The sequence below is a fragment of the Setaria viridis genome, chromosome 5 (assembly GCF_005286985.2).
Source record: "Setaria viridis chromosome 5, Setaria_viridis_v4.0, whole genome shotgun sequence".
Taxonomy (NCBI): Eukaryota; Viridiplantae; Streptophyta; class Magnoliopsida; order Poales; family Poaceae; genus Setaria; species Setaria viridis.
The window spans coordinates 3,493,043-3,614,938 of record NC_048267.2 but is presented as its reverse complement, the minus strand read 5'-3'; the positions used below and the strand labels follow the sequence as shown (position 1 = coordinate 3,614,938).

Sequence of the window (121,896 nt, the reverse complement as noted above, 5' to 3'; positions counted from 1 at the left end):
GAATACCGTGTTATATGTTTTCTGAGCTACTCCGCACAAGTCAGCCCAAGTGCCCAACACATCCCTCCGCAGCGGATCAACGTCCAAAGGCCCACAAACAATGCAGGTTCCTCTCCCTCCCTCCTCCCTACTCCTAGGCGCACGAGCTGGCGTTCCATCGTTGCCCAATGTTACGCAGCGCTACGTTAAGGGAGTGTTTGGATATCCCTTGCTAAACTTTAAGGGCTAAACTTTAGTCCCTTTTAGTCCCTAAAGAGCCAAACATCCTTACTTATTTGAGCTAAAGTTTAGCCCCTAAAGTTTAGTCCATAAGCCAACTTTGAGTTGCTTATTTGGGTTAAAAGGTGCAATGGACACCCATTGCCCTCGTTCAATGCGCACTCTTGTAGCCTTTAAGCTTTAACAGTGCAAATATGTTCACCGATAAAGGTATATCTATTATAGACACGCCCTGATCCCTATAGTCTAGTATTTGTAGGATTTAGTCCAAGGTTATACTGAATTCTTGGGAATTGAACCCCAAAACACCATACCCAAATAGGCCCTGAAAGAGTCAAGCCATCACAATAGTTCTACATCACCATCATTGCCAAAAGTTAGAGAAAAACAAACCAAAGAAAGGTACGCACTCTATTTGGAGACTGCCGTCAAACACCTTCGCCAACAAACATTTGACGGATAACCAAGCCGGCCGGACAGAAATACTATTAAGATATCGGATCTACAAAATGACACATGGAAGCTTAAAAGTTCTCGTCACCTACATCTGCATTCTTCACAGCACATGGACGTCACACATTGCTCCGGGTGCGGGCTAGTTCCAAATTCATTTCGCTGAATAGTTCTGAATAGTTCGTCGCCAGGTGCTGGAGCGCCCGGGGCACCGGCGGCACGTGGACGTCGACGACGCCCTCCAGCGCCTGCACGACCTGCGCCATGGTCGGCCGGTGCTCCTCGTGGTCCTGGATGCACCAGCACGCCACCCTGCAGGCGCGCTCCACCTCCTCCTCGCTCACGTCGCCGCGCAACCGCGGGTCCGCCACGGCGGCGGCTGCGTCTCCCTCCGACAGTCTAGACGCGGCCCAGACTGGAAAGAACGGCGTCGAGGGAGGCCGCCCTGCTGCCTTTGCTGCTGCATCGTCCTCGCTGTTGCGGCCGGTGCCGTCGTAGCGCTCGGTGTTGCGCCGCCCTGAGATGAGCTCGAAGACCACCATCCCGAAGCTGTATACATCTGCCTTGGCACTGATCGGCAGCCCGGAGATCCACTCTGGCGCAAGGTACCCTACGGTGCCCCGCATCGTCGTCAAGACCCGGCTGAAGTCCCTCCCCACCAGCTTCGCCATCCCGAAGTCGGCGATCTTCGGGCACAAGTCCTTGTCCAGCAATATGTTCTCCGGCTTGATGTCGCAGTGTATGATGCACTCGCGGCAGCCTTCGTGCAAGTAGGCCAGCCCCCTGGCAACGCCGAGCATGATGCCGCAGCGGTCGTGCCAGCTCGGGCACAAGCTGCTCTTGAACAGGTAGGTGTCCAGGGAGCCGTTGGGCATGTACTCGTAGACGAGCAGCTTGTCTTGGCGCGACGAGCAGAAGCCGACGAGCCGGACCAGGTTGACGTGCTGGATGAGGCCTAGCGTGTTCACCTCCGTCCGGAACTGCTTGTCGCCCTGCCGGAGGCCCTCGAGCTTCTTGACAGCCACATCGGCGGCGTATCCGCCGTTCAGCGCGCCACGGTACACAGAGCCAAAGCCTCCGCCGCCCAGCCTCTCCGAGAAGTTCTTCGTTGCGGCGCGGAGGTCGGCGTAGCTGTACACTACCAGGGAGGAATCCTTCTGGTTTCTCATTTTGGCCTGCCGTTTCCTTCTAGATAGAAGGACCCATGCTGCTAGTCCCGATGCGCCCAGTGCGGCAAGGCAAGCCAAAACGATGCCAAGAACAAGCCACAAGTGCCCGCTCTTCCTGTTCGTGCCGCGCACACGTCGGAGTTCAGAATCCGACAGCCGGACGTGCAAGCTCGACGACGACGAGCCCCCGCCGTCCACGTATAGTTGCTGAAGGTTGCGGAAGCCACCGTACCACACGGCGCATCCACCGCTGCCGGAGAATGTGTAAGCCTGGCAAGAACAGTTCTTCAAGCAAGCCGACTCGCACTCGGCTTTGCTCTGGGCGCTGACGGCGAGCGAATCGTCGGTGAGGTTCATGTACGGGAGCTCCATGAATCCATCCGTTGACCCGTTGCCAGTGCAATGAAGCGATGCCTTCCTGTGGCAACCGCCGCTCCAGTCGTTGAGGCCCCACTCGCGCGCCATCGCCGGTGCGAACCCCGGTGGGCACTGGCACGGCGGCTGGCTCCTCTGGCTGCAGATGCCGAAGGCACCGCAGAGCGCGTACACGTCGCACTGCACGGTGGGCGCGGCCCAGAAGAACTGCCAGCTCTGGCTGTAGGGGACCCAGATGTACTGCTTGATCTGGCCGGTGAAGTCGAGCACCATGCGCGTGATCGTCGCGTTGTTGTAGAGGACGCTGGTGATGCGCCGGTACGCCGGCGTCTCGACGTACGTCTGGTTGAAGAGCACGTTATTCACCGCCTCCGGCATGTTGGCGAAGACGCGCCCCGTCCAGACGCCGCTGCGCCAGTACGCGCGGGATCCGTTCCAGAGGAGGAAGAACTCGCTGCTGCCGCTGGGGTCCACCGTGCAGGTGAACGTCCCCGGCGCGGGGTCCTCTGCGTTGCGCGACGACGTGAGCGTCTGGTACTCGCCGGTGAGCTTGTTCTCCCCGAGCCACGCCTCCGGCACCAGCGTGTCCGTCGGGTGGTCGAAGCTCTGCCACAGCACGTTGGAGGAGTTGCCTCCGTCGACGAGGACCAGGTTGCCGTTGTCGCGCATCACCGCGACGTTCGACCCCGGCGACGACGACGGCACGGACGAAGACGACAGCTTATTGGACGACCACACCACACCCGGCGCGGTAGAAGATTGGCTTAGCCCGACGAGCTCAAGGTTTCCATCGCCAGGGGAGACCCGGAGCTCGGCCGAGTCAACACCGGAGAGGGGAGTAACACGGTTGGCGACCCAGATGACGGTCTGCACGGGGATGTTCTTGTACCAGATACCAAGATAGAACCGACCGGAGCCCCTGGGGCTGAAGAGGCCGAGCTCGAACTTGCCCTGCGCCGAGACCGCCGTCTCGTTGCCCCGCAGAGGCTGCAGCGCAGAGACGGTGTCTCCGGCGGCCGCCGCCATGCCCGGACAGGTCGTGCCGCAGAACGCGAGGACGGCGAGAGCGGCAAGGACGGCAAGCGACATGGTGTGGATACTGGGGATTGAAGATTAGGCGCGGCTTCACGCAGTTGTCTTCGCATTTGCAGCGTCGCGTAGACGTCACGATCAAGGTGCAAACATAGCGACGGTCCACACATTGTCGGTGTGCAAAGTTTTAGGGCTAGCTAGTTTGTGTATTCCAACGCAAACATAGGCGGCAGAAGGCATCGTGAGAACGTAGATAGCGAGTCGGATAGTTGGGTTGAATGACTCCGTGTCTTGACCTGAGCGGACACCACCGGACGCTGTGTGAATCCATGTTGGTGACGCGCGCAAAATCCAATGTGTCTGTGCGATTGGATTGTCATGGCACCTGAATTGTTTTGTTGGTGGGTTGTCGCTTTGCTCTCGTCTGCAGTTGAAAAATGTTGCCAAGAATTCTTGGTTGCCGCTTACCTTGCGTTGAAAATGATGACATTTCATAGGTAGATTAATCAGAAAGTTTGAAGGAATGCGGTGCTGGAATAATTTTGATACGACTATTAAATTTTTTTAATGCGGACCAGCAGTGCGCATCCAGAAACGGCGAAGGTGGTGCTAAAAAGTTAAAAGCTAGAAATCTTACTAGCTAGCCTTAAGTCTTCGCCAAAAATGAACCGGAAATGTTGACTTCTTTGAGCACGGCCGTAAAATGAATGCAGAAATGCAAAGTAACATTGATTTGGTTTTGATGAAGGCTTTAACTTAAACTGGTTTTGAAAAATTATTTAACTTAAATTAATAATATTTATCTGCAGTTTGTAAGACTTTTTTAAATTGTAGCAATTTGCAACATTGCCGTTAAAAGGCTATGTGTAAGGAATTTGCTACGAATTGAGCTTTCTTCTTTGTCTGAAAGAGAACACAAAGGCAGAGGTAAAAACTTGAGTTATAAAAGAAACACAAACCTAGGGAGTACAGGTGGGAAATTGGTGTTATCCAGCAAAGAATTTGAACAAATGAGTAACATGTGGCACCAAAATAGATTGCTTGTAGATGTAGCATTCCTGGAATGAAAAGAAAAAAGGATGAATCTCAAATCTGAATCGGTCTCCAGTCCACAGCTCCACATATATCCAATATCAGCAAAGGAAGAGAGGAGAACGAAGACTGCTGCACCTGATTGGGGACCGGTGCTGTCACCGACGGGGCCTAGCGAATTAGCGATTGGGGGTGGAAGGGCGCCGGCCGCGGCAACGTGAAAAGACGAAACGAGCGAGCGAGCGAGCGAGAGTCTTTGCCTGACCGAGTTGCTTGCTGCTGTGCGCATGTTAAGCTGGTGTTGGGCCTTCTTTTCCATGAGCAGTTGGTGGGCTAATATTACATGGGGGTATTGGCTCTTACTTCAAATATAAAATAAATAACTAAACAATCACAATTTTGATTTAGTAAAACCCATCTACTGCCAACACAACAAATACCTTCTTTTCTCTTTTGTTGCGAAGGGGTCGTTTTTCATTTAGTAAAACAGATTCTCTATCTATCAATCTATGATATGAAGAGTAAGAAGTTTATACCGTTCAATCTAATCCCTCCAATAGGTGAAATAACCAATGTGATTTTACATCTTTTCTATCAAAAAGTGTTCGATAAAGTGTATCTTTGCTTCTTGATTATAAAGTGTAATAGTGCTTTTAACACTAACCATACAGTGAGGCCTTTTCTTTATGAAAGGAGCCCTCACTCAACCGACCTGCTACCTGGAAATCCCCAATCTGCGAGTGGTTCGGCTTTTTCCTAAGCAAGGACGGAGCCGTCGAGTGAGGATTGGCTGAGCGTGCTTTCGCTGCTCGTGGTGGAGATAGCCATACTGATGAAGTCGGCCCAAGCAATGCCCACAGAATCCCATTTCTTTCTTGGTTGGACTAACCCAACCGGCAATTTCCGTCTTTCTGAATTGGGCCCGAAATAGGCCATGGACTTGGATCTACCAAATGATAAGAATGCCTCTGAGATTCAATCATAAACCACTTTGCCCCGGTTGTTGAGAGGGTTGCCCAAACGCGGTATATAAGGCAAAGAACTACTAGGGTGCGGCACTCAACCGCTTCGCCTAGCAGCACAACGCTTGTATTGCTTGCCTTGCCTTCAGAAGTCAGTGGCGATCCTAATGTCGAGGGCGGGGCGGCGCTGGGGTGCGAAAGCATGGGGAGCGAACAGGATTAGATACCCTGGTAGTCCATGCCGTAAACGATGAGTGTTCGCCCTTGGTCTACGCGGATCAGGGGCTCAGCTGGCAGAGCTTTAGCCATTGGACCACATCCATCCATCCTCCTACCTAAACAGTGACGCGTAAATTCAAACAACCTTTTCGTAAATCCAAACATCCAGCCCACTCAATGCTAGGCGTAATGAGGATAAGGGCCTCCAAAAAACTTCTTTTCGTTCTATGAACTTTAAGGTGTATGAAGTCGTTCGTTTGAAGCCTTAAGAAACCAGCAGAGAAAGCGGCAGTTTTTTTTCCGAATGACCTGATTTTGCGGCAATAATAAGACAAACTAGTATTTGCGGTGAATCCCAAGAACAAGAGAAAGAGTTAATATCCTGTTTGGGTATTTCAATTGAAATACCCTTTATGGGTGTTTTACGTAGAAATACTATTTTTGCTTATTTTGACGATCCACGATACAGAAAAGATAAAAGGGGTTCAGGAATTGAACCCCTGTCAATGTATGTTTGATTTGGGAGGCTACCAATTCTGGAATTTCTTCTCGAGACATCCCCGTCAGTCAACTTCTCTTCGGGATGGGTCGTTGGTCTTTGTGGAGATAATGTGTCAGCCGTGGTAGAAGTAGCTCCCTGAAAGGTAGGATTGCTGCCGTGGGTCATAAAAGGTTAGCTTACTGGCTTGATGGAATGATTTACCGGATACTCAATTTCATTTCTAATAAAGTATGGAAGACCTATCTATAGATAACTGGTTTGCCCTATTTGCTTACTTCTTCTCCAAAGTAGATCGATTGCCCAAGAATTACTGGAATGAAAAATGGGCAATCCTGAGCCAAATCCCTTTTTTGAAAAAACAAGTGGTTCTCAAACTAGAACCCAAAGGAAAAGGATAGGTGCAGAGACTCAATGGAAGCTGTTCTAACGAATCGAAGTAATTACGTTGTGTTGGTAGTGGAACTCCCTCGAAATACTAGAAAGAAGGGCTTTATACATTTGCGTCTCTAACTCCATAGAGATTACTTCTCAATACAATTTCTTTCAAATTTAGTAAAATTTCTTGTATGGATTCTTCAATACCTACTATTGTAGAATATTCGTGTGACACATTCCCAAATTTGGCGCGTGTGATACACGTTCCTTCTATTTCTCCAAGTAAAGCTCTTCGCAAGGCAATACCGACAGTATCCGCTTGACCTTTTCTAAGCGGGGACAGAATGAAACGACTCTTTTTTGAAAGGTTAAAAGGGGTGGAGTAAATCTGTTTTTATTTTCTTCGAAACTAGTGCCCTCTTCCTCTGCGTGTAGAAAAGGAAGAAATAAATCAATCAAATTACGAGAAGCTTCATAAAGCGCTTCTTTAGGAGTTAAACTTCCATTCGTCCATATTTCTAGAAAAAGTATCTCATGTTTTTCATTTCCATTCCCACAAGAAAAAATATGATGTATACGGTATACTTGCAACAAACTACTCATTTGGTTTCTTGATATTATTTGCAGAAAAGCAGGAATTCTCCACTTCATAGTACATGCAATTCCTTGCTCTTTTATTCTCAAATTAGCTTTTCATGAGTGAGTCAACTGCTGTAGTATGTACACCATTATATTCATATGCCTGATTTCACACGCCATGCTAAGAAGTCACTTAATTAGCTAAGAAAACAATAGATCATCTGTATGTTAAATTAGTAACTATATTTGTGGAAGCACCAAATTGTAGAAGAAAATGATGCAGTTTCAGGTATTATAATGGCTCTTCTCATCCTTTTGGACTATGTGGACTACCTCCTTTATGGTTCCTTCAACAGATAACAGTACATTCTGAACTTTTGATTTATGCTCCAAACTCGAAAGTTGTAGGATTCATCATTTGAGTGACCTCTGCAAATCTTAATTATGATCATCTGTCAGTTTGCATCCCTTAACTATAATGGAGCCACATGAAAAACACACTTATAAGTAAGTTGTATAAAATTTACAGACAAATAGACAACACATTTCACATTTAATTTTATTCTCCACTGAAAGTTAGTAAAATATTGCATATCCAGTGCAATTTGTGGGCAGGAAAATCCTACCTTTTCCTTTGCTTTTGCTTGGAAGATAGAAAATCTGAAGCACTACTATGTTGTTGTATGTTTCCTACTAAAGCAAACGACACCAATCTTATTACTTTGTAATTGTATCCAGTTTAACATATGGGATAAGAAATCCTAAAAAAAAAGTGGGATAAGGAGAGCCTTCTGTTTTTCCTTTGCTTGACGACACTGACATTTTGGCTTTTAATTTGCCACCATTTTAGCTATGACTAGCGATGAAAACGGACGGACAAAATCCCGTTATTGCCCACCTGTTTTTCTATATTTGTCCCATATTTGGAGATATACGAAAACGGGACGGTAAGGTCCGGTAACGGGATGGGAAACGGGATAGGGATACCCGGGAACGGGACGGGATACAGTTGAGGGGTATCCCACCCGTATTTGCGGGATCCCGTTTTAATCCGGGATGGTCCTGTATTCATCCCGTTTCTAATTTATCGGGATAGCCCACTACCTCAATTCCCCAAACCCCAATCCACCCAACAAGCCCATAGTGTTTTGTGCATAGTTATTATAGTAACATTATGTCATAGTAAAGTAGCTCAGGATTTCTTTTACTCGGGATTGTTGGCCCATCTCTTTTTCATGTAGATTCAATATATTTTGGTTTTCATTTCCCCACGCATACAAATGCATGTGATGGCTTCTCTGTTACCTAATACGTTTCGCCACTTGCTGATTATGTTCAGGCGACTGCGCAAGGTTCTGTCAGTTCTTTCAGACAAGCAGCCTCCATGCCCCCTGTTCTATCTGTACAGCTCAGCCAATCGAGTGATACCAGGTGAATGTGTCATCCCAGCATATGGTTCCGGTACCCACCTGTTTCCGTTGTATTTTCACCCACATTTTTTCATTTTTTATACCCGTTTATCCTGCTTCCGACTGTCCTGCCCCCACTTCCGTTCCCAGTGAAAAAATATAGGACGGGACATAGTTAAAATGTTTTCTCGCTCGTCCCATCCATTTTCATCGGACTGAACTGATGTATCGATCTTTCACCCGTACAGGTTGCAAATAGCTTGCCGGCAACGGCAATAGCTTTTCAAAACGTACAACGTGCTTAGCTTTAGGAATGAAATAAAATATATTGCTGAAAATATCTCTATTTTTTTTTCTTTTAGAGGCCACTCTATAAACATATTTGCCTTCCCATATATGGGTACTCACCTGCTCCTGATTGTTGATTTGGGTGCACTGAATAGATTTCTAGCTCGTGATTTCTAAGCAAAGTATCAGTGAAGATCACTGCACTTCCAATTCCATGTGTTGCCAACAAGATATTGTCAAATATATCATGAAGAAGCCATTTACATGGATAAAGAGCAATATCTACATCCTGCTGTATAGTAGTTTGAAATATATCAACTAAGAGCTTCATTCTACTGTTTCTTGAGATTCAGTTCCTGCTAGCAAGTCCTCACAGTTAATTATATTTTTTTGTTTGTGCATTATTTTGTGCTGCATGGAGATGTTATATTTGATTCAAATAATGTACCCTGCGTCACTTTATTATAGTCAGTGAAAGATTAAGATTGCACCAGAAATGTCAAAAAAAAAGGAGAAAATTCCCTATTTGATACGGAAAATGACTCGTTTCTTTCTTGGTCCTGAAATTTTCTCTCTTCCTTATTTTAACACTCACTTCAACTTTCATCCTAATATAACACCGCAGTTCATTCCGCTAGCTAACGACGTTAAGTCCCTGTTAAAAAGACCCTTTTGACCCTGGGCGCTCGGCTGGCGCATGCAGACGCTGGGCGCATGCATGCAGACTCGCTGGCTGGGGGGCGCATGCATGCAGAGTTGCTGGCTGGGCGCATGCAGAGTTGCTGGCTGGGCGCCGTTTTTTTCCCCTCTTTTTTGTACAGCATTTTCTCCCTGGCCGCCGTTTACCATCAATTTTTTCAATATTTGTACAATAATTTTTATAACATTTCTACAGCATTTATTTCAACATATACACAAGCTTTTTTCAAACAAACCTCCAGCATATATGTCACAGATACACAAGGAAATGTTAAAAATGAACTGGATACACAAGGTTGCCAACATACACAAGGTTCAAACATGATTGTAGAACATTCAGACAGTAAAACATCAAAGAATGTCACTGCAAATGCGAGCCTATATCATTTTTCTTAGGTTACCTCATCCACAAACAAAAAGGAGGAAAGAATTAAACACAGGAAAGTAGCGGGGGACATATACATTCTCCGGCGATCCGTCACCATTTAGGGAATACTATCGTGGTTCTAGGATGGCTGCCCTAATAACTCAAAGTGTGCAAGTTGACAACCGAAAAGGATGTATGCCTCGGTGGAAGCTTGATCTCGTCGTGATCCAATTCTCCCCAAATGCTTGGATACACTAAAAGTGACCTTCTAATGTAGTTAGCATCAACATCTACACCGTCATCGCAGAAATCTACCATGAGCAACTTCTATCGTAAATCACAAAACAGAACCCATATTGTGTTGTTAAAGAAAATTTCACCAAAAGGTGATTCAACATTTAAGAAGTACAAACATAGCATCAATCATCCTAAACATAACAAAACATCATTAAGGCTCCATTGCTAAAACACTAAACCTTCTGAGAAAAGAGAATAAACACTAGCACTCGAGTGCGATAAGTGACATAAATTGGCACTTGGCATCTCACAAGCTAGCCTGCCATCTACATGTCACTACACTCAAAGTAGACCACAACAAAGTGGAAATGTAATGCTTTTAGAATCTAAAAGCAAGTTTGCTACCCATCAGCTAGAGCACTACTGGGATTGCAGATCACTCCAAGCATCATATGATGGCTCTCAGCAAGGCAAGCAAAGCGCGAATCAGAAGAAATGGTGGGTCTTCTCTACCGCGATTCGTGAGGAAACCGTCCGGATCGACGAAAAATTGCATCTTTGCAAGCGACGGAGCGGCGTCGAAACCAAAAATGGCGGAACAGGGAGGAAATAAAGGCGGCACCTTTGCGCATTCGACAGCATTAGCGCCGTTGGCGGTAGCCTCCTCCGTCTACAGCACGACCTGGTTCTCCCCCTCCCCTTCCTCCTCCTCCTCCTAGTCCTCGACGAACGAACAGCGGTGTCGTATTAGGGATGAAAGTTAAAATAAGTGTCAAATAAGGAAGGGAGAAAATTTCAGGGCCAAGAAAGGAACGAGTCATTTTCCCGGTGTCAAATAGGGAATTTTCTAAAAAAAGATTGCACCTGAGTTTTTGCACTTTATCGACATCTTCCATTCTCTCTGCAAACAAACTGTAGATAACATACAAAAACTGACCATTTGTCATATGAAGTCTATAAAAGATGCAATCCAGTACAAGAAATAGAACACCAAAAGCTAAATGCTCAAGAGAACATCAGGGGAAAAAAAAGTTGGTGGCCATTTCGCAAGCCAGATACCCATGGGCTGGTTCACTTCCACGGGTGCGCGGTAATAAACCCGCGCCTGCTTTCAAGTCACTACCGATTGGCCACAACAAAACGGTAGTGATGGTGTGGCATCGGTCTAACAAAACTCCGTCAGCTCATACGGCCAAGGATCAGAAACACTAGGACAGTAGCAGACGCCTTCGTCAGCAAAAGCTGGATTACCGACATTGTCGGATGGGCTACAGTGCAGGCCATCTCACAATACGTTTCTCTTTGGCACGCGATGGCAAGGGTTCAGCTAACACCAGGAATTGAAGATAGGGTATCCTGGAGGTGGGAGAGCACGGGCACATACTCGGCCAAATCAGCGTACAAAGTGTTCTTCATTGGATCCATGATATCCCCGGCAGCAAAGTCTGTGTGGCGCGCCTGGGCTCCGCTGAAGGTAAAGTTTTTCATGTGGCTGGCGCTTAGGAAAAGATTCTGGACGGCAGATCGGAGGCAAAGGTGTGGTCTGCAAGATCGGGTGGAATGTGTGCTTTGTGATCAGGAAACTGAAACAGCAGAACACCTGCTGGCTCGTTGCTGCTACACTCAACAAGTCTGGCAATGCCTGAGCCCAGTACTGAACCTTCAGAACATTTCACCGTCACAAAACCATACTCTCTCTGAATGGTGGTTGCAGAAAAGGGACGTGATCAGTGCTGAAAGAAGAAAAGGCCTAGACTCCGTCTTCATGTTAGTCTCTTGGCGGATTTGGAAGCAACGCAATGACCGCGTTTTCCAACGAGCTTCACAGAGGACGCCTGCACAGCTCTTCCACGATATCTCTGAAGAGGTAAACCTTTGGAGTGCAGAAGGTGTCAGGCACATCGGTGTTTTCAGTTGACCTTCGACGTCTATCTAGTTCCTGGACGTTCGTTGTAATTCAAGCTTAGGATCCCGTGTGCGTGTTAGGCCCGCGTTGTAAAAATTATATCAATCTTCTTAATACGGTTAGGCCCGCATTGTAAAAACTCTATTTTCAATCTTCTTAATACAAAGGTACGCAGCTCTCCTGCGTCTTCTAGAAGAAAAAAAATAGGAGCGGATGTAGTATAGGAACGTGGGTGTTTGAACAGTATCCAAATGGCAATGCAAATGCAAGTTGAACACAACAAAAATCTATTGTGATTACTAACCCTTTTCGTTTTCCTCTATAAGTAAAACCTAGGCTAATACATAGGTATGTAGTAATATACACAACCACATATTGGCATGAAAGAACATTTGTATCAAATAACAAAAATCAACCTGCTCGTTTGCTTTGAGGCTAAGTCCTAATGAAGAAGATGGTGAGCTCCGGCCCGGCGGCGCCACCCTCGGGGTTGTGCATGTAGTACGTCTCGGCGTCCTTGGACCCCACCACGCGGTCGAAGTGCGCGCGCATGTACGTGAGCTCGCCGTCGGACGGGTGGGACATGTCGGCCGGCAGCACGCCGGCGCCCATGGACGTGGCGTGGAGCATCTGCATCACGCGCTCGTCCCGCTCTGCCATCTCCCGCCGCGACGCGTACCCGACGCTCTCGCCGTTCACCTCCGCCGCCCAGACCGGCTCGTCCAGCAGCCGCCGCGGCGGCGCCGCCTCGGCCGCGTGGTGCTGGTGGTGCTGCTGCTGCTTGTCGCACTCGAGGGTGACGCGCACCATCCCCGCCGCGCTCACGTCCTGGATGAACTTGGCCGTGGGCACGGCGATGTCCAGCAGCAGGCACGGCGGGCTGCCGGGGCTCTCGTGGAACGCGACGGTGATGCGCGCCCTGCGGTAGCCGTACAGCGTCCCTGTGGCATGCGTGGCGCCGTGGAAGTGGCTCCTGACGGCGCCGCCAGGGCCGTAGAGGCCCGGGAGGTGGTGCAGCGACGGCATGCCGCGGCAGGACGGGGCCTGGATGGTCGGGAGCGACCGGAACGCGGCGCGCACCGACCGGATGAGGCGGCCCGGGCGCGACCGATGCTTGCCGTGCTTCTGCCTCTGCGGCACCGGCGCCGGCGGAGGAGGCGGGGGCGGCGTCGACGCGTGCAGGAACGGGATGTCCGGGAGCGGGGTGGCCGGCGAGGACTGCGGGTCGGGGATGGAGGAGGCGCCGAAGAAGGCGATCTCGACGCTCTCCGTGGTGGCCGTGGGTCGCCGGGCAGGCTGTGTCATGGGGCGGTCGGCGCTGCCGGGGCAGCGCGGCGGTCCGGCGCGTCAGGGGAGGGGAATGCCGCGGCGCCGGCGGTGGCATGCGTGAGGAAAATGGGCGTGCGGTTGGGGAGGGCGCGCCTTGGTTAGGAAACCACACCAGAGTTGGGCGCCAATTGATGGTTCTGCATAAAACAAGGAGAGCTGGCACAGCCTGCCTGTTGTAGCTCTACTAGGTAACAAGTTTTGGTTTTGCTTTCAGTTTCAGGGGTAAACAGAAAAAATAGTTCTATTTTGCTAGACCCACCTAAGGTGATAAAAATGTCTTGAATGCCAAGGCTAGGTTTAGGAGACGAATACGATTGGGGATTGATGTGGACTATCTAATTTTAGTTCCACTAATCGATGAATTTGCTCGCATAGTTGTGTAGCTAGACTGAAGTTATTGTAGTGGCTAGCAATTTATCAGTACTTTGGCCAATAAAATGAGGCTCCATGTTTGCTCTTAAGGCCTAAAAATTACCACGTGAATCAGCGATCAATAAAGCAAATTGTCGCTATACATGTTGATAAATTACCTACCAATGCTACAAAGCGAAGGGAAAAAATACAATATAATTAAAATATATAAGTTCGTTGCACCCTATATGAGTTTAAAAGATCAAATGACTTCTAAATATGGTATAAAAGGAAAAGATAAACATAGCTCACTACTACAACTGTAGACAAATACAAATATAAAAACTTAAGAAGCTAGACCTGGCACAAGAGAATGATCGATATGTATAGCAATCCATGGCATAATATTTAGTTCTTCTATAGTTTTGCATCCAAACATCACCAGAGTATCTAAGGTAATTCCAACTAGTCGTATCTGTCATTATAACAAAATTAACTCATAGATTGCTAGCCACTATCACTGCATCGAAGTGTCATTAAGTTTCATTTTGTTATAATGACAAATACTATTCATTTATAAGCATATATTTGAATTATTTGAATTATTTTGTTTCTAAATGATAGATGCAATATTTAGAAACAAGTATTGCAACAACTTTTGGTAAATTTTCGTAATTTTAAAATATGGTTAACTTAAAAACGGTTAGATCCATTTAATGCTGTTATCATTGATTATTACGATTAAGAAATCAAAGGTACTATATTTTGTATTTTGTGAGAACTTTTAGGATGTTTTCTTACCATTCAATTTAATTAAGATAGTTATATGTCATGAAATACAACAGATACAACTAGAATATAGATTATTAGACATTTTCTTGGTTTAGAGTTCATTTTATTAATTTCTTTTTTTGTTTAAGAACCACCAAACTTTTATTTTTTTTCACTGTCTTTATTATTTACTAGCAAGTATGCATGTGCGATGCTACAGATGAAGACCATATACATATACTATTTATTTCTTTAGCTATTGTAAACAGTATACGTCACTTGTATATGTAATTGATCTTATTTTCACCTTTGACTATACATTTATCCTCATTTTTTGAATTTTATGGGATCTAGGAGAAACAATAAACCGACGTTTCAATCAATTTTCTCGATTTTCAGCTTTTTTTTGTTGAGTGTGTTCAATTTTTCTATGATGTGTTTTTTTGTTTTTTTTATTTAGTCGAAGAGCTGGTGTGCATGGCAAACAAGTGAGAAGCATGGTTTGTTGTAGGTAGGACCCATGGCAACCACATCAATGCGGAGTGAGATGTCTAGCAATGAAGATTCCATTGCTTTCTCTAGTTGTAGTGAAGAGGGAGTAGTGGTGCCGGCAAGGTGGCGGGTCTCGTTGGCCATGCCGGTGTCCACAACATCTAAAGATGTGATGCAGCCACCTCTTTTTGGAGGCTTCTTGCCATTATGTGGCGTCCTCGTCTCGGGACCACCACTTGTTGCTGAAAACCTGCCGCCCAAATCTCTTCTTGTCTCATCCAATCTGCTCCTCCATCTCCTTGCTTTGGGGCTTGATTCAATCCTGTTTCAAAGGAGGGTTGCGCCGTATTTGAGGAGGAAACGAATCGGGGGTCAACATGGAGGACTCCTGCTCGGAGTAGAAAAGCATGAGGGGAAGCGTGTGGGCAGGAAAAGGGCTAGATGAGTCACTGGACCAAGAGCCCACCTTTCCATGCTAGAAATTGAAGTTGGACCCACATGTCAATGATAAAAAGTTGGATCAAACTAAAAGTTAGGGGAAAAATCTTACTCGCTCTATAAATTGAAGTCATGAAATTAAGTCCAATTTTTCTATACAATGTTCTTTACTATTAGCAATACCAACATTGTTTAGTCTTCTCATTTTTTCTTGTTGAAATGGATTGTTGATTAGCTTGCACAATCAATAAATTACACTTGATAAGATTTATATATGCATTTAAACTTAAATTGTAGTGCTCATAGTACCTCTTTGCTCAAATCTCCTTTTGCATTTTTAAATTTGGATTCTAGGTCATAGATTCTATTTTTATTTATGAAAATGGCCTATTTAAATAGGCGTTTTAGCCACCTGCTTGTTGAATTTCCTTTATCAACGAGATTACTAGTGTAGTAGTGTATTCATTTCTATAAAAATAAAGTGCTCACAATTATATGATAATCCAGATATGTTATAATTATTATTTGCAATAAGATGCATTATTATTAGTGTCAATAATATGTGATTCGTTAATATAATGTTTTCCATGATTGCTACTATATATGGGAATATATGTTTATCCCTCGTGCACGCATCCTTTATAATGGCACATCTGGGCAATGTAGATTTAAATTTATAGGGTTATTTTTATAATGGTAGCGATGCATAATTTATATGTAATTTTATAAGGTTACTTATAAGCAAATTGATTATAACGGCTATTATTGGTTTTTAGAGGAAAGTGACTATTATTGTTAGTGATGATTAAGGTTACCAAAACGATGGTCAAATTTTTATGTTTTCGGATTTATTCTTTTCTACTAGCACCCCTAGGCTTGGAGGCTCGGAGATACGGACTCTTTCGAGTTGCTTTCGAGATACGGACAAGAATTGTTATGCACGCACGCACCTTGCGCGCAACACGCAATTATCAGACCGGCAAGTTTGTTTACAATGCACGTGTTATGTTCCGCAGGATTTTATAGATGCGTCCACACACACCATGTGCACTGCGAGAGTAGACCAACTGTTAAAAAACAGCTACATACGCGCGATGTGCAGCGCACCATTTCCCCACCAATCGTACTATGCGTACACACCATAAATAGAGGGACGCCTCGGATGATCTGGCAACTAGAAAGCAATGGATCACGGAGGAGAAGTGGAGGATTGTAGGGCGTCGCTGCTGCACGGCCAGGCAGGGAAGAAGGAAAAACGGCAGGCGGCGTCGGCGTCGTCGGCGCCGGCGCCTGGCGGCAGCCTCGGGAGAAGGGTGTACGAGGAGTCGAAGCAGCTATGGGTGATCGTCGGGCCGGCCATCTTCACCCGCATCACCAACTACAGCATGAACGTGATCATGCAGGCCTTCGCCGGCCACCTCGGCGACCTCGAGCTCGCGTCCGTCTCCTTCGCCTGCACCGTCCTGGTCGGCTTCAACTACGGCATCATGGTACGGTTACGCTCCTTCAGTTTTGGCACCGCACCGGCGGCGCGCCGCTCGTCGTCGCTGTTGACGCGCGACATGGCATATGCACATCCAGCTCGGCATGGCGAGCGCGCTGGAGACGCTGTGCGGGCAGGCGTTCGGCGCGAGGAAGTACCACATGATGGGGGTGTACATGCAGCGGTCATGGATCGTGCTGTCCGTGTGCGCCGTGCTGCTGCTGCCCATGTACCTGTTCGCGGGGGACCTGCTGCGGCTCACGGGGCAGCCGCCGGAGGTGTCGGCCATGGCGGGGCAGGTATCCCTCTGGTTCATACCGCTGCACTTCTCCATGGCCTTCCTCTTCCCGCTGCAGCAGTTCCTGCAGTGCCAGCTGAAGAACTCCGTCGTCGCCATCACCTCCGCCGCCGCGCTCTGCTTCCACGTCTCCGTCACCTGGCTCTTCTTCTCTTGGTTTCGGTTCGGGCTCGCCGGCATTGCGCTCGCGCTCAGCATGTCGTGGTGGGCGACGGCGCTGATGCTCTTCGCGTACGTTTCGTGCGGAGGCTGCCCGGAGACGTGGCACGGCTTCTCCGTCGAGGCGTTCTCCGGCTTATGGGAGTTTCTCAAGCTATCCTCTGCCTCCGGTGTGATGCTGTGGTAGGTGTGCATCCGTTTATTTTGGGCACCTTATGTTTTATTACTGCAATTGCAATGTGCTACCTTTTGATAGTAAAATTGACCTTGCATGGTCGTACTTGTGAGATTATTAATATAGAGTTCTAGAGTTTTATACCCATCTTATTGAGATATTGCTTATGCATCAATCGCAGGTAGTCTACTAGAAATTGAATGATGTGGATGAGAATTTGGGGTTAGGAAATTTTGGGTTGTGAATTACCTGTGGCTTGGGGAACACTAGGGGGCTCTTCGGCTCGCGCGGTGGAGTGAGGAGAGATGGTGGGGGAGAGGAGATAGTGAGAACACTGTCGGAGACGGGCAACGGGGAATCCCCGGCTATGGATGAGGTAGGGGCATATAGCCCTAGTGGGTTAGCGTCGGTGGAGGCAGGACTAGCGGGGGAGCTCAGGCATCAAGTGTGGTGTCGAAGAGTTAGACGTGGAGAGAACGGATGGTGGAAGAAGAAAATAAAGGAATAAGGAGGGAGGGGCAACGGATTTGAGCCATTGGTTCAAAATCCAACAGCTGGGAATGGTGATCGATGGATATATAACACAAAAATCAATCACCTCACTGAAACATACTCATTGTTATATATTATTTTTTAAAAGACGGTGAATAAAGCTTCATTTTTCTTGCATCAATTTTTAATATTTTTACATTATTTCTTCATACGAAGAATAGATATATCTCGTACAAGCAAGCGTGCGATGAAATTGATTGTTCAAATGACGCGCCAAACTTGTTTATGCGTGCGTGCAGCTTGGAGCATTGGTACTACAGAATACTTATAGTGCTGACCGGAAACCTCAAGGACGCGGCTATTGCAGTGGATGCACTCACCATCTGGTAAGTATGTGACTATGTCCACTAAAAAATATATAAGGTCTCATTTGGACTGGTCTCTAGATTATGTTTTTCTCTAGATTACTTTATATTATTATTATTGTTACATAAGTAGGTAATTTCAGTTTATATTTAGGAGGTTTGTCTGGGCTATTTTTCATAATAGAATAAGTGGATAATTTCAAAGGATTAAATAGGAGGTAATTTCAATAGAAGGTTTGTAGATTCAAGGGCTATAATAATAAAATGAGTACAGAATGGTTGGGAGATGTTTTACTTTATTTTTATTTTGGGAAATTTCTAATATTTCTCTTTTGTTTTCCTAGCTCATTTCATAAGGATTAACATGGAGGTCATAAAGAAGAGTCTCTAATAATAAGTGTATTAAGATCTTACTGATTTTGCTTTCTAATATTACACTCAGATATAAACTAAAAACTACTCCGGATATATTTGTTTTCTAGAGGAAACAAGGATCACATTTGGCTACATTATTTTGATACCCAATGTACTAATTTTATATTCTATATATGCAGCCTGTTGATTAACGGATGCGAGCTGATGATTCCATTGGCTTTCTTCACGGGAACTGGGTAATCGGAACCTTGTACATTTTCAGTTATACATAGATTATGATCTGCTACTCGCAAAAAAGAAAAGATTATGATCTGCTATTGCCTGCAGCGATTCAGCTTGTATGGTCAACTACAATATACAAATAGAAAAATATTAGAAAAAACTGGGCTCCAGCTTGCTGATAGTCTTTGAGATGCACTCATGTAGAGTAAAAAAACTTTCCAGCTTTGCAGTCATGCACAGTAGTTGTGTCTCTGAGATCTACTGACTAATCTTGGTGTTGTGTCTTCCAGAGTGCGTGTGGCCAACGAGCTCGGCGCCGGCAGAGGTGATGGCGCGAGGTTTGCAGCGATCGTGTCGTCGACGACCTCCCTGTTGATCGGGCTCTTCTTCTGCGCGCTGGTCATGCGCCTCCACGGCGAGATCGCGCTCCTCTTCACCACCAGCGCCGCCGTGCTGGGTGCCGTCGACAAGCTCTACGTCCTCCTGGCTTTCACCATCCTCCTCAACAGCGTGCAGCCCGTGCTGTCTGGTGAGTCCTGTGAATGACCTTTGGGCAGCCCTGTCATGTGTCGTCATGTGCTGGAACTGATTAGAACCATGGCATTATATATTGAGAAACTCAGGAGTGGCCGTTGGGTCCGGGTGGCAATCCAAGGTGGCCTACGTCAACATCGGCTGCTACTACCTCGTGGGCCTACCCATGGGCATCCTTCTCAAATGGCACTTCAACCTTGGCGTGGTGGTACGGGGGCTGAATTGAACAATAATTCATATCTCTGCTCTCTGAAGTCTGAAACTCTGAACTGTGCAGAGAACTACTTCTGCAAAAAAAACCTTGATGGATGCCATGCCAGCTCCATAGCCGGCCTCAACCCATGCATAGCATAACTTCTCTGTGTGAAACCTCTCTGCAGGGAATCTGGGGAGGCATGATCGGCGGAACCGCGATCCAGACACTCATCCTGGCCATCATAACCGCTCGCTGCGACTGGGAAAAGGAGGTGAGCAATGCGGACAGACAGCATTTTCAGTCATCATGCGAGCATTATTTTTTTGCATTTCAGGCAAATGAGTGCATGTAACAAGTAAATAATCAGATGTTTTCTTTTGCTTTTTGTCCGAATGTTCGTGCTCATTGGGGTTTGTGGTTTCATTGGCAGGCCATGATCGCGAGCACGCGCATGTCAAGGTTATCGCAAGTGCAGTGATTGTAGAATCTGGCAGATGTTTTTACAAGTCCCTCTTTTTCTTCCTTCTCAGTGTTGGTTATTACAGCAAGTTTCAACTTAATTCTGTTAGATTGCACATATGGAAAGAATCTTGTTGTTATGGTATCACAGTATTAACTTCCATTTCTATTTTTATGATTGCTTGAGATTCAAAGCCATCGTAAAAGCTTTGTATATAAACACCACACGAGGCTCAATACAAATTGTCCACAATTATTTGCAGTATATTTATTCTCTCACGTGGTAAAGAGTAGCTACTACTGATCGATTCGCTGCTTCCATGGTTCCGCATCGTGCCAGTTACGGGATCGGAGATCGATCTCCACCGGCACGGCTGATGTGCACCTATATATAGATTAATGCTGTGCCACTAATCCATTGACTGGTACTACTACAGAAACGGTTTGAATAGGATGTCACAGCTCACAAGTACGGTGATGGAGTTTTCATTTTTTTTTCTTCATCGATTTCTGCCACTTTGTATATTGGAAAAATGTACAAGTTTCTCAGCTTGTGTCACTCCTTGAAAGGGAAAAGAAAAGTCAACTCATGTGCACAAAGGATTTTCTAGCAAAAATTGTCACACAAATAAATTTATGGACCTCTGCTAATGATATGACCTCTTTACCTCATAAGAAAAAAAAAATTCAACTTCCTTGTTCTCTCCTTTTCGTCCCGACTGACACTATGAAAACTGCAGTTATCAATTACTCCCTCTGCCTTGGGATATAAGTGACCATCATTTAAAGTTTGTCAACAAATATAAGAGATCATCGGTAAATCATGAAACAATGTCTTAACTCAATGTGTTCTTATAAAAGAGTCAACGGTGGTTAAGGTAACCCACATGAGCATTTTTATTTTCACAACAGAAGATTAACCATCCATACAACATAGAGCCGAGAAGGTCACTTGGGTTACACCAAACCCATGGCTAGGCATGCTACATATCAGCGAGAGGTACCACCTCTAAGCAACCTAGTTTTCAAATACATCCAATCCATGAACAGAAACCAATCATCAATGTCAAACCAATGAAAGTTGGAGGGGGGGGGGTGCGGGGTGAACACAACATCAATGGTTAGCCATGGTCAGCCGCATCAATCCAACAGACTGGCTTCACAAGTTGCCACAACATTCCATCTTCGGTGCCCTCCAGGGGAAGGAAACCACAGAGGCGGAGAGGCTGGCGAAAATTAATGATCAAGGCAACCAATGCAAGGAGAGAGGACGAAGGCGAGGCAGTAACGGCAAGTAGGGGAGAGAGGAATCGGCAACCTACACCCAAGACCACAAACGCTCTGCATGATGCTTACTGACAAGGAGGTTGATGAAGGGCATCACCGAGCCATGTGGAGGTGGAAGATCCTTCCCGCACCAAGCATGACGCTTTCACTGTAGATATACGGCACACAAGATCACATGCCATCAACATGACCTAGGCCGTGAATGATCATGATACTTGTAATGCGATAGAATGAATAATTAGGGAATACAGAAGTCATTATAGGAGTAATAGATGATTTTCAGGTGCAGAAGTGTTGGTCAACAAAAGAAATAGTTACTATCAAGTGTTGTTGGTTCGATCGACAATGTTAGCAGTAACCAGGCCAGTGAGGTGCTGTGACTTAGAATCAATTTGGTTGTGCTCAAGGCTTGCAGCTTGACCGTGAAATGTAGTGGTCCAACCGTGAGGGATTTGTGGTTTAGTCAGAGGCATTTGCAGTTTTGGCAAGACTGGCCGACACTAGTCATGGTCTAATTGTGAGCAAAGCTAATTTAGTCAGAGGCACTAAGTTCGAATTAGAAGCTCGCCGTTTGACCGAGGAGGATGGTAGTCTGACTGTGAGGCTCAAAATCAAGCTCACTGGTGACAGATTTGTAGATGGTTTCTTATGGGGTGTGTTTCTTAAGCTTTCATGTTTTGGCAAACTGAGTGGCACGGTTTGGTTAAAAATTAACACATGAAGGATTACAACTTATTGTTACTAATACATAAAGATGTGGTTGATAGATTCAACATCTCAAATAGAACTTCAATTTCATAGTAAATAGTATCTTATTAATTTTGGTAGTATTTTATTAGAAATAGTAATAGTCAATCGTATGTGAACCGAAATACATTATTGATATTTTAAGTGACAAGTAAGGAGACACATATCTTCTCTTCGTAAAAGGAATCCTGACCTTACTCCATATTATATAATGCTACCATCAATACGCGAGTTCATAGAAAACCATATCAACATTAATTGTGTTGCCACTTTGTCTTGTACAGATTTGTAAGCCTCTCAGCAGGTGTCACTCCTGAACACAAAAGAACAAAAGTCAGCATAGGTGCACACAAAATTCCTTTTTTTCAACTAAATTTAGCAAGACGAGAATTACCTATCCTAGCGACCTCATCAACTTCATTCAAGAAATCAACTTCATTGTGCCCTCTCCTTTGCAGCCCCTCCTAATACATTGCAAAAAAAATAAGATCACTCAGTTCATTTGCTGATTAAATCTTATACCTGAACATCTGCAACCTGTGCCTGAAATTCAAAATGTTAATAGTAACATTGCAGTCACCTTAGCCAACTTGACTACATATTCAGCTAAATCTCTGACATAACCACCTTGAAATGGTGTCTTCAAACCACTCACTGGAACCTGGACAAAACCAAATGTACCATAAGTCAACTTGTTGAACTCATGCGGTGCAACTATTGCATATATATTTATTATGTATTATTATGGTTCATAAATACTCAATCATGTTAGTATAAATTAGAAGTTGTCCTAAATCATGTTAATTAAATAGAATTCGAAACAAAAGTAAAACCAAACACCAATCCTAGAGATCAGAGACATTTGCATGCAGCCATCAAACACCAAAATGAGCTATAAAATTCAAATCATGGTACCTCTCTCCTTAATATATTTCTTTCATTATTTGTCCAATCGGCGATCATGTCTGATATTTTGTAGTGACTCCTCATCATATAAGATTCCAACTTGTTGGATAAGATCAATCATACGCAAATAAATTGCATGTTTAGAACGAACATGAAGTAATAATAAGTACGTAACATACTTCCCATATTGTACTATCTCATAACATTATTAGTATCTTTATAGTTAGTAATTAGTATTTACAAAAAGGAAGATGAAGCAGAACGAGATCAAGGGATGTGGGAATCTACAAGGCAGAAAAAAGTGCCTATTCCATTTTAAAAATACAACATATTAATACAACTAATTTATTTTTGTGTACCCAAAATGCTGGCAGACCACACAATGCAGTAAATGGACCGCCATCAGCTCCTCTCATCTCAAGGTACCTTTTCAGCCTGACCTATAAAAATAAACCCACAAGGCCATCGAATTACTTGACAAGAAGAATCTTGAAGAACATGTATCTTCACTACACAAGTGTCAACCTCAGAGTAGATTGTCCCCAGATGATTCTCCCAATCGTTCAAAGTTGGACGCTCCCAAGGAACATGTGGGAGCTTTCCGTCCATAAAATCCTGAAAACATATATGTGTGCACAAATGTATATAGGTCACAGTAACAAAATAAATCTCCCATAAAAGGAACCAGGAAATGGCACACAACAAATCAAGAACCAAACCCTGAAGGACATTCCAGTACAGTCAATGTGCTTCTTATTCCCATACACAAAGTACATCGGAACATCTAGCGCATACTCAACATATCGCTCAAAACTGCAAGAACAAAATGAATATGCATACTCATCACTATTGCTGCCTTCAACTAATCAGGAATTTTGTCCTAGGAAAAGAAAAAAACAAGTGCATGTAAGCTGACCCGAATGTTTTGTCAAATACAAAAAGGAAGCATCCCTGCTCGGTCGTGGTTGTCCATGTCCGTATATAGGTGGCTGCATATGCAGATGGTGGGGAACCTCACAAAGGTGGTTAGCAGGAACTGATTGACCAACTTCACGACCGGAATAATATCTCACACTGAAGAAATTAAATCAATACCTTCTGAAGCTATGAAAGCCATTCAGTTTTCCTTCTTTGAACGGAGAATTAGGAAATATGGCTGTTGCAATCTGTATGTTCATCAATGTTATGAAACGGATCAGAGAGGGAAATGTTAGAAATGTATAACAAAAATGACAACTAGTGCAAAGTAATACCCACAGGTTGCAAGGCAAGGCTAGCTCGGAGTTTCATTATCATATCTTGCTCTCAACTGAAGTCAAGATTAACCTAATGTGCAAAAGAAAATTTTGCTAGATTAAATAAGTTAACTATGAATCATGGAGCCTATCTTTTTGGGTATCATGCATATAGATGGGCTCAAGGGTGTAAAAAGGAGAGATTAAACCTGTACAGAACATGTTCGGAACATGACATCAAGACCAAAAGAACCAACCTTGGGCAAGTAATTTTGTGCTATTTCGAACCTTGCCTACACATGAGGATACTCAAAAGTCAGCTACCAAGCATGAACCTTTAATCAACTTCTCTATAATCCAAAATCAAAGCACATAGCCATACCTTTGGCATCATAGGCATGCCATTTTTTGGTTGAAAGCCAAGTCCTAAAAATCCTATCCCCATTTCCTTCCCCACTGCTTTAACCTGCAAGAAGAAAATATGCTTGTTCCTATTTTTTGCTTTGGAAAATTGAGCACAGTAGAGTTACTATAAAAATAAAAAAAATGCATCCTTTTTTTATATAAAACAAATGTAAATTTGCCAGAGCATGAAAAAAAGTTAAGAGAGCAACTTTGTTGACAATGAAACATAATTCGGCATGCGTGTAGCATGTGAATATATAGAAACAAGATCAGATAAAATATGATGGACCTGTGGTATGTAACTCTGTCAATAGCTTGGAGCCTATATGTGGTATGTAAAAAGTAGTAACAAGTTACCTGATAAAGATGTGAATTGATCTCGGTACAGCAATGACTTGAAGTTAAATCAAACACCACAACATTATACATATTGAACAAATAAGTAAACTCAGTTTTGGCAGGCATCTATTCATTTGGGCATGACAATGAATGGTTTATTCAACCCAAAAGCTCAGCTCTAATGGAAGAGATGAGTGCATCGTTACTTGGTTTCCTCGCTTAGTCTACACATCGCATGATTATTGACAAGATTTATGCATGTCTATTAACAAGTGAAGTCAATTACCTGCTTAAGACCAATGACATTATTTCCTTCCATTGCTCTGTCCCAGCCAAATCTGTCTGCAATCCCATTGAACAATTGAGTAATCTGGTCGTAGTTGATAGGACGCAGTGTTTGAACTTGGAAACCAAACTTCTCGTGCTCTGTACCAATTCTGTGTGGTGGAGAAATTTGGTAAATAAAATAATATCTATTGTAGAATGCAACAATATGCCTTACATGAATATTAATAAGAAAGCTATATTTAAGCACGTGATTCACTAGAATTCAACACCCGGCAGTAATATATCACTGAACTCCCAGCGTGGTAATGTTTTGGCTGAACTCATGCTCGTACTATGGGCGGCGATTTTTCTCTGGCCTTTGTTTCTTGGAATTACAAGCATTCCATCTAAGAAAAGATTAATTTTTTTATGAGCTGTTGTGTATCTGGAAACCGTGGTGTTTCCTTTATTAGCAGTAATATTTGCTTGCGTTGGAGGAAAGTAAATTATATTGCGCGAAGTGCAGCTACAATAAACTGCTTATTAGCGACGACTTTGCTATCCATATCCTAACTGATGTTTTTGTTTGGCATATGTACCAATTTTGTCTGTGGATTTCCTTTAAAATGCAATGATAGTTTTTGGTAAAAAAAAAGAGAGAACCATAGAAACACATGAGACGCTACACAAATTTTAGTGGTATATATACTGGTATGGTTTAAATTTTAACTTGAAAGATGTATCATTGGTCAACTGCACTCAGCACCTCTGAAGCTGTAGAAGTGCTCCATATGTGGTGTTTACTTCAGTGACATCGGTGAGTAAATAGCTGTAGTAGGTCAGAAACGTCGTTAACGTGTTTGCACATAAGTACATAACCTTTCTACACAATCATATTGATGTGCGTTAGCATATTTCATTAATATATATCAAAGAAATATATATTATAAGTGTAAATATTATTTCTGGTAACATTGTTGCATTTTCATTATGGGCGACTGGGCGTACATTCTTGTGGCAGCCAGTCTGCCATCTTAGTTTTGCAGCAGTGGAGTATATATAATTGGTTAGCCCATTTTATTAGCTGTCATAATGGATCGGTCATTGGTCGATCTACTTCAGATCGATTGTCTATTTCTTTTTGGTTTTACAACTGTAACTGTGCTTGAGTTTAGCGTATGTTTTCAGCTTTTGGTTGGAGCTTCCAATAATGATTGCAATTTTCTTAGTGCATCTATGAGTTTCATGATATTTTTGAATGAATATGATATGAATTTCATGGTTCATCGGTACATATGGTACTTGAAATAAAGGAAGACCGAAACTGGTCGTCGAGGCAGGTGCTGTATTTGTGACGTCAATTAGATCACCTCCAGTCGTGCCGTGGCTTGCAGCCGGAAGCGAGGTGGGCGACGAGGTCCCACTTGGCGAGCGGCACCGTGTCGGTGGCCCGAACGGCCTCCTCGACGGGCGGGGCTGCGGCCACGGCGAACCGGCGGCGGCGGCGCCCGAGGGAGGGCCTCGCCGGCACTGGCGGCGAGGCCAAGGCCCATCTGGCAGCCGCCACCGACGACATGGTCTCTGCTTTGCTTTTGCACGTTTCGTGGGTGGCAGTGTGCTGGTGGGGTGGTGAAGCGCATGCAAAACTTGATAAGCATATAAAGACAAGCGTGGCGCGCGCGCGGTGGGTCGACGTTCTTGCTTCGTGTCTCCGGGCCTCCGGGCTCCGGGGGCTTCGTGGACGCCGTTCGCCCGTTGCTGGATGCCGTTGTCCGTGCGTGGGTCGCCTGGTATTTAATTTACCCCGCAGAGACGGTGGCTAGGCCATTCTTAACAAATTTCATAAAGATTTGATACAATGAAACATCATCATCCGTGATGATGTGGTAAGATAACTATGAAGAGATAAAAGGAAGGAATAATCAAGATGAAACTGGATCCACAATGTTTTCAAGATTATATAAAACCTGTTGAAATTTACATTGAAGGTTAGATAATTCAATTTCGTTTGACTGCATCCAACCTATACCTCACAATTACGTCCGGCTGCTCACATAAGCCCGTGGCTGGCACTCATTTTTTTTATTTCTGCAGTATATGAAATTAGGTGCAAATTGTAGAAAAATTATTAGAAATTAGCTAGAAATTATAACAAAAATTTGGAAAAGCTATTAATTGTAAATTGTACAACATTGATTATTCCATGTTATTAGAAAATATTGTTAATTGTTAGAAATTTCTAGAAATAAGTGAAAAATGTTGGTGATGTTGTAAATATTTTTGTTGTCATTTACTATTATAAAATTCACCAAATTGTCCAATAAATTATAGAAATGTGCATAAAATATTACAAATTTGATGATGCCTACTAATTTTTTTAGTCATTTATTGTAAATTTTATCTATATATAAATAGTGGTAGAAGTTAGTGGAATAGTGGTAGAAAATATATAAATAGTGCTAGAAATTTTTAAATGCCTATTAATTGTAATTTGATCTTCTTTGCAGTCAATTATTGTTAAAAATGTATAAATATTAGTTATTAGTTCCGTAGTCAATTATTGTTACAAAATGTATAAGTTTTATTGTTACAACGTAAATATTGTTGTAGTCATTTATTGTAACAAAATGTATAAGTGTTTCATTCTTTTTTAGTCATTTATGGTTTTGTTACTAAATGTATAAATATTAGTCATTAATTTCGTATTCGATTATTGTTATAAAATGTATAATATTTTTTGAATTCAAGGAGCAACTTCATATCCACTTTGAATTCCCGGTATGTATTGAATTTGGATATCTCGTGTAACTTCCTTGAACACAACAAATACTTCATAACTTATTTTTTCGTATATATAGTGTTTGAGACAGAATTCGGGAAATAATTTATGCGGATACTACGTACGTGAGTTCATCCATGGCTTTGTACGTCCCAAGTGTGTAACCGACCACGAATTCAGAATATGTATACAAATTTCTTAACAATAAATTAATTCTAATTGTGCAGATTCATTGATTTAATATAATAACCTTTACTAATAACATAGTTTACTAATAACATAGATTATGCATATGAAGGAAGAACTCCTCGAGACGAAAAAAATCAGGGCAATGCAAGAATAACTCAGTGGATTTCTTCTGAACGAGGTAGTAAATCCAGCAAGAGAGTTCCATAATGATGGATGGAATCTGCATCACCATCAGGACTCAAGTTCAGAACAGTTGATCCAAAATGTTGAACTTGGAGAGTTGATGCAATGTAATATTATTTATATATGTGTATGCATAATATATCAACTTATAATATTATCCCAAATGTAATATTATAGATGAAATACAACTTTATATATATTACGTATTAGAACTAGTATACGTAAAATAAATACGAAATACCAATATAGAGTAAAGAAATAGAAAAAAAAATAAGAAAAAAAAATTTATTTTGAACCGGTACTTAAAAATCCATTAGTACTGATTTAGCAATACCGGTACTAAAAGTGAGTTTGGACCCAGCATTGAAGGCGTTTTCTCCCGCAGTGTCACATGTTCTTGATGCAGTTAATTTTCTTGTCTACCTTGAAAGGCATTACGCTACCGAACATGAAGGATGAGGTCACGAGAGGCATATGACATCTCCCCCTAATTTAAATCATTTTCTATCTATAATAAGTTCTAGTCAGTGCATCATAAAACTACATCAATACCCACATAGCTAGCCCCTGGTTCTCTCTCTTCTCCCAGTGCCGATGCCATCGAGAAATGATAGATCATGAGCTACGATCTCCATTGGATACACTTTTAACTTCTACTATTATTAATACACAAATTTATCAAAATTTACATGAAAACATTATTGGTACATTTACCATCAAAGGTACTTCAGTGTCCATATATATATATATAGTTATTACTTCCTGAGATCCCACGAGTGAAAAACCATGCAGTAATAATATACATTATAGTATGCAAGATCCATGTTCTAAATTAAAAGTAAATCAGACCAAAAGGAACTACACCATTTCTGGAAAACCACGGATCCCTGTTGACCCTATAATGCCACAGCCCTCAGCAGATCAATAGATGAACTCACGAAAAACTGGATCAACATTGTGCTGCCACTTTGCCATGTACAAATTTGCAAGCTTCTCTGCTTGTGTCACTCCTTGATACCCAAAAAAAGAAAGAAAGAAAATTCAACTCAGGCGCACATAGAATAATTATATCTTTTCTGAGATATGTATGACAAGTAAATTTAACTACCTGTCCCAACAATCTCATCAACTTCATTCAAGAAACCAACTTCCATGTGCCCTCTCCTTTGCAACCCATCCTGCATTTTTATAACTGGAGTTATTGAGTTGCCAGATACATACATCTTGCCTAATCCTACATGTTATATAAGTACTTTGCCACCTTAGCCAACTTCACAATATTCTCAGCCAAATCTCTCACATATCCACCCCGAAATTGTGTCTTTAGACCAGTTATCGGAACCTGTATGTTCAAATAAAGAAAAGGTATAATCAGCAACAAATAAGGATGTAATGCAACGGCCATACACCATGTCCCATCACACACATAATCAAATATAATATTGGCTTCGTCCACAGTTATGCTAGCTACACAATAAACTCGATCCAACCAAAACAAAAGACTATATAGGTTCTGGAAGAGAACGTGTACTAAATTCGTTCAGTCATCAATAACCACATGTGAGAAATATCATTAAAAATTTGTACAATACTACAATAAGAGACCTTTATCCGTAACATATCCCTCTCTTCGTTTGTCCAATCAGCAATCATGTCAGTGATACATCGTAGCGATTCCTCATCGTACAATAGCCCAACCTGTAGGAAAAACAGATAATCACATATGCAATAGATCACATTTTCAAATAGAAATAGCAGTAGTGATCAATTATAAACTAGTCCCTCCATCCAAAAAAACAAGTCATTAGAGTAAGTTTAGGACAAATTAATACGGAAGTAAAATGACCTTGCCCATATTTATTTGCCATATTTGGTACTAATTGATTGCCTCATGCACATGCACATAGCAAATAAGGTAAAATGACTTATTTTTTGGGACAAATTTTAAATCATAGAATGACTTGTGTTTTTTGACCGAGGGAGTACATGCCAAGGCATTCCCATTCTATAGTACTCTCTACTGTTGATAGTTGCTATATATATGTACGTACAGTTATTCAGGGGGAAGCAAGATTAATTGGAACAATATTGCATGACTGTCAATGCATAAAAGAAACATGGTCTGTTGCTACTCCTTTTTGTCTTCTGGTCTTTCACTACTAATATTCTAACAAGGAGCTAGCACTACCAAATATGAGGTTCTGCATATAATTTTGATTCATTAATTCTTAACATAGAAACAATTACAAGACTTAATTCATTTGCGTACCCAGAAAGCTGGCAGAGCACACAATGTACATAATGGACCACCATCAGCACCTCTCATCTCAATGAACCTTTTCAACCTAACCTACAAAAACCAATCCCACAGAACCGTCATATATTACTTGGAAAGAGAAAAGTCGTAAAGAGTATACATGTACACTAGTGCAAATGTGAACCTCGGGATAAATTGACCCGAGATGAATCTCCCAATCTTTCAAAGTTGGACGCTCCCCTGGAAGTTGAGGAAGTTTTCCTGCCATAAAATCCTAAGAGCACACAAACTCGTAAAAGTCACATGAAATATCTGCAAAACTAAAAAACATAGAAGACACAATAGACAAATAGTTAACCAACCCGGAAAGACATTCCAGTGCAATCAACGGGCCTGTTATTCCGGTAGACAAAGTACATTGGAACATCTAATACGTAGTCCACATAACGCTCAAATCTAGACAAATTTGACCATGTATACTTGTCAAGGCCACCTTCAGTTATTATGAAAATTAAAAATTTTAAATCTTTTTAATGTATAGAGGAATGTGTGATGGATGCTGACCCGAATGAACTGTTAAAGACAAAAGGAAGCATCCCCGTACGGTCATCGTCTGTATCTGTGTATGTATAGCTGCATGCATGATGGTGGACGACCATATATAGGGGGTCATTAATTAAAAATAAAATTGTTATCAATTCTAGGACTAGAGAAAAAGACATACCTTCTCAAGCTAAGAAACCCACTTAGCTTCCCCTCTTTGAAGGGAGAATTAGCAAATATGGCGGTTGCAATCTGTATGAATATATCGGAAATCATAATATGATTAGTGGGAAAGGATGGTGGTATGTAAAAAAAATACTCCCTCTATTCACAATAGTTTCAATATGGTTTCTACTTGGTATGTGCATATGTGAAATGGAGGGAGTATATCAGGAAACACAATTAGTACAATGTACCCACAGGTTGCAATGCCATGGCAGCTCGGAGTTTTATGATCATATCTTGTTCCGAACCGTAGTCCAGATTTACCTATATGTGGTAAGATAAGTTAAATAATAAAGCTATGAGTCAGAATATATATCTTTTTTTTAGAATCACAAAAATGAACTCAATGTAATGAACAAGAGATTAGACCTGTACAGTGCATGTTCGGAACATCATATCAAGACCGAAACAGCCAACTTTGGGCATGTAGTTTCGCGCTATTTCAAACTTTGCCTGCACATCATTAAACTACAAGGTCAGCTTTAAAACAAGCACTAATATAGGAAGGTGGATTTCCCTGAGTGTTGGAAACATATGACAAAATGATATGGGAAGGATGTTCCCCATTCGCAGATGCATCAATGTGGTTTGAAACGCAGGGCCCTTTTCCGATTTTTCTCCATCGCTAACTATATCTTGGGCATTCCCTATATATGTGTCTACACAAAACACTACATAGGGGACTTATCAAATCCGACATACTTTTTTCGATGCCCCCCTTGTGTTGCCTATTGGTACAGTAGTACACTTATATTTGGTGAATTGCTTGTGTGTTTTGTTGAAATGTAAGAAATGTTGTTGTATTGAGTCGTCGATCAAAACAGGAACCTGTGTCTGTGTGCGAGGCCTAATTGTGCTACATTTGTATTCGCAGCCTGAATGCTAGCAGTGGTCCCTGTAATGTTGGTCTTGCTGCAATGCATAATGTATCGGACCAGGGGCGATTTCTCCCCAGAACTCTAAAAATCTACACTGGAAAATCACCCTCCTGGTAATGATTAATTTCTTAAGTACGTTCTCTCTTTATTTTTTTAATAAATTCATGCAACGACATATACACACCTTTGGCATTATAGGGATATCACTAAGAGCCCACTTGGGTTGAAAACCAAGTCCTAAAAATCGTATCCCCATTTCCTCCCCAACTGCTTTCACCTGCAATAACAAAAACACAAATGATGTTGAAGCCTTGCTAGCTACATGTCATAAGTGAACTAGTGAGTAGTAACAGGCTAGTTAATTACCTGACAAAGATGTGAATTGACCTCGGAGTAAGTTTGGTGAAGTGTTTCCAGAGGAGCACCGCTAAGTTCAATCTGGCCACCAGGCTCCAGTGATACATTTTGCGCTCCCTGTATATGGAAACGAAACACCCATGCCGTGCATAGAATGGCTTGAACTTAAGAGTAGTAAATTAATGAGAAAAGGACATGCTGCTGAAACAAGTAATGATGTGTGGTCGATTAGGTTTAATGCTCTCTAACTGCCGGGAATGAGATAAATGCATACTTACCTGGCTCATAGATCATCTAATTAATATACGACATACCTTGTTGAGAAGCTTTAAGCTAATGTAATTAACAAGCAAGTTGATGCTAGCGACTCCTACCTGCTTAAGACCAACGATGTTATTTCCTTCCATTACTCTGCGCCCGCCAAATCTGTCTGCAATTCCATTGAGCAAGTCACGAATCTGCATGTAGTTGATAGGACGAAGTGTTTCGACTTGGAATCCAAACTTCTCATGCTCTGTGCCGATTCTGTGAGATGGATGGATGGATGGATGGAGGCTATGAATGAGAGAACATTTGTGAGACAAGGCAAACTGCTTATAATCTTATACTACTCTCTCTGCTTAGACATGTAATTACTAATTATGTTTAGGACAAGCAAAATAGTTAGCTTGTCCTAAACATTGTATATTTACAAAATATTTATAAAAGGAGGGAGTACGATTTGGAAATTAAGACTCAAACATATACACCATATAAGTCATATTTGTTTTGATTTTCTTCTAATATACTAATTTTATTGCACTTCACAATTGCATAACAGAAACTAAGAAACGTGTTGTAGGATTGCATCGCTTTCGACAATGTCACGGAAGCACAAACTGTACATGGAATATGTATTTAGGTAACCCTAAATTTGAATTCAAATTATCTTCATTAAAAATATACCTTAAATTTTACACTACTATATAATTTTAAATTATCTATTTCTTAGACTGTTGTATAGAAAATAATAATTAAGATATATACGTATGGTATGTCATAAATATATAGAGGAAGCAATGATAACATAGGTTTCCATATTTAATAGTATATACGTATATACGCATAATAATTTTACGGTGTTTGAGAATTTTAGGAACCGTCCAATGTGTCCAGATCTAATGGTTAAAAAATAAAAGGAACCAGTTATAAGGAACCTAAGTTGTGGACCGGTACCTATAATTTGTGGGTCAGGAAGTATTTTTTAAAAAATGAGTCAAAGGGTACAATGGTATTTTTATATTTCTTTCTCTCGTATGAGCCCAAATGGTCACGCACAGAAGTAATAATAATATATAATCATATATAATCGTCATAATTTGTGGGTCAGGAAGTATTTTTTTAAAAATGAGTCAAAGGGTATAATGGTATTTTTATATTTCTTTCTCTCGTATGAGCCCAAATGGTCACGCACAGAAATAATAATAATATATAATCATATATAATCGTCCCCCGGCCGGCCATCTCTCTTACTCCCTGGCCGGCCATCTCTCTTACTCCCGCCGCCGCATCCTCCTCACCGGTACCGCCGAGACCTAACTATATATTGCTTATATTGCTTGTCACGGTGGCTCCCGGCAGTCCCTCCTTCTTGCCGCCACCACAACTCCGTCACCGTCAGTCCGTCACCATTGCACGCTGCTCCATCCCTATTCGACCACGAATCCAGGCATCGGCGGATGAGCTTGCGGCACGTTATTAATTTGGCTGGGGTGGAGATGGCCTAATCTGAACTCGCATCTCGCGAATCCAGGGATCGTTGAATGAGCTCGTGGCGGAGTTAATTTGGCTAGGCGGACGAGTCGCGAGCGCCGTCCTCTTGCCGCACCGTTCTCTTTTCAGCCTTGAGGTTGGCGAATTTTTTTTAACCTTTTTCAAAAAAAAATTAAAAATAACCTCTGAGCAAATATTTCCATCTCGTGACTCTTTGGGTTGGTTACGCCAGCTAGCCCGCGTGGCACGACAAGATAAGTGACGTGACAAGCTTGCCATGGGGTTAACATGAACTTTTCTTATCACGTCAATACATGTGGCACGACAACGTGATTTGGTCGAGCCACTTTGCATATCGTGACGAGAGGCTGGACCATCTAAATAAAGTAGTATTTGAACTTTAATTGTTAGGGAAACTCGGCAGGCACGACATATAAGGTGTGAACATTTCATTTTAGCAACATATACGAGGCCAAGTGCTACATGTTTTGAAAATTTCAATTTTAAAGTAGGCTATGCATTATCCTCACACCCCACCTAGGGTTAAATTGGGAACATCTCGATAAAATAGTACTTAAAACTTTAATTGTTATGAAACTTGGCATGCACATTGTATAAGGTGTAAAGGTCTCATTTTACTAACACGTAGAAAGCCAAGTGCTACATATTTTCAAATACGTAATTTCAAAGTAAGCTATATATATATATTATCCCTTTATTCTTCTTAGAAGAGCTTCTGAGTGTTAAATAAATTCACTTCGACCTTTTGTTTTCTTCAGTTTAATTAGTTAATGAACCTAGTTAATGAACCCTAAATATTTTAAAACTCTATTCCTCTAAAGAGCCGAAGGATACAAAAGGTCGAAATGAATTTATTTAATACTTAGAAGCCGTTCTAAGAGGAATAGAAGGGTACTTTGAAATTATGCATTTCAAAAATAGCACTTGCCTTCTACGTGCCAGTAAAATGGGACCTTTACACCTTAATACAATGTGCATGCCAAGTTTCACGACATTCAAAGTTTAAAGGCTTATTTTATTGATATGCTCTCAAGTAGGTAACCATTTAACTGGAACCCTAAATGGGATATAGAGATAATACATATAGAGATAATATGTAGCTTACTTTGAAATTAAAATTTTCAAAATATATAACACTTGACCTTGTATATGTTGTACATGTCGTGCATGCTGAAACTATTAAAATTCAAATATTATTTTATTTAGATGATCAAAAGTGGGTAAATTAAACTGGACAAGCACGCCTCTTGCCACGCTATGCAAATGGCGCAACATAATCACGTTTCGCCCCACATGCATTGGTGTGACAGGAGGAGTCCCCCCTGCTAGTATGGCATCCCCCGCAAGTACGGTAGACTTGTCATGCCAGTACACGTGGCGTGATAACGTTATTCGATCACGAGATGGAAATATTTATTGGGGGTTATTTTTTAAAAAAAAATTAAAATTAAAAAAAATCAAGGTCAGCGGCTTCCTCCGCCCTGATCCATTTTGTGGGGTAGGAAGGTACTAAACTGACCTGTTTACCATAAACCACCCTTGGAGAGGAACCGCTAATTCCTTACAAATCTCTTAAAATACATGTAATAGAAAAAAAGTACTCCATCATTTTGAATTGCAGGTTGTTTTGAGATTTTTAGATACGTAATGTTTGCTACCATATTGTATAGTAAAAAGTATGAATGTAGACCAGCCAAAATGCGGAGCAAAACAAATGCGGAGCAGAGGAAGTAGCTAGTACTCCCCCATCCTAAATAACTATTCATTTTGCTTTTTTCTAATTTATAACTTTTACTATACACCTATACCTAGACATAGCAATATTCATTTTGACTTTTTCTAAATTTATAACTTTTACTATACACCTAAGACTTTATAACTTTTACTCATACACCTAGACATAGCAAGTTTAGATACATAGTAAAAAAGCATATTTAGATACGTTTAGATACGTAGTAAAAAAGCATATTTAGATACGTAGCATAGACATAGCAAGTTTAGATACGTAGCAATGCTTTTTTAGATACGTAGCAAAAATCATGTACCTAGAAAAATCAGAAAAACAAAAACAAGAAAAAACAGATAACTATTCGTTTTGCCTTTTTATAAATTTATAACTTTTTAGATAGCAAGTTTAGATACGTAGAAAATCATGTAACTAGAAAAATCAGAAAAACAAAAACAAGAAAAAATAGATAACTATTCGTTTTGCCTTTTTCTAAATTTATAACTTTTTAGATAGCAAGTTTAGATACGTAGTAAAAAAGCGTAGTTAAAGTCATGTAACTAGAAAAATCAGATAAACAAGAAAAAACAACTTTTTCTAAATTTATAACTTTTTAGATAGCAAGTTTAGATACGTAGTAGCAAAAATCATGTAACTAGAAAAATCAGAAAAACAAAAATAAGAAAAAACAGATAACTATTCGTTTTACCTTTTTCTAAATTTATAACTTTTAGATAGCAAGTTTAGATACGTAGTAAAAAAGCATAGCCAAAGTCATGTAACTAGAAAAATCAGATAGAAAAATCAGATAAACAAGAAAAAACAGAATGCATAGTAATTTGGGATGGAGGGAGTAATTTGGGATGGAGGGAGTAGTATCTGGAAAAAGAAACTAGTGCTGAAACGACGGTTAGGAAACAGCTTAGAGAGATTGCTGGCTACGTGCCTAACTAGTTGCGAGCAGATCATCACCTCCAGTCGCTGCGTGGCTTGCAGCCAGAGGCGAGGTACGCGACGAGGTCCTCCTTGGTGAGCGGCTCCGTTTCAGTGGCCCGCGCAGCCTCCTCCATCAGAGGGCTGGCAGCAGCCACAGCGACGAAGCGGCGCCGGCCACTGTTCTTGGGGACGAGGGCAAAAGGCCTCGCCGACGGCAGCACCGGTGGCGGTGGAACCAAGGTGCGGGCAGGCGTGGGCGCCATGAGAGCGCAGCAGAGCAGAGCAGAGCAGAGCAGGGCAAACAAGAGCAGGACGCTGCTTGCACGCCGGTCAGGACCGTGTGGAGATAGTGCAGCCGCTGCAGTTAGGAGCTTACCGTAGCCGGTGGGTCAATATATACTTCCTCCCTTAAAAAAACGATATCATTCTAGCTTTATCTTAAATTAGACAATGCAAATTTGATTAAACTTAAAGATATTTAAAAGTATCACGGTCGTTACTGAAAATTGATACAGTATAAAATTATATTTCATAGTAAACCTAATAACACTTATATTCAATAATAAAAGTTGCTACCAAGAATATCGATACTGTTTTCACAAACCTAATCAAACCGTTTTGACTTAATCTAAAGTTAAACTACACTCGTCTTAGCTTGTTTGGAACTACGATTACAAAATACAAATGATCTCTGAGATACTCGCCAATCATGATTAGTACTAGCTCGGAATGGAGATGCCGATTTCTACTCATCTTGCTGGACTCTTCTATTTCTATATAGACTGGCTAGTGCAATTTTCATGCTCGTGGCAAGTGATCCAGAGAGATCTGTAGACCGGACTAGCCCTCGGGACTCGAGTCCATGCGCCATGGCACTCGGCAGTCCCATGCAGCCATGCCCCTCCCGACACCTCTCGCGAAGACGTGGCACGGGTCCACACTTCCACAAAGACGTGGCGGCATAATAAAAGCTGGCGGCTGTAGATAGACAACATGGGCGGTCGATGTGCCGTGCGCGAGCAGATAGACGACGGCGGTTTAAAAATACGCCGTGCAGCATTTAAAGGTTGGGTATATGTTGCATGCTTATAATTACGCTGTATACACGGACAAATGTTGTGCTTGTTGATTTGCATTGGTACCAACATTTGCTCATCTCTGTTTAAATGGATGTGCACGTGGCAATTACTTTGTCGTAGCAAGTATTTCTGTTCATTTTAGATTTTCTAGTTGCATAACTTTTACTATACATCTAAATATAGTATTTACTATCTAGGTGCAAACGCTGTGTATCTGGAAAAGCTAAAATGAATAGTAATTTAGGATGGAGGGAATATAAGTTCATGGCAGAGCTAAGCCTCTTTGTTGGTACTGGATGCCATAATATTTTGCAAAGTTGGTACTCCCTCCGTCTTAAAATGTACGTTGTTTTGACTTTTTAGATATATAGATTTTTAGAAAATTATTATTAATGATTTTTTATAAATATTATTAATGGTTCATCGATGAGTTGGCAGCGGTAGCTCCGTGGGCTAGCTCTGGCGCCCCTGCCGGCTGGCTCAACACCTGCAACTTCTTTCGCTAGAAAACTAAGCACCTCGATGACTATAGCTGTGTACTCTATGGGACTATGGAGGTTCTTGGACATAACGTGGATCTCTCCTTGCCTTTCTTAGGCATGATCATGTCTGCTGGAAGAGCTTTTGGAAGCACTACTGCCTTCAGGAAATTAGTCATGGTGATCTTCTGATGCATCGGTGTCATAGAAACAGTCTTTTCTTTGATAATGGTCCACTTTCCTCCGGAAGGTGAAGAGCTTCGTTTAAGGAAGAGCTATATCTGGTTTTGCTTAAGGCTAAACCATCAGTAAAGGTTTTGTTAGATCAGGGCTGAGTACTTTTTAATCTTCCATTTTGCTAGGGTCTTTCGAGGGTCACATCTTTTTCTTGTATATAAAAAAGAACAGTTAGGGGCCTCCACTACTAATTTCATAAAAAAATGTTGTGCTTGTTTTTTGCTAACGTTGGTTGGTTCTTTTGTTGGGTCTGTTTTATTTGGGCCTTAAGCCTAAATAGTGAACACTAAGACAAGAAGCTTTGGAGACGTTGCGGGACTTTTTAGGCTCTTGTCGGTGGTTTACAAAATGTCGAAATAGCAGAGGGTGGCTCTAGAACACCGCACTTATCCAAAGAGTTTCTATGACTTGAGTGGCTAGAATATTATGTCTTATTTGAGCCTAGGGCTCGCCCATTTATAATCTTGGGAAACCGAACCTGTTCGGGGAGAAGACTCTTCTACCTTTGGTACGGCCCCTTCCATCCATGGTGCCCAGGGGCACTCTGGTCTTGTACCTTCGCTCTCCGTGGTACGGATGGTTTCCATACTCAGGGCGATTATGGCGGCCTTGTACGGGGACTTTCCGTACTGGAGGTAGGGTTGATTCAACAAACCCGTCCTTAGAGCTGACGCACACCTGGCCCAACCGAACCTATGGGTCTTGCAGAAGCTAATGGTGGGTCCTGTCCATCTCGCCAATCGTTTCCAGGATGGGGGACCTTCGGCCCTCTCGGGAGTCCTCCAGCATCCTGCGCGTACCTTCCCCGGATATACGCCCTTGCCTACTATCTAGGACTTCCAAGTGGAGAGGGAGAGAAGGGAGAGAGGGAGAGAGCCCCATCTGTCTATGTCCGGAGGGCTCCCGGTACATTCGGAGTTCTCCCGGATCGCACGGTCCCTTGGGCCCGTGACCCATGGTTGATTCCCCAACAGCAGCCCTTTCCCGGTAGGCTCCGAGAGTTAGCTCACGGTGGTCTCCAGGCCCTCTCCGGCCGGGCGTCTCCAGGCCGGATTCCTAGGCCATCAGGGAGGAAAAGGTCCAAGGGAACGAAAGCACGGGAACAAGTCCTCGCTGTCTCGAGGCATGTGATCTTGGGGTGCGGGTTTAGACTTCCGCGGTGAGGCGGGAGAAACTTCTTGGATCCAAGGTGGGTGGCACGTAGACCAAAGTGGAAGTCGAGGAGTCTGCTTAAACAATTCGAGTAAAGTTCAAATATAGTGTTGCCATCTGTAATAGAGTGGTATTTTTTGGAATAGATAAATTCTTAGATGCTATTTTACGTAACAGCAATGTTTCAATGATATTTTTCGGAAGTGACGATCTTTGAGTGCTATAGAAATAATTTTTCCTCCATTTAATAGTTATAATACTATATCCAAAGAAAATATGTCATACTTTAATTGAATTTTCAATATAAAAATTGACACGAATTCTATAAATCTTTGAAGAAAAATATAAGGCAAAGTCATGCACGGAGGGACGACGCTGGAAGCTATTGCACCTTGTTTCGAGCGGGTCAACAAGACGACAACAACAACAAAAAAATAGCGCGACAAGAAATAGGCCAACACATTATTAGTATCTATATCGCTCTACGATTTGGAGCCCTCAGAGCAATTCTAAGAGTTTACTAAAAATCATCCCCTAAAACTATCTATTGGAAGCTCTACTAAAAATTTATTCCTCCAAAATCATATCATCCCACAGTATATCCCCAATAATAAACTTCTCAATACTTTAAAACTGGTCATGTCAACACGTGGACCCCTCTGTCGCGGCCATCTCCAAGCTGCAAGACCGTTTACCAACCAATCCTGTAGCCCTATGATTCAGCTACATTTTTTACTTTGGCTGATTGCAACGTTGAGTGTAGAATCTAGAGAAAATTCGAGTTGAAATGGTAAGTTTCGTAGCCAAAACACTGAACTGAGTTCAGTTCCACCCATCACCCCGCTTCAGAGCAATATTTTTACTTTGGCTGATTGCAACGTTGAGTGTAGAATCTAGAGAAAATTCGAGTTGAAATGGTGAGTTTCGTAGCCAAAACACTGAACTGAGTTCAGTTCCACCCATCACCCTGCTTCAGAGCAACACCGCCATGCGGCCGGCGATGTCCGACGATCGCCCTCGTCGCTCAGTCGATGAGCAGATCGACCCAGCGCTGCCGAAGCTCGTACCTGGACGTGCTCCCATCCACGTTCATGCGTCCCGGCTCCTGTAACCAGTGCCCCCGACCTCCCTGCTCTCCTCCTCCTCCATTTTCCTTTCCGTTTGAGCAAGAACGAGCGCACACTGTCACCAACTTGATTCGCCTTCCACCAGCCGCCTTCCTCAAACCGCCCACATCCGACGCTTCGGCACCTCCCCAGCTTCTTCCTCGACCCATCCTGTCGCTCGTCATCCACTCACTGGCTGGGGATTCAAGTTTTTCTGTTCGCCACTGTTGCCACCGAGCTGAGCTCCTGCGCTGGCCGAATCCACCGCGCTCCGGCCATCTTTGTCCCATCCCTTGTGCCCGCGTCTCCTAGACCTCCCCAGCTCCGCCACTGACCACCTTCGACGAGCTCTGGCGACCAGACCGCCGGGAATTGCGGTTCCCATGGCCGCCCGTAGCCGTGAGCTACAGAAAATTCCGAGGACGAGCAGTTCGGGGGCGATTGGGGAAGGACCAGACTCACGCATATATGCGGGACGACGGAGGTGTTTTTTACGTCCGCGTATTTTTACGGGAAAGATTGAGGAGTTGGAGGTAAGTTTTTTTTTCTTTCCCCTAAATAAGGTTTTGGGGCAATTTTAAGGAGCTTTTGAAGTTGCTCTCAGGACGCTCGATGCTGCTCCTGCCTATCTCCTCGACGTGTGGCTGTTGCAGCGCTGGCCCACGTGCTGTCTTTGCGCACGGGAAAAATCGGCGCCTGCCTGCCTTCACGGATATTAACTATTTACCATCTTTACGGATGTCATTTTTTCAAAAACCATCCTAAAAATAGCACCTACATATTTGCCATCTAGAACGAAGCAATAAAATTATCATTCTTGCATACGTGGCGCGCCAGGTCATCAAGCCAGCGTGGATCGAGCATGGTAAATGACCATGATGCCCTCAACTTGCTCACGTTATCTGTTCCTTTCCCTCTCTCTTGACACTGACGCGTGGGACCCATATGTCAGGTCATCTTCAACCTCCAGATGCAGCCTCGCGTCCAGCCTGCCCGCGTCCTCTCCGGGGTTGGGGTGGGCCGGTAGCTCTCCGACGGGCTGAGCCTGACCGTAGTACTCCCCTCTGCTGCCTGTTTTTACACCGCTAGTCCTGTATCCATTTCTCTGTCGCCCCGTGTTGAACTCGGAACTTGGACGCATTGCAAAGGATCCTGACAGGATGCCGTTTGAAGCTTTTCTTTTACCCTGCCACTGGCACGCAGGATCGTTTTCCGTGAAAGAGCAGGAACGCCGTGGCGTGCAGCGTGCGTGGCAAGAGCTTGGGGTGAATGATCCTGGCACAGGACCGGTGTATCTCTCTCGTCTCTCCTCCATGTTATGTTCTGGCGCGTCAGCGTCAAGAGAGAGGGAAAGGAACAGATAACGTGAGCAAGTTGAGGGCATCATGGTAATTTACCATGCTTATCCACGCTGGCTTGATGACTTGGCGCGCCACGTATGCAAGAATAGCAATTTTGTTGCTTCATTTACGCGGAGATGGCAAATATGTAGGTGCCATTTTAAAGATATATAGCTTTTGAAGAGGTGACATTCGTAAGGATGACAAATAGTTAAATATCTCCGCAGGCGCTACCCTGTCGTGGGGGCCGTGCCAGCCGTCCCCACTGCTGCAGCCGGAGCCCCCTCCCTCCCCTGACGAGCCGCGCGACCCTCCTCCTGCCTCCTCCGACAAGCCATGCCACCCTCCCCTCGCTTCCTTCGCCGGCGAGCCGCCGCTCCCTCCTCCTACGAGACGCGATGCCCTCCCTCTACCCCCACTAGCGGACGCACTGCCCTCCCCCTCCCTCTGTTGGCAGGCCACGCCACGCTCTCCTCCCTGCCTCCCTTCCTCCGCCGACAGGGACGGTGCCGTTGGGTTCGGGGCCGCCGCGCCACCGGATCCACCGCCAGGGTGGAGCCAGCTAGTCACCCACCCCGCTGGGGAACGCCGGCTCGCTCTGTTGGGTCGTGCCGGCCAGGGCCCACGTCGACAGGATCGCTCGGGAGGCCTCCGTTGGGGTCGACCACGCTCGCACCGCTAGGGTCAGGGCCGGTCTGCCTTGCCGCCGTGGGAAAGCCAGCCGGCCATGCCGTGCCGCTTGGGGCCGCTGGCTAGCTCCGTCGGGGTCGCGCCGGCCGCATCTGCCACCGCCACGGCTAGGGCCGAGATGGCCGCGAGAGCTAGCCTAGCCACACCGTGCTTACCTCCTCTGCTGATGAAGCCGGGGCAACCTGCCGGCGCCACGCCTGCTTCCTCTGCCATCGGTGCCGGAGCCGAGGTGGCCGCGCCACGCCTGCCGTCTCCGCCGCCAGCGTGATGCTTATACGAGCGTGGCAGAGCGCGTCGTTCTTGCTAGTAGATAACAAGCTCGTCGAGATAATGCAGTTGAGCACTGCACAGGGATACGCCCATCCTACGCCCTGTTTGGATCCACCCAACTAAAGTTTAACTAACTAAAGTTTAGAAGCTTTCTTTTGGCTGGCTAAAGTTTATCTAGCTAAAGTTTAGCTAAGGGTGTTTGGATCCTCTAGCTAAATAGTAATTGAAAAGGTATATGTCTATCCAATCCCTCACTCCCACTTTAAACACTTTTCCCAAGGAAGGTGGATGGGCAATTTGGTCTTTTATCACTTTAGCTGCTAAGCAGGATTCAAATCTTTAGCCAGCTACAATTTAGCTTAATCCTGTTTGGATCCATAGCAACTAAACTTAGCCAGCTAAATTTTAGCTGGTGGATCCAGGGCCTTACTATTACTAATTTGAGACTCCTTTTGAAGTCTCCAGGTGAAACCATCTAGGATCCTAGGTGGACACCTTATAAAAAGAGAGAAATTCTCAAAAAAAGCAAAACATCTAGCCATCAATTAGTAGACTCAAATCATTACAACCATTGGATCTATTATGTTTTCTAAAAAATTACCCACCTATGCCATTATGAAAATAGTCTAAAGTAACCTCCTAAATATATATTCAAATTACCCACCTCTGCCATTATATAAAATAAACTAAACTAAAGTAACCCCCTAATCTTCATCAAAATTACCCACTTATGCTATTATAAACAATATTTAAAATACCCCTAGATTTGCAGCTAAATTTCCCACCACTAATACTTCAAAAACAATTTAAATTAATCCCTAAATTTACATCTATACTACCCGCATATGCTATTATTAAAAATAACATGAGGTAACCCTACATTCGAATCGAAATCACCTTAATTAAAAATATACACCGATATATGATTTTAAATCATCTATTTCTTACACTATTGGTATATTGGTATATGATATAATAATTAAGTTATATATGCATGATGTGTGTGACCATTTATAAATATATAGAGGAAGATATGAGAATATAGATTTCTGTGTTAAAAGTATAGCTCAAACTTAGGGTTTATTAAACAAATTAAATTCAAGCACATTATACAAAGTGAAAATTTAAATACTACAAATGTGGATGAAAAAGTTATAGAGTAATTACTAACTAAATCTATCAACAATCGGATGAAGATAATAACTATATATGTATATAAGTATTGTGTTTGAATATTAAACAAATGAGAGGTAGCTTAAAATTATAGAATGTGGCCTAACTTTTTTCTATTGTAGACTCCACATTAGTTCTCACGAGACACACTAGAAGGAAGATAAATCCTAAAAATTCTTATAAAAATTAAAAACATAAATTATGTAAACTCTAATAATCATAGTCATTAGTCTATTATATTTTCTAAAAAGTTACCCACCACTATTATTATAAAAATATTTAAAATAAATTATAAACCTATATCTAAATTATCGAGATCTATCATTAAAAAGATAATCTAAGATAATCTAAAGTAACCGCGTAAAATTACGCAATGCTAGAGTACTTCAAGCCACAGGCAATGGACCACCACCTCATAGTGCTCAAGCTGTATGGACCACCACCTCGTAGTGCTCAAGCTGTAGAGACGCCATCACCATCGCCATCGACGCATCTAGCATCCATGATGTCTAGCCTCTTGTGGAACTCCAACTGCCTTCTCCCTCAAGGCTGTTGAAGCATCTCTAAAAGCTACATTATTGGGCGTCTAGTCTGGTGCATGAGTGCTTCTCCAGTCCATATTGGAGCACATATTCAGTACCTAACACTCAGCATCAATTAATAAAGGGCTTTGCCCAGATGCGTGTTTGAACTTCGATTGCAGCCACCAGACAGTGCTCGGTTGCCTCTTGAAAACTTTTCGGAAATTCCGTTTAAACCTATATATATTGTTAATGATTGGATTGATGATGGAAGCTTCAACCTCTCCCGTTTTCTTTAGTTTCCTTGTATCATATGGTGAATTGCAAAGAACAATATAACTAAATTCCAAAGTGACTTCAGGACGAGAAACTGATTAGGATATACATATATAAACTGAGGTGCTGGTTTGTAGAACGGTAGTGCAAATGGAAAGGGAATCAGATTACGATGTATCTGCTGCTGTAACAGTGTTAATGTTCTTTGTTTGGTTGTCACGGTAATAACGTATGTTTCTTCCTTCATTTGATTTGCGAAAATCAAACATAATTGGAATAAGAACGACGGAAGAAGAAAAGATTCTGATTCATTCCATCTGACATCAAGAGAAACTCAACTGATGATTTTTTATAATGGAACTTTCTTATTAATTTCAAAGTTCTTACATCGAGCTGGCAAAAAAACAGCCTTACAAAAGAAATACAAAGAAACTAACACACTAATGATACTTAATTTGATAACTAGACTGCCGCCCATGTGCCCAGATAAAAAAAAACACCTTGGTCACATGCACTAAACGTTGCGATGCAGCAGATTACAGCGTATCTGCTGCTGTAACAGTGTTATCTTCCTTGATATAACCCAAGGGAATAAGTATATTTTCGTTTTCTATGTTAGTTTCCTTGTTAAGTATGAGTGAGTCCACTAGTTACCTTGTAATAAGAACCTCTGTAAGACCTTGATTTCTTCTTCTCCTTTAAGGTCCTGTTTGAATTCCATTTTAATAATTATAATTTAAATATAAACTAATTAAGTTAATATAGTTATATCCCTTTTCCCGTGGAGCTGGGATCTCTAACCCCTCTCGATTATTTTCTAAACCATATCAAACATCGGATTAGGTCTAACCACTCCTCATCCACTTGCGTGCCCTGAGCATACCTTACTCGATGTTTTCTCTTGTTGTGACCTCTGATAACTAATAAGTATACACGTATCGCCAAGAGCCAAACGTGGCGCTTGGACAGAGATCCTGGCTCGATTATCTAGCGATGGGCCACGGAAGACGACAGGACGAAGAGGCGGACTGCACCGCGGCGCTGCTGCTGTCCGGCGACACAGGGAAGCAAGAGCGAGAGGAGAGGTGTGATCCATGGAGGAGGGTGTGGGAGGAGTCGAAGAAGCTGTGGGAGATCGTGGGGCCGGCCATCTTCACCCGCACCGTCACCTACAGCCTCAACGTCATCATGCAGGCCTTCGCCGGACACCTCGGCGACCTCGAGCTCGCCTCCGTCTCCTTCGCCTGCACCGTCCTGGCCGGCTTCAACTATGGTCTAATGGTGCGTTCGTGATGCGTTTGCTTTGTTTCTTCCTTTCATCCTTATATTGTCACCTTCCTTCGCTGCCGAATCATAGTAAGTGTTCAGATGGTTTGGATACAAATCTGGTGCGTATTTGGAATGTGATTTAGACTGGCAAGAGCGTAGATTCAGAGATAGAACAGTATGGGATAGCACAGCACGCCAAGGCATTGCTATTCTGCTGATCGGCTCCATCCTATCCTGTCGCTTTGCAGCAGATGTTAAGAGTAAGAATAAATGGCCATGAGCTACGCGCTGTGTTCGGGGTGTGGCCTTCAGTCCCTGCACAAAAAAAAAAAAGGAGTGTTTCTGGTGTGGTGGTGAGAAAGACAGAGTAGCTCTGTTTTCATGAAGAAAACGCTAAATTGCGTCCTGATTTTCTAATTGAATACGGACTGGGGCTAAATCCCCGGAATTCTTTTTTAAAACAATTTCAATTATTACTGACCTTGAGACTACTCACTGAGAGTAACCTTACGAAGCCTCATGGTCTGTCAGTATTGTGCATTTGTGCTCTTTCACTTGTTAAAAGTTGTGTTGATGTGATATGAACGTGCAGCTTGGCATGGCGAGCGCGCTGGAGACACTCTGCGGCCAGGCGTACGGCGCGAAGAAGTACCACATGATGGGGGTGTACATGCAGCGTTCATGGATCGTTCTCTTGGTGTGCGCCGTGCTGCTGACACCGATGTACTTCTTCGCCGAGGACGTCCTCCTGCTAACGGGGCAGCCACCGGAGCTGTCGGCCATGGCGGGGCAGGTCTCCGTATGGTTCATCCCTCTGCACTTCTCCCTTGCCTTCCTCTTCCCGCTGCAACGATTCTTGCAGTGCCAGAGGAAGAACCTCGTCAACGCCGTCGCGGCCGCCGCGGCGCTCTGCATCCACCTCTTCATCAGCTGGCTTTTCGTCTCTAAGCTCCAGTTCGGGCTCGTCGGCGTCGCGCTCACGCTCGGCTTCTCGTGGTGGGCGATCACCGTGATGCTTTTCGTCTATGTCACGTGCGGCGGTTGCCCGGAGACTTGGCATGGCTTCACGGTGGAGGCGTTCGCCGGATTGGGGGAGTTCGTCAAGCTGTCAGCTGCCTCTGGTGTCATGCTCTGGTACGTTATGTGTAGTACTTCAGTATTTTGTTTAGTTTGATCATCTTCTGTTGTAATCCTGCAATGCTTTCCTAATAATGAAGTTATTTGGGACGTACGATGTGTGCAGCTTGGAGAACTGGTACTATAGGATACTGATCCTGCTGACCGGAAACCTCAAGAACGCAGCGGTTGCGGTGGATGCCCTCTCCATTTGGTAAGTTTTCTTCGTCTAATTGAGCTTCATGACTGCTAAGAGTATACACCTAAATAATGTGTTTTTTTGCTAATAATGTGGTAATGACCATAGATTGTTAATTTTCCTCTATGCAGCATGAATATTAATGGATGGGAGATGATGATTCCACTGGCATTTTTCGCGGGAACCGGGTAATTTCTTTTATTACAAGGGCAGCGCATATGTAGGCACACTACCGCGTGCACACACCATAGGCCACACTGGGCAGCCTTCTCCTTATACTTGCACTTTTCTAGATTCATAAATGTTATTATGCATCTAGACATACACATGAACTTAAAAAAGCTAAAACGTCCTACGAATTGGAATGGAGGAAGTACATAAAGAACAACCCTACAGCCTAATGGACTAGTGAATTGAAGTACTTCTTTTTTCAATTGAAGTAGCAAATTGAAGCACATATGCCTTCTATTAACTAGAAAAATACCAAACTGAAGCGGTTTAATAATGGAGTTTATAGACTTGTAGAAATGCTAATTTTGGGTTAACATTGGTCATTTGTTGCAGAGTTCGTGTGGCCAATGAGCTCGGTGCAGGCAACGGGAAGGGTGCCAAGTTCGCGGCCACTGTATCATCCACGACCTCGCTGGTGATCGGGCTCTTCTTCTGGGTGTTGATCATGGGCCTCCACGACAAGATCGCCCTCATCTTCACCACCAGTGCTGTCGTACTGGATGCCGTCAATAAGCTCTCGCTCCTGCTGGCCTTCACCATACTCCTCAACAGCATACAGCCTGTCCTCTCAGGTGAGTGAGAAGCAACTCTGCTGCCCTCTACTCTACGGCGGCCCAAATTGAAATTATGTGTGCCACATAGGAATTTCAAGAGAAGTGGTTGCACTCATGCATGAAACTGAAAAGGAAAATTAAAAAAAAAATAGAAGGTGCAGAAATCTTAGACCTCCTTTGGAACATAGGAATGTCGGAGGATTCAATTTATATTTATATAGAAACCATTGAGAACTTTTGGAACAAATAAAGGATTGAAATCCATCAAAATCAGTCAAAATTCCTAAGGAATTTCCCGGGCAAGGACAACATGTATTTTCTTTTAAGATTACTAAGAATCGTGTGTTCCAAGCTGTGCTCACAGCAGATTTTGCTCCCTAACCAAAACATGGTGTTATACCTCAGGTGTGGCTGTTGGGTCGGGATGGCAATCCACGGTGGCCTACATCAACATCGGCTGCTATTACATCATCGGCATACCCATGGGCATCCTCCTTGGATGGCTCTTCCATCTTGGCGTGCTGGTACCGTTTGAACCGTGTCGGGCACCTGCTGCTGCTCACATTGATCATGACCGGACCTAACATTTCCCGGTCGAATCTTGTGTACGTGCAGGGGATCTGGGCAGGCATGATCGGCGGAACCGCGGTCCAGACGCTCATCCTGGCCGTCATAACTGTCCGCTGCGACTGGGAGAAGGAGGTGCCAAATTTTCAGATGTTTCATCGTTTCCATTTTCTGGTTTGAGTGCCAATGCGCTAACCATTGGTGTGTGTTTTGGCGCAGGCCATGATCGCGATGGACAAGTTGTCGCAGGTCCAGTGAGCTGTGAGGATCGAATCGATCAATTCCAGACATACATAAGTTACCAATTATGGTCATTTTCCCCCCTTCTACCGAGAATCTGGAACCCTCACGAGCTCACACGAAATTGTAGAGAAATGGTAGTCACCTGATTTTGACACCGTTCCAAATTGTAGATCGTTTTAACTTTTCTAAATTGATAGATATTATTATGCACTTAGACACACACTATATCATAGATACTTAATAGTATCTATGAATTAAAAAAATCTAAAATGACCTACAATTTGGAACGAATGGAGTATAAATTTGTCGCCTACAATTTGGAACGGATGGAGTATAAATTTGTCGCATTATTCACTCTGGATCCGATCCATGCGTGGTATATCAGGGGGTGTTTGGGAGACGGAGCCCGTCATATCATGTTTGGACACTAATTAGCAGTATTAAATATAGACTAATTATAAAACTAATTGTACAACCTCAGGCTAAATCGCGAGACGAATCTATTAAGCCCAATTATTTCATGATTTGATAATGTTATGCTACAGTAACCATTCGCTAATAATAAATTAATTAGGCTTAATAGATTCATCTCGCGATTTAGCTTAGGGGTTCTGCTATTAGTTTTGTAATTAGCTCATGTTTAGTCCTCCTAATTAGGATCCGAATATCCGATGTGACATGGTTAAAGTTTAGATCTGGTATCGAAAAGAGGCTTAATCGAGGCGTCGCTTAATCGAGGTGTCTGCTTTCGGATCCCTTAACTGCTGTTGACTGGAACAGCAGTTGGATGTCTGGTCGGGGAAGCAGAAGCAGGCGGCGGTTGCGGCGGCGAGATCCATGACGTGACCGAATGGGCAAGGTCGACGCATGCAACAATGGTTTTCAGGGTGACGATGATGCGCAGCACGAAAAAGATCCAGGAATTAGGGCGGGTTTAAATACGCAAAAGCACGTGCAGCGTGCACCGCGCGACCGTATAGCGAGGGAGTTTCAATAGCAGTAGGATGGAGTCCAGTGTCCAGTTTGTTGCTAAGGTTGAAAATCGAGGTGGAAATTGGACTTTTCCGGTTTTCCCAAACAAAAATATCAAATTTGTTCGTGTGAAATTCATTCACTGATTACCGAACTTTGTGGCAGCTTCTCTATTCGTGTGCTTGCGATCATGGCCTGCCAATAGCACCATGCTAGAGTCATCAGTGGCCACATGAGCACTGAAAACCAGAATCACCAAAAAAATCATCGTTTCGACAAAAACGCTCACCTCTTTTTGGCAATACTCTTGTACAGGCATCATAGAAATAAAAAAAATAAGCCCCTCTTTTTTAATAAGAAAAACAAAAGCAATAGCATGTCGAGGCGTTCTTTTTTTATATAATGGAAGCTTTATTTATTTTCAAGTGTATCACATTGAGTGGATACAAACTCTTGAAATGCTCTTGGCCTCTAAGTAGCAGGATGTGCAAAACCTAAATAAAAAAGACGAAGCATATCCCAATCATTCTATTGACAAGCAATCCTTAGATTAGACCAACGCCCATGTGTTTAGGTAAAAGAAATTCTTTGGCCACCCGCGCCAACAGTAGTGATGCTGTAGCAGCCAAGTCCTATGAGATCAACTTCTGTAAAATAGTTCATGTTGGGAGCACTCTTAGTTTTGTTAATCTTATCTTTTTTTGGTTACACCATTTTGTCCCAACCGTAAACTTTCACGCATTTCGTGGTCCCCTATCTAAATTTTAGCAGAGAGGTTTTTCTAGATAAATTTCTTTTAAAAAAGCTACGTAATAATTTGTCAAAAAATTATACAAACAATTTTTTCAAAAAATAAACATTTTTAAATGTTCTAGAAAAACAGTATAATACTTGCCGAAAAAACTAAAAAGAGGAAAAAATAATAAAAAGGGAGGAGAAAAGCGCCGAGTCTGTTTTTTTGTTTTTTTGGCCAAAACTGATGAACAAAAGTTTTGTGCGGGCAGGAGACCAGCAGTAGCAGGTCGCCCCAGAACTCCACGGCGGTGAGTCCAACTCACAAAGGCACCCGCTGCGCAGCCCAACCACCACCACCGTCAAACAGGTCCCTTCCGTTTCCGTCTCACCGCACCCGTCTGACCGTCCTCCCATCCTCCTCCCGAACTCCGTCGCGCCGCCCGCCTCCCACGGGAACCACCGCAGCGCCCCACCCGCGTCCCCGCTACCCGACCGGAAGGAACCGACCCGATCGGACGGGCGGGGGAAGCGGCGGCGCCTCCCGACCTCGCTTCCACCTCGCCTACCCGACCGGACCGGCGGCCCCCGTCGGAAGATGCAGGGCGGCGTCTCCGGATTCCGTAAGCCGCCACCGCGCCCCTTAAACCGCCGGAATTTCGCGTCTCTCGCATCTCGTGGTTGTGATTTTTTTTCCTGATCGAGACGGTGCGGGTGCCGTTGTCTTTTCCCTTTTGGTTGCAGAGAATGCGCCGGTGACGCGGGCGGTCGTCGTCGCCAGCGGCCTCCTCTCCGTCGTCTTCAGCGTGCAGCGCCGGGCCCGCGCCCTCGGCATCTCATACCAGGTGTGCTGAATCTCGCCGTCTCTGCTGCGCCCGCACTTAGGTTTCTCGAATCTGTGCACTCATCGAAACGCGGCTACCTGTCAGCGCTACATGGCGACTCTTTGATTTGGTTGTGTGGGCGGTCTATTGTGTCTAATTGCCGGGGTTGTAGCTGATGTGGTGCCCGTGGTACTTCGGATTGATGCTAGGTTTACTCTGTGCCTCTGTTGTGTTGGGGAAACAGTGGTAGGTGAAGTTTCATCTTTTGCAGCTTAAATTGGTAACTAGAGTTTCTGTATTGGGTTTGTTGCTGAAGTAACAGTAGTGGCTGATGATTATCGGTGGTCTTTAGCAGATGTGTAAGGACAGTGTTTGTGGGAGGACATGAATTATGCTGTGTGTCAAGAGTGAATTGATATGGAGGATCTAGAACACAAACAATTTGGATGGCTCAATTCGGATTTAGTAACCTTGGGTAAGACAATTTTGTAGCTGAGTTGGGAATAAGCTCAAATGGGAGGAGTTTGGGGGTTGCTTTTTTCCCCAAATGGACGGGTAACATGGTTGGTAAATGGTTTACACATTAGTTTACAGAAATTGGCAGTGAACTTTTATCAGCATAAAGTCAAAGCGAGGGATCTGTTTATCCTGCTATTGCGCACCTTAGGCCTGTTAAGAGTTAGATGAAAATGCACTAATTACACCACTTAAAGCTTGTGGACCTGATTATCAGTTAACTACCATTACCATGGTCAGCCACAGAAGATGTGAGAAGCCTATGTATGTGAGAAGATGTAACAGCGTTGCATGAGAGGTGATCCCTCACTTCGATATATTGCACCATACGTGTGCACTGTATGATTTTAGGATACACTTGTGATTACAGAAGTTAATTCATAAGCAGGTGGCATGTAGGTCATTATATCGATGTGTCAGAGGTCAGGGGGCCTTGAATTGCATCTTAGAATTACCCAGGCAATGTGAAACTGCTGTGTAAATTTGGGGTTAGATCTGCTACTTATTCTTAACTGTCAATGAGTAAATCTACAATTCATATCTCATGCCATGGCTTTGCCATGAAAACAATAACCTTAATTCTCAGTTGGGTGTGGCATGAAATTTCATTAGTTTGCCATATTCATGCCCTTGTGTTTCATATTCTTTTCTTTTTGTGAGAGAAGGATGGGGGAATTAATTTTAACAATCAAATTATAAATTTGTCCTTTGAGCTCCATCTGCTATTCTACTTTAATGCAATATGTTGGCTGTATCGTTTTTGTTACTTGTCTAATCAATGGCTGCTATCTTGTATCCTTTGTGTATAAGAAGTTTTATTGTTCTTAGATAAAATCTGAAATCAGTTATTTCTATCATTTATTTCAGGACATTATAACGAATTTCCGTTTATGGAAGATATTCCCAGCTGTATTTGCTTTTCAATCAACACCGGAGTTAATGTTTGGACTGTACCTTCTGTATTACTTCCGCGTGTTTGAGAGGCAGATAGGCTCTAACAAATACTCGGTAGGTACTTTACCTTTTGTAATTATATCTAGTCTAGGTGAAAATGAATAGACAGCACCAATAAGATGGTATAAGGAGTAAATTGTACCAGTAGTCCCATTAACTGGCATGCCTTACACTTCTGATGTTGAACTTGAGAACTTAGCTTCCTGGTCTGCGGACTTGAAAACTGGTCCAATGCTGTGTAAGTTCTCAAGTGCATGTTGCTACCTAAGTCTTAACACATGCAATGCAGTGTTGTTGCCAAATCAGTTTCAGTTTGCAAAAAATTCTGAAATAAGACTAGTTATGTACTTAACAATCAGAGAATAATGATATAATGTTCATTTTTTTCCATCTACTGTGCAGGTTTTTTGCTTGTTCACTATCACAGTGTCATCACTTCTTGAGATCCTGTCATTGGTTATCCTGAAAGGTACATATTGAGGAAATGAGGCAAAATACTACATAATGTCATTTGGTGTCATTTGAAATCATATATCTTTTAGTGCAGTTGACAGCTATGTGTTCTGCATACTTCCTAAATAACTCCCATTCACTCTAAAAAAGGACCTTCCATTCTCCTGTTCTCTGCAATCATTGTTATAATTAGTATTAGATAATCAGGACATGACCATTTTTAATTGCAAAAGGAAATATTATAGTATACGTCAAGTTTTGATAAGATATCAGTCGATATGTCACTATGTCATTAATGCAAAGCATCGTTTGGTACAATTGCAAGCTGTTTGGTTCACTGTGCTGTGCTGCAGTATGATGTGGACTCAAGCTAGCTATATGGAATCTTTATGAATTCCAAAGAAGTATTTTGGTTCATATTCCAAAAATGAGTTCAGATAGCTAAAATATTTCCAAAGATACTGCATTGAAAGTGCTCCTGCAGTTTGGAACGTGGCATTTGTGTTTTTTTTTCGGAGAAAGTGTAACTGTATTATCTAGAGAAGACATCAATTCTTTCCAGAAGACTTAGGTAAATTGTCTTCCCTGATTCTATAGGAACTAGGATAGAACTCTTGGTTGAATGTTCTTCACCGTTTTAGAGTAGCTAACTAATAATTGTGTTAGATAAGCTCTGCCTTCTGATAATTTCACATTGTTTCCTTGTTTGAAAATTTTATTTTTGATTAGTGGCTTAATACCATGCCTTATTTTCTTTCTGTGTTTCAAAATTTATCTTATGTCAGTTGATAGCATAATCATGTGCTCATGCACTTGTTGTTTCGTTCTCTTCCAGTTTTGAGTTGTTTTTTTGTCTCTTTTTTTCTTGCAGATACAAACTACATCAGCACTCTTGCATCAGGACCTTATGGCCTCATATTTGCCTCATTTGTTCCATTCTTTCTTGATATCCCGGTCACATCACGATTCCGTATTTTCGGCGTAAATTTCAGCGACAAATCATTCATTTACCTAGCTGGTCTTCAGGTCAGTCTCTTGTCATAAACCATAACTGGATTTCTCTGCTTTTCCATTTTTTTTTCCATTGAGAAATCACATCTTTTCTATTTCACCTGGCAGCTTCTTTTATCTTCTTGGAAGCGCTCCCTTATTCCTGGTATATTTGGTCTGGTTGCTGGCTCTCTATATCGCCTAAATGTGCTTGGCATCCGCAAAATGAAGGTTACTACAGATCTATTCTCCAGTTTGTACTTCTGCATTGTTGTACTACATTATTGCTTAATGTGACAGATTGCTGTTAACTATAGTTCACCTGCTGATATTGTTCTCTGATTCAGTCTCCTGTTATATATTCATGCCTAGAATAATTTATCATCTCATATTTGTGAATTACTGGATATGGAATCCAACCAAACTAATTACTAGCTTGCTTGTTACATGCTCTTCCATGGGTCCTATCAAGGAAATACCATATAACCCCTCATAAGGGATAGAAAAGAATTATGCGCAGCCAGTGAGTTAGTCAGGTGTCCACATAATTGTATTTCATTAACTCTGCATCTTGAGAACTGGTGGTTTACCTATTTATTTGTTACCCCTGTTCCCTAGTTTTTTATTTCTTTTTTCTTGTTGCAATCACCATTTACCCCAAGTGCAAAGACTACATATTCTTTGATATGCACTACATATCTTCTAGGATGAATAATCTGCTTTCAGTAAATCAGAGTTAAAACAGTTTTGCTGCTTGAACTGAAAGTAATTTAGGTAAATGAATGATAGATTGTTTATCCATTTACCTCTCTAACTGCAGGAGTTTCTCCTATGGAGACTGTAGACTGTAGGGTAGTGGTATGTTTAAGTGGAGCACTGTTCTTTTGAACTTATGAGGGTTAAGCTATGGGTCTTATGGATATTAATTTTTTCATTAGATTATTATCTAAGCTCGAAATTTCTTACTGCTGTTTTTGCTATGGGCTGTGTTCTTGCTAGTTACTATTTTTGTTGTGGATGCATAGAATTTTCTTTCCTGAAGTTCCTGCTTCTTGTACAGATCCCACAGGTTATTTCATCATTCTTTGCAAGATACTTTGCCCCTTCACCAGGAAGTACATCTCGTCCCTCCAGAAGTCTTGTCGGAAACACACCATCCCAAACAGGCCGTTCTGTTCAGGTTAGCTTCTGAAGTTTGTAGTTAATTTATACGCACATTGACCTTGGATCTAGAATCCAGATATAATTTAACATTCTAGAATCTTGTGGTGATTATTCATACATTTGACACAGTTTCCTGTTTTTATGAAGTGCATTTAAGCATTCTTTAACTGACTACTGTCATTGAAAGATTAATCATTTCTCTTTCTCGAATACATATGATCATCCATTACATATAAATGCCTAGTTATAAATGCAAGTTTGCCTTTATGATTCATTGGACTGGGATTATATTATTGGTAACTGATTTATTGGGTTTTTAGGTCCCATATTGATTATCTTGTGACATTGTTGTGCAATTATTCTTGTTCTGCTACCCATCGTTTTTGCATTATGAGGTGCAGTGTTCACCTAAATGCTAAACAGTTGGTCACCCATTGTTTAGCCAATTATCTGGCTAAAAGTCCATTTAAATGGGGTTGGCTGGCCACTTTGAAACAGCATTTAAATGGGGTTTGGGAGAATTTGATGGGAGGGGGGGGGGGGGGGGGGGGCATGAGATTCTTGTCAAGTTTGAATTGCTAAGCATTTTCATGGAAGAAAACAAATGGGCAGGTGTTGTTTAGTTGATCAGTATGTTGTGCATTACTGACTTAGTTTTCTTTCAAGCAGAATCAGTCATCAACTGGATTTGCACCTATCGTGGAACCTCCAGAGTCCTCTGTTGCTATGCTGGTCTCAATGGGCTTTGATGGCAATGACGCTAGACAGGCACTGATGAGAGCTAGAAATGACATCAATGTGGCAACAAACATCCTACTGGAAGCACAGTCTCGTTGAACTGACGTACTGCAACTTCGTTGGCAAGCCATTGACGACGGACTGGTTGCATTCCAAGATGAACAGACAAAATGACCACACGGACTACAGTTTCTACCATGATTTGGAGTTGTTTGATATCTCCTTCAAGGTTGACAGTTTAGGAAATCAACAAACATCCGCTGCAGTTAGCTTGATCGTGTCAATACTTAGATGCCTCCACCGTACAGACAGAATGTACTACTCCAAATTCAGCTTGTAGGATAGATGATACATACATTCATAGTGTAAAATTCATCAGAGGTTTACAGCTTTTGAAGATGAGATGTGGATCACGCTTAGTTACTTCATGTTGCCATTCATGTGTTTCAATGGATACGAGGGAATGCCATTGGGGCCTAATAAAATTTGAACACCTTAATGAACTCATGTGCCTTTTATAGTCGATGTGATTTAGGCTAGACAAATCGAATGAAATCTGGAGGCTAAAGCTGGTTCATGGATTTCTTGTCAATTTATTACTCACCCTGGGAAGTGGGGAACTACGAACCATAACATGCGCTCGACGGATTCCCTTGTATTCATTGGAACACATGGATGGCAGCATGAAGTAGTCATTGCTAGATTTAGGCGTTGCATAGTGAGTGTACTAGTACAAAAAGATATTACTGCTGAATGGCTCAGGCTGGGCAGTTTTAGATAACGTCGCATCAACAGAGATGATTATATCTGCCAAAAAAACAAATCATCGAGTTGCATATTGCACGTAAAGGATAGTAAAAATCAAACCGATACTTTAGGACAGCGGTCTAAGCACAAGGCTGCTTCCTTTCGTAATCAGGACGAACAGGGCGGAGCGCTTCTGAACACAACACAGAAGTCAGCATCAAAAGTCACGACAGAAGCTAGTTCAGGATACGCGTCGACCCGTGCTCTGCAGTCTGCATAATTGTCACCTCCACAGCCACCTTCTTGAGCCGTTCAGATAACCAACCGTGAAAGCGCAGCGCCCGCATCATTGTCAGCGCAGAGGGATGGATCTCTTCAAGGCTCGTGCGCCATCTCATCATCAATTCCTTTATCCTTGCACTTCTGCCTGATGAATTTCCGGTATACCTATACACAAAATGTTAGTTCACCAACCAAAGCACAACCAGACTAATGCCATGCCACTACAAATTTCCGGAAGGATAACAATGAAAGGCATCCATATACTGAAAATATACATAAATCTATTTATGCTAGCGACAGAATTATGTATCATTGCTTTGAAAGTCCATTCCAGTGAAGTCTGAATTCTTAACTCAAGAATAACAAGTACTAGAAGTCAGAAAACAAAGCCAAAACCAGAAAACTATAGCAAGGTCTAGGCATGAGGACTCGGAGAGCGTGAATTACATAAGCGATGTGGATAGTTCAGTATATACCTCACTAGCATCAGGTAACTCCTCAAATCCATTTGGCCGCCAGGTGCTGAGCGCGTAGCAGTTGCTGTGAACATCGACAGTTTCAAGTGCACCAGGAAGTGGCTCATCCTTAACGAAGTTGAGCCGGGGGGCAGCTTCTAAAGTTGAGATGCTTTAGTGATGGCAGGCGGCTGAGGCCATCCAGGGAACAAAGATGTTCGCAACATATAAATTGTAGCATTAGAAGTGAGGGCAGTTCGAATTGCAGGGAAAAGCACTTCCGATATTTCAGGTAACCAACTTTCAAGGTCTGAAGAAACTGCAAACCCAGCAATTTCAACTTGCTGCAAGACATAATTGATATTTCTGATACGAATTGGAGACGAGGAATGGAGTTTAAGTTTGGGCACCTCTCAATCGACAACCTGCGGAGCGAAGGGAAATCTCCATTCAACATGTCATACCAACCCTCTAGATTGTACATATCACACAGCTTCAGCGTCTCTAGCTTCGGGAAGTTCTTGCTATTGATGATGATGCCAGCGGCACAAAATTCAGAAGTTATCACTTGAACACCTCTAAGATTTTGAATGAACAGGCATCTGAGAACTGGAAGAGTGCCGAGAGTTGGGAGCTTCACACAATTATAGCAATTATCAAGTGTTATGGAGACTAGGTCGGACAGGGTATGATCTGCGATCCAGCTAGGGAACTTTAGACCGTAATAACCTTTAATATTCAGTTCTTCCAGGAAAAGATGGGGTTTGAGTGCATCAAGAACATGTTCTGCAGCATATATCCGGTCGTCGCTTTCAACATCTTCTCCACTGGGGCACCACTCCAGTGATAGTTTCTTAAGCTTCTTTGTAGCTAGGCAAGCTCCCTTTGCATCCTCCGCATTTTCAACATTATTCAGGCTTCGGATGTGAAGACACCCTTTCAGGCTATTCAGATGTGCTAGTTCAGAGAGTTTGCAATTCCACGAAACACCTCCTACAGTAAATGTTGTTAAAGTCTGGAGTTTTGTTAATTGCCCAATTCCAGGAGGTACATAAATCGTACCATGCTCTTTAGAAGCATCAAGATGATAAAGGCTAGTCAAATTCTTGATATCAATTGGCAGCTCCACAAGAAAAGCTGAATTTTGCAGCTCCAAAGTTTGCAAATTGAAAAGTTTGCATACCGAATTGGGAAGTCCTCTGAGGTTTGTGTTGTTCAATCCAAGAAAGCACAATGAAGTTACATAACCAATAGATTCTGGAAGTTCCCTTAGATCTGTTTGACTCAAATCCAAAGTCTTCAAACATTTAAAATTGTGAAAGAACTCATCAAGGGCCTTAACATCCATAACATGGAACTGACTATCAATAGATTCCAACTGAGATTTACAAACAAGTAAAAGCGTCCTCAGTTCTCTTAATTCGGTGAAAGAGCTGAAGTATATTTCTGAATCAAATTGTGTGGGAATAATTGATAAGTGATGAACATCTTGTGGTATGCAATGTAACTCATGATCATGTGCTCTGAAGAATTTGTTACCAGAAGCTGACGATGCAAGATGAGAAGAGAACTCATGCATCATATACCTTTGTTCATTGAGCTTACTAGAGGGACAACGGTCGAAGAATGATCTGCGCCATAACTCATCGAAGGCATCTTCCTAGTCGTCGTGTCCATCCTTTTCTCTTTCTGGTACAATGAATCCTTGCGACATCCAAAGCCTTAGTAACTTCGCTTTATTGTAAATATAGTCCTGTGGAAACATTGAGCAGTATAAAAAACACATCTTCTGGAAGCATCTCTCTAGCCTAAAATCTAATATTGCTAATATTAAGCTAGTTCTTTCCTTCATGGAAATTCTAGAAGAATTTCGAGATCTTACAGTCCCATAATGGAATTTCAAAGCCATTTTATCAGAAAAACTGATCGCTTCACTCCAACAGCAGAGGATATATTGGAAACAAAGGAGCAATATTACATGGGTCAAATTTGTAGATGAGGGGATGAAGTTTTTCCATGCGAATGCTACTATCAAACACAGGAGAAATTTTATCACTGCTCTAGAAGATTCTCAAGGTATACAACAGACAAGTCATCTTACTAAAGAAAAAAAAATCCTTTGGGATGCTACAAAGAACGACTAGGTACTTCTGAACCTTCTCTTATGTCTTTTACTCTTGATCAACTATTTCAAGCTGCAACCAATCTACATTGTCTAGAGGAGCCATTCACACAAGCTGAGATTGATGCTACCATTCAAGGTTTACCTTCAGATAAAGCTCCTGGACCTGATGGATTTAACACAGACTTTATTAAGAAGTGCTGGCCAATTCTTAGACAGGATTTTTATGACTTATGCTATGCTTTCCATTCTGGAGATGTTTGTTTACAGAGCATAAATGGTTCTTTCATCACTCTATTGCCTAAGGTGGAGGGAGCTTGCAAAGTTGCTGACTATAGACCCATATCATTGTTGAACATATCTATGAAGCTTTTGACAAAATTATTGGCTAATAGATTATAGAAAGTTATTATGGATCTTATTCATAAGAACCAATATGGTTTCATCAAAACTAGAACTATACAAGATTGCTTAGCATGGGCTTTTGAATATTTATACTTGTGTCACAGATCTAGAAGAGAGATAGTCATTCTTAAGATGGATTTTGAGAAGACCTTTGATAAAGTAGAGCACTCAGCTATGCTGGATATTATGAGGCATAAAGGTTTTGGTTCATCGTGGCAGACTTAGATGAAGTAAATCTTTACCTTAGGTACTTCTGCTGCCCTGCTACCTGGGAAAACTTTTCACTGCAAGCAAAAGAGGAGTCAGACAGGGAGATCCCCTCTCACCTCTATTGTTTGTGTTGGCAGCAGATCTCTTGCAAACTGTGATTAATGATGCCAAAACTCAAGGCTCTCTGACACTGCCAATACCTTTACTGCACAGTCAAGATTTTCCCATTATACAGTATGCTGATGATACTTTGATTATTATGGAAGCATGTCCAGACCAATTGCAGACTCTCAAAGATATCGTGCAGAGGTTTTCTGTATCCACAGGTCTTAAAGTAAACTATGCCAAATCAATGATGGTACCCATCAACATTTCATAGGAAAGACATATCCAGCTTTCACAGCATTTTGGCTATTCTAGAGGGAGCCTTCCCTTTACATACTTGGGTTTGCCATTGGGTACCACAAAACCTACTGTTGAGGAGTTCCTTCCTCTGGTTTCCAAATGCGAGAGAAGATTGTTAGTCACTTCCTCTTTTTTATCACAGGTAGGGAGGTTGCAACTTACAAATTTAGTCATCACAGCCCTACCAATGTTCCATATGTGTACTTTTCTCATACCAAAAATGATATACAAGCAGATTGATAAATACTGAAAACACTGCTTATGGAGAGGTTCAAATATTAATAACAAAGCTCCACCAAAGGCAGCTTGGACAATGGTCTGTGTTCCTAAAAAGCAAGGTGGTCTGGGTGTTTTTGAACATTAGAACACAGAATGAAGCTCTGCTTTTAAAGTATTGCCATAAGTTTTACAACAGGATGGATATCCCATGGGTGCATCTAGTATGGGAAAAATATTATTCTCATGGTCGCATCCCAAATCATATCAAGAAAGGGTCTTTCTGGTGGCGAGACTTGTTGAAACTTCTGAACAAATATAAAGATTTTTCAGTGGTACATGTCAATGATGGAAGAACCTGTTCTTTTTGGGAGAACATTTGGGAAGAACACATCCCAGCTCAGAATTATCCACAGTTATATTCTTACATCAAAAAACCTTTCATCTCACGCAGGCTGCTCATTTAGTGGATATACAACAGTTGTTTACTCTGCCTTTGTCAACACAAGCTTTCCATCAGTTAATTCAGTTGGCTGCAGCATTGGATAATTTGGTTCTTAACACAGATTATGACACATGGACTTATATCTGGGGTTCCTTTTTCTTCTCCTCATCAAGAGCATATAAGCATCTTTTAGGTTTCAGTCAGGTGCATCCAGTTTTCAGATGGTTTTGGAAGTCTAGATGCCAAAATAAGCATAGAGTGTTTTTTTGGTTAGCTCTCAAAGATATGCTATCTACAAGAAACATTCTAAGGAGGAAAATATGTTTCTACCATCTTATGATTGTGTGTTATGCACACAAGGTGTTGAGGAGGATTTATTTCATTTGTTGATTGGATGCCCTTTTGCACAACTGTGCTGGATTAACATTGGTTTGTTTGCCAATCTAGATCATGAGCCATATGTGGTCCTGGAAAGTTTCAAGGCACAGCTGCATGTTCCTTTCTTCATGGAGATTATTATCATTATGTCCTGGTGCATCTGCATCTGGATGGTCAGGAATGACTACATCTTTAAAGGCATTGCCCCATCATTATCAGCTTGTCTCCAGCATTTCAAATTCATCTTTGCTCAAGTTATGCTTCGAGTAAAAAGAGCCTTGGAAACCTCTCAACAGCGTTGTTAGATGTGTGCAGATCTCTGCATTACTCTCATGCAAATCATCCAAGACAAGCAAGAATTTCTTCCCAATAAGTTCTTCTCTCACTAATTCCTCGAGCTCATCTCTCTCTGAGCCTGCATGAGACACCAGTAAGTGATTCCACGACAGATCTGAGTAATCCCTCATAATCGCACACATCAGATAAGCACATCCATGATCTGGCTTCAAAGGATGTGCACATAGTGTTATCCCAATAAACAAGAGAAGCGAGAGTCGTCTTGCCGAGACCTTGAGCACCTACGATGCAGATGATGGTGAAACGCTTGTTGCTGGGGCCATGTGACATAATGAGCTCCATGATATCATGCTTTTCACTTGCCCTACTGACGATCGCTCCATGATTATTATCTACTCTGCTTATCGTCTCCTTATGCTTATCTTCTTCAACTACTTCTATGATCTCTTGCTTGTTGATGAATGAGGAGCTTGATGAGGTGGCGTTCATCTGCGCGGCCTTCTGAAGATACATGAACTGTTGCTGGTCAGCAGCTTCGGAGGCAGTGGCGGACCTGGGACTTGAATGGAGTCCGGGCAAATCACAAGGCAACTGCTGCTCTTCTCATCTCTGAAAGAACAGATAAACGGTAGATTTTGACTGCTAACCCTTGTGACTGTTGCACCAGAGCCTGGACAGGTGCCCAGGGTCGCCGGGCCCTGGGTCCGCCCCTGGTCGGAGGCGAGGGTAAGCCTCGAGGCCTTGTCAGGGCAGCTACGCAGAGCAAGCTCTTGGAGGCTAATAACACCACCCCTGGCGCTCTCCTGGGCGAGCGTGTCGCAGAAGGCGCGGTGGGTGATGAAGCTGTCCCTCCTGCGCGCGCGCACGGCGGCACGGCGAACCACTAGTCAGTCAACGGAACTGTAGGCACGAGCAGTCGAGGGAGTAATATATAGGGCACTTCAATCAGAACGGACCGGGAGAAGAGAGTGCCGCAGTCGCAGCGGTACTCGCGGGTGCCGCAGACCTTGGAGTGGGCCTTCCAGTCTGATTGCAGCGCGTAGCGCTTGTCGCACTTGTCGCACTTCCACTTCTTCTCGCCGTGCTTGCGGCAGTAGTGCTTCTTGATCCCGGTGAGTTCGACCAGCGCTCTGGACGGATCGTGGTGCACGCACGTCGGATCCGGGCATAGGTACACCCGGCGGCGCTGCGCCTGCAGCTGGTCCTTCTGCTTCAGCTTCCATGGCAGGTTGTGCCCGCACCGGTGCAGCTGCAGGTTCTGCTCCCGCTGGAACCCCTTGTTGCACAGCTCGCACACGAACCGGTTCGTCGCCAACCAACGAGCCCGCAACCCCCCTCCCCCTACCTTTCATCCTTTCCTCATTGCCGTTATTCCTCAGCGTCGCTCCTGGTCACCTCTGTGCAAGTCGCCACTCACCGGCGGGACAGCTCTTGCTCCGCGCCGGTGCACAACGCCGGCTTGCCAGCACAGATCCACCGGCGACCGAGCTGCCACTGTCACCGGCGTTGCCACTCGTGCTCACCGCCGCCAGATCCAAAGGCAAGTGTAATAATGCCTTACTTCAATCGCCATCCGTTCTCCTCAAAAATCATCTCCTTACTAATGTTTATTGATGCAATTCGTCGGTAGGGCGGCCTCATCTCTTCGGCGGGTGGTGTCCTGGCTCTTCTAGATGAAGGAGGCCCCCAACAAGAGAAACGCAGTGGGCAGACTCACAGACGATGTGCTTGTCGACATCCTTCGTCGCCTCCCCGCCCGGTCCTTGTGCTGCTGCAAGTGTGTCTGTCGCTCCTGGAAGCGAGTCATCTCCGACTCCTACCACCGTAAGGAGTTTTCCCAGACTGTCGCCGGCTTCTTCTATGGCAGCTGGTGGAACGGCACTCGCCACTTTACTAGCATCACCGATGAACGGCCCTCCTTGTCCTTCTTGCCCTTCCCCCTTGATAAAGTCCTGGTCTCATATTGCTACAGCAGCCTCATCTTCTGCTGGTGTGTTGGGCCTGATGGATTACGTCGCTATGTTGTCTGCAATCCGATGACCGAGAAATGGCTTGCACTGCCGCGTAGCATCCGTTCTGTTGGTCAGGCTCACTTGGGTTCGATCTGACAATGTCCTCACACTTACATGTGATTGAATTTGTGGAGGGTGCGTGTGCGTGCGTAGGTCCTCACACTTACATGTGATTGAATTTGTGGAGGTGGAGGGTGCGTGTGCGTGCGTAGGTGTGGAGATCTAGTCATCTAAAATTGCAGCATGGATATTTAAGGAATCTAAATGGGGCGAGGGTATTGTACTACGTTCAAAATCGAGAACTGTTTTCCTTAATGGTTTTATGCACATGCTTGACTACTCTGTGATAGTTGCTGTGGATATGGAGGGAAAGACATGCAGGACAATTCATAAACCATGTGGTGCTGAAATGTCCATCCATCAAGCTCAGGGTCACCTGTGTTTGTGTTGTGCTGATTTTCATAATATGTCTGAGCTTTTAGTGTCGATACTTGAAGACTATGGTACTAATAAATGGAGATTGAAGCATGTTTTGAACACGGAGGGGCTATTTGGACATATCAATATTCAAGTTGGTTCTGAGCTTTGTGATGCGGACTACAGAGTGATTACAGTTCACCCAGAATGGAATTTGATTTTCTTTGTTGGGGAGGATAGAACACTGATTGCATATGACATGGACCGCAGAAAGGTTCATGTCATCCATGCCCGTGTCATCCGCTTTCGTAAACCAAGAGGGCATCTCCATATGGACATGCCTTACTATCTTCCTTATGTTCCATTGTTCATGGACTCATTAGCAGAGCAGTAAAGGTTCATGTGCTGTATTTTGTCGTTACGACATGTCTTTGTTCAGGTAGGTAGTTGTTTTGATCCTATATATAGGTCAATTTTGGCTTGTTAACTATAGGAATGGTATGTTCAATATTATTAATTCCGCTGCTTTGTTCAGGTTGTGGAGTCTGAGTGTTTTTCAACAATTTTCCTGCGATATATAAGAGATGAAGAGGGGCTCCATGGTGCATTGACTACCAATCCGAAGGATACACTAATTATATTCATTTTACCTTGTAAGCAGGAGTGCCACATAGGAGGAGCACAACTACGACGCCGTTTTACCTTTAGTATGCAATCTATGTCCATAGCCTCAGTTAAAGGAAATAGCAGCAAGTAATCATCACTGGAAACTTGCCAAAGCCTCAGGTATAAGTAGCATATAGTCATCACTGCAAACTTGCCAAACCCTAAATTGACATTGTTTCAACAATCATTCAGAGATGGTTGTGCAAAGCCTCAATAGTTACTGGATATAAAGAATACCACTAGCTCCTTACCACATCAATATATGTGAGACTGGCCCCTATTGGCCCACATCTGATTAGACATTTCATCCTTAAGGATTGCCCAAGCTAGGCTGTCTTCATCGGCAACCCCATGGCCATGTGGTACATTGTTGTTGGGCACCTAAGAAGTTTCAAGAGGAACTACATCTATGCCATGTTCAAGTATCTGATTATGTAAGGTGCAACAAGCAAGGACCACTTGTGTCTTGAAGGGATGGAATGGTTCGCTGTCAATAATGTAGAGCCCCAAATACCCTCTCCATGCATGGTCACCCTCAAGCTGGAATGCCTCAAGTTGAATAACTCTCTCGGATCAGTTGGATAGTTTCTACCACCATACTCTCTAAAATGGTACCTAGTGCCCTGTAAGGAGAGAGGAATCTAGGTTGACATGCATAGCCGGCATCTACTAGTGCGAACACATGGTGGGTATGTGCCCATGTGTGTGTTGGTGATGAGTAATTGTCAGGAGATGATCAAGCTTTGGTTTAGTATTTGAGACTAACCATAGGTGAGTATGGTGTTGTGCAACATGTCTCTTATCTTGTGGTGTGTAGGTGTGGAACACTAAGATGGTCGATGGCAATGACCTCGGATCGAGGGACCGAGGGCCGAAGGACTGACCGTGGGTGGATAACACTTGGCGACGTTGACAAGAAAGTGTACACGTGGAGACGACGTAGATGACACATGATTGAGGTCAATACATGGGCATACAAAAATCCCTTAGCTTTCTTTTGCCGTGTTGCAAATGAGCATTCTAGTAGCGTTGGTACATATTCTGCCAATCAAAGTTCTCAAATCGAAACAATCATAACAGCAGCACTGAAGTATCTCAAATTGGCAAGAATTATTCAATCATCACAAAGGAAGTTGAGCCACAATCTCAACTCACATCAGTTACACAATGGCAATTCAACACTACTAGTCTGCTGCTAGTCTGAACTTTGGAGTTGGGCTTCTCAAGGTGCTGTTGTAAACTTTATCTGAAAGCCAATGTCCAATGGCCATCGTCCTGTAGGGGCTGTAGGCTTTGCAGCAGCAATCAGCAGCCCTCATCCTCCCGTGGCCCGTCGAAGCATGAACCATGAAGCAGCCGTCGCTGACGCAAAGATAGACCTGCTTGCCTGCTCTAGTGCCGAGGGAGGCCACGAGCAGCAGCAGCAGGCCGGCGGCCATCTTCACGGGCACTGTAGCGGCGGCGAGTGCCTGGAGCACTCGGTTCCTTTGCGGAGGATGAGGGCGATGGAGGAGAGAACTTGCACGGGCACCTGCTTGCCTGCTCCAGCGCCGGGGGAGGTCGCGAGCAGCAACAGCTGGCCGATGGCCATCACGGGCGCGGCGGCGGCGGCGAGTGCCCGGAGCACTCTGTATCCTTTCCCTTTTGCGCTTCCTGAATATGGGCCGCATCGATTCTATGGGCCAACGCAAGAATTGGACGGCTTCCGTGTTTGTTTCGGCGTGCCGTTGCATGCCCAACGGACGTCATCGGCCGTAGGTACCGTCCCTCTGCTGTCTATCGTTATATGCTAGAGGAACTGGTTCCAGGACCTCCTAACCCTAGCGGAGCGTTCCCCGACTGCCCACTCGCGGCCGCACCTGCGCCGGGGCGCCGCACAAACACAAAACCCTACATCTCGACATCTCGCAGTCCGGTGGCAGCGACAAGCTAGTCTTGCGGGCGTACGTCGGCGGCGTCACGGTTGACGGCGACTCCGGCCTGCGGGGTGGTCGGGGACGCGTCTGACGACTAGCTAGTGATTCATCGAGGGGAAGTTGCGCGATGTAAGCGTCTGTTTACTCATTTGCTCACTGTTATAGTTGCAATTGCTCACGGATCTGTTCCAGTTGAGTTATACTCTACATCCAACCTGAGTTGGTTATGCTTGGATTGTTGCTTGTACGATGTGTTGGCCTAATTAAAATCACATGTACATGTTGTCTACGAGTAATGTTTATCCATCATACTCCCTCACATCTCAGAACCATCAGAGATTTTTGGTTCCGGTTTATATTTTCTAAAATAACCTTTAAGCTAACAACCATGCATATGTTCTGTTTTTTTTTCTATAGGGAAATTCAGACATCACAGATTTTGGATGGGGCTTGTTACGATCTGTAGCTTAACTTTAAGCTAACATCCACCTACATACGTTACAGCTTTTTCCTACAGCAAAATTCCGAATTCTCTTCTTTCTAACCATGTATGAATGTGGCCAGTTAAATAACTTTGTTTAGACTTGCCCACTTCATATTGGTTTGGTTGCTTTCTGTTATGTTTAGATTTTTTTTTTGGTGCTGTGCCCTTTCTGTCAATCTTAGCTGGCTGCTAGGAACTTGCTACCTGTGTTGTCACTTCTTCATTGCCAATTTGCCATACAACACCAAGTTTTGGATAGATTTGAGCCTTTTTACATTTATATGCAACGAATCAGGTCAATCTAGTACTGATTTTGAGCACATGCTTCGCCATTGTGTTATTGTTGATAGTATTATCAATGAACCTAATACCTTAAGGTTGACAAGGTGCTTCATTGTTTTGATTTCCATTTTTTTTTGGGAGGGGGGGGGGGGGTATTATAAGCTTACAGAAGGGTCTTAGTTACTGTACTAAGCATTTGCATTTTTTTTTCTGCTTCAGGACTGCAAAGACCCTGCGGAACAAGGGGGGGACTACTGATTACACAAAAGGTGTGAGCAGGGAGCAGAGAGCCATAAACAGAAGGAACAAACTGGAGTCGTCACTAGTTTCAAGTGGGATTAACTACCCAGAATCTTGTTCTGACAAGAGAGCCTGGAAGCGCATGAAAAAAGAGATGTTCGAATGTGAGTAGTTGATTTGAATTTGCTGGTTCTTTCTTTTGTGGCCCATATTGCTCTAGCAAAGCACTCACTCAGTTGTGGTGTATCATGTTTATTAATCAGATCGAAAGGCTAGATAGGCATTTCGTAAATTTGAGGAGAATCAATGTGCTATTGCTGTGCAACGATTCGGTGAACCTTTTCGTGATAGAGAAGTTTCAAACATTGCTTTTGAGGAGAGGTCATTTGGTGAAATAGTCAAACCTGGTCAAATAACTTATCCAATCAGTACTAATTATGTTGTGGATTTGTCTTCCTTGGTCGTCTCGCTCGCTTTGTTTGATGGTGATTGTGCTACTTACTTTGCAATTTTCCTAAATTGCATTTAATCACCACTTGACATTTAAATCATGATATTGTCCAGGAGATAAGATGTTATTTGCATGCTCGGGCATACCTTTACCTCACGGAAGAACTAGAGAAAGCCTAACAACATTTGTGACATCAGCACATTTGGTTAGACAATTCAACGAGAATAGAAATAAAGATGATAAGTTGAGGGTTGGTGCTGCTAATCATTGTGTTCCTTGATTTTTCTTTGTATATTCAAGCTAACTGTGAACATTCTGAGCTTGTGCTTGTGTACTGCTTTTATTTCTGTAGGTTGCAGTGCGCCTTCCTAATAATAGAACTACCGATGGGTTCTTAGGACTATATGATAAAGACATTGCTATCGTCACATGCTATGGCTTCCTAGGAGTCTGTCCTATAGATCTGGATCTTATGGCAACACCTTCACCTGGTGATAGTGTGCAAGCTGCTGGGCGTGCCTTCAACTCTGGCAGTTTGATGGCCATGCGTGGATCTCTGTATGAGAAACGCCACCTTCAAAACCTGGACCACCTCAACACCTGGGGTTCTGATAGTCAAGATATCTCTAAGGTATACTGTCGATTTATTTATTTATAACTTTGTGGCATGATGGAAAACATGGAACACGTAATTGCCTTATGTTATTGCTGGTCTAAAGGATCACCGTGTGCATTGAAGTAAATCTTTTCCAAACCTACCACTTTGCCTTTTGTTCTAGGCTGTACTTGGAGGGCCACTTCTGGGGTGCGATAATAAAATTCTTGGGATAAACTTAGATATTTGTGACCCTGGTGATGCAAATTTGAGATGCACATTCCTATCAATGGACTTACTTTGCAAACGCTTGAAGCATTTTCAGATAATCAAGTATGTCTTCTACACTTACAGTATTTATGAACTATTTCTTCAGTTAACCTGATTCATATTTGTTCCAAACCCTCTCTCCTAATCCACTTCCTGTTTAAGGTAAGCCATTTTTACTAGCAGCATTGGAGACTTAGGAGTTTTCACATGGTAACCTTTGGTTTGAAAATAATTTGGTTCTTCTTACCCCTCTCTACTGAAACCAGTTCCATTGCCAGATCTTATGATGCTAACTTAGTGCCCCTGCTTAATGTTTTGGTCTAAATTAGGAAGAATTAAACAATTCTTTGTGGCAATATGGACAATGCAACTTGTATTTGTGACATGAATATGCTCAATCCTCTCATCTTTTGTTGAATATTTATGCCTGATTCCAAGTCATTATTTCATACCTTTAATTCTTTCACAAGACAAGATTAGATTCATGTGTTGGTATGATTGGATTTTTTTTCCCTGTGTAGTTCCTGTGTTTTATTTTTGTCATAACAAGTCAACTATGTTTTATTGCAGTCCTAAAAAACTACACTTCCGTGGATATACGTTGCCTAAACATGTATCAAGCGTAGTTCCTTCAGGTGTGAACAATACTGCAAGCCATCTTCTAAAATGTTGCCTATGTATCATTGTGCGCAGAATACTATGTTACCAGTATCACACATATCATCTGAGGACTAATAATGATCTCAATATTGCATCAGGGTTTATGCAAACTATTTGCAGGTTAAAGTCCTGTGGTTATCCCATTCCACCACCTCTTGTGCTCGAATGTAAGTGTTGCTTTTGATATTGCTGTCATCTCCCTTTTGCTTTTTTGTAGTTCACTTCTGATCTTCGTTCTTTAACTAGTCAATGGGCAATTGCTTAATCATTTTGAAGAATGCTTTGGTGAATTACTTCCTTGGAAAGGGTATCCCTATCATCAAACACCCCGTGGCTCTGGGGAGCGTGTCTGGAATCATCTTCCGAAAGAAATTGTGACAGATGTATCCCGTTGTGTTGTCTCACTTGCTTCATTCAATGGTGATTTTTCCAGCTATGTGCTCCTTACTTTTCTGTGCTAGTATTTTATCTTCACTAACTAATGAGTAAACTTATAATGTGTAGGGTATGTGAGATCTTTTGCATGCACAGGCTTGCTTATAAAGTGGCATGGAAGCAAAGCTAAGCACACTGTCATCCTGACTTCAGCCAGTTTGGTTAGAGGTCGTTGTAATGAGGATAGCATTGATAATAGCTTGACGGTCGGTGCTCCTTAGTCCTTATCATTACTTTTGGTCTTTTAAGTTTAATGATGGTTTGCTGAGCTTTCTCATTGCAGATTGAGGTGTTTCTCCCACCGAATCAACGTGCTGGTGGGACATTGGAATTTTATAATTTAGACTATAACATTGCTATTGTCAGTCTCAAGAAGAATTTCAGTGCTATTCGTCCGGACGACATCTTCATTGAAAGTGCACAAAACTCATCTAAAAAGGTTGTAGCTATAGGGCGTGATGCTAAATTTGGTATATTAATGGCCGCAAGTGGTGAAGCGAAGCGTGGAAACAGGGGTTGCAAACTTGATTGCAAAAATGTTCAGGTGTCTACTTGTAAAATCAAGAAGGTACTGTCGTCAATCTCTCTTACTGTTCTTTTATATGGTAACCAGTTTAATCATATTGCATCTACTGAACTTATCAGGAATTACAAGTTTTCCAGTAACCTTGGGCCTTTTTCCTTTTTTTAAAAAAAAACTAGGCTGGGATTGGAGGCCCGCTTATTAATCTTAATGGGAGTTTTGTTGGCATGAACTTCTACGATGGAAGCGGTGTAACTCCTTTCTTACCAAGGCACAAGATTGTTGAAGTTCTAAGTGGAGTGAATTCTTTACCATCAGAATGGTATTATTTTCATCTCAATGCTAACTGGTAGGCATGGCACTTATTTTATGAACGTTGACTGAAAAAAAATTATGTTTGATGACAGTGGATATAACCATCCTATACCTGTCAATGTTGGTGGTGGGACAAAGAATGGGATACAGAAAAACAGGTATTTCTTTCTGTTTCGCATTGCCACTTGTTTCTGTCTGCTTAGACTGTTTTATTCAGCAGCCAACTTACATTGGGACAAAAACATATTGGATGACAGGTGGCCAGTGCCTGAGCCATATTGGTATCATGGCTCACTTGATGTGAACATTCGTGATCATCTAGGCGGCAAGCATATTGGGCGGCGTCTTCAGTAGACATCACACTGCTGGAGTATCTAATTGACCTTGTTCTGCTCATCTAGCTAGTATCTAACAAACTTTTGGTGCTGTTGCCGTGCTGTTTATATCTTACTAGTATTTGACAGACCTGTCTAGGATATATATGCAAGGTAGACTTGTGTTATTGTTGGGTTATTTATATATGTGACTTCGACTCTTGTAACTTACAAGTTGGTTCAAGGCTCTCATGGACCTTGTTATGCTCATCTAGCTAGTATCCAACAGACCTTTTGGTGCTGTCGCTGTGCTTTTTATCATACCAAGACTGTTGTAACTTACAAGTTGGCTCGAGAGGCGATTACGTCACGAGCACTGTGCCGTTGGTGCTAATCAGCTAGTTCCTGCTATGGCAATCTCGTGTGCTTTCCAAGAAAGTGGCTAGATGCTGGCAGCAAGGTTAGCAATTCTTCGTTCGAATCCTTGTATTCAGATTGCATACTGAGGCAAAAGGATACCCTAGCGCGTGCACCTCGACGACTTCCTCGTGGGCGTCACCCCAGCCATCTTGTGGATTTGTTTATGGTTCTTGGGAACTGATAAGCTGGGCTGTGTGAGTGCGTGGATAAGAGGAAGGCGTTGCTAGTCTTATTTTCTTATTATTATTATGAACCAACCAGTTAGAGCCGGGACGGAGTCCGATCCAATTGAAATGCACGATGTAATAATCATTGATATGGTTAGCTTGATTTTTCAAACTCATCGACACGTAATTCTTTCATCCATGAGATGGGGTGAATGTGTCAGTATGCATACGTAATGAGTCTGTTTTTTTTGAGGAAACGTGATGAGCCTGTCTAGTGAGAACTCGCCTGCTCGGCTGTGCTCGTCCCTAGAGCCCCTCGATGCAGGGAATTACAGCCTATGGTGAGAGAAGGTCGAGATAGTGCTTGCGCTGTTCGTTATTGATCTAGCACTGACTGCTCCTTGTCCCATAGAACCTAAGGACCCCGTGAGGGCCGAGAATGAGAGCGAAGATGCTTTCAATGCTAGGGTGCGTGATCATGCACCAATCAGAATGTTGTACGATCTTGATCGTGCGAAGTGGGACTCGTCGAACAGAAAGTGCATGATGGTGATCAAGAACTCCATTTTGGAGGCAATAAGGGGAGCAATCCTAGAGTGTGACACCGTCAGGGAGTACCTGACAAAGGTGGAGAGTCAGTTTACTAGCTCTTCAAAGGCATATGCAAGCACTCTTATCATAAAGCTTATTACTATGAAGTACACTGGCGGTGGAATAAGGGATCATATATTGAGGATGAGCAATATGGCTTCCAAGCTTAAGTCTGGGACATGGAGCTCCCTGAAGCGTTTATAGTCCATCTGATCCTCATTACCCAAAGAATTTGAGACTTTTGCCGTGAATTACAACACACAGTTAGAAAAGTGGGTATTGAGAAGATGATTGCCATATGTGTGCAAGAAGAAGATAGGCTTAAGGGCTCATCTGGTGATACTATCAATTACCTAAGCCAAAACAAGAAGAGTAATTATCAGAACAATTCTAAGACACAATGGAAACCTCAGTGGAACGCCTCTTCAAGGAGCCAAGACAGTAGGCTATAGATGGGTCTACAAAATAAAATGTGACTCCAAAGGGAATGTCGAAAGATATAAAGCACGACTTGTAGCAAAGGCTTCAAACAAAGAGAAGGAATAGACTATAATGAGATATTTTCTCCAGTCTCATGTAAGGATTCTTTTATAATCATAATGGCTTTAGTGGCACACTATGATTTAGAGTTACATCAGATGGATGTAAAGATGACTTTTCTCAATGGAGACCTGGAAGATTATGTTTACATGGCACAACCCAAAGGTTTTGTCATGGAAGGAAAATAACATATGGGATGTCGTTTGAAGAAATCCATTTATAGATTAAAACAAGCCTGCAGGCAGTGGTACTTGAAGTTTGATGAGACAATAAAAAAAATTGGGTTCAGTGAGAATAAGGAGGATAATTGCGTTTATGCAAAGTTTAAGAGTGGAAAATTCATTTTCCTTATCCTATATGTAGATGAAATCCTACTTGCTAGTAGTGATGTTAGTCTACTATTGGAGATGAAGAAGTTCTTCTCCTCAAACTTTGATATGAAAGATCTTGATAAAACTTCATTCATTTTAGGAATTGAAATTCACCGAGATCAAAGAAAGGGTGTTGGGATTATCGCAAAAGGCATACTTAGAGAAGATTCTGAAGAAGTATAATATGCATGCGAGTAGACCTACGCTGAAACGTCCCCACATAAGTAGAGACTAAATGTGATCCAAATTATCAGTCCCAGGAGGCTGATAACACATTTATTCAACAGATAGTTCAGAAACCGTACAACTCCCGAAGGAGCGGGCGGGCAAGCCACACCCAGAGCAAGACTAAAGCGATAACAACACAAATCCAAGTTGCAGTCCAGTCGGACTCCGGGCTGCAATCGGAGCTAAGCGTCAGCGGAAGCATCTTGCAAAAGGGCCAACACCACAGGCAGCGTTGGGTGCAGACGCAACCTCCTACTCGAAGTCCTCGGCGACGAAGTCCGGATCCTCCTCTGAAGTAACAACACAGGGGTGAGTACAAAAGTACTCAGCAAGTCCAACCCCATCCACGGAGGGGGATACAACAGAGTATGCACAAGAATAATCAAGGAATAAGCTATGGTTTATTTGCAGCAAAGCTAGATTTTAAACACATGCAGGGTTCCATTTCAAAGAAGTTTCACAAAAACATTTTAGTAAACAATATATCAAATGGGGTTGATCCTACACAAAGGATCCAAGTTTTATCGCTACCGGACTCCCCGTCCGCCATAGCGCACGGCACACCTGCCGGACACTTCCAAAACTCCACGCACCCACACACGCAGTAGAAAACCAGTCATCCCCAAAAGCTAGTTGTGTGACCGAGCCGTAACTCGTCCAATGCCGTGGACACGGCTACCCGGATAGGTTTTAACTCTGCAGAGGTTGTACACTTTTCCCACAAGTAGGGTACCGTATCGCGAACACCTTAGTGTCGGTACGGATCCTAACAAAGCCATTACCCACCTTAGCCAACACTGACTAGTCAACGCGGGAGCGCTCAAGGGGTTAGCAACCCATCCACGGGGCCGTAACCGGGACCTAAGCCACCAAGAGCTTAGTCCTTTTCCAAGGCCTCCCGTTGCTCACCAGCACACCTGAAGCCTAGCAGTTTAGCTAGTGGGATTTATGCTAAGCCGTTGCCCATACAACGGTCGAGTGGTTGTACGATGAGGGAATTAGGCAGGATGACACATCAACTCGGTCCTTAGTCATGACAAGATGGATATCTCCACACTGCTCAACCACTGAGGTACGAGCCTGACAATCCGGAGTTCCACACAAGAAACACCCATCCATCTCATCCACCACCTCATTTAACACCCGAAAACCCAACTCCTCAGTTAAACATACTCACACATTAATTTCCGAGTAAACAGGTGTAGCCAAGTATGAATTTGGATAATGAGTTCCTAAGCATTCTAGCAGTATTTACCATCTAAACAGAGCAACTCATATTTAGAGATAAATATGGGACAACAAGGAATAGTCATAACAATCAAGGGGTGGCTAACCAACCATGTCTTGCGGTAAAACAATATGCAGTTTATAAAACAGGCCAATAGGTTGTGTCTGAAAAACTGGGTATTAAAATATGCATCAAAGGGTGAGATTGGACTTGCCATTCTCAAAGCCTTCTGGGAGCTCCTGCTCGCGGTACTGGTCCTCGGGCTCGGGCTCGCGGTCGAACTCCTCCTCGCGCTCCTCCTCGGGTACTCCGCGATCTACGGCACACACAAACGAGCACACAATAAATAAAAGGAAAAAGGGTTTTACCCGAAGAGCTCCGAACAGGAAACATGAACGGAAAGTAGGTAGGAAGGGTATTTTCGTGGGATTTTGATATGCCTTGGCGGAAATATATGAGAGGAGGCCGTGGTCGAGTTTGGGGTTAATCGGAGGAGGTTTGGCGCATGAAATGACGGGTTAAAGGAGTATTAGGGACTTTAAAAATGGGGTTTAGGACTGAACCGCGAGAGTAAGGGCCTATCTGTAAATATCTTTGGAATGGTGGAAGGGCCTATTCGCGAATAAGGGAAACTAGTGGGCTGGATCGCGAGGAGAGGGATTTACCCCTTCTTCTTCTTGGAGACAACCAGAAACTTGAGAAGAGCAATGGCCGTTGGCGTTCTGGTGGTGGGAGTGAGGAGGGCAAGGTGCTCGTGGTGAGGGTGTGGAGGTGGGGGCTCGGCTCTCCCCTTTTATAGGCGGCGCGCGGGCGGGCGAGGGCCGGGGTGATGATGGCGGCCGGACTTTTGACCGGTGGCGTGCCGGAGTGGTGGAGCTCGTGGATGGCGTGACGGCGTGGTCGTCGAGGCCACAGGGGCGGCGACCGGTGACCGGCGACACGACGCGACGCACCGAGCCAAGCGCTAAACGCCAAGGCGCGAGCGGGCGCGGTACGGGCGACGTGACGCGGTGCGGGCGCGGCGCGGCACGGGCTCGGCGCGGCGGGGCGCGGCGGCGGCGCGGCGGCGCGGCGTGGGTGCGGCGGCGCGGCGGGGGCGCGGGGCGGGGCGGCGCGGCGCGGGCGGCGCGCGGGCGCGGGCGCGGCGGGCGCGGGCGGCGGCGGGCGCGGGCGCGGCGCGGGGCGGGGCGGCGCGGCGCGGGCGGCGCGCGGGCGCGGGCGGCGGCGGGCACGGGCACGGCGCGGGGCGGGCGGCGGCAGCGCGCGGGCGCGGGCGCGCGTGGCGCGCGGCCCGGCGCGCGCGTGCGCGGCCCGGCGCCTCGGCGCCCGTGCTAGGCAGGGGAGGGGGGCCGGTGCAAGTGGGTGGGGTGCCAGGAAGTAAAAGAAGAGAGAGAAGAAAGGAAAAAGAAAGGGGAGGAAGAAGGAGAAGGAAAAAGGAGAAGGAAAAGAAGGAGGAAGAAAAAGAAAAAAAAGAAGAGAAAGAGAGGGAAGGGAGGGGAAAAAGATGGCGAAATTTTCGGGATTCGTCTGCGCGCGGTGACGGATTGACGGGCACGCGGCGAAAATTACGGGGAGTGGAAAATGGGGAATTGACGGGTCGGGGCCATGACGGCGGGTCCGACGGATGTGAAAGGATTTGACGGAGCTCGGCGGTCGGAAAAATTTTGGAAAGTGTTTTTAACGGGTGATTTAACCGGGTGTATTTTACGGGCGTTACATACGCCTGCTCCTATAGTCAAGGGTGATATTGTTGGAATACGAGGTAGGCTACACTAGCGCAAATCAAAATTTTTCTACCGCGTAAACCAGGAAAACTGCCGTATAAGGATCACAGGATTACCACTCGACGCACTGATGCGGAAGATGTAGATTCGCGTCGATGCAGCGAAATCGATCAGCATAGTCGAATACGTAGTCGATCACGTCGACGTCCAACAACTCCTCAGCAGCTCGTCCACGTGTAGCAAGATCGCCCTCATGTCGCGGCTCGTCGTCGGCTCGTCGTGGCTCGTCGGCGGTTCATCCAAGTACTACAAGCACAACACCTCCAAGGTATCCACACGTGCAGGGAGGAAGCTTCGCAAGCTGGACTGCTAGGTCCGCGAGTTGCAACAGGCGAGGGCGTGGGAGGCGCGGCAGATGTGTTTCACCAAAAAGGTGTAAACCCTAGGCCCATTTATAGAGGTTCCTAATGGGCCTCTGGGTCGAGGCCCATTAGTAGTACTTCTAAACCTAATCCAACTCGGATCACATCCGAATTGGGCTTCCAGCCCCTTAAGTGTGTGACCCTATGGGTTCGGATACGTATAGACATGGCCCAAATACTCCTACTCGGTCCAATAGTCGGTAGCGGCCTCTAGCAAGACGTGCCAACTCCTATACACACACGAAGATCATATTAGACGAACCATCACAACATTATATACATGCTATTCCCTTTGCCTCACGATATTTGGTCTAGCTTCAAGCCGACTGTTCTTTCTCGATCCTGTGATTCGGAATCCCTTTGTAGGTTAACTCTTAACCGTACGTAGCATGGCCATGCATTTTCGAATCCAATCACTCGAGGGGCTCGGAGATACCACTCTCAATAAAAGAGGGGCAAATCCCATCTTGATTGACCATGTCTCACAGCATGCTTCTTGACAAACCCGAAAGCTACCTTTTTAACTACCCTATCACTGTGTAGCGTTTGATAGCCCTTAAGTAAGTCGATCCACATCTTGAGTACATGCGATAATCTCAGGTATAAGGACAAAGCGTACATGTTGTGTAAAGAGAGAACTACTTCTCGTGTTGGGTCAATCCTAGCACATGTCTCCACATGTGCCCACATTATTAGTTTAACATCTCCATGTCCATGACTTGTGAAATATAGTCATCAACTAATACATGTGCTAGTCTAATATTCATGTGTGTCCTCACATGAACTCTGACTAGGGACAACTTTAGAATAACCATACAAGTAAAGAGTTTCACATACAATTCACATAATTGCAAATCAATTCAAGTAGCCTTAAATGGATATTCAAGGAACACAATATAAATCATGGATACAAATGGAATATCATCATATCTATGATTGCCTCTAGTGCATACCAGATATATTTGGAAGATTTCAGAGTCCCAGGAACTAGTATGAGATCGATCAAATGAAAGCGGTTCCATATGCTTTAGCTATCGAAAGCTTGATGTATGCTCAAGTGTGTACATGCCCTGACTTAACTTTTGTTACTGGGATACTTGGCAGATATCAAGATAATCTAGGAATAGATCACTGGAAAATGGTAAAGAAGGCATTGCATTATAACAAGGCACGAAAGGCCTCATGCTAACATACAGAAGAACTGATTCCCTTGAAATAGAAGGGTACTCAAATTTAGACTTTGCGGGAGATGTAGATGATAGAAAATCCACGTCAGGTTATGTATTCACTCTCGTAGGTGGAGCTATATCATGGAAAAGTTCCAAACAAACCGTCACTACATCGTCCATCATGTTTGCCTAGTTTGTAGCATGCTAAAAGGCCACGGGGCAGGAAAAATAGTTAAAGAAGTTTGTACCTGAGTTGAGAGTGGTAGACAACATTCAAAGACCACTCAAAATGTACTACGACAATGAACCAGCAGTATTCTATGCTCACAACAATAAGTCAAGTGGTGCTGCCAAACACATTGACATAAAGTTTTATGTTGTGAAAGAGAAAATCTAGGATCATACCATAAGTCTTGAGCATATAAGAACAAAAGAAATGCTCGCAGATCAGCTTACGAAAGGCTTACCGCCCAATGTGTTCACAGAACACTTAGCCAGCATGAATTTACGGAAAAGCCTATGATCCCTGGATACTAAGGGCCTAGAACAAGAATCTATTTCAAAATAGAAAGGTGTGTTGTAGCTGTTGAATCTGATAGTACGTAGCTAGCTATTATGACAAGACATGCTCTATACACTGATATGTGATGAAATGGTGCCAAGTTAAGTTTAAGACTAAGTTTTAGTATGAGGTGAGATCTAGAGGGAGAATGTTAGTTTGATCTCCACTAGACCTGGCCCAACAGCCAAGTCCGACCCTAATCGGGGGCGCACAACCAACTCATGGTTCGTGGGCCTCTTGACATATAGAGAGTTCCCATCAATTTCACAAGGTGACCTGTACATGAAAGAGCTGACCCAAAATACAAAAGTGTGCCCAGATCCTGTACATGAAAGAGCTGACCTTCTATAGTTATATCTGAATCTGTAAGTGATGGAAGCACTGACGAATGCTTAATGCTCTCATGATTATGCATCACATCATGTCGTATTGTATTTTCTAGGATCAATAATGATGCATTCCTTTTGGGAAATAGACTACACTAATACATGAAAAAGGTCATGCATTTCATACCTTCCCTTGGTGAAACCATAGAATGGTGATTCCTAGAAGAAGTATTTCCCAAGCAAGTTGTCAAAATATTTGCGACCAACATCTTCAGGCTGCAACCTTTCATGATGTTGAAGAAATCCTTGTGCCATCCACAAGCGGATTAATTGTTCTTTATCAAATATGTATCCATTGGGAAACAAGGAGCAGTATGCAAAATAGTTTCTCAAATGCGGCGGGAGATGATCATAGCTGAGCTTGATGACTGGCAGAATCTCATTCATGAAATCATCATTATTCAACACGTCACTGTGTAAGACCTCCAATAACTTCTCTCCATTAGGTTTACACTGAATCAGATCCCCAACTACCTTGGCTGCAAGCGGAAGGCCCTTGCACCTCTTGACAATCTCCTCACCTATTGATGCCAATTCAGAACACATTTCGATGTCCCAGCTAGAAAATACATTGCTCTTGCAAATCGACCAACAGTCAGCATCAGATAGACAGTGCAACCTCAACTGAGATCTATGATCACACCCCATGGTCATGCCCACCTCTGTGTTGCTGCTAGTAACCATCACCTTGCTTCCTCACCTAGCAAATCGAAGAGGCCCCTCGAGCAGATCGCGTATAGCTTTTTCAATGCTCCACAGCTCATCAAGCACAATCAAGAACCTCTTCTCCTTCAGAAGATCCACGAGCAGGCCCTGCAGCAAGCTAAGTTCAGTGATGTCATGAGTATCCCCTCCACACGCTTGCACCATCGTCTTCGTCATGCTCATTAAATCAACACCTTGCCATGAGTAAATCCATATGGGGGAACCGAAGAAATCGTTGACCCTTTGGTTGTTGCACGCGTGTTATATGATAGCAGTCTTGCCCACGCCGGCCATGTCGACGATGGACACTACCGAGAACATGTGACAATCGCAATCCATAGAAAAGAGAAGCTCAAAAAGGCGGTGGAGGTCTCCCTCCCGACCGTAGAGCTTGTTGGAGCTGAGGGACGAGGTCGACGGGCGCGCGGAGGGGCGCGCTCGGATCTCCCCATCTTCCAGGGCCAGACGGAGTGCCTCGCGGTTGGAGGCGATTTCTTGGTACTTCTCACATATCTTCTTGACCTTGAGGTCGAGAGAGCTGAGCGGCGAGTGCAATAGCAGGGCGCTGACCTCGCGAACCCTGGCGCGTTTCTTGGCCGGCTCTTCTCCTTCGTCGTCGCCAAGGTCCTCGATGAGGGAGGCGCAAAGAGCCTCGAACTGCACCTTCTCAAGGATGTCCTCGAGGACGCACTCAACGCCACAGAGCTCGCAGAGCTAGAGCTCAGTAGACTCGCTGGCGGGACAATCAGCTGCGAGGTGCTCCGCGTCCTGGAGCACGGCGTGCACACGCTGTAGCTTGGCTTCGAGGTGGCGGAGCTGGTCATCATCGACGCCGGCGCACGGCTCGGAGGCGGACCGAGGGGTGCGAGGGTGGACTTGGCGATTCGCTTGGCGGCAAAGAAGAAGGACTCGAGGGAGGACTTGAGGCTGGCGACAAAGACGCGCTTCTCTTAGCTGCCCATCGCTCCTCCTGGAACGAAGAGCGAGCGAAAGCGAAGTAGCTGGGCTGCGGTGGAGGCGTGGAGCAGCATAGGTGTCGATGTTTGTGAGCTGGAGACAAAGAGGCAGCGTCCGCCTACGATTTTGGTTTGGAAGACTGAACACTGAAGCGTAGACTTGACTTGAGAGAGTGCGTTGGAGGGAGGTTGAATTAGGATTTTTATTAAGGCCTTGTTTGGATACAGTGTGTTAAAGTTTAACAGGGTGTTCAACTTTAACACCTTCAAATGAAGTGTTAAAGTTTAACACATGTGAGGTGTTTGGATGGTCTGTTAAACTTTAACACCAAAGGTTGGAATTGACACCATTGCCCCTCAACTACTCCTCTTAATGGCAGCCTAATACCCTGTGCTGTTTTGTTTGGCGCCAAGGTCTGGCTCTCATTTCTGGCGCCAAGTACTAGCGCTGCATGCATTCGTAGCCTTCTATGCTCATAGGTATTTCACCTTTTTTTCTCATTTGGCCAAATCAAAGAAGTGAAGGAGAAATACATTCAAATTATTTGTATTGTCCAATAAACACGATACAACACAAAAGAGTGCACAAAGATTGTCAATGTCATTACAACACAACCAAACAAATAATCTAAAATTTATTGTACCAACCATTAGCTAATTGATCACGAAATGCATTCATATTACAGTCTTTGTCCCCTGCTTGGGTATTCGTCGCATGTCCTTCAGAGTTTGATACTTCAGCCATGGGAACAAAATTTTCATCTCGATCGCACATACCAAAGGTCCTATCGGCCATATCATTCTCTCGAATGAAATTATGAATTACCGTGCATGCTACTATTATTTTGCTTTGTTTGTGCATTGGAAACTTGGTATACCCAACAAAATCCTCCACTTCATCTTCAATACTCCAAAGGACCTCTCGATAACATTTCTAAGGGATGAATGTGCGTAATTAAATGTCTCTTTCATACCTCTTGGCATTGGGCCACTTCGAAACTCTGAGAGATGATACTTCGTACCCTTGTAGGGTGCGAGGTAACCAGGATGGTTAGGATATCCTGAGTCAACTAGGTAAAATTTATCTACAAATAAAGACAATTTCATGATGTTAACGAAGTTGGCACCATACTTGTATAAATGAAGACAATAGAAGTATAGAAAGAGATCTACCTACAGGAGGATGCGGAAACCTGTCACCATATTTGGTTAGGGCATCACTGAAGACTCTCATATCATGAATGGATCTAGACCATCCACTGACTATAAATGTGAACCTCATATCAAAGTCACAAATAGCCAGCACATTCTGTGCGGGATATCTATGTCTCTCGGTGTGCTGAACCACCTTATCATTTGGCACCACAACTGGTACATGCGTCCCATCTATAGCTCCTATACAATTGTTGAAGTATGGAGCAAATTGAGGGTTTTTCAATCTTTGGTGCACGGTCTTGAATTCTGGATCCTTTGGCTTAATAATATCTATTGCTAGCTTAAGAACACTACACAAAACACTATCGAATGTACGGCTTATTATTTCTAAGGACCTGACAAACCGGTCCTCAACTTGTCTAAGTGATTGGGGTGCACCAATTATCCAAAGGAATATTCCTAAAGCCTCCATAGTTGACATTCCTCTAGTTGCTCTCAAACCATAGGTCTCTCTACTATTGCACATTGTTCAAACAATCACAACTATTATTCTAGCTGCATGCAAATGTAATGAATGCCCCTCACCTTTGTGTTGTCTTTCCATCACCATTCTAGGATGGATACATTACCATCTGCCTTCCTTCCAAGTCCACTCTGCTTTTAAAGTTCTTTCCAGAATCCATACACAATTTTCAGTTGATTAATTATGTTTCTAAGCTGCATCTTGTCATGTTTCAAACCAGTGACCATGGAGTATTTGTCAACAATTATCTTGTAACCTCTTCCAGACATGGTGCCTTTGTGGCAGTTGCTTGCTCTAATTTGCTCAACCCATAAATCACACAACAGATGGGTATTTGGTTCTATCCATTGTGCCTTGACAGTTTTTATCTAGTGCATAACAGAAACATAGAAACCCATCACACACTGAACCATTTCATATTGGAAGCATGACAAACTGAATCAAACCTTTTCAAGCATGACAAACTGAACCTATTCATATTGGACCAACAAACTGAACCAAATCATTTCAAGCATGACATTTCAAGCACGACAAATCATAATTGTAACCATCAAATTCTAACCAATTCCTAGTTGTAACCATCACAAACTAAGCAGGCATAGGGACAACCATGAAGAAGAAGATGAGTTCAAGAAAAAACCTTAGAGCCTGGGAATACAACTTCCACATTCTGTGCACCACCGTTTTCTTCATCAACATCAACCCAATCCTCTCCATCAAAAGGTGCTCCATCATCTGCAATGGATGTTCCTCCACGAGCACTGGCACCTCTTCTGCGGCCACAGGGACATCCTACGCTACTGGTAGCACCCTCGGGCAACAAACCAACGAAGAGAGACCTCGTTGCACGCCCTCTGCTGCCGCCGCCACCTCCTCTGCTGCCGCCAGCGCTTCTGCTGCCGCCGCCGACTGTGGCGGAACCACCTCGGATTAGCTTGATTAAAACATGGTTAAGTCGCCTAACACGCGACACTCATGCCTTAGTCAAGTTAACGCGAGGTGCCGTCGGATTTCATCCGATTTAACCACTTTAACAGGACCGAGTTAGCAAACTCACACGAAGGTGAGCGGTTCCAGAGAATACAACAAGTCCACTGAATTAAACAAATTTGACCATTTAGTTCAACAACAAAATGAAAAATCAGAGTTTTACAAGGCTCAAAAGCGGCAGAAAGATAAAATAGCGGAAGCTAGCGCTGGGGTCGGACGTCCTTGGTGAGGCCAGCCAAGACATCAGTGATCTCTTTCCTCGCCGTTCGAGGAGGGATCCCATTCGACCGTCCAACCTGGAGGGAGTTGGGGCGGCCAAGTGCCAACAGGAGCAGACTCAAGAGCTGCGACTTCACCTGAAAAGAAAGCCACAAACAAGGCTGAACTACTAAGCTCAACAAGACTTAACCGACCGGGAGTAAAACTACTCCGCCACTCCTAGACATGCGAGGCTCTTTGGCTGAGGGGTTTGTTTGCCAAAAGCACTAAGTAGATCCTTATTTTCAAAGTTTTAGCTCAGATTCTAGGTTCATTAACCGGTCTAAGTTGGCAACTTACTCTAAGCAACAAAGATCGAACCAAAAGGGTATATAAACATCATCAAGACCATGTCATCATCATATTCCTTTATTACTCAGTGCAGCATAGCGATTAAGCAGTCTCAAACTGTGAGAGGCAGACGAATCGATTCGAGTTCTTTAACCATGCATGGTGAATCTAACCTCACGACATCCGCGCACCACCGAGGTCGCTTCCTGTGTCGGCCTTCCCCATCAATTCCCTAACCCGTGTCGGACCCATTTCCTTTGGTGCAAGGTTCCACAGACCCGGCCTCTGCAGTTCTGTGACCACACTTGCCACCACGTCCGACCGCAGGGGAACTCCGTTCCAAGAACAATGGGGCGACCGCTCACGTCTAGGTTCAATCCGGTACTAGGCTTTCCCATCCCATACTGAGTATGAGGTTAGTACTTTCAAACACTTGATCACGAACACCACCACTATCGGGCCTTAACAGATTCCATAGACAGACGGGCCGATCAGCCGACCACCAAAAGAGTTAACCAAAACCCTGCCCCGTCCATCGTCCTTATAGTTGTAACAGAAGGAGAAACAACCAACTCCTATAACTCGCGAGTGACAGGAAATCACTCGACTTTTACCGCTTCCTATTTAAGCATAGCAACTACTCGGTCCCACAAACTAGTGTTCAGATCAAGGAACTATGCCATGCATCTATGGTTGCAAACAACTCCTATACGTAAATGCACAAACATGATGAAGAAGGCATGTGCAAGTTTGGGAAACTGGGCTTGCCTTCAAGCGAGGATGAAGGGAACTGGTCTTCTGCTGGGGCGGCTTCGGCTCCTGGAAGCGGTAGCTCGGCTACAGCTCCGTCTTCTGGCGCCGGGTACAGCTCGTAGACGCCGTCAGCGAGATGCAACTCTACATGAATGCAAAAGCAGGAGTTAGCACTTTAGACGGTTATTTCAACAGCAACACTTGCAAGTTAAAGCTCGGACACTGGTAGCAAAGCTACAGAAAAGGTGGAGAAGTGTACTTGGGTTGGTGGAGAGCAAGATAAAAGGGACGGATGGGAAGAAACTTATGATCTGACCCTTAGACTAGAGGAATAGTTGTGCTGGGGTCCTCAAACTTAGCGCAGAGAAGTCCCCGATTTTTACACATATACCCTCGGGTCAAGGAAAAGGATACAGCCGAGTCCTCGGGCGAGGCGGAAAAGGGGTCGGCGAAATAGATAGGGTCGGGCGAGACGGAGAAAGGGGTCGGACGAACAGACAGGGTCAAGCGAGGCAGAAAAGGGGTCGGGCGGACAGACAGGGTCGGGCGAGGCGGAAAGGGGTCGGGCGGACCGACAGGGTCGGGCGAGGTGGAAACGGGGTCGGGCGGACAGACAGGGTCGGGCGAGGCGAAAAAGGGGTCAGGCGGACAGACAGGCTCGGGCGAGACGGAAAGGGGTCGGGCGGACAGACAGGGTCGGGCGAGGCGGAAAAGGGGTCGGGCCGACAGACAGGGTCGGGCGAGACGGAAAAGGGTCGGTAACTTACCTTTGGATTATAGGTGAAGCTTCGGGTCGGGAAGGAGCAGACTTGGGCGAAAGGACTGAAGCACTAAGACTTGGGCAGCGGCGATGTCCGGCGGTGCTCCGACGGCGGCGGTGCTTCTTGTGGACAACAAGCAAGCTCTAGCACAGCGCAGAGGAGCAAGCGGCTGGGTGGATGGGGAAAGGTGGGCGTTGAGCGGAGAGGAGAGTTCCTCAGGAACTTAGATGGCAGCGCTTGAGCACGAAACAGAGGAACGGCGGTAAGGCAGCGATGGCGAAGGGAACTCCGGTGGGACTCTGGCATTCCCTTTTATAGCTGCGCGGAAGAGAGAGGGTTGGAGCAGCACGAAGACCGGGAAGAAAAGAGGGAGTGCGCTGCTGTCACACCCGGTTTTAAGGACAAAACCAAGTGCTACCTATATGTATACCAGGATCAAGTTTCATACATATAGTGACATCATAAGTGAATAACAGCAACAGTATCACGTAAAAAGATACAAATAAAGACTTACAAAACCATCAGAGATACACAGCTTAAATACTGGAAACGGAGGCTCCAAACTTCACAGGCAATCGACTGGGGGTTGCGTACGCCTAGAACTCGACATCATCTTCGGAATACTTCACACACCTTCTTCTGAGCAGCAGTAAGTATGGGTGAGTACACTTATGGTTGGTACTCAGCAAGGCCACAAGAAATAACCAGAATAACGATTTGAGTCCATCTTCAAGTTTAATTAATCATGTGAGGGTTCAGGCCGCTCTTGACCGTGAGCACGGCTGATCGATCAGTTTTACACTCTGCAGAGGTGGCACATCTTTACCCACAAGTCGCGTAAAAGTTCAAAGAACTTTGGACCCAACCATGCGATGCTAGCTAGGCATCATACCACACTTCCGAGGTGTGATTGCATAGGATCGCTACGAGGCCTTTACAAAGATTCATTAGTCAGTGGTAACCCGCTAAGGTTTCGGTGTCTGGCGTGCACCACCCATCCCAGGCAAAAATGCAACGACTCAGTCCCCCCTCTTGCCTCATCACGAGTAAGGTCACCCCAGACTAAGGTTTCTAAATATTCAGCCAAGACCAGAGCCATTTAGTCTTGTGGTAGCACTGTTTTCCTGGGTGGTTCTCCATGTTCCGATTAACAATTATCATACTATTATTAACAAAGCATAGGTAGAGGGATGGTTAGGGACACTTGCCTTTCTCCAACAGAAAGTTACTCTTACTGCTTTTTAGCTCTTGCTCTCTTAAAGCTCTTACTCTTCAAAACTTCCGAACAACGATCCTTCTACTCGGAGCAAACATCGGCACAAACATGCAAGCAACAAACAAGTACAACTAAGAACAATACACCAAAACAAAAGGAAAGCTTTAAAAGAGCGTACTAAACGACAAGGCTCGATCTAAGGTCACGCGAACGTAAGGAACGCTTAAAACGGAACTATGGTTGAAAAGATAAAGCTATCGAGCATTTTAAATTATAAAAGAAAGATGAGAGATACAAGCTTTATTTATTTTAGTTGATAAAAATATTGTAAATATATTTCAGAGAAATACCTTTAGTTGGAATTAATCAAGTCACATTCATATTTTCATAAGAAAGACGGTGTAAAGCTTAGTCCAATTTTATTAAAATATTTAAGTATTATTTATGGAATTTAAACATTTAATTTAAAAAAAAGGTACATGTAAACATCTAACCAAATTATAATTTAAAAACACATTTATATTCATATTAGCCAAATTAATATTTAATTATGAAAACTCGAGATATAACCTATATGGATTTTATTTAGAAAACAAATTGAATAATCATTAATCAAATTGAATTTAATTTATGAAACGCCGAGGTATAACTCTTAGTGGCTTTTAATTGGAAGAATTATTTAGATAGGTATTAACCGAATTAACTTTAGTTTATAAAAAACCAATATATAACTTAATTGGCTTTTATTTAGAAGAGGGTATAAAGTAGGCATTAATCAAATTAGCACTTATCATGAAAAACAATGTATAACACTAAACAAATTTTATTTAGAAAAGAACTCGTTTATCAGGCATTAATAAATTTTAATATAAATTTTATTTTCAAAAACATGTGTGAAGGAAAACATTACCACTAACGTGTAATTTACATCATTATGAATCTAACACAACTTGAACGGATTAAAACGGAGCTAAAACGTAGAATCTATGGGTCAAACGACGTTGCAGGGGTCTAAACGTAATTAACCATAGACTTGGAGGGTTAGCTGAGAAGATTACCAAGACTTAGAGAATAGGGCTCACGAAAAGCTGAAAACTCGGGGTTAGATCTGCAAAAGGTCAAGGTTTGGATTAGATTGAAAGGATCTCAAAGTTACAGGGGGTTTTCTACAAAGTTTGCAAGACACAAGAAATATGAATAGAAATTAACAGATTCTCCAGGGGCTAAATCGAGAAGTAGCGCTTCATCTTCTTCCTCACGCCAGGAGCATGGCGCAGCTCCTGGCCGGCGGCCTGCCGGCGTTCCGGCGCGGCGGAGGCCCGGGCGGGTGGTGCAGGCGGCGGTGGCCGGGCTAGGAGGCGACGGTGCGCGTGCAGGCAACGGATCAAGCGAGCGGGAGGTGCTGGGAGAGCAGGACGAACGCACCAGGCACCGATGGTTTCAGTAGTTGCGTACAGAAAAGAAACAGGAGGGAGGGAGAGAGAGAGAAGGAGGGGTAGTCGGAAACGAAGTCCGATCTCGGGCATGAATGGCAAAATGGAACGATATCGACGAGACGAACAAGATGGTGTGCTCACCTTCGGCCAGAGATGAACAATGGCGGCGGAAAAACTCGCCGGAGTTGGGGAAGACGACGGAGCCGACATCGGATTCATGCAATCCACCACACCACGGCGTAGAGCTCGAAGAGAGGAACTTCATGGTGGTGTCGGTTTTCGCCGGAAGTCCACGGTTTTGCCGGAAAAGCTCGCCGGAGTTTGACGAAGACCGAACTTTGACTTCATATCTACGGAGTTAGGAGATGCAACTCGTAAAAAGGTTTGCAGATCTGAAATCCTCGCGTCGAGACGAACGCGGTGATATATATATAGGCCAGACTCGGAAAAAGATATTTTCGAGTTGACTTTTTATTTTCCGAATTTCTGATTTTATTTATCTGCGCGAAAACAATTCCAGAAATAGCCGGACTCGTTTTCTAAAGCGAGAAAAATATCTAGAAAATTCCGAAAAATCTGAGATAAATCTCTGAGATGGATTGGGACACAAAGAATCCAAATAAAATACTTGGAGCCCGTGAAAAGGATTATAGAGCCTTCCAAAAATTGGATTTAGCTCTAAGAAAAGGAGAATAAATTCCAGAAAAAGATGGAAAATCCTCACAAGGGTCTGGGCAACGTCTAAACGCATTTTTCAAACTTTTGCACTCAAGAAACACCAAGATGCAACGACATGAATGCACAGACATAGAACAACATTATTCAATTTAGAAAAGCAAACAATTATTTTTCCTATACTAAATTTCCTGTAAAGAAAAATAAATGTTGGGAAAATTTTAAATTATGAGAAAATTATTGTTTATTTGTTCTTTTTATTCACATCCTGAAATTTGGAAATTTCAGGGTGTGACAGCTGCCATGGCGGCGATTGAGCAACAAGGGGCGGCAGAGCAGGACTTCGGGGATGACACCTTCGGCCATTGGACACTGGAGACAGGGCGGCGCAGGCGCAGTTTTGCCGGTGGTTGCGATTTGGCGGAGGCGGGCGTCGTCGTGCGGCGGATCTGATGGGTGTGACAGGGGGAATGGCGCTGCGAGCGAGGTTGCACAGGTGATAAGACAGGCGGGCTGCGGCTGCGCGGGCGAGCGCGAAGCAGCGATCTGTCGGGACGCAGTTCTGGCAAGGTGGAAAAGGAGCTGTCGCGGTCGGGGTCGGGGTTGATGAAGGAGGAATCGTCGCGTAGCGCATCTGGGGCGGCGCGACTAGGGAGAGGCGGCGAAAAAGCCGGGAGGCATCGGGCCTTGCAGCCGGGGGTCCGGCGAGGTGATGATGGGCGCGAGCTGCGAGGCGCTGCAGAAAGGGTTGCAGAGGGGCTTCCACTGCGATTGGGGAAGAGGGCGCGGGAATCCATCCGGTCGTGGCCGGCGACGGGGCGGAGCGGCGGGGGTCAGAGGACTTGAGCCACGCGACGGAGAAGCTCTGAAGCGGGCATGCCACTTGAGTGCATCTGCACCAGGAGATCGGGGAAAAGATTTGTGGGTCCATCGGTTAGTCTTGGTTTATCCTTTGCTCCGAATTGAAAGGAGACACTGTGGGTGCAACTTTGAAGGATCCGGCGGGGTGAGTTGGGGGTCTTCAGGGGTCGGAGCTGAGAACCGGCGGAGAGGGGTCGGGTTCTCAGGGGTCGGGACCAAGACTTGAGGTTGAGCACTTAACTCGGGGAAGCTGAGTCAGCGGAATTAGGGACTCGGATTAAGATTAACTCGAAAGATTTAGGGTCGGTCGTCACACCGACTCTGCCACCACCACCTCCTCTGCTACCGCTGCCTCCTCTTCCTCCATTGCGAGGTGCGGGTAAGCCGAGGGTGGAGCTGCCGCAGCCCTAGGGTGCTCCTTCTCCCCGAAGCATCTCGGAGTATAAGTTGAGGTCGGGGAATTCTTTGGCCTAAGAGTTGAGATCCAGGGACTGCAAACCGTGACGAGGAGCTCCTGAAGATTCCGCATGCAAGAAGAAGTCGATCCTGCCGGCGAGAAGAGGTGGATCCGCCTAGGAGAACAGGTCTTGCAACCCATCGTCGTCGTGGCTGTCAATTAGCCCCGGTCGAGGGTTTAGGGCAACGTGGCGCACTCCGGGCGACATGGATGTCATGGATCTAGGGCGGCGTGGATACCGTGGATCTGGAGTGATGCGGGAAGAAAACGAAGAAGGGCAGGAGTGGAGGAGATACGGATGGGGATGGCGGCAGGAGGGGAGAAAGGGGGGAGGGGAAGGCGACGGGAGCGAAGGAACGGCTGGCGGGGATGGCGGGAGGGGAGGACCTACGGGCTGTGATGGCGGTCGGGAAGGATGGTCGGCGGGGGGAGCTGGCAACGGGAGGGGAGGATGCGATGCGGGAGGTGTTGGAGGTATGCCCTAGAGGCAATTGATTTGCAATTATGTGAATTGTATGTGAAACTCTTTACTTGTATGGTTATTCTAAAGTTGTCCCTAGTCGGAGTTCATGTGAGGACACACATGAATATTAGACTAGCACATGTATTAGTTGATGACTATGTTTCACAAGTCATGGACATGGAGATGTTGAACTAATAATGTGGACACATGTGGAGACATGTGTTAGGACTGACCCAACACGAGAAGTAGTTCTCTCTTTAAAACAACATATACGCTTTATCCTTAGACCTGAGATTGTCGCATGTATTCTAGATGTGGATCGACCTACTTAGGGGCTATCAAACGCTACGCTGTAACATGGTAGTTATAAAGGTAGTTTTCGGGTTTGTCAAGAAGCATGCTATGAGACATGGTCAATCAAGATGGGATTTGCCCCTCTCTGATTGAGAGTGATATCTCTGGGCCCCTCGAGTGATCGGATCCGAAAATGCATGGCCATGCTACGTACGGTTAAGAGTTAACCTACAAAGGGATTCCGAATCACAGGATCGAGAAAGAGCGGTCGGCTTGAAGCTAGACCAAATATCGCGAGGCAAAGGGAATAGCATGTATATTATGTTGTGATGGTTCGTCTGATATGATCTTCGTGTGCGTATAGGAGTTGGCACGTCTTGCTAGAGGCCGCTACCGACTATTGGGCCGAGTAGGAGTACTCGGGCCATGTCTCCCAACAGTGGTATCAGAGCCGTAGCTGCTTAGTTTTGGATTCGGGATGTGTGCATATGGAGACATGCGAGTTTTTTGTTTGATCTATGTCCTGGTTTCGTGCCCTTGCTGCAATGGTAGTGTAACGACATACTCCTACCGGTCGGTTTCCGCCATCGGAGTTAAGTGATACACGTAAATCCAGTTGCAGTGAGCGAAGATCAATATGATTGGTCGAATTGAGATCCAGGGTCATACGCCAGGCGCATTAGATGTGCAATAGTAGATGGGATCTACTGCCGAGGTCGGGATTTTGCCGTATGCGTATGCTTCGGTAAATCAGCCGTAACTTTTCGGTACGATCTCGAATTGGGGCGATTTTTATATGAAAATTGATCTACAGAAAAAGTTACACATGAAATTCAACGGCTTTGCCGTTTTCGGCGAAATTAGATTTCCCAAATTCAGCTTGGAAGATGGAGTTTCGGGCCTCCGAAGTTTGGAATGTTAGGGCGCCTAACTCTGTTTTGCAGGATGTATGTATGTATCTTGTGATCAGTATGGCCCCCTTGTGTATGTGATGCATGTGTGTAACTCATTCGTGACCTGCGTGTCGCGCGTACGTCAACACGGCAGGATCCATATGTGTTGTCACTTTATTGTATTTAATGGTCTGCGTACCAATCTGTGATGATCCAAGCAACTATGTAATCTTCATTACTAGATTCTTTACTAGCTATTAGGCATAATAGCATGCTCTAGTTCTTGGAGGACTCATCACCAGGAGGATGGCGCACATGGAACATGGAGATGGAGATCACCATGGTGAACAGGTTCTATGGAGATGGAGATCACCATATGAAAACGGGCCATACTGTGTCACAACTGTGTGAATGCTATTCTGTTTATGTTTTACTTTCTGCATGCTGTGATGTTAGAAGTAGAACGATCCCTCGCAAATTTTAAGTTAGTATGCCCTCCCAACTAAAACTTGCACCATCCCATGTCTTGTACAATTAGTGGTGAGTCTATGAAATTAGGGTAGCACTAGTTTTCCTTGACTAGACGGGTTTGTATCGGACACTTACACGCATAAGGGTTGGTTTGCTTAACGAGGTCATCTTAACGGTTAAGGACCTTGGGGCATAACGGTTGGGTGCCGAGACATGGGGATGTCACCCAACAACAGGAGTCATATGTGATATGATTAGCAAAAGTTGCTTACCGATCTACCTTGTTTGCTAGCGGTGATGCTAAAGCTCACTAGTGGACTTGTTAGTTGTGGATCCTAAATCACTAAGTTTCAATAGAGGGATATTGATTTTAGTGGGAGTAGATTCTGTTAAAATAGTTTAATATGATTTGCTCTATCATGGATACGTTTGTCTTAGTGTATTTTGCATTACTTTGTTGTAGATTAAATGGCACATAGCAGCACTACACCGTTTGCTTTGCGTTCGGTCCTTGAGAAGGACAAGTTGAATGGAACAAATTACTCGGATTGGATCCGCAACCTGAGAATTGTTCTCAGGGCTGAGAAAAAGGAAGATGTTCTAGACAACCCACTACCAGAAGAACATGCTGATGATGCACCCGCTGCTGCTAAGAATGCTTACAAGAAAGCATGTGATGCTAACCTCGAAGTAAGCTGCCTTATGCTTGCTTGCATGGAACCCGAGCTGCAGATGCAGTTCGAAACAAACCATGAGGCGCACGATATGATCGTGGCGCTTAGAGACATGTTCCAAACACAGGCCAGGACTGAAAGGTTCAATGTGTCTAAGGCCTTTGTTGAGAGCAAGCTAGCAGAAGGCGCAGCAGTAGGACCACACGTAATCAAGATGGTTGGTTACACTCAACGGTTGGAGAAGCTAGGCTTCCCACTGGGCCAAGAGTTGGCCACTGATTTCATTCTTTCGTCTCTTCCGCCTAGCTATGGGAACTTCATCTCGAACTATCATATGCATGGGACGGAGAAGGGTCTGAATGAGCTGTGTGGCATGCTTAAAACAGCAGAGGCTGACATCAAGAAAAGCGCTAGTACCAGCCATGTGATGGCGATACAGAACAAGCCTAGCTTTAAGAAGAAGGGCAATTCTTGGATGAAGAAGGGCAAGGCTGGAACGTCCAAGCCAAACCCACCGCCCAAGGTTAAAGCTGGACCTGTACCTGCTCCAGACAAAGAGTGCTTTTACTGTCATGAACTTGGTCACTGGAAGAGAAACTGCAAGCAGTACCTAGCTTCCTTGAAGAATGGCGGAAGTAAGAGTACTTCTACCTCAGGTACGCTTGTTGTTAATGTTATAGACAACATATTTCTCGCTGATACAATTATTAATTCTTGGGTATTTGATACCGGATCGGTTGCTCATATTTGCAATTCGATGCAGAGAATGATAAGAAGTAGAAGCGTGGAAAGAGGAGAAGTTGATTTCCGCGTGGGCAATAATGCAAGAGTTGCTGCTTTGACCGTCGGGACGATGCAACTCCACCTCCCGTCAGGATTTATTATGGAGTTGAATAATTGTTATTTTGTTCCTAGTTTAAGTCGAAACATTTTGTCTCCTTCATGCTTGATGAAGGATGGTTATTCATTTGCGAGTGAAAACAATGGTTGTGTGATCTCTAAGAATAATATGTTTATGGCTTTTGCACCCATTGTGAATGGATTATTTATTTTAAATCTTGATGGTTCACCTGTCTGTAATGTAAGTGCTAAAAGGCCTCGGCCTAATGATTTGAGTCCTACCTACTTGTGGCATTGTCGTTTGGGTCATATAAGTGATAAGCGCATGAAGAAACTCCATTCTGATGGACTTCTAACTTCATTTGATTTTGAATCATACGAGACATGTGAGGCTTGCTTGCTAGGCAAGATGACCAAGACGCCTTTCACAGGATTTCCTGAGAGAGCAGTAGACTTGTTGGAACTCGTACATAGTGATGTATGCGGACCAATGAGCACGACGGCTAGAGGAGGATTCCAATACTTCATAACTTTCACTGATGATTTTAGTAGATATGGCTATGTCTACTTGATGAGGCACAAGTCTGAAACCTTTGAAAAGTTCAAGGAATTTCAGAATGAAGTTGAAAATCAGCGTGGCAAGAAAATTAAGGCCTTACGATCTGATCGTGGAGGCGAGTATTTGAGCCACGAGTTTAGCAATCATCTAAAGAGTTGCGGAATTGTTCCACAACTTACGCCGCCTGGAACACCTCAAAGAAACGGTGTGTCCGAGCGACGTAATCGAACTTTGTTAAACATGGTTCGATCAATGATGAGCCAGTCGGACCTACCGTTGTCATTTTGGGGATACGCTCTAGAAACAGCAGCTTTCACACTTAATAGGGTACCATCTAAATCCGTAGTTAAGACACCATATGAGATGTGGACTGGAAAGGTTCCTAGTTTGTCTTTTCTAAAGATTTGGGGATGTGAAGTGTTTGTCAAGCGACTTCAGTCGGACAAGATCACACCCAAGTCGGATAAGTGCATTTTCGTGGGATATCCAAAGGAAACTTTGGGATATTATTTCTACAACCGATCAGAAGGCAAAGTGTTTGTCGCTCGGAACGGGATTTTCCTAGAGAAAGAGTTTCTCAAAGGAGAAAAGAGTGGAAAGACAGTGCATCTTGAAGAAGTTCAAGATGAGCCGATCGGGCAAGAATCAATGAGTGATGCTAACGTAGCAGAACAAGTTGAGATACCCATGGCAAGAGAAGCACCACCACAACCACGAAGGTCGGGGAAGGCTCCGCGAAATGCGGGAAATATTATTGTTGGACAATGATGAGCCTGCGACATATGCAGAAGCAATGATGGACCCAGACTCCAAAAAATGGCAGAATGCCATGCAATCCGAAATAGAGTCCATGGGAGACAATCAAGTTTGGAACTTGGTTGACCCGCCTGATGGTGTTAAAGCCATAGAGTGCAAATGGATCTATAAGAAGAAAAAGGACATGGATGGAAATGTTCACATCTATAAAGCACGACTTGTCGCAAAAGGTTTTCGACAAGTTCAAGGAGTTGACTACGACGAGACCTTCTCGCCCGTAGTGATGCTTAAGTCCATTCGGATTATTCTAGCTATAGCTGCATATTTCGATTATGAGATATGGCAGATGGATGTCAAGACAGCTTTCCTGAATGGAAACCTAACTGAGGACGTGTATATGATACAGCCCGAGGGTTTTGTCGATCCGAAAAATGCTGGAAAGGTATGCAAGCTTCAGAGATCCATTTATGGATTGAAGCAAGCATCTAGGAGTTGGAACATTCGTTTTGATGAAGTGGTCAAAGGTTTTGACTTCACCAAGAACGAAGAAGAGTCTTGTGTTTACAAGAAGGTTAGTGGGAGCTCTGTAGTATTTCTAATCTTATATGTGGATGACATATTACTGATTGGAAATAACATTCCTATGCTTGAGTCCGTAAAGACTTCACTGAAAAATAGTTTTTCGATGAAGGACTTAGGGGAAGCGGCATATATTCTGGGCATTAAGATCTATAGAGATAGATCGAGAAGGCTTATAGGTTTAAGCCAAGATACTTACATTGACAAAGTGTTGAAGCGGTTCAGCATGGAAGAGGCAAAGAAAGGGTTCTTGCCTATGTCACATGGCATACATCTCAGCAAGACTCAGTGTCCTTCGACTGCTGATGAGCGGGATCGCATGAGTAGAGTGCCATATGCCTCGGCTATTGGATCTATCATGTATGCAATGATAAGTACTTGCCCAGATGTTTCATATGCGCTAAGTATGACAAGCAGACACCAATCTGATCCAGGTGAGAGTCACTGGACAGCGGTGAAAAACATTCTTAAGTACTTGAGAAGGACTAAAGATATGTTCCTCGTCTATGGAGGTGAGGAGGAGCTCGTTGTAACAGGTTACACCGATGCTAGTTTCCAAACCGACAGAGATGATTCAAAGTCACAATCAGGATTTGTGTTCACACTGAATGGTGGTGCTGTTAGTTGGAAGAGTTCCAAGCAGGAGACGGTGGCCGATTCTACGACAGAAGCCGAGTACATCGCGGCTTCGGAAGCCGCGAAGGAAGGTGTTTGGATAAGGAATTTCCTCATTGAGCTTGGTGTGTTCCCGAATGCGTCCAGCCCATTGAATCTCTACTGTGATAATAATGGGGCAATTGCGCAAGTAAAGGAGCCAAGGAACCACCAGAAGAACAAACACGTAATGCGGCGATTTCATCTCATTCGAGACTTCGTTAACCGGGGTGAGATCAAGATATGCAAAATACACACGGATCTGAATATTTCTGATCCGTTGACAAAACCACTCCTGCAGGCTAAGCATGATGTGCATGTAAGAGCTATGGGTATTAGGTACCTTCTAGATTGACTCTAGTGCAAGTGGGAGACTGTTGGAGGTATGCCCTAGAGGCAATCATAGAGATGATGATATTCCATTTGTATCCATGATTTGTATATTGTGTTCATTGAATATCCATTAAAGGCTACTTGAATTGATTTGCAATTATGTGAATTGTATGTGAAACTCTTTACTTGTATGGTTATTCTAAAGTTGTCCATAGTCGGAGTTCATGTGAGGACACACATGAATATTAGACTAGCACATGTATTAGTTGATTACTATGTTTCACAAGTCATGGACATGGAGATGTTGAACTAATAATGTGGACACATGTGGAGACATGTGTTAGGACTGACCCAACACGAGAAGTAGTTCTCTCTTTAAAACGACATATACGCTTTGTCCTTAGACCTAAGATTGTCGCATGTATTCTAGATGTGGATCGACCTACTTAGGGGCTATCAAACGCTACGCCGTAACAGGGTAGTTATAAAGGTAGTTTTCGGGTTTGTCAAGAAGCATGCTATGAGACATGGTCAATCAAGATGGGATTTGCCCCTCTCTGATTGAGAGTGATATCTCTGGGCCCTTCGAGTGATCAGATCCAAAAATGCATGGCCATGCTACGTACGGTTAAGAGTTAACCTACAAAGGGATTCCGAATCACAGGATCGAGAGAGCGGTCGGCTTGAAGCTAGACCAAATATCGTGAGGCAAAGGGAATAGCATGTATATTATGTTGTGATGGTTCGTCTGATATGATCTTCGTGTGCGTATAGGAGTTGGCACGTCTTGCTAGAGGCCGCTACCGACTATTGGGCCGAGTAGGAGTACTCGGGCCATGTCTATGCGTATCCGAACCCATAGGGTCACACACTTAAGGGGCTGGAATCCCAATTCGGATCCGATCCGAATTGGATTAGGTTTAGAAGTACTAATGGGCCTCGGATCCAAAGGCCCGTCAGGAACCTCTATAAATAGAGGGGTGGGGGCGCCCTAGGGTTTACACCTTTTTTGGCGAAACACACCTGCCGCGCCTCCCACGCCCTCGCCTGTTGCAACTCGCGGATCTAGCAGTCCGGCTTGCGACGCTTCCTCCCTGCACGTGTGGATACCTTGGAGGTGTTGCGCCTGCATCACTTGGACGAGCCGCCGACGAGCCGCCGACGAGCCACGACGAGCCGCGGTACCGGAGGCGATCTTGCTGCACGTGGACGAGCTGCTGGACGTGATCGACTACGTACGACTACGTTGATCGATCACGTACGACTACGTGATCGTCTTCACTGCATCGACGCATATCTACATCTTCCGCACCAGTAGTGCGTCGAGTGGTAATCCCGTGATCCTTATACGGCAGTTCTTCCTGGTTATACGCGGTAGATTTTGAATTGCGCTAGTGTAGCCTACCTCGTATCCCAACAGGAGGAGCTGGCGGTGGGACAGACGCGATGGGGCGATACGGGAGGAAGAAGGGGGCAGCGAAGAAGAGAGAGAGAGGAGCAACCAGGGAATAAGTGCAATAGAGGACCACTTTTAACAAGTTTAACACCCCCTTGGTGTGTTCATGAAATTGGGGGTGTTAAACTTTAACACCCCTTCCAAACACCCCTAGGTCCAACAATAGAGACTAAATTCTCAGAAAAAAAACTAAGTTTGAGAGAAATGGTATAAAGAATTTAAGAAAATCAATAGAAAAAAATGAAAAATAAGTGAGCAATTCCGCTCGTCTTGTCCGCCACTCCGTCCCGTGGAAGTCTCGTGCCAGCCTGACGCGGGATATTTACATATTTGCCACCGTTGCAAATGGCACTCCTTCATTTGCCACTTTTACCGGAGCTTCTAAGTTTTTGCCATCACGAACGAAACGAAGCAACAGATTTGCCACTTTTGCTGATGTGGCACGCCACGTCCCCGCGACAGCGTGTGAAAGGGGTGCCAAAAGACCTATGTGCCCTCGCCTTTCTCCTCTGTTAACCTCCCACTAACAGACCCAACGCCATCCATCTCCCCTTCCCCATCTCCCCTTCTCCCCAGGCCTCCCTCCTCCCTGCCTCCCTGACGACAAACCCTAGGTTAGAGCGGCGGTGGTAGTGCCGGCGCCGGCGGCCATCCATCTCCCCTTCCCTATCTCCCCCGTTCCCCATCTCCATGGTCTCCATGCGCAGCGGGTCAACAATGGAGCCTCCTCCCTGGTAAGCCGCAAACCATCCCCTCTTCATTGAGTGTAGTGTCTGCCTCGGAGGAGTTGGATGTTTCTAACTTCGTATTTTCTTATTTTCATTATTATACCAGGATTGATCCTGGTAATGCATTTAGAATAGTGGTTAAGGTTGAAAAGTATAAGGCATTTGCGGAGTCTGGTATTGTACAAATTGATGAACAAGAACATGTGCTGTGGTTTGATAGATGCAGTGGCTATAATCTGGATAGTTTTGTTGTTGAAATGGCTAGCAAGATATACTAGGGATCTAGTCAGACAATTTCAGTGTGGTCTGTGGATGTTGACAGTGAAGCTGATTGGAAGGTTAGGAAAAATGAGCATTTTAAGTCAATGATTAAGCACAGATGGAATGTTGGAGTAGCAAATGTTAGTGTAGAAGTTGTGGACAGATGGAATGAAGGGTACCAGAATGTTAACAGTTGTGCAGGGTCAGTAGGCATTTCTGGAGTAACAAATGAAGGTGCAAGTGAAAGTTGTACATCTCCAGCACAGCATGAGCAAGCCCAACCATAATTTGTTGATTGGAGTACATTGACAATACTACCAGACACTCAACAAGATGGTGAAGCTTATGTTCTGACTGATGAGGACATGGTTTATGAGGCAATGGGCTTCAAAGCAACAGATGAGGCAGCAGCTCAAGCAGCAGCACAAGCAGCAGCAGCAGAAGAAGAAGGTTCTATCCCTGACATTCCTCCTGACGTACAAGAAGAGATGCATGAGGATGGAATTAATGTTGATGACAATGAACCTTCAGAGCCAATACTTGAGTGGGATAGGGACAACCCAGACATGAGGGTGGGCACAATCTATCCTAACATGGTAGATTTTAAATTGGCAGTTAGACAGCATGCTATAGTCAATGAGTTTGAGCTGAGAACTGAAAAGTCAAACAAAGAGATTCAGGGGGCATTGCTTGGCTAAATGGTGTCCATGGGTAATTAGAGCTAGAACAAAAGTTGATGGTTGTGTCAGGGTACATTTACTAACTTACATGTGTTGTAATAATTTTACTAACTTAACTTTACTATTTGTTTGATCTTGAGCTGACAAATCTTGATGTCCTGCAGGTCCAAATAAACAATGCAATTCATAAGTGTGCTTCAAGAAGCAGAGTGGTGGGCAAAATGGCCAATCAAGCATGGGTTGCTGAGAGGGCCATACCTTTGCTCAAGAGGAAGCCTGGAATGGGTGTTGCAGATGTGAAGGAAGCATTGGAGGACAAGTACAAAATTAAGATGAACTACCAGACAGTTTGGTATGGTAGGCAGAGAGCAGCTAATAAATTATTTGGTAAGTGGGATGATTCATTTGATTGGTTGTATAGGTTTAAGGCAGAAGTTGAGTTGAGGCAGCCTGGTAGTGTAGTTGAGATAGATACTGTCAAAATTGGAGAGAAGCACCATTTCAACGGATTTTTTTGTGCTTTCAGAGATAGTATAGATGGATTTTTGTATGGGTGCAAACCTTACATTAGTATAGATTCCACAGCTTTGAATGAGCAGTGGAATGGACATATGCCTGTAGCCTTAGCTTTAGATAGCCATAATTGGATGTTCCCTTTGGCCTTTGGTTTTTTTGATTCAGAGACCAAGGAAAATAGGATTTGGTTCATGGAGCAGTTAGGCAAGGCCATTGGGGTACTTCCAAGAATGGCTATTTGTACTAATGCTTGCAAGGGCCTAGAATCTGCTATGAAGCATGTTTTCCCATGGGCTGAACAGAGGGAATGTTTCAGGCACTTGATGGAAAACATGAAGAAGAAGTTCACAGGAAATGTGTATGCTGAAAACATGTGGCCTGTTGCAACAACTTACTCAGTTGCCAAGCACAATTATTTTATGAGTAAAGTCTTGGAAGCTAGCCTTGAAGTAGGAAAATGGTTAGATGAGCACCATAATCTCTTGTGGGCCAGATCCAAGTTCTCTTCAGACATCAAATGTGACTACATCCTCAACAATTTGGCTGAGTCTTGGAATGCATAGATCAAATAATTCAAGGATCTACCACTACACTGCATGGTAGATGCTATAAGAGAGAAAGGTGTGGTCATGTTTGAAAGGAGAAGGAGGATTGGAAGAGCTTTGAATGGAGTTATTCTCACTGCTGTGGTTCATCAACTTAATGCTACCTCAAAGGGGATAGGACACTTAAAAGTCACCAAAGGACTTCCACATCAAGCTGAGGTCATTGAGATATACAAGGATGAGGAAGTAAGAAGACATGTGGTCTATCTAAATGAACAGAGCTGTACATGCAAAGAATGGCAGGTTACTGGCAAGCCTTGCCCCCATGCATTGGCTGTAATAACCACTGTGAGGCAGTCAAATTATGATAAGTTTGTGGACATGGCATATTCTGTGCAAAGATTTAGACAAGCATATGATGCTGGGTGGCCTAACATCACAGATAGGAATCAATGGCCTGATGTTGCAAAGGAGTTCAAACTGTTGCCACCTATAGGGAAGAAGAGAGGCATTGGTAAGCAGAGGAAGAACAGAATTCCCTCTTGCTTGGAGAGGTCAGGTAAGCCTACTAGGCAATCCATATGTGCTGCCTGTGGTGAAAAGGGTCACAGGAAGGGCAGTAGGCACTGTGGGCTCACTGGGACCAAGAAAAGGTATGTACTAAGCCAATCATTTCAGTGTGCTCTAATATTGCCATGACTTCTAATGATCTTGTTTTACAGGAAGAGGACCAAGAAAGCAGCAGTGAAGCCAGGAAGGAAGAAGGCTAAGAATGACACTTCTGCTGAATCAGTCCAAGTTCCAACACCCAGGACACCAAGGACAAGAGCTGCAGCAGCTAGGGAAGAAGCTGAAGCAATTGAAGCAGCATCAGCAAGGAAAGCAGCTAAAGCTGCAGCTAGGGAAGAAGCTGAAGCTGCAGCTCAAGCACAACAACATTTTGAAGCATCAACATCAAGGACTAAGAGGTTGGTACTGAAGCTGCACAACAACATTTTCAAAAATATGTGTACTGAGTCTATTGCATTGTACAGGAGACTTGCTTTGGAGGCACCACAAGACCCAGCTGGTGAAGAAGCAGCTGATTTTGAACCTGTACCATTAGAAGTGGTGGCAGCACCATCAGCACCAAAAGTTGCAAAGAAGATGACCCCAAGGAAGGTGCTGGCGACCAAAGTCAAGAAGACGCCTAAAAATGTTTAAACTGTCTGTGTGTGACTTTTGTTTGTTAGGCCATGAACCTGTGTGCTAGCCATGAATTATGTTTGTTGTGGGATGAATAATGTCTGTGTGTTTGGCCATGAACTATATGTTTGGCCATGAATTATGCTTCTGTGTGTTTGGTCATGAACAATTTATGTTGGCCATGAAGTTTGTCTGTTTGACATTAAGTATGCATGATGGTTGTGACATTTATCTGTGAAATATGTAAATATCCCATGAAATTCAGCAATCAACAAAGGGATCCAAAAACAAAAATGATAGTTCATTCATTACACCAAGACACAATACATTATTGACTACAACAGATATACCATAAGTGGAACACAAATGTTACTTTTACTTCAACATGTTTCCAACAACAACACCCATAAATCCTACAAGCAACACGGTCAATAGCAGCAAGGCATTCATCATTTTATCCAGCTTGGCCTCCATGGCTTCCTTCTCAAACTTCACACTTGCAACTGCCCTCTCTGCACGCTCCATGGATTCATCTTCTTGTTCATCAACTTGGTCATCAACTTGCCAATGAAGCACTTCAATCACCTTAGCATCAACCAAATCTTTGAAATAAAATCTTTACCACCTATAGTACTCACATTTATCTACAATCTGACCTATAGTACTCACATTTATCTGCAATCTGAACATCAAGTCAAGAAAATGAATCCAACACCAAATGCAAATGCCGAAACCAAAAAACCGAAATCAAACTCACCCATCTTTCATTCCTTGGACATTTTATATAGATCCGACCGTAGTTCACCGAATCTTGCTGTGTGCGCCACTCAACTACCCGTGCCCTACGGCACAAAGGGCACTGGATCAAAGGTAAGCATGTCTTCTCACCGACAAGGGCATCTACAACCAGCCTCCTCATACTTGACGACGCTCCAACCTGTGATATGGCTTGCGCGTGGCGGATGGGGAAAGAAGGGACGAGCAACGGGTGTGGTCTCGGTCCTAGGAGGATGAGCAACGCAGGGAGGAAGAAGAGAAAATGGGGAACGAGGGAGATGGGGAAGCGAAGATGGATGGCCGTCGCCACCGCCGCTCTGACCTAGGGTTTGTCGTTGGGGAGACAGGGAGGAGGGAGGCCTGAGGGAGAAGTGGAGATGGGGAAGGGGAGATGGATGGCGTCGGGTCTGTTATCGGGAGGTTAACGGAGGAGAAAGGCGAGGGCACACAGGTCTTTTGGCACCCCTTTTATACGCTGTCGCGGGGACGTGGCATGCCACGTTACTAAAAGTGGCAAATCTGTTGCTTCGTTTCGTTCGTGATGGTAAAAATGTAAAAGCTCCCATAAAAATAGTAAATGAAGGAGTGCCATTTGCAACGGTGGTAAATAAGATATCCCGCCCGAGGCCTTCCTTATCCCCCGCGGCGAAACAAGCAAAACACTCTTCCTCCCAACCGGCCGCAGCCTTTCGACTTATGGCAGCTGCCGCCGCGGCGGCTGGAGCTGCATCGGCCACTGCCGCCACTGCGCCAGCCGCCGCCCAGGACCCCATGAACGCGCTCCGCGCGGCCGCCCTCCGCCGTTCCGCGCCGCACTGGTCCACCGCCGCCGCGTCCTTCTTCTCCCCGCCCTTCCGCCCCCGCCGCTGCCGCTGCCGGCGCGCGCCCGCTCCCGCTCCCGCTGCGACCACTCGTACCCCGAGGTCCCGCGCGGGTGCCAAGGCCCGGGCGAAGCTCCTGTTGGAGGCCGAGCCCCGGGACCCCTGGCTCGCCTCCCTCTCGCTTCTCCCGGCCGACGACAGCTCCGGCGCTGGCGCCGCCCCCAACGGGTGGGCGATTGGGGTGGATCCCGACACCGGCGGTGCCATCGCCGTCCTCTCGCCCGACGGCTCCTCTCAGGTTTGGCCGGCCGCCATGCTGGAATAGGCTTAGCTTGTGTGTACGGCGCGAGCGTTGTTGAGCATACATTGGCATCCTGCAGGTGTTCGACAACCCGCTCGTGCACATTGTGGTGTCGAAGGTCATCCGGAAGCGCCTTGACACCAAGTCCATCATCCAGCTGCTTCGCGGTCTCGATGCACCTCCCGGTAATTGTGTATGTGGAGCACAAATAACTGCATTGCCACTGAAGACTAGATAGTTGCAGTGAATTGGCGATCACATTCTTCTTCAATACATATGATGTGGAAGGTAGAGCTGTTTTCTGATGAAATATTTTTCTGTCATTTTGAAGGAACTACGGCATACATTGAGAAGTCTAGTCCATTTCCAACTGATGGAAAGCTGGTCTGTTTCTTGTCTCCCAAATAACATGCACTAAACGTCCTTATTTGCAAGATAGCTGTAACTAGCACATCAATTTTCTCTGTGTTGGTTTTTGGAGCGATATTATGCTGTCAGGTAGTGCATATGAGAGTAGTTTGAGCATTGATAGTGCTCACTAACATGTCTTATTACTATCCTACACTTGTGCAACACTAAATTCTGCCCTTGATATTTTGGTATCTCATCTTTCTGATTTGTCCTAGCATATATGCACTGGACAATGGAATTAGTTACACCTGGTTCATACTGATCGAATATTTAAATTTCGTGTATTGCCAATGTTTTTAGCTGTTACAGAATCTTTTAAATAAATCTTCCTTCTATTGTTTTCTGATATACAGGGATGGTGGAGTACAGGTTTTTCATATGGCTTGTGGATTGCTTCTCTAGTGTCATCGGGGTTTTCAGTTGTTCCAGTTGCATCACAGACATGGAAAGCTTACTTTGGGCTATCACGAAGTGAATCGCCAAAGGTCTGTGACTCATGTTAAGTGGAGCATACAGTGGCTTTATGCCACTCATTTACATTGTATAAAATTTGCTTGTTTGTTAATTAGAGCTCAACATTAGTGCCCAAATGTCAACACAATACTTTTGTCTGCCCTATTGATGTCAGTAAGACAGTAAGATTGAAGAGTAAGATGTCTACTTAAAAGAATAAAAAAAATGGTAGATGAATTTGCAAACCTGGTTATGGGATAAGCTAAAACTTTGGTGGAAATCAATGGGTTTTGCTGCAGTGATATGCATTGATGACAGACACAACAAGCATGTAATTGTAACTAATGAGATTTTTTAATTAATATCCAAAAATTTCCCTGTCCTGCATCTGAAATAATCACTTGTTGCCAGCATCATTCTTATGTTCTACCAGTTCACCAGATCTAACATAGTCCTATTGTGTTTCTAATGCATAATTTCTTACAGGATAATAGCAGACAAGCTGCATCCATTTTGTTCCCTGACAAAGCTCTATCCCTGAAGTTGAAAAAACATCATGGTACACATCTTACTAGTGTCAACAGCTTATCCAGTAGTTTTGGCATCTGGGGGCCAATCTATTATGCTAATTCTAGTTTGCAGTGCATATTAGCTAGTTTTGCAACATGTTGGGCCGTGTGGATTTATGCACCAGAGATGAGTTTTAGAAGCTTTTTTCATTGGGTATGGTTAGCTAGCTTTAGCTTGGAATTTATGCACCAGAAATGAGTTTAGAAGCTTTTTACTACTGTGTAGCATTTGCTAGTTTTAGCTTGATGCGTTCTATTAAAGGACTCATCGAGAGTAGATTGCAATTTACTTGCATGTTTTGCCTCAGCTTGGTGATGCTTCTGTCATTCTTACGCAGGGCGAGCGGAGGCTCTTCTGTTAGCAGCCTATGGGAAAGGCCTTGTGCTACCATCAGGGAAGTTCAGCAAACCCCAACTTGACATTGATGTTGATTGCTGATTGACTGGCCATTTTTCATATTGATGGCACTGCAAACAAATTGTTGCGTAGGGGGTTCCATCAAGTACATAACTTATTGAGGTTTGAGTACAAATTGTTGCGTAGGGGGTTCCATCAAGTACATAACTTATTGAGGTTTGAGTGCACTGTGTGCCTGCAGAACTGCAACAGAGATCGTAGCTGACCCATTCAACTTTTGTGGAAAGCATTGGATATTTCTCATTGCATTTTGAGCGTAACAGGCTAGCGCAGATGAGACATGAACGTTTTTTTTAACATGTACCTATTCCAAGTTGAGAAGGAACCAAAGCTTCGCAACCGTTTGCTGAGACTGTTGTAATCTTCAAGAACTTTTTTTTTAACATGTACCTATTCCAAGTTGAAAAGGAACCAAAGCTTCGCTACCGTTTGCTGAGGTTGTTGTGGTCTTTCTGGTAAAAAGTGGTCCTACATTTGGTCGTTTTAGTAGACTTAAGGGGGGTTTGATTCCACGAACTAAAGTTTTAGTCCCTGTTGTATTGAATGTTTAGATACTAATTAGGAGTATTAAATATAGACTAATTAGAAAACTAATTACACAGATGGAGGCTAATTCGTGAGACAAATCTATTAAACCTAATTAATTCATGATTAGCACATATTTACTATAGCATCACATTGTCAAATCATGGACTATTTAAGCTTAATAGATTTGTCTCACGAATTAACCTTCATCTGTGCAATTGATTTTATAATTAGTTCATATTTGATCCTCCTAATTAGTATCTAAATATTCGATGTGACAGGAACTCAACTTTAATCCGTGGAACCAAACACCCCCTTACGTGATTCGCAATCTTGTGCTTATTTAGCCAGATGAAGATGGCTAGAAATGTGCCACCTCTAATGGCAGAATAGCATTGCTGTAGTATTTATTTGTTGTCTTGAACAGACACCTCATGACAGAACAGCATTGCTTATTTCACAATATCGTGCCCATTTTACAGCTGTTACCTGCGATAGTGGATCATGGTAAATTTCTAAGCCTCAGAGTTTCGACGCATTTGCAGTAACCTTGCTCAGTGCGGTCGCTGCCTTGGAACCAGACTGGCGCCCCAGATGCTTGCAGATGAACTCGCCGGCTGCCATCACCTTTCCCAGGTCTACACCCATTTTGATCCCCAGCCCGTTGAGCATGTACACAACATCCTCGGTCGCCACGTTTCCCGACGCGCCCTTCGCATAAGGGCAGCCGCCGAGGCCGGCGACGGAGGAGTCCACGACGCTGATCCCCATCTGATTTGAGAAGAGGGCACGCTTGATCACAGAGTCACTTTAGCTTGCGATGATACGTTCGGTGTTTCAAATGCGTGTTACCTGGAGAGAGATGAGGATATTTGAGAGCGATTGGCCGTAGGTATCGTGGAAATGGACAGCAAGTTTCTCCACAGGAACCGCGGACATGGTGGCCTCAAGCATTGGAACCACGGTGCCTGGATAGACGGAACAAGCTGAAACACATCAGGTCTGTGCAGATGGAGAAAGGGCAATCAAGCAAAATAATCAAGCATGATATGGTATAAAGAGAAGATTGGGGTTTACATGTGCCTCATGGTTTACAGTTATCTTTTTCCAAGTGATATGGTCTATATAGTATAAACGGGTCCATATTTGAAAGTGTAATAGGCCCTGGTTAGTTTAAACTTTATTGAAACAGATTAGCATTATGCAGGAAAAAAATCTTGTTTGTCTTAAAAAAACATAAAGTTGTCATACGTATAAGCATCTCCAAGCCCTATAAAGAGTGTTACCCTATAAGCTATCATATGGATTTCTCTCAGAAACACAAGAAAAAGGGAGGGGGCAGAGGGTGGTTGCAAATGTAATGTACGTCACCTGGGGTACCAACTCCAATAGTATCACCAAGTGAAACCTCATAGCAGCCCATGTCATAAAGCTCTTTTGCTACATAAGCTACGTTTGACGGTGGTACTGGTCCATCTACTGGGCATCCAACCACACAAGAAACATACCTACATTCTCAGCAAATAGAGAAACATAAACTTTAGCACTGTCCACATGTCCAGCAATCCCTAATTATAGTGACCTGTTAATTGTGTGAATACTACTACAAGCTACTAAGTTCATCAAGATTTTCTCATGATCATTTTAACATGTGCATAAGACTAGGCCACAAAACTGGCAATGAAAGCAAGAAAATAACACCAACAAAAATGGTAAGCATTACCGAAGGCAGGTCAGTACAAATGAGAAAAACTGGAAGTAATGATTTAAATCATGAGTTACTCAAGCTAGCTAGATTGAAGGTGTCACAGTGCTAACCGCTGAATAACATGGCACAAGCCCATTGTCTCTTCTAAGCAGGAGATAGTTCTATCAATTAGCTCCACCTCTTAAGTTATTGTTTACTATTGGTTTAGAAAATGGACTAACTCTTATGGAGGGCACCATAACCTATTATTTAACATTTGTTAGCAGCCAGAAAACATTTGAATGTAGCCAGCATACTGGTTGCAGTTTCAACAGAGTATATGAACCACTGGAGTTTAATTACTTTATACAAACATACCCTGAGATTTTGCTACAATGAACAATGAAACTTGATGTTGCACAAAAGAAAAGAGCTCACCCTCGGACAGGAATTTCTCTCTCTTTTGCAGCAAGAGCGACATCATTATAACGCGCAAGGCTCTCTTTGATTGTGCAGTTTATGTTTGACTTGGAAAATCCTTCAGAAGCTGATGCAAATATTGCAATTTCTTTTGCCCCTGCTGCAATAGCAGCCTCAAATCCCTGATGGGTGATGACAAATATAAAGAACTGAATATTGAATGAGGCAAGTGTAGAATATGTCATAAAAAACAGCCAGCTGAATCCACATAGTTCACCTTAAGGTTTGGGGTCAATACAGGAAGACGCACACCCTCAATATTCCGAACTGCTTCCATGACATTCTTTGCATCAGCTAGCTACAACAACAAACATCATATTATGAAAAAATTACTAGTAAATACATAACAAACATTAAACTAATGGCCAAGCAATAGAAAGGTAAAAATTAATGAAATAAGGCCTAAGTAAAAGAAATTATGAAGTAAACAAGCAATTTTACATAAAACATCAATGTTTGTAAATATGAAAAGAATGATGAATCAAGTTTAGCAGAGTACTATCAAGAGATCCACTTCCATCTTTTATGTGATATATTGCATATGTAATGCCTGGTAATTAATTTCGAGAGTTTCCTCCAGGGTTCAGTGAAACTATTTGTTTTGTTTTACTTAATCGCGTCCGCCACGATTTGAACTTGAGACCTCTGGTCCTAATACCATATTGAGTTGCATGCACCAACCAGTTCAACCCAAAAGCTTAAGCTGATGGGGAGAGGTGGGAAATTCACTTATACTCCAACACTCCCCCTCACATGTAGGCTCCCTCATGCCGCATACGTGGAGATTGGAGTTGGCTGCAATTATTTTATTTAATCACGCCACCAGGATTCGAACTCAAGACCTCTGGCCCTGGTACCATATTGAGTTGCATGCACCAACTAGTTCCACCCAAAAGCTTAAGCTGATGGGGAGATGTGGGCAATTCACTTATACTCCGACAGTCAAGGCCACACTTGTAACTATTCTTATGTTCAGGAAAACTTTTCAGAGCTTGTGCATCATCTTTGCACTAATTCCTATTTAGATAGTTCCTTTAAAAGTATGCAAGTATCCATGATTCTATTGTCATGGGTTCATTTTATTGGAAACTCGAATTAATATCAGCATTACTGTCCCCAGGCAACAGTACTAATACCCAGGAACATAGCATATGCAGAATCAATCAATACACATTTGAAACAGATAAAGTTCGTTCAAATGGATCCACCATAACAACTGCTTCTAATAACATGATTTAACATCACACATTCTACTCAACCTTAAGGTTGTGGCACGTCCTACCAAGGATCCACAAATTCCCAGACTAACCATCATATTGCAGCAATCTTCTGGTGACAGAGGAAAGAATCAGTTTTGTATAACTAACAAATTTCCATGGAGATGCTCCAATCAAAGAGTAAGGTTATGCACCAGCTCATATAGAAAATGTAAACAAGTTAGAACCAAATCCAAATGGCTGTTCTGATGTGGATGATCTCACCACTTCCTCACTTTCTACTCATAAGAGACAAAAATACACTATACTAATCTATTTTAGGAGGAAATTTTTTTTTAATACTTGGAAGATACATGACAGTATTATAACATCTGGACAGTTAAGAGTCCAGATGGCTTATCAGTGCAATCTCCAGATATTTTATAAAGCTACATACCTGTGGTACCCATTTTGGAGATACAAAACTAGTTGCCTCAACAACTGGTAACCCAGAGGCAGCCAATCTCCGTATAAGCTCAACCTTTACAGGTGTTGGTACAATGTCTTTTTCATTTTGAAGTCCATCTCGTGGCCCAACTTCGACAATTTTTACACACCTTGGCAGATCACATATATGCTGGAAAACATAGACTTATACTTCAGTAACCGTACTGTCAGATCTCAAACATCCACAATGATGATTGGAAATCTCATGTTAACCACATTTAAGTTGTTTTAAATGAGTATCATAAAATACTAGTCAAATGATCTTGAAAAGCCTACGAAATGGGAATGGTAAGCAAACTACTACATGGATATGGATACATGAACACACCTTGTTTCCAGCCCATATCCTCTGTTGATCAGAAGAGGATGAAAAATATCTGTAACTCTGATGATACTGTGAGGAACAGCTTGCGGCAGAAACATGGTGGTTTGATCCAGCAGTCACTGTGCCCCGATCTAGCATCGGATGCCTTTGATATGGCACTCTACTCAACTGATATCCTTCCCTATCATAAACAGAAGGTAGAAGTAAAAGACATAATCCTGGGAAAGTACTGGACATTTCATCCGTGCAGGATGCGAGTTAGGAGTTCCCTTGTTGAGCAATCACAATTCCAAGCAAGGGAGACAACCAATCAATCGTCATAGTAGTTGCTAACAATTGAGGTCCCCGGTCATGAGATTAACCAATGCCGCTACCCAAACCCGAGCTCGCGGTTCTGATGCTCACCTCGATTCGCCCGACGAGGTGCAGTGCCGCGGTGGCGGGTCGTCGGCCGCGGGACCCCTCCCCGTGTCGCCGAACCCGGCGCCCGGAGGAGCGGGCTGCCTCTCGAGCGCGCTCATCCCGGATCCCAGCACGGGGGAGCTCGCCAGCGCCGCCGCCGCTGTAGCAGCAGCAGCAGCACCGGCGGGCGAGGAGGCGTGCGGAGAAGCGAGCCTAGAGCAGACCCTGGCGGACGCCGCCAGCATCGTGCCCGCCGGCCGCCGAGACGCGCGCGCGCACGGGGGCTCAGCGCGCCATACCGATCGGCGACCTGGAGTGCGGGATCGAGGGACGGAGCGGCAGCCGACGGGGCAAGGAGCTTTCAACGCGGGGGAATGGGAAGGAAGCGAGGGAAGGAGCAGCAGCTGGGGTTGCGTCGGGGCTTTGGGCTCTCGGCTCCCGTCTCGCGCGAGTCCGAGCTTTTTTTTTCTTTTTCTTTTTTTTTTGGAAAACAAGGTGGGTGGACCGTTACTGACGTGGAATCCAGCTAGGTGGGCAAGATAAGGAGATGATCCTTGTCAGTCCCATGCTCCCGTGTCCCGTGCCGTTCTAGAATTATTCTTCGAGCAAACCCCCGTGCTACTGATCGACTAGGCGCCCATGTTTACCGGGCACGCTTAATTTCCGATTCTAGGTGAGTCCGGCACGGCATTAGTAGAGGTGACGGTGTATTTATTAGCAGCGGGTAACTTTTTCAAACACAACAAACAAAATTGCAAGCAAAATGACCGATAAACTAGACTCGGCCAGTACTATAGTTGTCCATCCGGTACGTGCGGGCCCGGGCAGGCCCGGGCACGAAACTACCGTGCCTGGCCCGGCACGATGGAGGTATCGTGCCTTGCGTGCTGGCCCACGGACTGCACCGACGATCAAGTATGAATTCACGTTGCTTTTTTCATACCGAGTCGGCCCGTGAAGCATGGCCGAATTCACGTGCCATGCCTGCAGCCCATGGATAAAAAAATCCTTCATCAACTTCAAATTCAACACTGAACTTAGATGTAAAGACCAATTCAACATAGTCACATACACAGTCATCACACATTCAGAGTTCATCACACATGGACATAACACATTCACATTTCAAACAGAATGACAGAAATATATAGATAGAGTTGTTACTAATTCAACACTTGGTTGCCTCATTAAAAACCTTTCTAGGTAAAAACTCACACCTCATGAGAAAATCCTAAGAAGGAAAAAAGAGTACAACCCAGCTCAAAAAATAAATTCAATGGTTCAAGTTATTATATCACTGTTGGCACTAGAAATCGGTCAACCGAATCCCAGCGTCCGACACACGACCCGGGAGAATCTGCTTAGCTCCTGTTCGGGTGAATGCCCTGGTGCGGTTCGCGCGGCGTGCCAGCCAATTTGACCTGTTGATTGGCAAGGAAGAATACGTGTCAGGTCCAGAAATCACGATCGGCTAAATTTCCGATCTCGAGAGAGTTTATCAGCGAATCGGCCGATTTACTGTAACAAAGAAATCGGCTATAAGGCAGCCTGATCTCTGTAGCCTTGTAAGGGAATTACTAAAGTAACCGATACAAAGCTATGATAACAACACTAGGAACAGATCTAATCGGCAATAGATGAACTTAATAACAGAAGGTAAATGAAGCCGAAACTACCGATTCCTAGTTGGATAACTGGTGATAAAGACTAGAAAGACAGGTAAAACCTATGAATCTAGCAAATATCGATAACTAGTGAATAAATCTAAACGAAACAACAGCGATACGCCCGAAGTTAAAGCTTAGATATTACTCGACAAACGGAACTTACAGAATCGGCCGGAGATCAAGCTGATGCAGCCCTGCCAACCCGCACGAACTCGTGAAAAAAGGAAAGTAATGGCGAAGTCGCCTGCTTGAAAGTAAGTACGAGGAAAAAGTAGCTTGTTGTATTGATTGGTTGATAATTACAGATTTACAAAGGTAGCTATTTATAGCCCCGTACAGATATCTTCTTAACCGACTAGAATTCTATCCCTAATTCAAACAGAAAACGAATATCTACAAGCACGATTCGTGCTAGGTTGGTTACTCCACGCTTCGTGGGCTGATTTCCACCTCATCCTCCTATCCCTTTCCAAGCCCATACAGGCCCATTTAACCCATCCTCCTAATCGGCCGATTCCTCATCGGCAAAAGGCTACCGATTGGGATTCTGGTATGTTCGACCCGAAGCGAGACAGAAGTCACCGGCCGATCTCACACTGTAGCACTATTTGGCCGATTCCCAACTGTGCTTCTCCGATCCCCTCTCTTCTTGGCGCCGATTCTACTAGTGACGAAATCTGGCGTCAACACATGCCCCCCAGTTTCGGAGTAAAACATAGTCTTTTACTTCGAAATTCTTTTATAACCTCCCCTCCGAAACGGCCACAGTAAAAATATCCTTCCGTTTCGCGGTCTTCCAGCTGATCATTGCAATTTTTCGAAACGGGTGCCCACGACAGCCACTACTCCCGAAAAACTCGAAACGCCGGCGCGGTGAAAATCCCATTTTTACCCCCCTTCAGGCATCCTTTAAATAGAGCTTCACCCCGCACTTCATCTTCAAGCTCACGTCTCTTTTCCCAGCGCGCGCGCCTTCTTCTTCCTTCGGTATCTTTCCCTTGCCGCCGAAGCTTCCTAGCTCCACCTCCTGTTACTTTTTCCTCTTCTCCTCCAATGGCGGCTCCTTCCGGCAGCTCTCCCGCGCGCGATGTCCCAGAAGTAGCACCTCCGGCGGTGGTGACGACAGCCGTTGCTCCGTCCACAGAAGAAGGAGCTTCATCGGAGATCCCAATGGCGATCCCCATCGCGGCTCCGTCGTCCGCATCTGCATCGGCGACCACGCCGATCACTCAGAACTTCATCCCAGAGGTAAATACCGAATCCTTCTTCTATCGGCAATATATTTACCTTAGATTTGTTTCTTACTTTTCTACACTCCCCTTTCCTTTTTTAGGCAGTTAGGCATCGAATTACCATTCACCTTACGGGAAATCCCGGCCTTGTTTGTCTCGGACCCATGGGAAACCCAGATCCAATAGATCTTATAAATTTGGAAACCCACAGGATACCCTTCAAACTGTCTGATATGGACCTAGATCAATGGCTGGGTACTTTTAGGTCCTGGCCGAATGAAACCCCAGGTTGGAGGGAGTGGTACCAACGGGTAGCCGCATCAAAGAGCGTCTCATGGGAAGAGCTCAAAATCGGCCAGTGCATAAACCTATCCTTATCCCAGATGGAGAAAAACGAGCCGTTAGTGATGGCAGCTTCTTATTTTTGGTCTGACGCACTTAATGCCTTCTTATTTGGGCACGGTCCTATGACCCCAACACTGGCCGATGTGGTCCTGTTGACCGGCCTTGACATATCTTCCCCGGACACACCCTACCACCTCCTAGCCGTAACATCACATCGGCTGGACACAAGGGGAATCGGCGGGTGGAAGGGTTTTATCAGAAGCAATAAGAGGACCGGGACTGTTGAAAATAGGGAGCACACGGCTTTCTTGATGATGTGGTTAGAAAAACACTTCTTTTGCAGAAGAGCCGCCGGCCCAACAACCAATACCCAGGCCTTAGCTGAAGCACTGTCCAGAGGAAACCATGTCCCCCTCGGGAAACATCTGCTAGGGGCCGCGTACCACATGCTCCATCAAATCGGCATAAAACTATCCAAGGGAGAGCCGATTGGCAATCAAGGCGGGCCCTGGTGGTTCATCAATTTGTGGCTGAACCTTTACATGAGCAAGATCACTCAGCAGCAGGTGGACCGCATGATGTTCCCCAACATCGAATCGGCGGAAGACCCTACCGAACGTCGCCGATGCATGTCCTTTGGCGAAGCGGCATAAGCTTTCCCAGGCTGCACGTATTCTGCTACAAAGGTAGCCGAGTACTTTCGATGCTTCTATAACGGATTTAATGAAGATGCAACCATTTGGTTTCCTTATCAGTGGGATGACCCGGTCTTTGAACTCCCAACTTGCTTTGATTCGACTACCGGCCGATTTGATGAAGAACTCTATGACGAGTTAATCAAACCAGGACTCCTGCCAGCCAACTTCTTCTCAGGGAAGGATGCCCCTACGTATGAATTCTACAACCCTTCCGTTGCAGCACGTCAGTTCGGCATGGGTCAGCTGCCGATTCAGGTGTATTTTGCCGGCCGAATCAAGTTTAGAGATGAGCTCACATCTGGTCTGGATTACAGTCGGTTACGAGACCGAATCCCGGACTCCAGTACTATTAACCTGAACGACTGGCTAGTAGCTCCCTTTGCTGTCCAGCCGTTCAAACTTTGGTGGGCCGATTGGAAGCAATTTCTCTTCTGCAACTCAGCATCGGCATACTGCAACCTTTTGGACCCAGCTAACATCGACCCGAACGCCGAGGTACTTTACTTGGCCGATTTTTATTCCTTTTATCGTGACTGATCACTAATGATTTTATTACTTCTTCAGGCCGAGAATCGAACTCCTCCAACACACAGCCGTAGCGGACGGCTAATAGAGAATCATCCATACACCACTTATCCTCTTATCGGCTATGATGCTCCGTCCGTAGACGTGATTGCTGGCCGATCGAAACAAGTCCAGAAGAGGACCACCAAGAAGACCAGTCGCCGAGTCCGAGCTCGTATAGAATCGGCGGATCCTCCTGTGCTCGTATCGGCAGAGACTCCGGCCGCACCACCTTCTCAGGTCATTCAAGGTGCCGATACTCAAGCCGTCGCGCAAGCTGGGGCAGCCGCCGCGTCGTTGTTGTTGGAAGCCATACAGGTAAACCTAAGTTTTATTGCTTCCGATTGTTATTCTGATATTAACCCTTCTTATCCTTAGACTGCACAGAGCACTCCTATGGAAATACAACAATCGGCAGCAACCCAACCGGCCATCGGTGCACCCCTACTTCCATCCATTGAGGTATAATAATGTTTTACCGATTTCCCTTGCTATTTGCATAATGTACTTATTCAATCCTCTGACACAGGTCATCGGCACACCAAGCGCTCCTCAACCACCAGTCTTTTCTCAGGGAGCTGGTCCAAGCACCGGGCCGATCATTGTGGAATCTTCTTCATCTGATGAACCCATGGCGCAGGCCCCTGAGCAAGGTGTGACGGCTTCACAAGTGCAGCATGAAGAAATTCGCTTCAAAGCGGTAAGTTTTGTTTCGGCTTCTTATTCAGCCGATTTGCTTTTACTCCCAGCCGATTTATTCTTCCTCTTTATTATCTCCAGGAACAGGACACCCCCGACAACAGCCTTTTTTCTTTTGCGGTCGCCCTTTCCGACGATGAAGAAGTTGCCTCTCGCCAAGTTGCCCTGAGCTCCGTTCCTGATGACGTCCGAGCCAAACTTGCTAGTATCCGATCCCTCCTTCAAGGGGACATCGGCCGACTTGTAGAAGACGCTTCACCGATTCGGCAGCTCTTTAGTGACGTCAGCGGACGAGTACCAGAAGAGGCGGAGGAAGCCTTGGCGCCGGCGGCCTTCATCGAGTCTATGAGGATCCCGGTCTTCAGAGCCCTTCGTCACATGGCCGATCGCGCCAAGCTGGCCAAGACTCGTGAAGAAGAGGACGCATTCAAGCGTCAAGCTCAAGAGGCACACCGGCGCATCCATTTTCTGGAAGATTCCCGCCCGGCGATCATCGGTGAGATAGACCGCCTCAAGCGTCGGAGGGCGGAGCTTGCCAAGGAGATGGAGCAAGTGACCAAGGCAATCAGTGCCGAAGAGAAAAAGCTCCAAGAGCTACCTTCTGTCATTGCCGATTTGACACGGGAGAGGCAGCGCTTTGCTCACGAGGCCCTAAAACTCCACCGCAGCGCATCAGAGGTCCCCAGATCGGCAGATGAAGACCAACGGGTCCTTGACTCTGCCGATCAGATCCGGTGTCGGGCAATCACGGCTATCGATACCCTTCTGGGTAATCTGTAAAACACTGACCGTTTTGTACGAACATTTACTATCTTCTTTGACCGTCCCTCGCGACGCCCTTTCTATTTATTGCCTTTCTTATTTCCGATGGGACGTAGCCTTACCAAATTTCCACGCATCTTTTTCCCATAAATACCGGCCTAGCCACTTCCTCCCGATAGTATCAGCTTGGCTTTCGGTTTTACTCTCTCATTCCTCTCATCGGTGCGACTTTCTATCATGGCTTCGTCGGCTTCTTCTTCTTCTGTTAACCAGGTGAAATCTTGACCTCGACTTCCCTTTCTTTTTAGATCCTAGGAAGAAAATGCCCCTTCTTATTCCTTCTTCGTTTCAGCCTCAATGTCTTAATCCTGAGCTCGTGCGCGCCATTGAGCTCATTCACTCTGAGGACCCATTGACGCCGGAGGACAAGAAGCTGATTATGGCTCATCGTGAGGAACTTCGAGACCACGTCACTGCGGAGGCTCGTGTGGTCTTGGATCTCGTGGAGAGTGATAGTAGCCGATGATCTCCAACCGTCAGGAGCCATCATTGTGACGACTTTGAAGACGATGTCGCCACGGCGGCCTGTACGATCTTGGACTTTATGGAGAGCAACGGCAACCGGCGACCTCCCACCGACAGGAGCCATCCGCTTCCTCGGCAAGTCGTTCTCGAAGACGTGGCGGCAGGAACTTCGCGCCCTCCCATGGATCGGAGTCATTTTCTCCCTCGTCAAGTTGAAGCGGAGACTTCAATGAAGGCAATAGAAGAAGAATACCTTCGCGTCATGAGCGAGTTGGAGCGGAACGGGAAGGCGCCCAAGAAGAAGAATAATTAGTTTTTTGTATTTTTTGTTCTAAGGGCGACTAGTGTTTTGTCGGCCGTGTAACCCATCGCCCGCACCGAATGAAAGCATCGACCGATTTGGACGACTTCGTGCTCGAACCGATTTGTATCGGCTATGTGTGATTGCATCACAGTTAATCCCTTATGCTCCGACCCATATGCTGGGATAGTATCTTTTTAAATACCTTCCGTTCAGAGCTCTAGTAAATTCCTCTCCTTCTATTGTTTCCAAAATGTAAGCATTTCCTGGGGCGCATCTGCCGATTTTATACGGCCCTTCCCATGTAGGGGACCATTTTCCGAATTTAGGATCTTTCGACCCAATCGGCAATACTAACTTCCATACCAAGTCCCTAGGGGAGAATTGTTTGATTTTGACCTTCTTATCGTACCACCTGGCTACCCTCTTTTTGTTTTCTTCAATGCTTATCAGAGCCCTCAATCGTTGGCCAGCCAAATCGTCAAGTTCCCTTTTCATAAGTGATGAGTAGTCATCGGCCGTTAGCTGGTCCTGGAGCGAGATACGCCTCGATCCCGCCCTTGATTCCCATGGCAGTACTGCATCGTGACCGTACACCAACTGGTAGGGAGATAACCTGGTAGCCCCATGACAAGCCATCCTGTATGCCCATAAGGCCTCAGTCAAACATAGATGCCACTTCTTTGGCTGTTCCTCGATCTTTCTTTTGATCAATTTGATTATCCCTTTGTTGGAGGATTCTGCCTGACCATTGGCTTGGGCGTAATATGGAGAAGAATTTGACAATTTGATCCCCATATCGGTCGTAAATTCCTCGAATTCCCCCGATGTGAACATTGTTCCTTGATCGGTTGTTATAGTCTGAGGGATACCGAATCGGTAGACGATGTGGTCCCTTACGAAGTCGGCCATGATAGCCGATGTCACGGCTCTCAACAGGCTTGCCTCTACCCATTTGGTAAAGTAATCAGTAGCCACCAGAATAAATTTGTGCCCTTTGCTTGATGGTGGGTAAATTTGGCCGATAAGGTCTATTCCCCATCCCCTGAACGGCCATGGCTTAATGATGGGATTCATGGCCGATGCGGGTGCACGCTGGACATTTCCAAACTTTTGACAATCCTGACAACCCTTATAATATTTGAAACAGTCTTCGAGGATCGTTGGCCAGTAGTACCCATAATTTTTGATCATCCACTTCATCTTATGTGCCGATTGGTGTGCTCCACATACCCCTTCATGGATTTCTCCCATTAGAGTCTTGGCCTCCTCTGTCCCAAGGCATTTGAGAAGAACTCCGTCGATCGTTCGGTAGAACAGGTCATCTTCGAGTAGCACGTATTTGGTGGCGTGAAAACGTACTCGTCGCTCCACCTTTTTAGACGGATCCTTCAGGTAGTCGGCAATTTCTTTACGCCAGTCATCGGCCGTGAGTTCTAGAGCCATAGCGCCCAGAATTGGCCGATATCCAGATGCGTGCTGGGCGAGTTTGTTGGCGTCTTCGTTGCGGTCTCTTGGGATGTGCTCGATTACTGCCGATCTGAATTCTTTTAAAAGCTGTAAGCAATCTTCGTAATAAATTCTTAATACGTCATCTTTGCATTCGGACCTTCCGGTCAGTTGATCCACAATAAGCATGGAGTCTCCGAAGACTTCAACAGAATCGGTCTTGACCTCCCTTAATAGTTGCAGGCCTTTTAATACAGCTCGATACTCCGCTTGATTGTTAGTAGCGGCGGTTTCTATCGGCAGAGAAAAATCATAGCTTGCCTCCCGAGGCGATATGAGAACGATGCCGATTCCTGATCCGACCCCACATGATGACCCATCGAAATATAATGTCCAAGGTGCTGGCTCTACGAGGGCAATCTCAGGTCCGCAGTGCTGGGCGACGAAATCGGCCATGAGTTGACCCTTGACGGCTTTTGCCGATTCATACCGCAGGTCAAACTCTGATAAAGCTAAGATCTATTTGCCGATTCGACCTTTCAAGATCGGCAGTGATAGCATGTATTTTACTACGTCGTCTTTGCATACGACCACACATTCTGCCGACAGTAGATAGTGCCTTAGTTTGGTGCATGAGAAGTAAAGACATAGGCACAAACGCTCCACCGGAGGATATCTTGTTTCAGCGTCCAGAAGTCTTCTACTGACATAATAAATTACCCGTTCCTTGCCTTCGAACTCCTGGACCAGAGCCGACCCAATGGCTTTTTCATCGGCTGATAAGTACAGTTTAAACGGCTTACCAGTTTGAGGAGGAACCAATACTGGTGGCGAGACCAAGTATTGCTTGATATCTTCTAGTGCTTTGCGCTGCTCTTCCCCCCATATGAATTCCTGGTCAGGCTTTAACTTCAACAGTGGCGTGAACGCCTGAATCCGCCCAGATAGATTAGATATGAATCTTCTGATGAAATTTACTTAGCCGATTAAAGATTGTAGTTCGGTTTTGTTCTGTGGGGCCACGACTTTGTTGATGGCCGCTATGGTCTTCCGATTGATTTCAATCCCTCGTTCGTGCACCATGAACCCTAAGAACTGTCCGGCGGAAACGCCGAAAACGCATTTATTGGGGTTCATTTTAAGCCCGTGTTTCTTGGTGCACTCTAGCACTTTTCGCAAATCGGCCAGATGTTCTTCATGTCCTTTGGACTTGACTACGACGTCATCGATGTAGATCTCCACCAGAATGCCAATGAGCTTGTGAAATATGTAATTCATGGCTCCCTGATACGTAGCACCAGCGTTCTTCAAGCCAAAAGTCATCACCACCCACTCGAACAAACCAAGGTGGCCTGGACATCTGAAGGCCGTTTTGGGTCTGTCCTCTTCGGCCATGAGTATTTGATTGTACCCAGCGTTTCCGTCCATGAAGCTGATAATCTTGTGCCCCGCGGCAGCGTCGATCAGTACATCGGCCGTTGGCATGGGGTAACCGTCCATCGGTGTGGCCTGATTAAGATTCATGAAATCAACGCAAACGCGTAGCTTTCCATTTTTCTTGTATACTGGTACGATGTTAGAAATCCACTCGGCATAACGACATTGCCGAATAAATTTTGCTTCGATTAGCCAAGTTATTTCAGCTTTTATATCTGGTAGAATTTTAGAA

General features: G+C 44.4%; 10 protein-coding genes, 1 long non-coding RNA gene and 2 pseudogenes across 13 annotated transcripts; 7 read left to right on the top strand and 6 right to left on the bottom strand.

The window, feature by feature from the left end:
- Positions 1-503: 503 nt before the first annotated feature.
- Positions 504-3,703, bottom strand: LOC117854655 (G-type lectin S-receptor-like serine/threonine-protein kinase At2g19130). Its single transcript, XM_034736883.2, has one exon. The coding sequence runs from the start codon at positions 3,303-3,305 to the stop codon at positions 792-794; it is 2,514 nt and encodes an 837-aa protein (XP_034592774.2). The 5' UTR covers positions 3,306-3,703; the 3' UTR covers positions 504-791.
- An 8,555-nt stretch (positions 3,704-12,258) lies between these two features.
- LOC117854648 (protein MIZU-KUSSEI 1) lies at positions 12,259-13,128 on the bottom strand. Its single transcript, XM_072294129.1, has one exon. The coding sequence runs from the start codon at positions 13,126-13,128 to the stop codon at positions 12,259-12,261; it is 870 nt and encodes a 289-aa protein (XP_072150230.1).
- A 3,198-nt stretch (positions 13,129-16,326) lies between these two features.
- On the top strand, positions 16,327-20,227 carry LOC117855687 (protein DETOXIFICATION 27). Its single transcript, XM_034738067.2, has 8 exons — positions 16,327-16,694; positions 16,786-17,327; positions 18,111-18,197; positions 18,731-18,787; positions 19,064-19,302; positions 19,397-19,515; positions 19,688-19,774; positions 19,934-20,227. The coding sequence occupies exons 1-8, from the start codon at positions 16,389-16,391 to the stop codon at positions 19,979-19,981; spliced, it is 1,485 nt and encodes a 494-aa protein (XP_034593958.1). The 5' UTR covers positions 16,327-16,388; the 3' UTR covers positions 19,982-20,227.
- Positions 20,228-22,216: 1,989 nt separating this feature from the next.
- Positions 22,217-26,724, bottom strand: LOC117854646 (glutamate--cysteine ligase A, chloroplastic-like; annotated as a pseudogene).
- A 2,214-nt stretch (positions 26,725-28,938) lies between these two features.
- Positions 28,939-37,366, bottom strand: LOC117855700 (glutamate--cysteine ligase A, chloroplastic). Of its 2 annotated transcripts, none has more exons than XM_034738079.2 (15): positions 37,031-37,366; positions 32,934-33,114; positions 32,569-32,676; positions 32,387-32,479; positions 31,694-31,777; positions 31,520-31,588; positions 31,281-31,351; positions 31,121-31,189; positions 30,919-31,012; positions 30,741-30,830; positions 30,569-30,649; positions 29,905-29,997; positions 29,561-29,641; positions 29,408-29,477; positions 28,939-29,309 (listed from the first exon to the last, which is right to left on the bottom strand). In XM_034738079.2, the coding sequence occupies exons 1-15, from the start codon at positions 37,255-37,257 to the stop codon at positions 29,221-29,223; spliced, it is 1,500 nt and encodes a 499-aa protein (XP_034593970.1). In that variant the 5' UTR covers positions 37,258-37,366; the 3' UTR covers positions 28,939-29,220. The 2 variants fall into 2 exon arrangements, with proteins under 2 accessions (XP_034593970.1, XP_034593971.1); XM_034738080.2 differs by having other exon boundaries at positions 32,934-33,084.
- An 8,819-nt stretch (positions 37,367-46,185) lies between these two features.
- Positions 46,186-49,850, top strand: LOC117854870 (protein DETOXIFICATION 27). Its single transcript, XM_034737128.2, has 8 exons — positions 46,186-46,598; positions 47,179-47,720; positions 47,830-47,916; positions 48,033-48,089; positions 48,466-48,704; positions 49,092-49,210; positions 49,302-49,388; positions 49,473-49,850. Exons 1-8 carry the CDS (start codon positions 46,311-46,313, stop codon positions 49,509-49,511), a joined length of 1,458 nt encoding a protein of 485 aa, XP_034593019.1. The 5' UTR covers positions 46,186-46,310; the 3' UTR covers positions 49,512-49,850.
- A 1,696-nt stretch (positions 49,851-51,546) lies between these two features.
- Positions 51,547-57,262, top strand: LOC117858192 (rhomboid-like protein 20). Its single transcript, XM_034741213.2, has 8 exons — positions 51,547-51,823; positions 51,945-52,045; positions 53,408-53,548; positions 53,897-53,963; positions 54,819-54,973; positions 55,067-55,168; positions 55,998-56,117; positions 56,771-57,262. The coding sequence occupies exons 1-8, from the start codon at positions 51,799-51,801 to the stop codon at positions 56,936-56,938; spliced, it is 879 nt and encodes a 292-aa protein (XP_034597104.1). The 5' UTR covers positions 51,547-51,798; the 3' UTR covers positions 56,939-57,262.
- A 276-nt stretch (positions 57,263-57,538) lies between these two features.
- LOC117858193 (putative disease resistance protein RGA4) lies at positions 57,539-59,919 on the bottom strand. The gene is made up of 3 exons (XM_072293533.1): positions 59,910-59,919; positions 58,345-59,769; positions 57,539-58,033 (listed from the first exon to the last, which is right to left on the bottom strand). The coding sequence occupies exons 1-2, from the start codon at positions 59,917-59,919 to the stop codon at positions 58,454-58,456; spliced, it is 1,326 nt and encodes a 441-aa protein (XP_072149634.1). The 3' UTR covers positions 57,539-58,033; positions 58,345-58,453.
- A 2,609-nt stretch (positions 59,920-62,528) lies between these two features.
- On the top strand, positions 62,529-65,140 carry LOC140222944 (uncharacterized). Its single transcript, XR_011898343.1, has 2 exons — positions 62,529-64,341; positions 64,432-65,140. It is a non-coding gene; the product is annotated as an uncharacterized lncRNA (long non-coding RNA).
- Positions 65,141-67,401: 2,261 nt separating this feature from the next.
- Positions 67,402-72,651, top strand: LOC117857951 (uncharacterized). The gene is made up of 14 exons (XM_072293532.1): positions 67,402-67,526; positions 68,798-68,849; positions 69,099-69,303; positions 69,383-69,519; positions 69,622-69,900; positions 70,049-70,197; positions 70,705-70,769; positions 70,893-70,961; positions 71,041-71,214; positions 71,299-71,435; positions 71,513-71,797; positions 71,932-72,074; positions 72,160-72,225; positions 72,325-72,651. Exons 1-14 carry the CDS (start codon positions 67,402-67,404, stop codon positions 72,419-72,421), a joined length of 1,983 nt encoding a protein of 660 aa, XP_072149633.1. The 3' UTR covers positions 72,422-72,651.
- Positions 72,652-99,915: 27,264 nt separating this feature from the next.
- Positions 99,916-103,131, top strand: LOC140222697 (uncharacterized; annotated as a pseudogene).
- A 1,416-nt stretch (positions 103,132-104,547) lies between these two features.
- On the top strand, positions 104,548-107,299 carry LOC117859102 (Holliday junction resolvase MOC1, chloroplastic). Of its 2 annotated transcripts, XR_004641109.2 has the most exons (7): positions 104,548-105,009; positions 105,092-105,197; positions 105,344-105,396; positions 105,777-105,908; positions 106,363-106,435; positions 106,784-106,965; positions 107,020-107,299. XR_004641109.2 is itself a non-coding variant. In XM_034742287.2 (6 exons), the coding sequence occupies exons 1-6, from the start codon at positions 104,587-104,589 to the stop codon at positions 106,882-106,884; spliced, it is 888 nt and encodes a 295-aa protein (XP_034598178.1). In that variant the 5' UTR covers positions 104,549-104,586; the 3' UTR covers positions 106,885-107,299. The 2 variants fall into 2 exon arrangements, 1 of the variants encoding a protein (XP_034598178.1); XM_034742287.2 differs by having other exon boundaries at positions 104,549-105,009; positions 106,784-107,299.
- A 447-nt stretch (positions 107,300-107,746) lies between these two features.
- LOC117858664 (uncharacterized) lies at positions 107,747-112,385 on the bottom strand. Its single transcript, XM_034741769.2, has 8 exons — positions 111,989-112,385; positions 111,587-111,764; positions 111,209-111,388; positions 109,773-109,853; positions 109,514-109,677; positions 108,760-108,896; positions 108,241-108,356; positions 107,747-108,159 (listed from the first exon to the last, which is right to left on the bottom strand). The coding sequence occupies exons 1-8, from the start codon at positions 112,228-112,230 to the stop codon at positions 107,911-107,913; spliced, it is 1,347 nt and encodes a 448-aa protein (XP_034597660.1). The 5' UTR covers positions 112,231-112,385; the 3' UTR covers positions 107,747-107,910.
- Positions 112,386-121,896: the final 9,511 nt, after the last annotated feature.

Bases quoted from the DNA above. Each gene is read 5' to 3' on its own strand.
- LOC117858192 (XM_034741213.2), top strand. From the start codon at position 51,799: ATGCAGGGCGGCGTCTCCGGATTCC. The intron at 53,964-54,818 runs GTACATATTGAG...TTTTTCTTGCAG, and splicing joins GTCATTGGTTATCCTGAAAG to ATACAAACTACATCAGCACT. The intron at 54,974-55,066 runs GTCAGTCTCTTG...TTCACCTGGCAG, and splicing joins TTTACCTAGCTGGTCTTCAG to CTTCTTTTATCTTCTTGGAA.
- LOC117858664 (XM_034741769.2), bottom strand. From the start codon at position 112,230: ATGCTGGCGGCGTCCGCCAGGGTCTGCTCTAGGCTCGCTTCTCCGCAC. The intron at 111,389-111,586 runs GTGTGTTCATGT...TATGTTTTCCAG, and splicing joins GGATATGGGCTGGAAACAAG to CATATATGTGATCTGCCAAG. The intron at 108,160-108,240 runs GTAACACGCATT...TTCTCAAATCAG, and splicing joins ATATCCTCATCTCTCTCCAG to ATGGGGATCAGCGTCGTGGA.
- LOC117854870 (XM_034737128.2), top strand. From the start codon at position 46,311: ATGGGCCACGGAAGACGACAGGACGAAGAGGCGGACTGCACCGCGGCG. The intron at 47,721-47,829 runs GTACGTTATGTG...CGATGTGTGCAG, and splicing joins GCCTCTGGTGTCATGCTCTG to CTTGGAGAACTGGTACTATA. The intron at 48,090-48,465 runs GTAATTTCTTTT...CATTTGTTGCAG, and splicing joins GCATTTTTCGCGGGAACCGG to AGTTCGTGTGGCCAATGAGC.
- LOC117857951 (XM_072293532.1), top strand. From the start codon at position 67,402: ATGGAGGAGAGAACTTGCACGGGCACCTGCTTGCCTGCTCCAGCGCCG. The intron at 69,520-69,621 runs GTTGGTGCTGCT...TTATTTCTGTAG, and splicing joins ATAAAGATGATAAGTTGAGG to GTTGCAGTGCGCCTTCCTAA. The intron at 72,075-72,159 runs GTATTATTTTCA...GTTTGATGACAG, and splicing joins AATTCTTTACCATCAGAATG to TGGATATAACCATCCTATAC.
- LOC117859102 (XM_034742287.2), top strand. From the start codon at position 104,587: ATGGCAGCTGCCGCCGCGGCGGCTGGAGCTGCATCGGCCACTGCCGCC. The intron at 105,198-105,343 runs GTAATTGTGTAT...GTCATTTTGAAG, and splicing joins CGGTCTCGATGCACCTCCCG to GAACTACGGCATACATTGAG. The intron at 106,436-106,783 runs GTACACATCTTA...ATTCTTACGCAG, and splicing joins GAAGTTGAAAAAACATCATG to GGCGAGCGGAGGCTCTTCTG.
- LOC117854648 (XM_072294129.1), bottom strand. From the start codon at position 13,128: ATGACACAGCCTGCCCGGCGACCCACGGCCACCACGGAGAGCGTCGAG.
- LOC117855687 (XM_034738067.2), top strand. From the start codon at position 16,389: ATGGATCACGGAGGAGAAGTGGAGGATTGTAGGGCGTCGCTGCTGCAC. The intron at 17,328-18,110 runs GTAGGTGTGCAT...GCGTGCGTGCAG, and splicing joins GCCTCCGGTGTGATGCTGTG to CTTGGAGCATTGGTACTACA. The intron at 19,516-19,687 runs GTACGGGGGCTG...ACCTCTCTGCAG, and splicing joins ACTTCAACCTTGGCGTGGTG to GGAATCTGGGGAGGCATGAT.
- LOC117855700 (XM_034738079.2), bottom strand. From the start codon at position 37,257: ATGGCGCCCACGCCTGCCCGCACCTTGGTTCCACCGCCACCGGTGCTG. The intron at 32,677-32,933 runs GTAGGAGTCGCT...TTCCATATACAG, and splicing joins ACATCGTTGGTCTTAAGCAG to GGAGCGCAAAATGTATCACT. The intron at 32,480-32,568 runs GTAATTAACTAG...TTGTTATTGCAG, and splicing joins TCAATTCACATCTTTGTCAG to GTGAAAGCAGTTGGGGAGGA.
- LOC117854655 (XM_034736883.2), bottom strand. From the start codon at position 3,305: ATGTCGCTTGCCGTCCTTGCCGCTCTCGCCGTCCTCGCGTTCTGCGGC.